Source organism: Malus domestica, chromosome 17 (assembly GCF_042453785.1).
Source record: "Malus domestica chromosome 17, GDT2T_hap1".
NCBI classification, from domain to species: domain Eukaryota; kingdom Viridiplantae; phylum Streptophyta; class Magnoliopsida; order Rosales; family Rosaceae; genus Malus; species Malus domestica.
The window spans coordinates 15,084,462-15,228,640 of record NC_091677.1 but is presented as its reverse complement, the minus strand read 5'-3'; the positions used below and the strand labels follow the sequence as shown (position 1 = coordinate 15,228,640).

General features: G+C 37.7%; 8 protein-coding genes, 1 long non-coding RNA gene and 1 other non-coding gene across 16 annotated transcripts; 4 read left to right on the top strand and 6 right to left on the bottom strand.

Annotated features, from left to right (window-relative positions):
• Positions 1-2,915: 2,915 nt before the first annotated feature.
• LOC139193383 (uncharacterized) lies at positions 2,916-3,308 on the top strand. Its single transcript, XM_070816383.1, has one exon. It carries the CDS (start codon positions 2,916-2,918, stop codon positions 3,306-3,308), a length of 393 nt encoding a protein of 130 aa, XP_070672484.1.
• A 2,103-nt stretch (positions 3,309-5,411) lies between these two features.
• Positions 5,412-7,441, bottom strand: LOC103436279 (coniferyl alcohol acyltransferase-like). The gene is made up of 2 exons (XM_070816966.1): positions 6,950-7,441; positions 5,412-6,063 (listed from the first exon to the last, which is right to left on the bottom strand). The coding sequence occupies exons 1-2, from the start codon at positions 7,355-7,357 to the stop codon at positions 5,950-5,952; spliced, it is 522 nt and encodes a 173-aa protein (XP_070673067.1). The 5' UTR covers positions 7,358-7,441; the 3' UTR covers positions 5,412-5,949.
• A 26,145-nt stretch (positions 7,442-33,586) lies between these two features.
• On the bottom strand, positions 33,587-44,724 carry LOC103436278 (histone acetyltransferase HAC1-like). Of its 2 annotated transcripts, none has more exons than XM_070817723.1 (17): positions 44,282-44,724; positions 43,343-43,653; positions 42,929-43,037; positions 42,316-42,610; positions 41,737-42,219; positions 39,726-41,563; positions 38,431-38,727; positions 38,059-38,337; positions 37,755-37,883; positions 37,449-37,649; positions 37,198-37,340; positions 36,793-37,105; positions 36,356-36,495; positions 35,265-35,343; positions 34,764-35,156; positions 34,420-34,637; positions 33,587-34,245 (listed from the first exon to the last, which is right to left on the bottom strand). In XM_070817723.1, the coding sequence occupies exons 2-17, from the start codon at positions 43,537-43,539 to the stop codon at positions 34,131-34,133; spliced, it is 5,229 nt and encodes a 1,742-aa protein (XP_070673824.1). In that variant the 5' UTR covers positions 43,540-43,653; positions 44,282-44,724; the 3' UTR covers positions 33,587-34,130. The 2 variants fall into 2 exon arrangements, with proteins under 2 accessions (XP_070673824.1, XP_070673825.1); XM_070817724.1 differs by having other exon boundaries at positions 43,343-43,415; positions 44,282-44,584.
• Positions 44,725-47,433: 2,709 nt separating this feature from the next.
• LOC139193894 (histone acetyltransferase HAC1-like) lies at positions 47,434-52,695 on the bottom strand. 2 transcript variants are annotated; one of them, XM_070817725.1, is made up of 7 exons: positions 52,338-52,674; positions 51,542-51,709; positions 50,026-50,098; positions 49,145-49,253; positions 48,534-48,828; positions 47,958-48,438; positions 47,434-47,784 (listed from the first exon to the last, which is right to left on the bottom strand). In XM_070817725.1, exons 2-6 carry the CDS (start codon positions 51,639-51,641, stop codon positions 48,014-48,016), a joined length of 1,002 nt encoding a protein of 333 aa, XP_070673826.1. In that variant the 5' UTR covers positions 51,642-51,709; positions 52,338-52,674; the 3' UTR covers positions 47,434-47,784; positions 47,958-48,013. The 2 variants fall into 2 exon arrangements, with proteins under 2 accessions (XP_070673826.1, XP_070673827.1); XM_070817726.1 differs by lacking the exon at positions 51,542-51,709 and having other exon boundaries at positions 52,338-52,695.
• Positions 52,696-60,108: 7,413 nt separating this feature from the next.
• Positions 60,109-64,294, bottom strand: LOC103436277 (uncharacterized). 2 transcript variants are annotated; one of them, XM_008374702.4, is made up of 12 exons: positions 63,819-64,266; positions 63,630-63,732; positions 63,230-63,353; positions 63,069-63,089; positions 62,781-62,846; positions 62,485-62,523; positions 62,282-62,362; positions 62,112-62,159; positions 61,968-62,018; positions 61,794-61,862; positions 60,978-61,223; positions 60,109-60,711 (listed from the first exon to the last, which is right to left on the bottom strand). In XM_008374702.4, exons 1-12 carry the CDS (start codon positions 64,108-64,110, stop codon positions 60,460-60,462), a joined length of 1,392 nt encoding a protein of 463 aa, XP_008372924.2. In that variant the 5' UTR covers positions 64,111-64,266; the 3' UTR covers positions 60,109-60,459. The 2 variants fall into 2 exon arrangements, with proteins under 2 accessions (XP_008372924.2, XP_008372925.2); XM_008374703.4 differs by lacking the exon at positions 63,069-63,089 and having other exon boundaries at positions 63,819-64,294.
• A 612-nt stretch (positions 64,295-64,906) lies between these two features.
• LOC103436293 (intermembrane lipid transfer protein VPS13) lies at positions 64,907-92,902 on the bottom strand. Of its 2 annotated transcripts, XM_029097887.2 has the most exons (46): positions 92,555-92,902; positions 92,318-92,395; positions 91,776-91,888; positions 91,445-91,538; positions 89,850-89,887; positions 89,562-89,630; positions 89,092-89,153; positions 88,004-88,205; positions 86,867-86,935; positions 86,247-86,326; positions 85,965-86,114; positions 84,943-85,006; positions 83,774-83,875; positions 83,177-83,338; positions 82,972-83,099; positions 82,038-82,188; positions 81,292-81,387; positions 81,046-81,147; positions 80,148-80,206; positions 79,920-80,022; positions 78,677-78,859; positions 78,473-78,589; positions 77,577-77,848; positions 75,617-77,190; positions 74,394-75,487; positions 73,706-73,834; positions 73,479-73,628; positions 72,519-73,091; positions 72,373-72,444; positions 71,833-72,291; positions 71,510-71,693; positions 70,626-71,412; positions 70,429-70,545; positions 69,941-70,214; positions 69,396-69,509; positions 69,225-69,308; positions 68,788-68,838; positions 68,525-68,704; positions 68,118-68,440; positions 67,697-68,038; positions 67,542-67,605; positions 67,140-67,286; positions 66,634-66,738; positions 66,446-66,556; positions 66,191-66,365; positions 64,907-66,036 (listed from the first exon to the last, which is right to left on the bottom strand). In XM_029097887.2, exons 1-46 carry the CDS (start codon positions 92,655-92,657, stop codon positions 65,348-65,350), a joined length of 10,395 nt encoding a protein of 3,464 aa, XP_028953720.2. In that variant the 5' UTR covers positions 92,658-92,902; the 3' UTR covers positions 64,907-65,347. The 2 variants fall into 2 exon arrangements, with proteins under 2 accessions (XP_028953720.2, XP_070673823.1); XM_070817722.1 differs by lacking the exon at positions 84,943-85,006 and having other exon boundaries at positions 92,555-92,892.
• On the top strand, positions 88,627-88,746 carry LOC139193913 (5S ribosomal RNA). The gene has a single exon (XR_011578456.1). It is a non-coding gene; the product is annotated as a 5S ribosomal RNA (ribosomal RNA).
• A 12,420-nt stretch (positions 92,903-105,322) lies between the features above and the next one.
• LOC139193722 (uncharacterized) lies at positions 105,323-107,233 on the top strand. Its single transcript, XR_011578169.1, has 3 exons — positions 105,323-105,725; positions 105,827-106,074; positions 106,988-107,233. It is a non-coding gene; the product is annotated as an uncharacterized lncRNA (long non-coding RNA).
• Positions 107,234-123,551: 16,318 nt separating this feature from the next.
• LOC103409317 (uncharacterized) lies at positions 123,552-125,414 on the bottom strand. 3 transcript variants are annotated; one of them, XM_008348124.4, is made up of 6 exons: positions 125,306-125,414; positions 125,115-125,209; positions 124,888-125,019; positions 124,704-124,777; positions 124,471-124,608; positions 123,552-123,790 (listed from the first exon to the last, which is right to left on the bottom strand). In XM_008348124.4, the coding sequence occupies exons 2-5, from the start codon at positions 125,160-125,162 to the stop codon at positions 124,473-124,475; spliced, it is 390 nt and encodes a 129-aa protein (XP_008346346.3). In that variant the 5' UTR covers positions 125,163-125,209; positions 125,306-125,414; the 3' UTR covers positions 123,552-123,790; positions 124,471-124,472. The 3 variants fall into 3 exon arrangements, with proteins under 3 accessions (XP_008346346.3, XP_008372923.3, XP_008372922.3); XM_008374701.4 differs by having other exon boundaries at positions 124,888-125,033; positions 125,306-125,402; XM_008374700.4 differs by having other exon boundaries at positions 125,115-125,182; positions 125,306-125,402.
• Positions 125,415-125,602: 188 nt separating this feature from the next.
• On the top strand, positions 125,603-131,658 carry LOC103436290 (mannan endo-1,4-beta-mannosidase 4-like). The gene is made up of 6 exons (XM_070816382.1): positions 125,603-125,629; positions 129,764-130,016; positions 130,675-130,694; positions 130,769-130,891; positions 131,001-131,206; positions 131,298-131,658. Exons 1-6 carry the CDS (start codon positions 125,603-125,605, stop codon positions 131,656-131,658), a joined length of 990 nt encoding a protein of 329 aa, XP_070672483.1.
• The last annotated feature ends 12,521 nt before the right edge of the window (positions 131,659-144,179 follow it).

Genomic DNA, 144,179 nt, shown 5'->3' with positions numbered 1-144,179 from the left:
ACGACTTGCTCAAAAACTCGGAGTTAGTTGAGTTTTTGTGCGCAGAGCCTGACAAGCCACCACTAGAAGTTTAGGATCCTTTGGAAGTCATTGACTTGGGGGCAGAAGGAGATCCAAGACCTATACAAATCAGTGGCTTGTTAAAGACTAAGGATCGGGCAAAGATTGTTTGTCTTCTGCAAGAATTTAAAGATTGTTTTGCTTGGCATTATATTGAGATGCCAGGTTTAGATTCAACCTTGGTGGAACATAGGATGCCCATCAAGGAGGGATATAAACCTGTTAAACCAGTGCCACGAAGGATGTCAAAAGAAATGGAAGAGAAGGTCAAAGAAGAAATTGAAAGGCTAGTAAAAGCTGGATTTATTAGACCTGCTAAATATGTGGAATGGTTGGCCAACATTGTGCCCGTTTTAAAAGCCATAACAAAAGCAGTACGACGTTGTGTTGATTACAGAAATATTAATGGCGCTACACCAAAAAATGAATATCCCATGCCCATGGCTGATTTATCCATAGATGCAGTGGCAAAACACAGAGTCTTATCTTTTATGGATGGAAATGCCAGGTATAATCAGATAAAGATGGCCCAAGAAGATATACACAAAACAGCTTTTAGGTGTCCCGGGCATGTAGGGGCATATGAATACCTAGTCATGCCATTCGGGCTCAAGAATGCTGGTGCAACCTATCAAAGGGCAATGAATGCCATCTTTCATGATTTGATTGGCCATAACATGGAGGTGTACATCGATGACATCGTGGTAAAATCTAAAATAGAAGAGCAGCATCTGACAGACCTCAGACAAGCTTTGACAAGGATGAGGATCCATAAACTAAAAATGAATCCAAAGAAGTCCGCGTTTGGAGTGGGAGCGGGCAACTTCTTAGGATTCCTGGTTCATCAAAGAGGTGTAGAAGTGGACAAGAACAAGTCTCGGGTAATAATGGAGTCACCTTCGCCCACCAACAAAGTGCAACTTTAGAGACTACTAGGCAAAATTAATTTCTTAAGGAGATTCATTGCCAATTTAGCGAGCAAGATCCAGCCGCTGACTCCTCTGCTGAAACTAAAGGATAAAGACAATTTTGAATGGGGACCACCATACCAAAAGGCTTTTGACAACATCAAAGCCTATTTGACTTCTCCACCAGTGTTGGTACCACCTCAAAGGGGAAAACCCTTAAAGTTATATATCTCTGCTTCAGAAAAATCAATCGGGAGTTTACTAGCCCAAAATAATGAAGGCGGGAAAGAACAGGCGGTGTACTACCTCAGTAGAATTCTGACTGAGGTAGAAACAAGATACTCCCCAATAGAAAGATTGTGCCTAGCTCTGTATTTCACCGTTAGTAAGTTGAGGCATTACATGTTACCTTGTCATGTGCACATCATTGCCAAAACAGATGTGATAAATTATATGTTGTCAAAACCAATGCTAACAGGAAGGATTGGGAAGTGGATTATAGCATTATCAGAGTTCAGCTTTTAATATGTACCCCAAAGGGCGGTCAAGGGCCAAGCAATTGCCGACTTCTTAACAGAGCATCAAGAGTCTCAAGATGAGATTATCAATATCCAGAGGACCCTGGAGGTGACTAGTGTTTGGATCCCACCAGACAAGGGCATTTTGGGCAAAGAAGAGTGGGTCCAACAAGAAATAAAAAGAGTAACTGGCTTATGGATTACTCCTTGGAGGCTATATTTTGATGGTTCTTGCACTCAGAATGCTTCTGGAGCTGGGATGGTCATCATAAATCCTCAAGGGGTTCACCATTATTACTCATTCCTCCTAGATTACCAAGGGAACACCAACAATCAGGCAGAATATGAAGCTTTGATAATTGGCTTGGAAATCTTGATAGATCTGAGGGCAATGGAGGTAGAGGTGTTTGGTGATTCAGAGTTAGTAATAAACCAGCTAAATGGAGAATACAAGTGCAGACATATCACCATGGCTGGGTATTATTTGGCGACCACGCAATTATTGAGCTACTGGGATTCGAATATATCAGTTAATCATGTCCCCAGGTGATCCAATCTGGCGGCCAACAAGATGGCACAAGTAGCCTCAGGAGTACCAATCTAGGAAAGGAAATATGGAGTAGATGTTGAGGTTCAAAAAAGAAATCTTCCTTTTATCCTAGAAAGGGGATTCAGTCTAGATGTAATGGTTCTAGAAACTGAGATGGAAGACTGGAGATTGCCTATCATTCATCATTTGAAAGATCCTTCTTCACCCACAAGCAAGAAGAATAGACAGCAAGCAACTAAGTATGTCTTATGGGCGGAAAACCTGTTGAGGAAAACTCCAGATGGGCTACTATTGAAATGCCTAGGTTAAGAGGAATCTATGAGAGTAATGGCCGAAGTACATGAAGGAATATGTGGGGCATATCAAGCTGGAACGAAGATGAAGTGGTTGCTTAGGAGGTATGGGTATTTCTAGCCCGACGTAGAAAAAGATTGCAAGTCCTATGCTCGAGGCTGTGAAGAATGTCAAAGGCATGGACCCTTCCAACATGTGCCTTCAGTACCTTTAAATCCAGTGGTCAAGTCTTGGCCCTTCAGAGGGTGGGCAATGGACTTCATCGGGCAGATTTATCCAACTTCTAGCAAGGGGCATACTTTCATAATTATGGCAACGGATTACTTCACCAAATGGGTAGAAGCTTAGGCCGTAAAGACCATAACCTCAGCTGCAGTCAAGAAATTTATTGAGACCAAGATTTTGCACAGGTTTGGGGTGTCCGAAACTATAGTCACGGATCGTGGGCCATCTTTTATTTCAAAAGAAGTTGAAGAATTTGCAAACAAATACAAAATAAAGATGATCGAGTCCAGTCCTTCCTACCCTCAGTGAAATGGCCAAGAAGAGGCCAGCAACAAGATTTTGATAAACATTATCAAGAGAATGGTGACAGATAGTCTGGAAAAGTGGCATGAAAAGCTAGAGAATACTTTGTGGGCATACCGAACCTCTAAGAGGGCAAGAACGGGGACAACTCCTTATGCTTTGACTTTCGGGCAAGATGTGGTTCTTCCTATGGAAATCAATGTAAGTTCTGTCAGAATTCAAAATCAAAGTTCTGTCAGAATTCAAAATCAATTTGGGTTACACAGTGAAGAATACATAGAAGCCATGTGTCAAGGGATTGAAGACTTAGATGTAGCTCAAATTGAGGCATTGAACCAGATTCAGGAAGGGGAAATGGCTATTGCCCGAGCTTATAACAAAAAGGTAAAGCTGAAGTCTTTCAAGGAAGGAGATTTAGTATGGAAGGCGGTCCTCCCTCTAGAATCTTAGCTTAGGGGCTTTGGGAAATGGAGCCCGACTTGGGAAGGTCATTTCATTGTTAGTCAAGTATTAGACAAGGGAGGATACTACTTGGCAGACGTCGAAGGAAATTGGCAGAAACATCCCATCAATGTCAAATTCTTAAAAAGGTACTGTCCTACATTATGGGATGTTAGGGATTGTTATATTGAAGAAGATGTAGGATAAAGCAGGCTATGGAGTGCCGGAGCGCAGTGTTTGTTCATCAACCATTCAAGAAAACAGAAAGATAAAAGTTGTTAAAATGATATTTTATTCATTTCCACAAATTGGTGAAATTTACATCAGATTCAGCTTCAATATGCTATGCTTGACTCCTTCTAGTTGCAGTGGTGTCTCGACTAGTTTTCTAATGTCTTCATGGACAAAACTCGATCAGGTGATCAGGTTGTGTGGCCAAGATGAGCCTGGTAGAGGACCCTCAATGCGAACTACCAGGTATGATGGTGAAGTCCGACTTATCGGGGCAACTATCAGGATGGTGATCCTTCGACCAAACTTGTAAAAGTTCAAACAAGCTCAGAGTGAGGAAACCTTCTGACTAAAGGTGTTGGGGATAGCGGGGTGTTTGACCAAAGGTGTTGGAGATAGTAGTTATTTGAAGAAAATCCTTTTTCTCACGTTTTAGGAAACTCCACGTGAGTCCTAAGGAACCCATTTCCCTAGTTTTAGAAGCAAAAACAAAAACGCCCGAGGGAGATGAAGGGGAAGGTTGAAGATGATCTGTTGGGTCGGCATAAGAAACTTTTGGCTTAAGTTATTTGTTCAAAATTGAAGATTGGAGCCGGAATTTATAAGAACATCAGAAGATAGCTCAAAGGTCGTGGGAAGAGCAAGAAACGCGAGACTACATTAATCCCGTCCAGAAGACACAAGTTCCGAGAGAAAGCGTACATGCGCATGCGACTATTCAATCAATATTGGCGCCTAGAAAACCAGCCTAAATATTAATTGAATGGGGCAATGTTTGGGTTAAAACTGGAACTTTGGGCTCAAAAGGAAGTTAGCCCAGAGGAAGGTCTAGAAGGAAGAAAACCTAAGGCCCAGCCGAAGCCTAGAAGAAGGAATAAGCCCTTTTCCCGACTAAGTGCAGATCACTTGAGCCACTTGCTTACCTACCTAGAAGTCAAGTGGTGTAGACTAGCCAACTAATCAGCCCAAAAGAACTTTACAATGGTAGTACAAGTAAAAAGCTGATGAGTCACTACCCTTCAGCTGCATTCGAGCAAGATTGATGTTGCAGGTAGCCAAGCCAAATCATCTATAAAAAGGGGCAGATGCACAAGGATTATGGATACTCAATCAAACAAACAAATACACAAACTCTGCTCAAGCCAGATTTGCATACGAAGCTGTAGTCAACACCAAGCCTTCATCCTTTTCGGATCAACCTTCACCAAGAACCTTTGTAAAAGCTCTGCTACCCTGTCTGAATCTTGCTGTAGTATCGATTCCCTCTTGTAAACTCATCTTCCAATCTCCTTTTCTAGCACTCAAACCCTTTGTAAATCACAAAAAGAGGAAGTTGCAAGACGATCAGCCTTGCCCGACCATCTTTGGTATGTCTTTTCATTCATAAATCTAGTAATATGATGTATACTTCCATCTGTATCCTAGTTATTTCTAGCAAGTTTACGATTGAAAGGCTTCTTGGTTCTTGAATATAGTCGGTTCAATGGTGCCCAACCATGTAAAAGTAAAGTTGGAATCCGTACTCATAGCTTGACCAGATCTAAGCTCTAACCTTTCGAGCATACAAGATTGATCAATAAAAAGTCCTTGGTCTTAAGGCACAAAAAAGAACTTCAAGTGAACTTAACCCATCCACGACAGTCCTTGATAACAAGAAGTTCGATGTTACTTGGGGCGCAAGTAATCAGCCTATTTCTTAGTTGTACTTCTGTTATATTATGATTACCATAGAACGCTTGAGTATAGAATTAATTCTGATGGGAAGCCTCAAGGCCTATACTTAAGGCCCTACAAAGGCACCTATCTGGGTTCGTTCTGCTCTTCGGGCTCGGGTGATTAAAGTATAACAGTTGTTTTACTTTTGCAACAATGAAACAACCATTATATGTTCGAAAACTTGGTTAGCTTTGATTGCGAGCCTCATGGCCTACACCTAAGGCCCCACAAGGGCACATTTCATAGCTAACTTGGTATCTTGGGCATATACAATTAAACTAAACACCTGTTTTACATCTGTCATGCTAAAGATGGCAGTGGCACGCCTGAACACTTAAAGTTAATTTTGATTGTGAGCCTCAAGGCCTACACCTAAGGCCCTACAAAGGCACCTTTTAGAATTAATTATGTCATTCTCTTACAGCCCGCCAATAAGCAGAAGCCTGACAGACAATATCAACTGGCGCTAACCTCTTGGGGAGCTGTGTGCTCGTCGGCCAGAAAACGCTACCATCGGATATTCCTCCAGACGAACAATAGCCATACGCAATAACACTTGATTATATCTAAATTTAACTAAGATAATCAAAAGTCAAGGGCTTTAACACATCAGCAGCTTCCTTCTCTATCAACTCCACCTGCCCTTTCACCATGTGCATGTACACAATCCAGTCACCATTACCAACTGGACTTGGGATTGGCATCACATACCCGGCATTGCCTCCCTACGGGAAATGGTACGACCTGAAAACCTGCGAGCCCCACCCAAAGTCCATCTTCCAAGCTGGGAACCGTTGGCCATACGACACAACTCCACCTGCCCTTTCACTATGTATGTTACTATATTTTTTAAATTAAAAATTGAAATTTATAGTTGTTTATATTAATGAAAATTTAAATAAAAAATCATAATTTGTGGTAAAAATATTAAAATATAAATTATACTATTGTGTGTGTGTGTGTGTATAAACAGGGGTACATGCTTCAAAATCGTAAAAAATTATTGTATCAAAATATGGGTACATTATTCAAAATCACACACAAAAAAAAAAAAAAAGATTTTAGGCTTAATAACATTAGTAAATTTCTTCGATTAAACTTGACATAGATACATTCTCAAATAAAAAAAAAAAGAATGTACCCATATAAGTTTAAAAATGGATTATAAAAAATTGAATAGATTTTATATAAAAAAAAATGGTACATTTTACGTATAAAAAATGGTATATTTAAGAACGAATACATTTTAAGATTAAAAATTTGAAAAATATACATGAATGGGCACATATAAGATTAAAAAAATAAAACATATTTTTTTTAAAAAGCTATTGGGTACAAACTTTTTCTAATTATTTTGGAAATTTTTTGAATTGAAAATTAGTTAGGAGTTTAATAAAGGTGTGAGTATTAAAATTCTAAATCAATTATTAATTTTTATTTTAAAAAGTTATGTAACTTACATGTAAATTTATTATTACATTAATGGTAGAGACTTGGATCAAAATCTGAAAACTAATAAAGTTTCAGTAAATGAACATTAGTAACTAAGGACAAGATATTAATTTTTCCTTGTTTAAAATATGCCTTGTGTTACAAGTTCATATTCATACCTAGATTCCGTAACAGGTTACATATTTCAACTACACAGTATAAACGTTCGAAACGTGTAACATGTAAATGACATGAGATAATAAGACACAGACCTGGACAGCCAATACGCCATGCTTCTTGTTGGGCACCAACTTACCCTCAATACTCTCATCAGGGTCATAAAGGTTGAGCTCCTTAAGCTCAACATCTGCAAAGGCTTCAGCGAAATCAACGCCGCGGTTGTTGCATAGAATCTCAGGCTCCCCGACAGAGTTCGGCACTACCTCACCGGAGAAGGCGTAGAAAGTCATAAGAGCTTGAGCCATGGCCTTCTTCAGAACCCCAACCATGGACCCAAAGCTCATGCTTTGCTTATTTTTGTAGCAAAAGAAAACTCCCACGTCCAAAGGTTGCAAAAGCAAGTCAAGGTTGGAGAGTGGTAGCCAATGCTCTTGCAATGGCAGGGCAGCTGCCACCACTTCTTGCTTGCTCATAGTCACCTTGAACTCTGCTCGCGCCATGTTTCTGATTAACTAGTTAACTTCTATATGGTTTAGGTTTTGTGAGCAAAAGACTAGAAGAGAAGTTCTAAATTTATAAGGAGGAGTTGGAGAGTAAAATGACGTAATAGCCAGTTGGATTAAAGGGACGTTTGGAAGGAAAAATAGGGGAGAGCTGGCTAGGTAGCTAAGCCAAATTCCCTCAACATTTTACTTTTGTTAGGGGGAGTATAAAGACAAAAAAATAAAGTGAAATACATGGAATCTTTTCGAGTAACATAAGTAGTCGAAATGGAAAAGGGTTTCATTCCTCCTAATCCACTAAGTTTGGAGATCCGGACTATTAAATTTTAATATATAACGTTTACAAACAGGAACCCATTTGAAAAATTATAATAAGTTTAACTGATTGATCAAATTTTAATGGTCTGAATTCCTGAACTTAATAAAGTAGAGGAAAGGGATCCGGACCTTCGAAATGGTTCAAGTTTCGTCAATAACAATGACAAGGTAATTATTTTAGGATGACACTTAGTATATTTTTTTTGTGATTTCGCTGTCATTTCTGAGCACATGATTCACAAAAATGTATGAATCGCTACTTTCAGGAAAAGGACGTCAGCAATGTCGATAATACAGCTGGCTCTATGTACCCTTCTCTGGCAAAGCATGTACTAGTTTATTGGATCATCACAATAAACTCATTTTTACTTCCAGTGGTAGGGTCTCCATACACTGCAACAGAGGCTACATACCAGAAGACTTAATGAACTCACCCTAATTCTTAATAGGCAAAGAAATTCAATCTACATTAAAACTGAAAACACGCTGAAACGCTGTTTATAAGCACATTGTTGTTCTGTTTTTCCACCCCACTTAGTCTCTTCTATTTCATTTATGCCGCTGACCCCTCTTGACATCTGGGATCGCATTCAGAGACTCACAATGGCTCTTTTCGTTTCTGCTCAGCTGCAATTAAATTTGCTCTCATCCCTAGAATCCAAAACTCCCTCATACTAGAGATTTTTCGGTATAACCGGTACATAAAGTGGTACACCACACATCATTAAATAAATGATTAGATATGTGTGATGAAAAATTAAATATTTTCCACCATATATATAAAAACACGTGGTGTACTACCCATGTTTTGATCACAATGAAAATTTGCTCAGCTCTGTATTTCAAAGGTTGAGTAGCCATGTTTGTAAAAGTTGCCAAATAATCACCATCTGAAGATTGAGAATTTGTTCACATCGCACAAAATTTTATAGAAACAGGGACAAACTATCAACTCAACTCCATCACTCTTCCACCATTGTTTCTAATTTACCTCTCCTTGGAGCTTTTTTATTACTAATTTATATACAGCAAATGGAACTGTCCATTTCAAATCAAATATACATGGGCAAAAAAGCAAAACTTAAACTCCTGCCACATAAATTAATCGGCAATCAAACAAAGAAAATTCTTGGAGACCAGAACAAATCCAATTGGATTTTCATGCGAGTGATTGTAATTTCCAAACAAAACACATATATTTAAGTGCCCAAAATTTAAGCTTTACATCATAATCTGTTCTTGTAACAAAACTGTTTCTTAGCCGTTGGGTATTTTCTGTGGCTTTCGATCAATAGTTGTACTTATATAGAAAAAAAGTAAAATAGTCGAACACAAATGAAAGAAAGACACTACTACAATATTAGTTTTAGGTGGCAGATGATGGTGGCGGATATTAGAAAATCTTGTCGGATAAATTATATCTGACACATCATTTAATTACTGGCGGATATTAGAAAAATTCTATCGGATATATCCGACATAAATTCCTGACGAATATTTACTGCCGGATATCAAGAAAATACTGGCGGATATTTACTGGCGGTATTTTTGAATCTTTTTTTTTAATATTGTTTTACATATTCTGGCGGTTTTTAAGTTAATGGTAGCGGTTATAACTGACAAAAATTGACTATTTTACTTTATGGCGGTTATTATTTTAGTATTCTGGCTGTTATAACCGACATAAATGAAAATTTTATTATTTTAAAATGTTATATTGATTAAAAATAAATAAATAAACACATTTTTTTTCTTCCACTCATGACCCTAAAGTCTAATGAACCCAATTCCCACAAGCCATAAATTTTCTTAGAGAATAATAACAACAGACTACAATCTAAAGCTCTATTATTTTTGTAATAAGGATTATGCTCTCTCACAGGCAAGCAACAAGATACAAAGAAATTTAAACAATTTTTTCCAATGCGTCACAATGCACATTGTCTGACACATAAACACACATGAACATCTGTACTTTATCATGTCTGATTTTATTATTTTAAAATGTTATATCGATTATAAATAAATAAATACATGTTTTAAATATTATATTTTTTGCAATTTTTTACACATGCTATCTCATAGTATATACGAACATATTTGACGGTTGGATTGTTGAAACTAGTTTTGTTGAATGCATATCCTATCAAATTGATAGATTTAACAAACACTTAAGAGTTAATGTTATACTTCCATTAAGTATTAAATAAGATTTATCTACTAGTGTAAATATTTTAAATTGAAGATCGAATTCATTCATTGCATTCTCATAGGGTCGAGGAGTGTAGCTGTAAAAAATCATTAAAATCGAAGCTAAAATAACCGTTAAATTGTGATTTTTCGTTTATAACCATCGAAAACTTTTGTTCCGTTACGTAATCTGTGAATGTTTGTTTTTTACGATTTTTTACATATGCAATCTCGGAGTATGTACAAATAAGTTTGACGGTTCGATCGTTGAAAACGCTTCGTAGAATGCGTATCGCATCAAAACGGTAGATTAAACAAACACTTATAGTTAATGTTATACTTCCATTAAGTATAAAATAAGATTTATTCACTAGTGTAAATATTTTAAATTGAAGATCGAATTCATTCAATGCATTCTTATAGGGTCGAGGAGTGTAACTGTAAAAAATCATCAAAATCGGAGCTAAAATAACCGTTAAATTGTGATTTTTCGTTTATAACCGTCGAAAACTTTTGTTTTGTAATCTCTGAACGTTTGTTTTTTGTGATTTTTTACATATGTGATCTCGGAGTATGTACAAACAAGTTTAATGGTTAGATCATTGAAAAACGTTTCGTAGAATGTGTATTGCGTCAAAATGGTAGATTAAATAAACACTTCAAAGTTAATGTTATACTTCCATTAAGTATAAAATAAGATTTTGTGGTATCCACTAGTGTAAATATTTTAAATTGATGATCAAATTCATTCATTACATTCTTATAGGGTCGAGGAGTGTAGTTGTAAAAAATCATTAAAATCGAGCTAAAATAACCGTTAAATTGTGATTTTTCGTTTATAACCGTCGAAAACATTTATTCCGTTACGTAATCTGTGAATGTTTGTTTTTTACGATTTTTTACGTATACAATCTCGGAGTGTGTACAAATAAGTTTGACGGTTCGATCGTTGAAAAACGCTTCATAGAATGCCTATCGCATCAAAACGGTAGATTAAACAAACACTTAGAGTTAATGTTATACTTCCATTAAGTATAAAATAAGATTTATCCACTAGTGTAAATATTTTAAATTGAAAATCAAATTCCTTCAATGCATTCTTATAGGGTCAAGGAGTGTAGCTGTAAAAAAATCATCAAAATCGGAGCTAAAATAACCGTTAAATTGTGATTTTTCGTTTTCATTTATAACCGTCGAAAACTTTTGTTCCGTTACATAATCTCTGAACGTTTGTTTTTTACGATTTTTTACGTATGCAATCTCAGAGTGTGTACAAATAAGTTTGACGGTTGGATCGTTGAAAAAAGTTTCGTAGAATGTATATCTTGTCAAAACGGTAGATTAAACAAACACGAGTTAATATTATACTTCCATTAAGTATAAAATCTAGTGTAAATATTTCAAATTGAAGATCGAATTCATTCATTGCATTCTTATAGGGTTGAGGAGTGTAGCTGTAAAAAAATCATCAAAACCGGAGCTAAAATAACCGTTAAATTGTGATTTTTTGTTTATAACCGTCGAAAACTTTTGTTCTGTTACGTAATCTCTGAATGTTTGTTTTTTACGATTTTTTACGTATACAATCTTGGAGTGTGTACAAATAAGTTTGACGGTTGGATCATTGAAAAAAGTTTCGTAGAAGGCATATCACGTCAAAATGATAGATTAAACAAACACTTAGAGTTACTATTATACTTCCATTAAGTATAAAATAAGATTTTGTGGAATACATAGTGTAAATATTTCAAATTGAAGATCGAATTCGTTCATTGCATTCTTATTTATGTTTTTCAAGTATTGATTAGACAATATTTCGTTTGTGTGATGACATTTTCCGTGTACAATTATCTTTTTGTTTCTTTATTGCATATTTTACATAGGTTATTATCTATTAAACCAAACAATTATTTATTTTCGACCAAAAAACATTTATTTATTTAATTTTTAAAAGCGTATTCTACGTAAATACATATTATTTATTTATTTATTAAACCAAACAATTTTATTTTTTTAAATCGTAACAAAATTTTGGAGGGAATTAAAATTTTGGGAGGGAATTAAAATTTTGGGACGGAATTTTGTGGGGTGAATTTTTCTGCCATTTTTGTTATGTCGGTTATAACCGATAGGAATGAAATTTTTTTTGTCAGTTTATATTTAAAAAAATGTTTCTGTCGGTTTTAACTGACAGTACCAAAACCCTTTCTTATACCTATATCCGGCCCCCACTCCTCTCCTTCATTTTTCTGAAACATAACTCTTTAACTCTTTAACTCTCGACACACTCTCTCTCTCTCTCTCTAAGCTCCGAGAAGGAACCCCCACCATTCCTCTCAATTCTGACCAAATCAACCCTTAAAAATCTGAACCTCGAACCCTTGGGACATAGGGAATCAACCTGCAGCGTTGCATGTATCATCGATGCATCACCGTGTGCTCTACCATTAATGCTGAGATCTTCAACTCTCTTGAACTCCATCTCAGGTATGAATTATTTTCCCCTCTTGGTTGTGTGGGTTCTAATCCATCTGTGATGAGTATTATGGCCAAAATCTCTGGGGTTTAATCTCTGTTTTGAAGCTGTCGAGATGCCCTGCTATTGCTCTGCCGAGATGCCTTGGCCGGGCCCGAGGCCGTATGAGTGTGTCTGGCGAGCTTGGCATAGCGATAGGCACCAACCCATGAGAGGTGCCATCATTCAGCAGATTTTCCAGCACTGGGTCATCTTTGTTTCCATGGATTTCTTGGTAAAGGTGTCTGTTTTTCACATTTTGCTAACCGCCCACACCTGTTTGATTAGGGTCGTCAATGAGGTTCACAGCTCTGTAACGTAGAAGAACAAGGAGTGGCAAAAGAAGCTACCTTTGGTGGTTTTAAGAGCAGAGGAAATTATGTATTCCAAAGCCAATTCTGAGGTTTTTCTCGTTTCCATTTCGGTTTTGCATTCGCTCTTTTTTGTTGTTCCGTCGATCATTTTTTGCTTTGTTTTGTTGAAGGTTGAGTACATGAATCTCGACACGCTATGGGACAGCAAATGACGCGATTAACACGATTATCCGGCGAGATGAGGACACTGAAACCGGGGAGCTTCTGTCGCCGTGTGTCGAAGGTAACATTGTACTGATTTCTTTGCAGTCTGTTGAATTGAACCTTGAAATTATGCTACTGGGTTGTTCTCATTTTCAATGTATATTAGCTCATTACTCAATCGTTGTGTGAATGAATACACTAGAGGTGTGATTTGTATGTGTTTTGGTTCCTCCTCTGTAGTTCGTAAGAAGAGATTATTGTGCAGAATGTCGTTGTTTATATTTTTTTTAATTATTAATATATTTTCTGTCAGTTTCAGCCGACAAGAATTCTTTTATTTATTGTTATTGATAAATTTTCTGTCGGTTATAGCCGACAGAATTTCTGGCGATTTTATATTTTCTGTCGGTTTTATCCGACATAAATTCTCTTATTTATTTGTTATAAATATATATCCTGTCGGTTATAACCAACAATATTTTTGTCGGTTTTAGAGTATTTTCTGTCAGAAAATTCATTTCCTGACGCAGGCAATTCTGTCGCTTATTATATTCGCCATTGCATCCATTTTCTGTCGGATTTTGCCAAAAATCCGACAGTAATATACGTTTTTGTCGATTTTTGAACCGCCAGTTATAGATAATTTTGTAGTAGTGAGACGGATCAAATTATTAAGAAGTCTAAGTTAGAGTTGTTAAAATTCACTTTCATGTGTACGATTCAAACTTCAACACATTTATTCTTACATTTTACCAATCGTTAGACATTGCTAATTGCCAAGACAGCAAGATAATGAATTCCATGAACGAAAAAAAAATGACATGCAACTTCAACTTACCATGCCAAAGAAGCTCCATAAGAGTAGTGGCTTCCTCCTTACTGCATGTATCAAAAGCATTGCAACCATAGATCTTGAAAATTATAAAAAAAAAAACATCCAGTCAATAGACAATATAATAGTTGTGGGAAGGTGAGTATGCAACCAAGAATCTAAGATATACTTGATTTGTGATTCTATTATAATTTCACAAAAAAAAAAAAAAAAAACATGTCAAATTTTGATTGAAACATCAAACAAAACAATCTCATATGTTACAGATTGGACCAACCAAATAAACAATCTATTGATATGGTTTTCAACCTAACTATAAAGGAGTTTTATAACAGCGCAATCAACACCATTTGAACCCAACTAAAAAGAAACTAATTGTATGTTATAAATTCCATGGGTAATTTGATTTTGCAGATTAAAAAGACTCAAAGAATATTGAAAATTACTAAACCCCATCACAACATCGCATCAGCAAAGAATCAAATCCAAATGTAAACTGTAGAAGAGTGACAATTGCATAAAGGATATGATAATAGGAAGCGTAAATGGGATATTGAGGATCTCAAGTAAATTCGCAACAACACAAAACCCAACCAGCAACAATTCGTTCATGACATCTTAAAACACCAAATTTCGTCCCGAAAACAGGACATTTAATACAGAAAGCTTAAAACTTTGCCTCCCAAAACTAACATCTGAGAGAGCGTTGCAATTCTTATCTTTAAAAGCATGAATGGTGAACTTAATAAAAGAATAAGAATCTGCAATAAACTAAATAAAAACACAATTTCTATAAACATTATTTGCACAAAAATTAACTGTATTGAGAAACTCACCATCCCACTTCTCACGATGGCATTGGATACAATCATTATAAAGTCTTCATCTCTGACACCAAGAGCACTCAGCATCTCAGAATTCCTCATCTCCCTACCATTATTTAGCATCTATTGCCGCTGAAGCAACACCCGTGTCTGCTCATAGCACTGAAAAACATATCACGCATTCGTTATACATTTCTCTATTAACTAATCAACTAACTAAATTTAAAATTAGCTTCCAAACAAAAAAAGTTCTGAACTTTTAACCCTGCAATCACATTCAGTTCTTCATCTCTTACTCTAAATCCCAATTACAGAAATATCTAAACATTACTTCAATTTAATATTGTTTTTCCCCAAAACAGCACAATCCCACAAAAAAAAAAGTTTAAAAAAAAAAAAACAAAAGATCATGAATTAAATTAAACTTCCCACCTCCACCTCCAGCAGAGCTTTCACATTCTCAACCTATCACAAACAAATCAAATCAAATTCAAGTTAAAAAAAGGAGATCTTCAACTTCCAAATTAATTGAAAGAACTATAAAATCAATTAAGGGTTTCTGCTGAAGTGAAAAGTAAGGGTTTTACAATCTTGTCAGGATCGATGTTTAAGGAGAGGATCTGTTTGTCTCCGGTTATCACTGTGAACTTCATCTTCTTCAATCTGTCGTAACAAACAACAATAAATCTTGAATTAAATTAAATTTCTCACCTCCACCTCCAGCAGAGCCTTCACATTATCAACCTGTCGCAAAAAAAAAAAAAATCAAATTCAAGTAAAAATAAAAAAGAGAACTTGAATATAGCAACCCTACTCCCCCTCTTACAATTTAATATGTAAGGAAGTTGTAATTTGTTGATGCACAAAATCAGCGAGGACTTTGGTACAACAGAAAGTGTCAGGTTTGTGACCTTCGCTTGTTTGCTTCGATCACTAGTGAAGATAAGTACGTAAATGAATAGGGACAGGGAAGCAAACACAAGATGTACGTGGTTCACCCAGATCGGCTACGTCCACGGAGTAGAGGAGTTCTCATTAATTGTGAAGGGTTTACACAAATACATAGGTTCAAGCTCTCATTTTGTGAGTTCTAGTGAATAGTTTAGTACAAAATGACATTAGAGATTATTGTGGGAGAATGATCCCTATTTATAGAAGAGAGTTTCTAGTTTTGTTCTAACATTGACACGTGTCGTGTTGTGATTGGCTTCTGATGTTGACACGTATCGCGCTGTGATTGGCTTCTGATGTCGACACGTGTCGCATTGTGATTGGCCTCCTGGTTGAAGGGAAGCTCTTCTGGGTCCTTGACGGTATAACGTTGACCGGTGCTCAGTAGTTTCGGGATTGGTCAAGTATGGTACAAACAGTGCTCCCCTAAGTTCCCGAGTGAGGGAAGCTCCTCGGTTGGGGACTTGCAAGATCCAAGCCATTGAGTAATCACGAAACTTCTAAGTACTGAAGTGTGGTATCATTTTCACGTGCCTTATCTGTCTCATATGTAGATGTGGCATCTTCTCTGGAAGTACTTTTCCTCCATCCATGGGTGGTATCTTTAACCGATGAAGATGCACAAGGTAATGTATCAATTTCACTTGAAGCTTACTTGTAGTTTCGAGCTTGGTCAAGTGCGATACAAACCCTATAGTAGGAGTCCCCCAAGTCGCCGAGCTAGGAGATCTGCCGAAAGAGGTGACAGACAAGGTAAGCAGTCAAACTTCCAAGCAAGCAACCCAGGATCGGAGGTTCGACTTCGGCTTCCGGTTGATTGTTCTCCTTCTCCTTGTCTCTCATTCAGCTGCCAGGATAAGGAGAAGCAAATGGAGAAGAGATGACATGAGATACTTTTGCTTTTGAAAAAGTAACTTTCCACAGGCTTATTCTTGAACTGTGCTGGAGGGTTTTCTGGTTCCCTTCAGAGTATAAGGCCGACTCAAGAATTTGAGGGTCAAAACAAGTCCATCAAATCTAGAGTACGTTCGACCTTGATGATATGGGATACTTTTGCTGATGACGGAATAGTGAATGTGGTATGGAAATGTGTCGTGCTGTAGTGATCTGTTTCAACTCACCGTTGAACCTTCTGCTTCAATCTTTTGCATGGCAGAAGTGGTGTGCAACCTTTGCATGTAAATGGTCCTTCAGAAAATTCCTTCATAGTGACTCATCCACGCTTGGCAGCTTCAGTGTAAAGAGCCAATATCTGATCAACTGTCATGAGGTATATGCCAGTGGAATTCATGACCTTGACAGCAGTTGAGGATGAGTTCTCGAGAGCAATGCTAAGTAAGCAACCAGGCAAAGGTCTCAGGCAGTCAGTTCCAGATTGGAGGTTTGATTTCAGGTTCCGACTGACTGCTTTCTTTCTCTTTGTCCTGCAGGTGTGGACAAGGACGAAGATAAGGACAGGGAGAAAGCATGATATGGGATACTCTTGCTTTCGACCCTGATGATATGAGATACTTTTGTTCTTGGTGTGGCTTATTTGATGAGGTATTATCGGGGGGAAATAAAGCTGAGTATTTCGAGAGGTTATGTTGAGGGTGCAGTCTCGAATGCGAGAAAGGGTTGAGCATTTTTGCAGGTTTGCCTGTCCGTTAAGGAGGGAGGTCGATGTATATAGGGATTTCCCAATAACAAGTAGTAATGCTATTCCTTTACCCTTCTTGGTCACAGCAATGTAGTGGGAGCTACCAGCTTCACGTGTTTTAACTTTGTCAGAGCACTTTGAAAAAGTGGTATGTGGTATCTGGAAAGCTGATGTTGCGTGTGAAGATTACAGACAAGCTTTATCTAAGGAAATCTGGCTCTCGAAGTTCTGAGAGCTGTGCCTCTTCGGTTTTCGAACAAGCAATCCCGTCGGGCATCTGGCTCTCGAGATTCGGAAAGCGGTGCTGCTTCGGTTTTTGAGAAAGTAATTATGTTGGGAGTCTTTTCTCGAATGTGAGTAAAGGTTGGACGTTCTTGCCAGCCTGTCTTGCCACAGAACACGGAGGTCGACACACATAGGGACTTTCCAGTTGTCAAGCAGTGGTGCTGTTCCTTTACCCTTGTGGGTAATAGTAGGGTAGCTAGAACTTCGAAATTCTCGTGCCTAAACTTTGTCAGAGATCTTTGGCAAAGTTATATGTGGTACCCGAGGAGTTGATGGTGCGTGTGGAGAGTGGTGATTGAACAGTAAGATTCACGTGTTTTCTACTTCACCAGAAATCTTCGACAGATTGCTCGTAATTTCCGCAAAGCTGAGTGTGCATGTGACAGGTGCTGACGAGGCTGAAAAAGCAGGTGCTTCTTCGATTTCTGAGATCGGCCCTCGTGGTCTCTGAGCAGCCCAGCTTTTGAGAAAGCAAACGCCTCTTCGATTTCTGAAGCTCCGTCGAGTGCAGATTTTTATAAAGGCTGGCATTAAGTTCCACAACACACTTGAATCTCCACCAGTAGAAGCTCCCTTCTTGCACTTCTAAGATCTTGATTTGTCTGACCTCTTATCTCTTCAACACCTTTGAAAATGTCTGGCCCTTCTGACCGTCGTTTTGACTTGAACCTTGGAGAAGAGGCAGCCACGCCCTCTCCAGACAACATATGGCGCCCATCCTTCATATCCCCTACTGGTCCTCTTACCGTTGGGGATTCTGTGATGAAGAATGATATGACCGCTGCGGTGGTGGTCAGGAACCTTCTTACTCCTAAAGATAACAGACTACTTTCCAAACGGTCTGATGAGTTGGCTGTTAAGGATTCTCTGGCTCTTAGTGTTCAGTGTGCAGCTTCTGTGTCTAATATGGCCCAACGCTTATTTGCTAGAACCCGCCAAGTTGAATCATTGGCGGCTGAAGTGATAAGTCTCAAACAGGAGATTAGAGGGCTCAAGCATGAGAATAAACAGTTGCACAGGCTCGCGCATGACTATGCTACAAACATGAAGAGGAAACTTGACCAGATGCAGGAATCTGATGGTCAGGCTTTACTTGATCATAAAAGGTTTGTGGGTTTGTTCCAAAGGCATTTATTGCCTTCGTTTTCTGGGGCTGTACCGCATAATGAAGCTCCAAATGATCAACCTCCAATGCCTCCTCCTTCTGGGGTTCTGTCTAGTACTGAGGCTCCGGATAACCACCCTCTGGTGCTTTCTCTTTCTGGGGCTCTATCGACTGCTGAGACTTCCCCTAAGCAACCTTTGTGAAGGCTCCATTTTGTTTGTTTATTTTGACTCATGTATATGTACATATTTGTGGCTTATCGGAAATATTAATAAATAAGCTTTGCTTCATTTCAACGTATTGTGTTAAATACACCAAGGCCTTCTTCACTAAGTTCTTTGAATTTTTCCTTTTGTTGAAGCTTGTATCTTGAAACTTTGTGAGTGAAGCATGTAGGTTGAGGTAGTGCTCCCTTAAATTCCCAAGTGAGGAAAACTTCTCGTTTGGAGACTTGAAAAATCCAAGTCACTGAGTGGTTGTGAGACTTCCGAGTATCAAGGTGCAGTAGCATATGGTAGGAGTCCCCTAAGTCTCTGGTCGAGGGAGTTGACGAATGAGGCATTTCCTTTCTAAGTGGTAGCCCAAAACTCATTCTTCATATATATTTGTTATGAAAGTTGTTAGGCCCAAAGAAGATGAGGCCTAGGCATTTTTTTTTTTTTTTTAATTTGAATTTTCAAATTTCCGGATTTTTGAATTTTCGAATTTCCCAAAAAATAAAAATTAAAAATAATATATATATATATATATATTAAAGCTTTGTAGATGAAGCTTTGGTGTTGAAGCTTTGTAGGTGAAGCTTTGAGGTTGAAGCTTTGTTGGGCACCATGAATTAATTTTGCTTCACACTATCTTGATGAAGAGTGTGTGAAGCTTTTGAGATTGATATTTGTCCTCCATTGATGAAGCTTTTGTTGGCACCATAAATTGATTTTGCTTCACACTATCTTGATGAAGATAGTGCGAAGCTTTTGAGATTGATATTTGTCCTCCATTGATGAAGCTTTTGTTGGCACCATAAATTGATTTTGCTTCACACTATCTTGATGAAGATAGTGCGAAGCTTTTGAGATTGATATTTGTCCTCCATTGATGAAGCTTTTGTTGGCACCATAAATTGATTTTGCTTCACACTATCTTGATGAAGATAGTGCGAAGCTTTTGAGATTGATATTTGTCCTCCATTGATGAAGCTTTGTTGAATTTCCCAATTTCCAATTTCCTCTTCTTTTTTTTTTTTTTTTTTGGGAAAACTAGAAATTTGAAAATGTGGGAGAGACAACGTATACAAATTTTGCTTCCACACTGTTGAGCGAGAGATTGTGATGCAAGCCACATCTTGTAGTAGTCGAAGGTTTGGATGAACCATATAAATTGAATTTGCTTCGAACAGTCTTGATCAAGAGCGTGTGAAGCTTTCTATGAGTTGTGGTGTTTGCATTGTTACAGAGGAGAAATGTCTGAAGCAGATGCAAGAGGGCTGAAGAGCTTGATCTTCGTATACCATGCACTGAAGCCATTGTTGGCTTGCAATAAGACTTTGTTGGTGACTATAGCTCTTGTTAGGCATAAGTGCTCCCTTAGTTGAGTTGTAAAGCTTGAGGGTTTTTGATTATTTGTGAATGCTAGGAGTTCACATGTACAAGTTGTACCACTCGTCTTCTGGTTAGTGGAATGAATGGTGGGTTGCTTTCATTACTTGGTTGGTGGTACGAATGTGAATTCCTTAATCACCTTTCATCACATTTCATCATATGGTTGGTGACATGAAGGAGAGTACGCGTTGTACATTTCATCACCTGGTTGGTGGCATGAAGATGAGTTCCTTCTTCACCTGATTGGTGATAAGGGTGGCAAGTTTCTAAATAATATTAGAGTACGGGTTGTACATTTCATCACCTAGTTGGTGGCACGAAGGTGAGTTTCTTCATCACCTAGTTGGTGAGAATAAGGGCAAGGTGTCAAGGTACATTGTGGCAAATGTCGAATGACACAAAGTGTGTTGAACCCTTTCGAAGCACAGTTGGCTTATGTATGGATGTGTTGGAATGTATGATGTTTATGTATGAATGTGTTGGAATGTATGATGTTTATGTATGAATGTATTGGAATGTATAATGTTTATGTATGAATGTATCGGTATGTATGATGTTTATGTATGAATGTGTTGGAATGTATGATGTAGCTTCTTTGTATAGTCTTGTTGACACATACTTAGATTTTGTTTTGTATTGGAAACATTTACGTTGAAGCTTCAACACTTGAGTGTTTCATTACTCAGAATGTAAAAGAGTTTAGGGCCGAGTTGGCTAAATCACCTCTTTATTGAATTCATACCAAATGGTCTTTGTTACAAAGGATGTCGAACGGTTGTAGCTTAACACTTGTACAATGTGAGTCTATTTGTAATAGTACTTCAAGTGGTCAGCATTCCATGGATGGCCAAGAGTCTTGCCGTCGGAGATTCTAAGCTTGTAGGAGCCAGGGCGGCTGATGCCGACGACCTCGAACGGTCCATCCCAGTTAGGACTGAGTGTTCCTTCACTCGGGACTCTATCACAGAGTAATCTTTTCTTCAGTACCCAGTCTCCCACTTTGAAAGAGCGAGGTTTGACCTTTGAGTCGTAGTAGTTGAAGATGCGCTGCTTGTAGGCGACATTCCTCAGGTGAGCCTGATTTCTGTGTTTCTCGACTAGATCCAGGTTGAAGGTGAGTTGTTTGTCGTTTTCACTCTGCATGTAGTTCTGGATTTGGTATGTTGCTTGCTCAAGCTCAACCAGGACAACTGCTTCTGTACCAAAAGCAAGTGAGAATGGAGTTTCTCCTGTAGAAGTCCGATATGAAGTGCGGTATGACCAAAGAACTTGGGGTACGAATTCTGGCCAACAACCTTTAGCTTTGTCCAAGCTAGTTTTCAGAGTGCGCTTGATTATTTTGTTAACGGCCTCGACTTGTCCATTAGACTGGGGATGGGCTGGAGAGGCAAAACATAAGTTGATGTTGAACTTAGAGCAGAACATCCTGAAGTTCTTGTTGTCGAATTGCCGCCCATTGTCCGTGACTATCGCATTGGGAATGCCGAATCTGCAGAGGATGTTCTTCCATACGAAGTCTTCTATTTTTGCCTCAGTAATGGTTGCCAAGGGTTCTACTTCAGCCCACTTTGTGAAGTAGTCAACTGCAACGATTGCATAGCGTACCTTGCCCTTCCCTGCAGGCATTGGGCCGATCAAATTAAGTCCCCATTGGGCAAAGGGCCAATGGCTGATCATAGGAGTAAGCGGCTCGGGAGGGGAGTGATGGATAGTTGCGTAGCGTTGACACTTATCACATGAGCGAGATATTCTGATGGCACCTTGGTGGAGTGTTGGCCAATAGTATCCTTGGCGAAAAGTCTTGTGTGTTAGGGATCGAGACCCAGCATGATCTCCGCAGACTCCTTCATGTATTTCCCGAAGGACAATTTTCGCCTCCGCAGGTGTAAGGCATCTTAGGTAGGGCAGGGTAAAACCGCGCTTGTAGAGTTGGTCATTAATGATCAGGTAGCGAGCAAACTTGTATCGAATCTGCTTAGCTTGGACTTTGTCATTTGGGAGGGTGCCATGGGCAAGGAATTTATAAATTGGGGTGATCCAACTATCTCCTTGTTGTAAATTGCACACTTCCGCGACCATGGTGCTTGGTGCTGCCAACAATTCGACATGAATTTTTCTCCCAATCTTGTCTTCCACTGCCGAGGCGAGGCGGGCCAAAGCGTCTGCATGACTGTTTGCCGCTCGAGGAACTTGGGTGATCTGGTAGTGGAAGTGCTTGAGCAAAAGTCGTGTTTGCGCAAGATATACTGCCATGGAGCTATCCTTAGCATCAAAGTTATTTGTGACTTGGTTGACCACTAATTGGGAGTCACTGAAGATATCAATTCGTTTAACCCCAAGATGCTTGGCCAAACGTAAGCCTGCTAGAAGGGCTTCGTATTCGGCCTCGTTGTTCGATGCATTGAATTTGAAACGAATAGCGTATTCTATCGCCACTTTGTCGGGGGTAGTGAGGACTAATCCTGCTCCGTAGCCCTGTTGGTTGGATGAGCCATCAACATACAGACTCCATGCTGGGGTTGTTGGTTCTATCTTCTGAGCTTCCGATGGTAATGAAGCTACTGCTTCAAGTGTAGAAGCAATGTCAACAGGATATGTGAAGTCGGCGATGAAATCTGCTACTGCTTGACCTTTTTCGGCTGGTTTTGGTTGGTAGGAGATGTCAAACTCACCCAATGCTATCGCCCATTTGATCATTCACCCAGACGTGTCAGGACTCTGGAGTATCTGTCGAAGAGGGTGATTAGTAAGCACAATGATGGCGTGTGCTTGGAAATAAGGGCGAAGTTTTCAAGCAGACATGACCAATGCTAGAGCTAATTTCTCAATGTTGGAGTATCGTGTCTCCGCATCTTGTAGGGCCTTGCTAGCATAGTAGACGGGCCGTTCAACACCACTGTCCTTTCAAATAAGAACAGAACTGACTGCTGAAGCCGAAACCGATAAATAGATAATGAGAGTGTCACCAACTTCTGGTTTGGAAAGCAGAGGGGCTTTACTCATGTACTCTTTGAGGTTCCTGAATGCCTTGGCACATTCCTCCGTCCATGTAATGTACTTCTTATTTCCCTTGAGTGCTTTGAAGAAAGGAGCACATCTGTCTGTGGCCTTAGAGATGAATCTGGTTAAGGCTGCCACCTTGCCAGTAAGGTTTTGGATGTCTTTTGAAGTTACTGGCTCTTTCATGTCGAGGATTGCTTTGATCTTTTCGGGGTTAGCTTCAATGCCTCGTTGGCTAATCATGAAGCCTAAGAATTTGCCAGAGCCCACACCGAAGGCACATTTGTTGGGGTTCAACCTCATTCGATACCTCTTTGGAATGGTGAAAGTTTCAGATAGGTTGGTGATGTGTTGGTCAGCATGTTTGCTCTTGACTAACATATCATCAACGTAAACTTCCATGCTCTTCCCAATCTGTTCGGCGAACATTGAATTGACCAGTCTCTGATAAGTTGCTCCTGCATTCTTTAGACCGAAGGGCATGACTTTGTAGCAATATAGTCCCCTGTCAGTAGTGAAGGTTGTGTGTTCTTGGTCTGAGGGGTTCATGAGGATTTGGTTGTATCCTGAATAAGCGTCCATGAAGCTCAAGAGTTCACACCCTGCCGTAGAGTCTATAAGTCTATCAATGAGAGGAAAGGGGAAACTATCCTTTGGGCATCCTTTGTTTAGGTCGGTGTAGTCGACACACATTCTCCACAAGACCTTTTGAAGCAGGAGACTTTCCTTGGTCGGATTTTTCTTAACAAGGACAACATTTGCTACCCATGTTGGGTAATTGACTTCACGGACGAAGCCTATGTCCTTGAGTTTTTCAACTTTTGCTTTCATCGCCTCGTATCGTTCAACATCATAAGATCTTCGCTTCTGTTTTACTGGTTTGGTCTTGGGATCAATACTCAAGTGGTGACAGATGATATCGGGAGAGATGCCCGGCATATCTTTATATGACCAAGCGAAGACCTCGGCGTTCTCTTGCAAAAATGAGATCAGCGACAACCGAATGGGTGGTGACAAAGTGGTGCCAATCTTCACCATGCGATCTGGATGGTCTTTGGAGATAGAGACATTCTCTAACTCTTCAGCGGGTTGTGCTTGCTAGGTGAATGAGTCATCTCGAGGGTCATCGGGTTAACTGTTGCCATTATGAAGATCCGAGTTGGCTTCATCTGGACTGGTCTTTACTACTTGGTTATGTGTAGAGAGGGTCTCCTTGGGGATAGGCAGGTGTTATTGCTTAACTGAAGTGTTGTAACATGATCGAGCACTAAGTTGATCTCCCCTGATGTATCCATTGCCGAAAGGGGTTGGAAACTTCATCAACAATATATGTGTGGATACCATGGCCTTGAGATCATTAATGCCTGTGCGCCCAAAGATGACATTGTATGCCGTCGGGCAATTGACCACTAGGAAGTTAGTGCTAATAGTAGCTGTGTAAGGGCATGTACCAATGGTGAGGGGTAAGTGTATACTCCCTAAAGGTTGCACGATATCGCCAGAGAAGCCTATCAGAGGAGAAATCGAGCGATCGAGCAAGTGTTCAGCTACATTAAGTGCCTTGAAAGCTTCAGCAAACATGATATTGACTAAAGCACTTGTGTCTATCAGGATTCGTTTCACATCAAAATTTGCTATGTGAGCCTCCACGATCAGCGAGTCGTTGTGAGGGTAGATGATACCTCTTTCTTCCTCAGGGTAGAAACATATTGGATCCCAGTTAGGCTTTTGATACTTGCCTCCCCTGATGTCTTCCACGTGAAACACTTGATGGCCAGGTCTCAAAGTTCGTTCACTGTTTTTCATGGCCCTATTGGAAGATTCAGACATAGGTGTGCCGCCGCTTATAGAATATATCACATTCACCTGGCGTTGGTTACGGTTATCCCTTGGAGGGTGAAGGAGGAACTGATCAATTTTTCCTTCACGTGCCAAAGCTTCAATATGATCACGGAGGATGACGCACTTCTCGCCATCATGGCCATTATACTCGTGGTAGCAACAAAACATGCCCGTGTTTTTCGTGGACTTGTAATCTGGTTGTCTTGGCTTTGGCTTTGGTATCAGATGAGCTATACTGGGGTAGATGGCCGCGCATGTAGCGTTCAAAGGTGTGTATATCTCATACCTCGGGGTAGAGCCTGTCTTGACATGTGATTGGCCCACTGCATTGACTGCCTGGGGACGGGCGTTATTGTGACGATATCCTGAGTTATCGTGATAGTGCCCCTTATTCTTTTTATTAAAATGAGATTGGTGAGGATGAAAATCTTTCCTTTTGCCCTGGGATTGATATGTGTGCTGACTTGGCGAAGCATTAAATGAGGCAGGGGGTGTGCTGCTACCGTTTGGAAGGTTGAGGTCTTCTCATTCGGTTGGATATGGCCTCCACTCCCTACTTGCTGATAAGGGGTGACTGTAGGGGGTTTCCCTTGATATGTCCTTGCCTCGGCGGAGGCATGGTTGTAAGCTTGTGCCATCACCTCAGAGTAAGTCTTCCAAGTGTTGGCATTGATCATGTACTTAAAGAAACAGTCACGTAAGCCTGCCATGAAGGCCTTGAGGGCGGTTTTGTCATCTGCCTCAGCGCAACGAGAATACTCATGGCTAAAGCGGCCAGCATACTTTCGTAATGACTCGTCCAGCTTCTGGCGAATAGTGTACAAGTCATCTGCGGAATGCAAGCGATCGGTCTGGAAGATGTGTTGAGAGACAAACAGCTTCCTCAACTCTTCAAATGAGTCTACTGTCTCAGGTGGAAGATGGCAATACCAGTTTAAAGCTCCGACAGAGAGGGTAGAAGGGAAGAGAAGGCACCGTTCTTCGTCGGTGTGTCTCCGGTATACCATGGTGGACTCAAAGAGGTTAAGGTGTTCAATCGGGTCTTCCTTTCCAGTATAGAGTTGTAAGCCAAGCTTCTGCTTTGTCTTTGCTTGGAGGGGGTGTTGAGGATCCTTCTTGTGAAGGGGCCAGGCCTGGGTTGGTTCCAGTCAGGTATCTCGGCTTGACGTTCAGCCTTCAACTTGTTTACTTCCTCCAGGAGCTGTAGGACAAGGGGGTCCTGAGTGGAGTCGTGCACCACTGAAGTTTTCTTCCGTAAGTCCCCATCGCCTCTTGTAAGTAGGAAAGTTTGATCAAGATAGCGTGATTTTTCCTTGGACTCGCCACACTGACTCCTAGAGTGAGTATGTCGGAATATTTTCGAGTCCCCTGTACCTTCATGTTCTTCTGGGACTTGTTGCCCATTCCTTAGATTGGCCGCTGGCCTGGGTCATGGAAGAGGACCGAGTCTTTCAGAAACTCTTGGGTCATTGATCTTCGAGCTTATATGGATGAGATTCTCTCGACGTTGCTTTAGGAAGTCTCGACAATCGTGATAGACGGCTTTTGATCCTTCCACTCCCTCTGTGAAGAGGTGTTTTCCTCTACTTCTTCTGCTTCGGGTTGAAGCAGCTGGGTTGAGAGAAGTCTCATGTTGATTATCACATTGATGTATAGCTCGATCCCTATCAGGGATATCCGTGTTGGGGGGCATTCAGATGATTGTTGACCTCAACAGGGGCGACGAGCTTGTGTGTTTGAGCATGCCTAGCCTCGTGAAGCATCTCGAAAAGTTTTTCATATTGTTCCTGGAGGACCTCATTCTTCATCGCTATCTTGTTGTTCTGAACCTCTAGCTCATCGACTTTAGCTTGAAGAGTAACTCTATTTCCCTCCTGCTTTCGTTGCTTCATACTAGGTCCAAGGGAGATGTCATTCTGTGTGCTATGGCTTCTTTTGCTCCCCATGTCGGAGAGAGATGCTTGGCCAAAAGAGAGTGTATGAGCGGTGGAAACCAGCTTGACAAAGCTGAAGAGAGTGGGAAAAAGTGTCGTTTCCCACAGACGGCGCCAAATGTTGATGCACAAAATCAGCGAGGACTTTGGTACAACAGAAAGTGTCAGGTTTGTGACCTTCGCTTGGTTGCTTCGATCACTAGTGAAGATAAGTACGTAAATGAATAGGGACAGGGAAGCAAACACAAGATGTACATGGTTCACCCAGATCGGCTACGTCCACGGAGTAGAGGAGTTCTCATTAATTGTGAAGGGTTTACACAAATACATAGGTTCAAGCTCTCATTTTGTGAGTTCTAGTGAATAGTTTAGTACAAAATGACATTAGAGATTATTGTGGGAGAATGATCCCTATTTATAGAAGAGAGTTTCTAGTTTTGTTCTAACATTGACACGTGTCGTGTTGTGATTGGCTTCTGATGTTGACACGTGTCGCGCTGTGATTGGCTTCTGATGTCGACACGTGTCGCATTGTGATTGGCCTCCTGGTTGAAGGGAAGCTCTTCTAGGTCCTTGACGGTATAACGTTGACCGGTGCTCAGTAGTTTCGGGATTGGTCAAGTATGGTACAAACATAATCCAATCATGTTAAATTCACCCTTTTAAACGCCCCAATTTATCTAATAAAAAGAGAAATTGAAAGGAAAAAAAAAAAACCTAAAATGGAAAGTAGTGATCGAAAGCTCCCTCTACAATCATTTTTTGCCTAAAGTCCGTGAATTAATCGGAAACGAAAGAAAACTAAGAACTTGATTAATTGAGTGATTAAGAAAACATGGACTTGGTGAACTTGATATATGAAAGCTGAATTCATTGACCGATGCTTCACATACATCATGCATCCACTATCTATTTCTAGAAAAATGATACATTACCTGGATAACAGCACTTCGTAATGAGTTGATACTCAAAAATCCCACAAAACCATCCACAAATACATATTTCACTATAAAGCATGAAAAGAGAAAGATTAAGGCTCAAAGGTACCTGTTGGGTGACGTGCAGCGAATTCAAATGATGGCGCTAAGTAAGAGGACCTTGTTTCTAAAAGGAAGGATGTTGAGGCTAGTGGGAAGCTCCACCGATTCCGTCATATTTGCAACTTGTAGTGAGAGGAGAGGAAAGAAGAAGAAATAGAAAGGAGAGTTAGAGGAGGAGCAAGAGAACACATGCATTAGCATATAAGTGCCCTAAACCAAAAACAAAAAAACTTAACACAGAATTATGGATGTCGTTGGAGACCATTTTAAATGAAACAAATAAATATTGGGAAGCACTGATTGTCAAACTAACCTGACAAACTTCTCTTGCTGAAAATTCATGACTACAACTTATTTTTTAGAATCTCCAAACGGAAAGTTAACCTTTGAACGTTTGGATAACCCGAAGAACTTCCTTATGTACCACCATGTTCCCAGAAGCAGTCCCCTGACAATGATTTAAAGTGAAATAATGTGAATTCAACATAGAAACTTCTATAATTTCACATGTTTCCTAAAATTACTCGGCTATGTGTTCATAAAAGGGAAAACTTTTTCTAAAGTCCAAGAGCATTATCAAAGTGCTATTTGCCCCAATTCAAGAAGCAGAAATCACACTAATACTAAATATCCATACAAAAGTATCTTCATTTGAGCAATATCCCCCTAAATTTAGCATCCACTGTTTTCAAACATTCATAAATTCATTGCTAACAACAAAATGTAATAATTAATAAATAAATAAAATATAAAATAAGGTCAAAAATGGACCAACGGGAGCCCTTGGATTCAAAATTTTGAACCAAAAATCAAATAATTTCAACAAAAACGTGATATTTTGGATTTCCAATTTCATATCCTTTCAAGAAAAGATCAAACAACTAAATTGTTGACATTCTCAAAAACTGAAAATCCAATCTTTGGGGGAAATCCATGAGAGCATGCAGTTGCATCAGTCAAAATATATTCCTTACCCCAACTAATTGGATTAACCAACAGAGCTAATTTTTATGATAATTAGTTAATTACACATCTAGAGCTATCAGCTATAGGCTATAGCGAATCTTTTATCTCCAACCTTAAATATTTCTCCCTTAATTAGTGTTTCTTTTCAAACCACAACATTGAATACGATTAATTAGGTGCTACATCGGTGGTGATTTGTGAGGACCACTATACTAATTAAATCATACAATACAATTTCAAGATCTAATTGCAACAACTCGAAATCATAGCAAGACGATCAATCGACGCAAGAAAGTGACCTTAAGAGCGGGGATCATTTTTCCCTGAATATGAATCTGCATCATGTACCCAACTAAGTTATAAATCCCCATAAATCCATTTCTGGAAAGTACTAAAATACCCAAAACAAATATATATTATATATCAGTATGAATACAAGGGATTGGATAAGGAAGTCTAAATATACCAGTAATGGCGAGTGGTAAGGATAAGCTTGATACTGCCGCCATGTTCTTGGGCTGCTTTCAGAACCTTTTTAGGTTCAACTGGATCCACAACCGCTGCTTTTTTGGTACTCTCGTCAATAATTCTAAACACCAATAACAAATGAATTTAGAACTGATCAATATTTAAGCATAATTAATTAATAAAACCCTAATTAGGATAATCAGAAATTGAGATGAAGAGGGTGGATACAACCTTTCTGCTTTTAAAAACATGCTATAAACTTGTTCCACACTTAGAAATACAGGAAATTAGAGAATTTTAATTAAGTGTTCGCAAGTGTATGACATTACCCGCATCCCATTCATGAAACCAAGGCTTATACACCCAAACTAAAAGGCAAAACCCTTGAACGCATCTCCTGGGGCTAAAACCAACAGAAAAAAAGTTAATACCAGATTATTCGCATTTATTTAGATATAATATACCAGCACGTTAAACTCATTACTAAATTGCCTATTTGGGAGAGAGAATCTAGCATTGACATCATAAGATTGCTATATAACAGTGAAAATATGCCCACATTCCCCACCATTGAGTGCAACAAAATCCATGGTCTTGGGTGTGAACTTACCCTTCGCTAGTGTAGTGGGTGTTCTTGAGAAGTCGGAGCCTTTGGAACAATTCGGGAGCTTCTTTGTGAGGCTGAAGCTTCAACTATCCAGGAAGCATGCTTGCAATGGGGGTATTAGAACCTCCTACATTAAATCAGTCGCAGGAAAACATTGCCAAGAAATGAAAATCAAACAAAATGGGCAACTCAGATGTTAAAAGAAAACACAATTATCTAAGATTCCCAAACTCCTTCAAACAGATAAATTTTCTAGACTGAAAGAGAACTGATACTTGCAAATCTGTACCATGTAATTGGGGCTGTACATGGCCTCCATTTTGTACACCGCCATGTTGCGCAGAAGCAATACTGGAATCCTTTGTGTTTATAGTGGCTACACTTGCTCTGGATTGTCCTCCTTGTGCGTTGTTATTATGCTACTTAAAACTGAATATTTGAAATAAAAATCATCAACTCTAAAATTTCTAACAATCTCAAAAATTCCAAAACGCATTAAAAACCTAAATTTGAAATAGTAATCCTAAGCAATATAATTGCATAGATTGTTAAAAGTGAAGGAAAACTGAACAGGAACAAACCCTACACAAAAACTTATATGCAAATAAGTAGACACGACACACACACACACACACACACACACACACACACACACACACACATATATATATATATATGGACCTGCGGTTGGAGGAGATGGAAGGGCCAAGCCCACCAGCGTTGGTGCCCATAGGGTAAGCGGGTAAGTATCCCCTGTGAAAAATATGAAACCTTGTGAAAAGATCGCATGTGGGAAAGAACAATATCAGCATCGAACGCATAGAAACTGCAGCAGTAATAACATTCAAAAAAGTTTTTGTTCCATACCACACGATAAAAGAAATAACAGTGAGCCATAAAAAGTAAAAATAAAAAATTGGGGATTGTAAATTGTAATGTAATCACCCAATAAAAAAATAAATAAATTAAGCACAACAATATCAAAATTAAAAGGGTGGACAACAAAAAAAAAAGAAATTAAGCACAACAATATCAAAATGAAAATAAAAAATTGGGAATAATATGAAACTTTGTGCATAGAACGCTCGTGAGAATGAATCACACAACAATCAAGGGTAGACAAATCACAAAAGTGACAACTAAAGGGCACCTAACGGACGAGAAAGTTTTTGTTGTGATGGGAACACGGATGGTACATCACGTGTTTTTATGTAAGTGATGGAAATTTTAAATTTTTAAGTTATTAACCTTTTAACACACATATCCCATCATTTATATGGTAACACGTGATGTACCACCTCGTGTGACGGTCACACTGAAAAATCTCTTCTAACGGACACCCCCATCTCTATCTCTCTGCAATGGACTTCCCCAGTAATTGAAGTAGTTTTTTGTAATTTACCCTTAATTTTTTTTTAAATTTGGTGTGAAAAGAAATGAATAAAAGGATAAATAGTTGGAAAACGGGAAAATGAATGGTGGGAGTGTTGAGTTTGACATAGCAAACAGACATACCACATACCGGATCCCTTTCCACACCTAATACCTCTCCGGATCACATAATATCCACAACACATAATTTGAGGTTTGAAAAGAGAGTGACAGTCATGAGACGAAACGTTCCACGTAGAGGACCATTTTCCCTTCCATTAGTGTACTACTTGTCCCCCAGGTTAGTGAAATCAAATGTGTTTTAACTTTTTCATTCAAAAATGTCCATGTTGTGTTTCATTGTCACACAAATTCATTTTACAATTTCACTTTCACATTCAGCAATAAAGATAGTGTGTTTTAACTTTTAAGTGTCCCACACATTACGTAGACCCGACAATTTCTGACACGACACGAAAATAATGGGTTTCGCGTTAACACGATAACTAATCGGGTCATTAACAGGTATACATGCGGGTAACACGTGAGTTACCCGTTTCAACCCGTTAAGAAAAAAAATATTTTGATAATTTTAAAGTTTAATTACTAAAAGATTTATTATAAAATACAATAGCCATATTAATATACACAATATATTCTATATTAAATATAGTTTTATATTATTATTCTATATAAGTTAAAAACAAAAGTTTTAGTCATTCTTTATTTTTATTATGAGAGTTCATTATTATCATTACTAGGATAAATTTTACTTAACATATTGTTGTTCAAAATTAAAATAAACTAGCATAGTATTTATATAGGCAAGAACTATGAAGACATACATACAAGTATGAAAAATGTGAAAGGATATATCAACACTCATGATTCATCATTATTCCTCCACGAGTAGATAATGGTTACATTTACATTATCATTTAGATTTTTAAAATCCTTCAAACCCTCATGAATAATGTTTTTTATTTGAGGGCAAAATTAATAATAATTATTGTAGAAGTGTAGAAAATGTCAAAAAAAAAAAATATATATATATATATACAATCACTCATAGTGACAAGCTTTATAACTTTCATGAAGGGGTCAGCTTCGAAATCCAACACTATAATCCATAAACATTAAATTTATATTTAACCGTCGATTGTCATTTATATTTTATTCTTTTTACTGAATTTCATTTTGTAAATTTTCTTTTGTTGAAAACATGATCATCTAGCAGATGTAAAAAGATGAACGGTTCAGATCTTTGATATCACGTTTCAATATTTACGGTTAACTGAAATATGAGCTGATGTCGTATAGTTTGTAGAAACTTTATAAACATCAAGCAATATTTTCACTAACCGTAAAACTCTAAACATAATATCAACAATCCAAACCGTTCATCTTCTTGCATCTTTTAATAGATCATGTTTTCAAAAAAGAAAATCTGAAAAAACAAAATTTGATGAGAAAAATGAAGCGTAAATGTAAATAACAATCGACGATTAAATTTTGATCTATGATTTATATGATTATAGTGGCGAATTTCGAAGTTAAGCTCCTCACGAAATTTGTAAAGCTTGTCATTACGAGTGTTTATATATATTTTTTTCTATATTTTTTACACTTCTACGTTAATTAAAAAACTATTAAAGACTTTACTTAAATAACAGTCGTAAGATAAATGAGAGTAAATTTGTACCGTTGGATTCTATTTCACTTATATTATTAGAACTTTTTTGGATGAAAAAACCCCTTCTCTATTCCAATATTTTCCAATTTTACCATTTGATCAAAACAAAAGCCCTAATCCCTTTCTCTTTGCCCATTCCTATAACAATATAGTATGTATATACTTATTTAGTATTATATTTTTAATTTGATTATTTATTGGTTGAAAATATATTTTCATTAACGGGTCGGGTCATATTACCTGCTAATATTATCGGGTCGATTTTGGGTCGGGTCATTTTACCTGTTTATTTTAACGGGTTTTACTCAACACGACCCGTTAAGATATCGGGTATGACACGAACACGAAAAATACGACACGAATGCCAGATCTACATTAATTAATGATTAATTTAAAATACGATTACACTTGTAATGCACAAGCCGAATAGGATTTGAGCGATTTAACTTCCATGTTAAAAAATTTTGTTTGTAAATTTACTCTCCCTAACATGCGACACCAATGTAAGTGAAATAAACTATTAAAAAAAGAGATAACTTAAAATCCTTCCATTGATAAGAAAACAAATGTGCAAAAGAAAGATCCATATAACAAAAGGGAGGGAAGGGGCAAAAAGCTAGGATCTGAAACTATCTCCCCTTCCATATTCCTTTGTAATAAACCGTTTTAGGTAAGAGTGTACACTAGCCACTTGACAGTTTACAGGAGGATAAAATCAAAGAATCACCAAATCGAGCCGGAATCAGACACGCATCAATATCTACTTCACTTGCACGGGGGCACGGTTAGCAGCTGTCGAATAGGGCAGGCAAGCAAGCGCTCGTTGACGAACTTCACCTTTCTTCCTCTTCGGGAGAGTTCAGTTGTGAAGATCAGAGCCAAAAAATTGTTCCCTCAAAAAGTGAACTATAAACCAATATGCTGTACTGTAAAATGCAATCCCCTCTTAACCATCTAACGCCGCTTTTGCTGTCACCGCCTGGTTCCCAGTAGTGTGGTAGCTGAGCAGCAGAAAACTATTGTCCCCGTCGGTATTTTCCCCTCTCCAAAGCAACTGTTTATATATGTACAATTTGGTCACCCAGAACTGTTGTGTAGCTCGGCAGCCCTCTGTCTCATCATCTCCATCACAGCAGCTCTTCTTCTTGAATCAGACTGCTGCTGTAGTCTCCTCAAATGCTCCTTTAAATCTCTGAAAACATACATTTATATTATAGAATCAACGATATTACCCTTAAAAAGAGGGAGTGTGTGTGTGTGTGTGTGTGTGGGTGGGGTGGGGTGGGGTGGGGTGGGGTGGGGTGGGGGGGGGGGGGTGGGAATTAAGAGAATCGTATCTCATAATACAAGGCAATAACCTACGAACCTGCAACGCGGCACATGGCACTCGGATACTTTGCAAGCTCGAGCATGAAGTTGAAGAAGATACCACATTTTCTTGCAGAGAACACATCCTCCAGATGCACGGACTTTGCAATGAATTCCATGGCGGAAAAGCCCCTTCACCTTACGGCAATTGGGGTATTGACATTGTGCAGAACGACATTGTGATGCATGCACCAGAAGATCAAGCATTTTCCGAAGCTGCAAAATTGAAAACAGTGTTATAAAATTTTGACTCTCCATATACATTGAAATCCAAGCCTTTCCTCCACTAATACATCGATGTTAACATCAATCTTCAAGTATGTAAACACAAATATAAAGCACCTGTACAACTCGCATTTGTCTAGCTTCTTTGTTTTGTGCATCGCGATCAGCGATGGATGGATGATTTGTCAACTTATGATGATGATCTACACCACCTTCCTTCTGATAACAGTTATTGCATACATCATATTCAGGGCAAACTTCACAACGCCAACCTTGCCCTGTTTCAATGTCGAGATGACATATATTGCATGTTGTCACAAACGCAGGAGCAGTTGGGTTATGAAGATGGTAAAGGACCATGATAGAGGAATGTTTAGCCCGCCGTAAAGTATCATACTGATAATGATTCCCTTGACAAAGACTGAGAAATGCCTGTCTAGTGTCAAAGAATTCACTCTCAAGGATTTCATCTCTGTCCTTTGTCTCCATAGGTACATCAGCAATTTGAAACTGCAACATATAATGATGTCAGTACTAAGCAGAAATTTTAAGAAAAAAGAACGAAGAGATTGCAGAGCCATGAGAATTGAAGCTAGAACTAAGGACAAATTCACATACAGGACGCAATTCATGCTTTTCCCTCTGATTGATAGGGTGCCTGTCTCTTTCTTCCCGTTTTTGCTCTGCTTCATAACACCTGTCGTCCCATGTAAAGTAATTACAACAAATCAAATTGGCAAACCTTATTCCAACTGCAATTTAAAAACAGCTCAAAAAAAAAGAAAAAAAACTTGATTATTCAACATTCAGTAAGAAACTTCATGTACATAAAAATGCAAGAAAATTTCAGAGCATGTTTGGTACTCTACTTGAATCTAACTTTTTAAACTCAAAAACAATTTTCAAGTTGTAGGCCTTAAAAACTTGTTTGGTAGGACTATTTTCAAAAACTGAACTCAAGACTAACTCAAAAATATAGTCTATTACCTAAAAACACAAAAAGTGAGTTTTTAGAGTTTTAAAACTTAAAACTCACTCCTTTCTTTTCTCTCCCTCCTCCCCTCTCACTCCAAATCTATCTCTCTTTTCTTCTTTCTCTCTCCCCCTTCTCTTTTTATTTTTTATTTTTTTCGTCTCTCCTCCAATCTGCTCTCTTCATTCTCTCAGTTTTTTCTCTCACTCTTCTTTCTCTCTATCTCCTCCAATCTTCTCACTTCTTTCCTCCAATCATCTCTTACTTTCTTTCCTCCTCTCTCCTCTTTCTCTCTCCACCCCCTTTTTATGGATCTTTTTGTCCAGTTTAAGTTGTAAGATTTAAAAATTTTAAATCGTATACCAAATAAGTTTTTGAGTCTTAAAGAAAAATTGTTTTCAAGAAAAATTCTTAAGAAATGTTTTGAAAAATTATAAAAAATTTCAAATAGAATACCAAACAAGCCCTCAGCTTTTCAAAAGAATCAGAACTGAGGATATTTAACTGATCAAACTGTCCGCAAATTCTAACAGAACCTTGAACTCAATTAGCAACAATACCAGAACCTTCGTCCCTTCTTCTCCAAACAAACTATAAGCACAATCTAGTGATATATGAACAAGCAATAAAGCACTATATGCGGTAAAATAGGTAATACAAACCAATATTAATATAGTATTAGGAAGCTGTTCGGGGGAGGGAGGTAACAGATAAATGCAGGAGTTCAGAATCTTACTTGTCACAAAGCTGAAAATTTCTGCATTGAGTGCAGGACCAACGGTTTCCTGATACCATTAGTATACAACAGTGGGAGCATGCGTACTGCAAATGAACCATGATGAAATCCTCCTTCATTGGCGAAATGGTTTCTCCAAGCTGGGTGAACATAAATACAAAAGTCAGCAAAAAAGAAGAAAAAGATTATCTCAAATTCTTTTTTTTTTAATCAATTGTACAAAAGTGTAATTAAGTCTAATAAAAATCATCCCATTGAACAGCTTTCATATATTAATTTACAAGAAGACTTCAAAGACTAATTCCTTCAATAGAAAACTGACAACTACAAAAATAAATTGAAACCCTTCGGCTTATTAGTGCTAAAACTCTGAATATCTAACAGAAAAATCTACAAAGACTGAAAACAATAATGCAGTTCGAAGACGGTAAGATTACTTTGTGCATTAGTAGCAGATCCTTTGACGCGTTAGCAGAAAGATCAGTCTGACCAGAAGCTTTTAGAGCCCTTTTTGTTATAGTCTTTTTGGTTGATCCTTTCTTATTCTGTTTTCTCCCGTCCTCTTCTTGACGCATCTGATTAATCAGATCCTCGGCTGCACCAGGCCAGTAGTCACCATCAAAATAGGGCAGCCTAGCTGCAGTGACTTTGGCCTTGCATTCAGCAGTAGTTACAAAGAAATGGTCATATAGATTAGTGAGTTCAACAACAATGCCTTCCTTGGCAGCTTTCCTAAGCATTGCCAAATACCTGAAACAAAACAGAGATAATAAAATGTAAGAAACGGGATAGTTGATGCTAGAAATAACTGCAACACAATTCACAAAATTGTATAAGCTCACCATTCACGAAGCTTATCAGATTTTGGTGTTTTCTGAATCTCCGGATGACAATATAGAATATAATCTTCACCCTTCAACGGAGGACAAGCCCATATATAGCAGCTTGTAAACCCTCGTAGCTTGCAATATTCAAGGTATCCAATCTGAAAATGGGAACCATTAACTAAGGATGATGGCTCCAAGGGAACATATCAAATTAAATAAAACACAAATAACACGAATAACAAGATCAATGAAAGCCTAAGACTCACCAAAATTTCATGGTAAACATATGTGCGGAGAGCCTCTCCCGTGACCGCTTTAACCTCAGGCCTGAAATACTTAACAGAATCCAAGTACGATAGATAAACACGGCGCTGATTTGGAAAATGGCTTTCAGCTCCAAATTCTTGAACATACATGCCAAATAGGCATACTTCTACACCTTCAATTTTCTGAAACAACAATACAACCTACAGGGAAATATGTAATTAGCATATCGGAACCCTTCCCTTTTAAAGCTAAAACAATACAGTTTAACCCTTTTTATTATCAGTTAAACTTAATTATCTTCCTACCTTAGATTTATATGGGAACTCTGTTGGATAATTTTCTTCCTGAAAAATTTCAAGGAACCGCTGCTTTACTTCCAATTTTTTGTCAACCGACGAAACAACCCTGATTACAAGCGATTCTGCCCCAGGAACCTAGTGGCACCAGTAAACAGAAAGGAAAAAAATCAGCCAATAATCACATTCAGAGAAAAAACTTTTCCAGTTTTCCATTTTCGAAAGTCACAATACTTGTAAAATCACCAGGAAAAGCATCATGTGGTACTCCATCCCTCATACCACTTCAAATACATAATATTATATAAATCACCTCATCATAACTCTTTCCCTGCTGCCTTGCCCTCTCTTGTCTTTCAACCTTCAGTTTCTTAAATAACCATTGCTCTATGTGGTCACTCAGTATTGTCCTTGGCAAATCTTTGGCCCCCAGAACAGCATTCTGTGGTAAAGGTTTACGCTCTCCCCTTTCAACCTCTTGTATATAACAATTAGGGCAAGTGTATTCGGCTTGCCCACCATCATTCCTTCGGCCATTAAACAAAGCACAAATTTGATGTTGCCAAGCTTCGCATTTGTCACATTGGACCCACTGCATATAAGGAGGTGAAAAGCATAAGATTGACTACCTAGAACAGTCAAACTATCGAACCCAAAAAGAATTGTTCCAGAAAAAAGAACATACCCACTCTTCAGTCTCTTCATCATTTTTCTTCTTCTCTAGCCTTGCCTTTGGAATGTTATTCCCATCAACAACTATCATGTCTCCACGAGCCTCATTATAGCATGGAATACAGAAATAATGTCGTGTGTCACCAGCCCCCATTGTATAGTACATTGCATTGCGCTTGATACGAACACCGCAAGGTGTGCAATATATGGGCGGTGGCTCAAATGTAAGCTTCTCAACTGCACACAACTGACAGGAGTTCTCACTCATTGAATGCTCCATTGCTTGATTCTTCTCTGCCTTTGCTTTGCTCTGTGAAAAGAAAAGAAATAAATTAGTCTAAATTCTAAAATCAAACTTCTGGTGAAGCATTCAAACCAGAATATCTGTTTTCCTTGAAAATTATACATGCAAAAAAAGGTAAACGCCAACAAGAAAAAAATTGTTAGAAACATACATTATGACTTATCAGCAGATAAACAAAACCTTTAAAACGGATACTAAAGAATTTTCTTATACTATCAAGAGAGCGAGAGAGAGACCATGTAACCATAAAGTTAAATTAGCATGCAGCAAACTCTGACTCTAAATTTTAAAAGTAGATGATGTAATTAAATTACCTGCAGTGTTTGTAAACATTTTCAACCACCACGTCAAGATAAAAAAGGATAGAAGTTACTTTCCAAAAAAGTGAAGAATCACACAATAGGTATGAGGAAACTAACAGTTAAAGACATGATGCATGTGCCACGAAAACACACAGCAAGAGTACGGAACACACAATAGGCATGAGGAAACTTCCTAAACAGAAAAAGACTTGAGGAAGGGAAAGGAAGAACAGGCTAGAAAGAAACGAAGGGAAAATCTTTACTCAAATTAAAGTATCCAGATCTATGCATGAGAGAACTTGTCCTCTTCAGGAGTACTACTATATACTGATTTGTGTATCTTGTCCTCTTCGGGCTCTTTACAAAGAACTTGTTTCTTCTATAAATATATTTTGCCAAGATGCAAAACTTTTATAAACAGCAGAAGGATTTATTACAAGTGGATATGAAACCCACCATCTAAAATACTAGCCAAGACCTGAACCCAAACTCATTTTGCAGCTACTAATACATCGAATGAGAATAATACCTAAACTCGTTCGAGATTGATTATCCTCAACCGAATTACACATGTCCAACAAAGTTTCAATTGCGTCATAAATTGACATGTTGATTTACCTACAATAGTGAAACTAATAGAACACAGAGAAAGAAACTAACAGAATACGGAGAAAGGTTGAATGAGTTCATCCATTGACTAACCTGGCCAACCCACTGCCTGAGACCTGTAATGTGGGCCCTAACTTGCTCCGGAGTGAACAGTTCAGTCATTGATACCCCCTTTATTTTAGGCTTCCCAGACTTTGTTCCAGCTGCATTTTCCACAGTATGCGTAGCATTTTCTTGTTTAGCTGGATAAGTTTCATTCTCAAGTTTTATGTTTTCTTGCTTAGCTAAACCAGCGGGCTCATTATATGAGACAGGTTCACCTTCATGCCTTTGATTGCAGTTATCCTCAACAATATCCTTCATCTCATCAACACTCCGTTGTCCAGAACTTGAAGGAACCTCCATTTTCACTTTTGCAACCTCGGACTTGACTGGCATAGAAATCTCACCATGTTGGTAATCCTGAATCTGTATATCCTGGGGTACATGGGGTTCAATAATCGCAGAAACTTTTACTGCAGAACTAACACTATCGGAAAGAACAGGTTGAGAGGACTGCTCTATCTTCATGCGTTTTATAGAAAGTTGCATATCTTCAGAAGTTTCAACAGCCGGATTTGTCTTCAAAACCAATCTAGCTGAAGCGTCTTCACTATCATAGGCTTTACATGATCCATTTATTGAATTCTGCAAACCAGAATCAGAAACTAGATGATTGTGTGCCTTATTTGGATGTCTCAGCAGATAATTCCTCACAGGCGAGCAAACAGGGCAAGCTGGGTCCTTGCAAGTCTTGTTATGATGAACCAATTTCTTGGTAACATGACAACGAGGATGTGGGCATTGAGGTAAATTGCATGTTACCATGTGCTTTAACAATTGTTGAACAGTTACACAATTACGTTCGCGACATTTCCCTTCATGGGCTGAACAACGCCGAGCATGGCGCAAGAACAAAAGCCATCTCTGTTGATTTTTGAACTGTTTCTCCTGATTGCCATTAGAAGATCCAAAAACAGCACTACATGAATTGGGGGGACGAGATGTGCTTCTAGGTGAAATTGTTTGAACAGCATTTGGTCCTTCTGAAGACAAATTATTACAATGGGCTTCATCTTTCCCAGATATCCTCTGACGGAAATCTTCCTGGAGATGCTGCTCATGGGACATGTTGACCTGTCTGTGACTCCCATCTTGTGACTGAGGATGCCATTGATCTTGAGCTCCAGCAGAAAGAGGGCTGAAATCATTTTGAGACTCTGCAACCAGTTGGTGAGGATGCAATATCTGTTGCATTGGCTGAGAAGCTTGAGACAACGAAGAGGAGATACCATGTTGCCGGGATGGGATATGCTGCGCATTCCTCAACCGATCATCAGCAGGGTGCTGATGGAATTGGTTATGCATCTCTGATAATTGGAACTGTTCTGTACCTTGTTGGTGCATAACTTCACTATGGTGGTCCACACCACGATTTGCTTGACTACTTACATCAGGTGTGATCCGAGAATGACCAAAAGCATCGTTGTTTAACAAATGCTGGGGCTGCTGATTTTGCTGCTTCTGTTGACGTTGTTGGTGACCTAAATGCTGCTGTTGTTGATACTGGTTAGGTTGCTGTTGATACTGATTAGGTTGCTGTTGAAATTGTTGTTGTTGATGAGAATGGAAAATATTCACTCTTGAAGATAGAGGAGTTTGGAAATTCATCTTTTCCAATTGATCAGGTTGTTGAGGCTTCGCATGTACACTTTGCTGTGCACCATGCATATTTGACTGACTATTTACAAGGGGAGAGATGGCCTTGGACACGGGTATTGAACTGACTGAATTCAAATTCTGAGGATTCAACATTGACCCAACAGATGTCGCAGCACCATAGTAGTTTCCAGGCACAAAAGAATCAGCATTGCTCATTCCATAGCTATCACCTAGTAAATACATGATTCATTGGTCAAACATTTACCTATTTTATGATATGCTACTCAAATAAAGTCATAACCTTGCAGTGTATAGATAGAGTGATAGACAGAGTAGATTCATGATATGAATCTATACTAGACATGTACATATGTACATGCACACCAAAAAAGCTAGAGCATACCTTGCATTACCGGCCGCTGATGTTGGTCAAAGTGCTGTTGTAATGGTTTGGAAGAGTTAGCATAGGGTGTTGAGGTCACATAGCCCTCAGAAGTACCAGACTCATTAACCACTGGTAAACTGTTCCCAAATCCCAACCCACCATTTAGAGCCCCATTTGGCAACCCATAAGACTTCTGCAGCATGCCAGACCTTATTCCAGTATTTATTTGGCTGCCAAGGCTATGAAGTATACGGCTATTTTGACCACCAATATGCTGCTGTTGCTGTTGTGGTTGTGTTACCATTAAAGAATCAACAGTACAGAACCCACCTCCATTATTAGAAGAATCCAAATTCATGTAAGACTGATTATTACAGCTATTAAACCCAGGGGTAGGAATCATTTGGCTAGCCATTCTTTGCACACCCATTGATGATATGTTCCCTCCAGCACCAACAGACACACTGGCAGGAGACTGCTGATAACCATTAGATATAGAACCTACAAAAAAAAAAATAAATAAATAAATAAATTGTAACAGTGGTTTGAAGAATCAGTTTGAGTAATTTAGGGAAAAGATGATACAACTCAGTTTACCATCAGATCTATTGAACGAGCCGCCATGTAAGGCACCAGTGGGCACCAAGTTTCCTGTGTTGACTGTCATAGGCGCTATGCCAGTACTTCCTCTAGTGGTGTTCATAGAAGCATCCATAAAAGAAGTAACCATCATATTTGAATTCCCACTGTGTGACATACCAGGAGTTGGTATCATCATACCAGCAGGAGAGGAAGAATTAACAGCCTGTTGAAACTGTTGGCTTTGATTTGGGGATGGCTTAATCAAATTGTGCAAACGACTCTCTAACGTTTCCAGGTTCATATAGTCGTCCTGAAATAGGATTTGCAAACAACAGAATCATAAGCCTACTAAGACGATATCCATTTCATACACAATAAGAATAAGATCAAGTAAGAACATTATCGCTAGATACATGTATAGTGAGCTTCAATAGCTGTCAAGAAATCAAAAGGTTAACCAGCATACTTGACTTCAGAATTAATGTCAAAAAATAATAATTTAATAAACACAACATAAAAATTTTAGCTATTTCAAGAACACTGAGAAAAGAGAGAGAAAAAAAATTTGCCTAAATAGGCTAAAGGGGAAAGTGAATAGAGAAACAATAAAAAAAATAAAATGAGAAACCTTGTCCTGAGCACTTCTCAATAAACCCTCATCCAATTTTTTAACAATCTCCTTAAACTTCGTTTCATTCATTGGCTGGGGACGTTGTCGCTGCCGTATAATTTGGCATCTGAAAAAAACAATGGTAGCATCAGTATTTAGGTAAACATATATATATAAAAAGAGAACCAAAACGCAAAAACCGAAAAAATAGTTTCTTCATATAAATAAAAAAGTTAATGTCAGTTGATTTTAAAACATGTCTTTTGATTCCATACGGAGGTAAGCAATATCAATTCTACATAGCAACAATTAATAAGGAATAGCATATTTTGCAAAAACGAACAAATAACAAACAAGTAAGCTGAGACATGTTAACAAGCAACTTACTGCCCATATAATAATGATAGAACACCGAAAGGAAATGCATCTTACATTCTATCCTGCACAATTTGGCGTGCATTGAGAAGTTCAGGATCCATGTTGGACATAACACGAGCAGGCCCACCTAAATTTTGCATTTGGGGAGCAAGGGCATTTCCATTATGCTGGGAGAGCACAGGCATCTGAGATCCTGCCTGATTGGGCACTTGCCCCGATATCGGTCCTGAAGTGTGTGTCTGCACATTCATCTCCTTTATCCTTCACCACGCTGACTGTAACTAGCAAGTACCGCATAACTTAAAAACAAAACCTTTAGAACTGCACTGCCAACTCATGCTTAGCCATAATAAACTCCCTCCATACTGTACATACAGTGAGAAAACAAAAATAAAAAATCAAGAGTCTACTTAAGTAGGAGAAATAGCACAGACAAAAAAACTAGTAGCGGGGAGGAACAAACATAATTACAACATGATGAGCACATTTTGTTTCAATAAGAAACCATTCAAAATGCAAGTGATTTAACGAGAATCGCTTGCATTTTTCACTTAAACTTTTACTACTTGGGGCTTTTGGTAGCAGGAAACCAAGTAAAAAAATTAAATTGGGCGAGTGCGAATACAGTGGAAAACAATTCAGAAAAATGTGAATCAAATTAGTAAACCAATAACAAATCTTTGAAAATGACATTGACTTTAAGCAAAATCGACCGCCATTTTCACGCAGTCATTGCGAATTTCGCTTACTACAATTGAACATCCTAAAGCAGTCAGATAATGAACTTGTAAGAAATGAATAATACAATCAATCAGCCAAGGGGGAAATTGGGGCCAGGGAAGATTGCAACCCAAACATATGCAATCAAAGGGGCAATTGAGCAATTCAACAATCAACAAATACAAGTTGAATTCCCAATTTCACAATAATCAACCCAATCATACTCAATCAAATCAAATCAAAGATCGAAGCAAACCCTAGCTGCGAGCGAACCTGAAAGATAAGCGATCGGAGATCAAAATTGATAGAGGGCTTTAATAAAGCACGACCAGTACAATCGGCGATGCGAGATAAAGAGAGAAAGAGCGACGAATAGGGATTGGGTTTGAGAGAGAGAGAGAGAGAGAGAGAGAGTTGGTTCGCACCGTCTCCCCCAAATTATATACCGCACGTGCGAATTGACACGAAGCCGAAAAGGGGTCGAAATCGAATGTGAAATTACGACGAAAGAGGAAGGAGGAGGAGGAGGAGAAGAAGGAAGAAGAAAGCGAGAGGCACTCGAAATTTTGGGGCTTTTTGGGGCTCAGATCTCAATTGCTCAATTGGGGGTTAATTTGCTGAGAAATTATTCTAATTCCAAAATTTAATTCACCAAAAATTTATGTTTATGATTTAATTACCAAAATAATTGAATTAATGACACAAACAGGGACGACAAGAGAGACGCAGATAGGTTTTTTTTTTTTTAATACATTGATGTATTTACATTAAGGAGAGAATGAGTTCAGCAAAGTCACATAATAGATAACATCAGATTCAAATATAAGATCTTTCACTTTTAAATGAAGAAGATTACAATCAGACCGTAGTATTGAAACGCAAATAAATTTAGATAAAGAGAGGAAATGGGTGTTTTTCTAGTGTACTCCATCGAACTAAGCTTTGATTGACATAAGTGCCCCTTTTTCATCCGCATTTTCATAAAAAATAATAAGAAAACTAATGAAAGGGGTTTGAAAACTTTGAGTTTTAATGATAAGGACAAAATAAAGGGTAATGTGAATAGTACCAGGATTGACTTTTTAGTGTAAAAATGTGATTTTTCGTTAAAATAAACAGTACCGGATGCTTTTCGTTAAAGTTCCCAAAAATAATATGTTATCCTTTCATTTTTATTTCTTTTATGGTCTTTGGCTCTGTATATTCTTCTTCTCAATATTAGGAGATGGTCCTCGTTCTTCCCACTTCTAAAACTATGAGTATAAGAAAATTTTTTTTAGGAAAAAAAACAAATTCAAAAAGCAACTGAAATTTTAAAGACAATTTATAAGCATAACTGCATGCTTAGCATGTGTAACCGTGTACCTAAGCGCGCAGTTATGCGCATGTAAGCCCAGGGAGGTTAATAAGTATAACAATAAATAATAAGTTTATATATTTGGAAAGATTTGAGTTCATTCACAATAATAATTCATCTCACATTTCGTCCTCATAAAAAGAGGAACTGATTTCAATTGTGATAATAACGATATGTTTATCCATACTAGAACGTGTACTGAAATGATTATGAATGCTTACTTCCATTGTGTTTAATTTTAGTTCTTGCTTCCATTGTGTTAATAATACTGTTATAATTATTATGATTCCTAACTTATTGCTTCCATTGTGTTAATAATACGATGAGGCTGGCAACTCCAATGAAAGAGAGGTTCTCTCAAAGATTTAGCTAGAAGATATCGAACAATATAGACCCTACTTTGAAAGGAGTCTACCGAATGACACTTGACATCTTCGAATGTGGTACACCGAAAAGGCATGCATTGGATTGGTAGAGATGTAATGAAAGATATGCCCTGGTCAACAAAGAAGTACCAATCAGAGTGTCTTGCTTCAACAGGAGCCTATCGAATCACACTCACAGTTTCAGCTGGGATGCATCAAACTTGATCTTTCTAAGGAAAGGTACCAAACAAACCCTCCAATTTCGGCTAGAATTTTCCAAACCCTATCTGGTTTGTCCACCTTTTGATTTTGGAATGTGCTTGAAGTTCACACATACCTATGTCCAGATACTTAGGCCTTAAAGCACAAATATACTCAATGACGAGTCTGGAAGACTCCCCACACGTAAGAGTTGGAAGTTTTCTTTACGTGCTTTCATATAATGTTTCAATGTTACATCTGTTTTGTGTTTTATATTGCATATGTACCTGTGTGTACTGTTCAGGGTCATCTCTTAGAATTTGGGAGTCATGTGCGAGAATTTTAAATGGGGCCTTCTTTAATATAATCTTTTGAGAAAATATTAATTTTGTTTTAGACACTGTACAAGGGAAATGATAAACACACACCCTTTTAGCTTCTCATACACCTACGTTTAATCTTGTCCGCTGTTTTTGTTTGATTTATTTAATTCGATGCCCAAAAATAAAAAGAGTGTCTGATGAGCTTAAAACGGTGTGTGAAAATCACTTGCCAATAAACAAATCTATTATTAAAACTAAAACTCATCATCAATTAAGAAACACTCAAGTCAAATTCATAATAGCAGTAAAAAAACATAAAACACCTAAATTTACTTTGCCAATTCAATCAACAATCACATTATAATATATGTTAAATGCCTTACATGAATCAAATTGTTAGCACTTGAATCCAAGTAATTGAATGATCTCATTTACTTGAGGAACTAATCCAATATTCTTTTCCCTATTAGACTATTTTCTATTTATTTATTATTGAAGAAATTTTATATCGTAATATCTATGGGTTGCAAAAACATTGGTGGCATGTTCAATTGGGGCATGTGCAATGGCTCATATTGCTCTTCCTTAAAGCTGACAATGATTCCCATATGGTTGTTATAAATACATGTTGAGTGAACCTGAGGTTCATTCCAATCTTGAAACCAAAGTTTTCGAGCATTGCCATTGAAAAACCCAGGGTTTTTCTAAAGAAGCGCACTAACCATGCTGAGAACTTTTGATCTCCATGATGTAGATCTGTTAAACAAACTATGCCCCTATAAGTTATAGTTATAGCTATAATGCTTGTGAATTCTATTCAAATCACTAATTCATGTGTTGGTAAAGTAAAAAATGTCGAACATTAATAAGCTTGATTTCATCGCTTTGGAGGTATTTGGAAGAAACTACCTCAAGTGGATTCATGATGTGAAACTCCACCACAATGCAAAGGATATTAATTCAACCATCTAAGCTGAGAATGAGGCAATTGAAGCTATGAAGGCGACTGCAACGATCTTTGTCCGCCGCCACATGCATGTTACATTACAGATGAATATATGGCAAAAAAAAACCCTCAAACTCAAACTCTCTGGCAAGCATTAGCTAATCGTTTGGTCACCAGAAGTTGATCACTTTGCCTGAAGCTAGGCACGATTGGATTAATCTAAGATTATAGGATTATAAGCCTATGAATGATTATAACTCTGAAATATACAGAATCTGATCATTGCTCAAGTATTGTGAAATTGAGTTTACTGAAGAGGATCTTATGGAAAAGACCTACTCAACCTTCAATGTTACAAATATCTTTTTCCAATTGATCAGGTTGTTGAGGCTTCGCATGTACACTTTGCTGTGCACCATGCATATTTGACTGACTATTTACAAGGGGAGAGATGGCCTTGGACACGGGTATTGAACTGACTGAATTCAAATTCTGAGGATTCAACGTTGACCCAACAGATGTCGCTGCACCATAGTAGTTTCCAGGCACAAAAGAATCAGCATTGCTCATTCCATAGCTATCACCTAGTAAATACATGATTCATTGGTCAAACATTTACCTATTTTATGATATACTACTCAAATAAAGTCATAACCTTCGAGTGTATAGGTAGAGTGATAGACAGAGTAGATTCATGATATGAATCTATACTAGACATGTACATATGTGCATGCACACCAAAAAAGCTAGAGCATACCTTGCATTACCGGCCGCTGATGTTGGTCAAAGTGCTGTTGTAATGGTTTGGAAGAGTTAGCATAGGGTGTTGAGGTCATAGCCCTCAGAAGTACCAGACTCATTAACCACTGGTAAACTGTTCCCAAATCCCAACCCACCATTTAGAGCCCCATTTGGCAACCCATAAGACTTCTGCAGCATGCCATACCTTATTCCAGTATTTATTTGGCTGCCAAGGCTATGAAGTATACGGCTATTTTGACCACCAATATGCTGCTGTTGCTGTTGTGGTTGTGTTACCATTAAAGAATCAACAGTACAGAACCCACCTCCATTATTAGAAGAATCCAAATTCATGTAAGACTGATTATTACTGCTATTAAACCCAGGGGTAGGAATCATTTGGCTAGCCATTCTTTGCACACCCATTGATGATATGTTCCCTCCAGCACCAACAGACAAACTGGCAGGAGACTGCTGATAACCATTAGATATAGAACCTACAAAAAAAAAAAAAAAAAAAAAAAAAACTGTAACAGTGGTTTGAAGAATCAGTTTGAGTAATTTAGGGAAAAGATGATACAACTCAGTTTACCATCAGATCTATTGAACGAGCCGCCATGTAAGGCACCAGTGGGCACCAAGTTTCCTGTGTTGACTGTCATAGGCGCTATGCCAGTACTTCCTCTAGTGGTGTTCATAGAAGCATCCATAGAAGAAGTAACAATCATATTTGAATTCCCACTGTGTGACATACCAGGAGTTGGTATCATCATACCAGCAGGAGAGGAAGAATTAACAGCCTGTTGAAACTGTTGGCTTTGATTTGGGGGTCGCTTAATCAAATTGTGCAAACGACTCTCTAACGTTTCCGGGTTCATATAGTCGTCCTGACATAGGATTTGCAAACAACAGAATCATAAGCCTACTAAGACGATATCCATTTCATACACAATAAGAATAAGATCAAGCAAGAACATTATCGCTAGATACATGTATAGTGAGCTTCAATAGCTGTCAAGAAATCAAAAGGTTAACCAGCATACTTGACTTCAGAATTAATGTCAAAAAATAATAATTTAATAAACACAACATAAAAATTTTAGCTATTTCAAGAACACTGAGAAAAGAGAGAAAAAAAATTTGCCTAAATAGGCTAAAGGGGAAAGTGAATAGAGAAACAATAAAAAAAATAAAATGAGAAACCTTGTCCTGAGAACTTTTCAATAAACCCTCATCCAATTTTTTAACAATCTCCCTAAACTTCCTGTCATTCATTGGCTGGCGAAGTTTTCGCTGCCGTATAATTTGCCATCTGAAAAAAAACAATGGTAGCATCAGTATTTAGGTAAACAATTGCTCAAACATAAAAAGAATAATCCTATATCTCTACTAACTAATAAAACACTCATTGTCAACCAAAATCCTATGAAATTACCAATTTAACCCTCTAATTATAACAGAACATGAATAAGAAATATGGGGCAGAAATGTAATTTCACACAACCAAATTTTGCTCTTTTTTTTTTTTCAAAGCCTCACCTACATGTAATCCTAACATATCTCTAAACAAAAAAAATAAATAAATAAATAAACTTCCCAGTCCCACATTCTCTATCACTCTCTTTCTCTCTCCTTCTATTTCAAAAACAAAAATAAAAATTTTTCTCACACATTTTGTGTGTGCGATGCTAGTATGAATTAACAAAGGTACATGCTAGAACAACTATATCATGTTTAAAAAAAAAAGGTAGTGCTATTCACACACCCATTTTTACCTCCCACACACCCTTGTTAAATTTTGTCCATTCATCTTCTTCAATTATATATAAAAAGAGAACCAAAACGCAAAAAGCAAAAGAATAGTTTCTTCATATAAATAAAAAAGTTAATGTCAGTTGATTTTAAAACATGTCTTTTGATTCCATACGGAGGTAAGCAATATCAATTCTACATAGCAACAATTAATAAGGAATAGCATACTTTGCAAAAACGAACAAATAACAAACAAGTAAGCTGAGACATGTTAACAAGCAACTTACTGCCCATATAATAATGATAGAACACCGAAGGGAAATGCATCTTACATTCTATCCTGCACAATTTGGCGTGCATTGAGAAGTTCAGGATCCATGTTGGACATAACACGAGCAGGCCCACCTAAATTTTGCATTTGGGGAGCAAGGGCATTTCCATTATGTTGAGAATATCGCGTTTAAGAATGGGAAAAACAAACAACCAAGATAAATAACACCAAGAAATTACGTGGTTCGGCAATATGTGCCTACGTCCACGGGACAACAACAACAATCTTTCACTATATCAATAATGAGTACAACCAATAATCTTGCCAAATTTCTAGAACTAGGACTTGACGAAAAACCTGAAAGAACAAGAACAAGAAATACACTATCTCTCTTTTCTTTTCTCTCGCACACTTATTGTTTTGCTCCCTCCTCAAAACTAGTACAAAAGCCCCTTTATATAGACATAATAAAGGTCTTATTCAATAGGGATTATTAATCCTAATTGGAATCTAGTTATGAATCCTACCACTCCAATTGGGTAAACAACTTCAATTGGGAAAACAACTCCAATTGGGAAAACAATTTAATCCTCTAAGACTATTAATTCCCAATAGACTACTAATCATGGGCTGGAAAAAACCCAACAATCTCCCCCTCCAGACCATGAGGAAGGTATACCATAATAGGATTGCTCCTCTTGACCAAACTCCCATTGATCGAACTTTTCATGACCAGACTCCCCCTGATCGAATTACCCATAACCAAGCTCCCCTTGATTGAACTACTCATTAACCAAGACCCTCTTGATTAGATTTCTCTTGACCAGGCTCCCCCTGATCGCAACACCCATCGTCATTGGCAAAGGCAATTATAGACTTCTTTGCCAGAAAACATCGCTTATCTTCATCTTGGTCCAATCAGCATCAGACATACTTGCTGGCTTGCTCTTAACACCTTCAGTAAAGCATGTCCTCCTCTTGATTTCCACATAACCCAATTAAAGCAGGTTGCACCCTCCATTCTAAACAGATATCAGCCGAACCAGACTCTGATACCACTTGTTGAGAATATCGCGTTTAAGAATGGGAAAAACAAATAACCAAGATAAATAACACCAAGAAATTACGTGGTTCGGCAATATGTGCCTACGTCCACGGGGCAACAACAACAATCTTTCACTATATCAATAATGAGTACAACCAATAATCTTGCCAAATCTCTAGAACTAGGACTTGACGAAAAACCTGAAAGAACAAGAACAAGAAATACACTATCTCTCTTTTCTTTTCTCTCGCACACTTATTGTTTTGCTCCCTCCTCAAAACTAGTACAAAAGCCCCTTTATATAGACATAATAAAGGTCTTCTTCAATAGGGATTATTAATCCTAATTGGAATCTAGTTATGAATCCTACTCCAATTGAGAAACTAACTCCAATTGGGTAAACAACTTCAATTGGGAAAACAACTCCAATTGGGAAAACAATTTAATCCTCTAAGACTATTAATTCCCAATAGACTACTAATCATGGGCTGGAAAAAACCCAATGGGAGAGCACAGGCATCTGAGATCCTGCCTGAATGGGCACTTGCCCCAATATCGGTCCTGAAGTGTGTGTCTGCACATTCATCTCCTTTATCCTTCACCACGCTGACTGTAACTAGCAAGTACCACATAACTTAAAAACAAAACCTTTAGAACTGCACTGCCAACTCATGCTTAGCCATAATAAACTCCCTCCATACTGTACATACAGTGAGAAAACAAAAATAAAAAATCAAGAGTCTACTTAAGTAGGAGAAATAGCACAGACAAAAAAACTAGTAGCGGGGAGGAACAAACATAATTACAACATGATGAGCACATTTTGTTTCAATAAGAAACCATTCAAAATGCAAGTGATTTAACGAGAATCGCTTGCATTTTTCACTTAAACTTTTACTACTTGGGGCTTTTGGTAGCAGGAAACCAAGTAAAAAAATTAAATTGGGCGAGTGCGAATACAGTGGAAAACAATTCAGAAAAATGTGAATCAAATTAGTAAACCAATAACAAATCTTTGAAAATGACATTGACTTTAAGCAAAATCGACCGCCATTTTCACGCAGTCATTGCGAATTTCGCTTACTACAATTGAACATCCTAAAGCAGTCAGATAATGAACTTGTAAGAAATGAATAATACAATCAATCAGCCAAGGGGGAAATTGGGGCCAGGGAAGATTGCAACCCAAACATATGCAATCAAAGGGGCAATTGAGCAATTCAACAATCAACAAATACAAGTTGAATTCCCAATTTCACAATAATCAACCCAATCATACTCAATCAAATCAAATCAAAGATCGAAGCAAACCCTAGCTGCGAGCGAACCTGAAAGATAAGCGATCGGAGATCAAAATTGATAGAGGGCTTTAATAAAGCACGACCAGTACAATCGGCGATGCGAGATAAAGAGAGAAAGAGCGACGAATAGGGATTGGGTTTGAGAGAGAGAGAGAGAGAGAGAGAGAGAGAGAGAGAGTTGGTTCGCACCGTCTCCCCCAAATTATATACCGCACGTGCGAATTGACACGAAGCCGAAAAGGGGTCGAAATCGAAAGCGAAATTACGGCGAAAGAGGAAGGAGGAGGAGGAGGAGAAGAAGGAAGAAGAAAGCGAGAGGCACTCGAAATTTTGGGGCTTTTTGGGGCTCAAATCTCAATTGCTCAATTGGGGGTTAATTTGCTGAGAAATTATTCTAATTCCAAAATTTAATTCACCAAAAATTTATGTTTATGATTTAATTACCAAAATAATTGAATTAATGACACAAACAGGGACGACAAGAGAGACGCAGATAGGTTTTGTTTTTTTTATTTAATACATTGATATTTTTACATTAAGGAGAAAATGAATTCAGTAAAGTTACATAATAGATAACACCAGATTCAAACTTAAGATCTCTCACTTTTAAGTGAAGAAGATTATAATCAGACCGTAGTATTGAAACGCAAATAAATTTAGATAAAGAGAGGAAATGGGTGTTTTTATAGTGTACTCCATCGAACTAAGCTATGATTGACATAAGTGCCCCTTTTTTCATCCGCATTTTCATAAAAAATAATATGTTATCCTTTCATTTTTATTTCTTTTATGATCTTTCACTCTCTATATTTTTCTTCTCAATATTAGGAGATGGTCCTCGTTCTTCCCACTTCTAAAACTATGAGTATAAGAAATTTTTTTTTAGGAAAAAAAACAAATTCAAAAAGCAACTGAAATTTTAAAGACAATTTATAAGCATAACTGCATGCTTAGCATGTGTAACCGTGTACCTAAGCGCGCAGTTATGCGCATGTAAGCCCAGGGAGGTTAATAAGTATAACAATAAATAATAAGTTTATATATTTGGAAAGATTTGAGTTCATTCACAATAATAATTCATCTCACATTTCGTCCTCATAAAAAGAGGAACTGATTTCAATTGTGATAATAACGATATGTTTATCCATACTAGAACGTGTACTAAAATGATTATGAATGCTTACTTCCATTGTGTTTAATTTTAGTTCTTGCTTCCATTGTGTTAATAATACTGTTATAATTATTATGATTCCTAACTTATTGCTTCCATTGTGTTAATAATACGATGAGGCTGGCAACTCCAATGAAAGAGAGGTTCTCTCAAAGATTTAGCTGAAAGATATCGAACAATATAGACCCTACTTTGAAAGGAGTCTACCGAATGACACTTGACATCTTCGAATGTGGTACACCGAAAAGGCATGCAGTGGATTGGTAGAGATGTAATGAAAGATATGCCCTGGTCAACAAAGAAGTACCAATCAGAGTGTCTTGCTTCAACAGGAGCCTATCGAATCACACTCACAGTTTCAGCTGGGATGTATCAAACTTGATCTTTCTAAGGAAAGGTACCAAACAAACCCTCCAATTTCGGCTAGAATTTTCCAAACCCTATCTGGTTTGTCCACCTTTTGATTTTGGAATGTGCTTGAAGTTCACACATACCTGTGTCCAGATACTTAGGCCTTAAAGCACAAATATACTCAATGACGAGTCTGGAAGACTCCCCACACGTAAGAGTTGGAAGTTTTCTTTACGTGCTTTCATATAATGTTTCAATGTTACATCTGTTTTGTGTTTTATATTGCATATGTACCTGTGTGTACTGTTCAGGGCCATCTCTTAGAATTTGGGAGTCATGTGCGAGAATTTTAAATGGGGCCTTCTTTAATATAATCTTTTGAGAAAATATTAATTTTGTTTTAGACACTGTACAAGGGAAATGATAAACACACACCCTTTTAGCTTCTCATACACCTACGTTTAATCTTGTCCGCTGTTTTTGTTTGATTTATTTAATTCGATGCCCAAAAATAAAAAGAGTGTCTGATGAGCTTAAAACGGTGTGTGAAAATCACATGCCAATAAACAAATCTATTATTAAAACTAAAACTCATCATCAATTAAGAAACACTCAAGTCAAATTCATAATAGCAGTAAAAAAACATAAAACACCTAAATTTACTTTGCCAATTCAATCAACAATCACATTATAATATATGTTAAATGCCTTACATGAATCAAATTGTTAGCACTTGAATCCAAGTAATTGAATGATCTCATTTACTTGAGGATTTACTTAAAGCGGTATTATGAGTTATGGACATATGAGAGGAACTAATCCAATATTCTTTTCCCTAAACATTGGTGGCCTGTTCAATTGGGGCATGTGCAATGGCTCATATTGCTCTTCCTTAAAGCTGACACTGATTCCCATATGGTTGTTATAAATACATGTTGAGTGAACTTGAGGTTCATTCCAATCTTGAAACCTAAGTTTTCGAGCATTGCCATTGAAAAACCCGGGGTTTTTCTAAAGAAGTGCACTAACCATGCTGAGAACTTTTGATCTCCATGATGTAGATCTGTTAAACAAACTATGCCCCTATAAGTTATAGTTATAGCTATAATGCTTGTGAATTCTATTCAAATCACTAATTCATGTGTTGGTAAAGTACAAAATGTCGAACATTACTAAGCTTGATTTCATTGCTTTGAAGGTATTTGGAAGAAACTACCTCAAGTGGATTCATGATGTGACACTCCATCATATTGCAAAGGTTATTAAAGCAACCATCTAAGCTGAGAACGAGGTAATTGAAGCTAAGAAGGCGGCTGTAACGATCTTTATCCGCCGCCACATGCATGTTGCAGTACAGATGAATATATGGCGAAAGAAAACCCTCAAACTCAAACTCTCTGGCAAGCTGTTGACCCTAAAAACTACCAAGCCTACGTGGCGCGCAGGCCGAGTAATTTATGAGCTAACTACGTCCTTCGGTTGAATGCAGGGCGTGCCAACTCGTCGGCCGAGGAGTAAAATATGCTGATGTGGTGATGAGTGCGCGGCCGACTTCTGCGTCTTGCGATTGCGACCGAGGAAGGAACACGTCTCGGCCTCTTGGGATCTCGAACCTGAAGACAAGGCTACTATTCTTACGAAGTTCACAAATTGTTGTCGTCGGATTCGGTCACAGTGATGGTGTTCGTCAGAGTAAACTCACTCCGAATCGACACCAAAGTGTAAGGACACAAATACTCAAAGCGGATATATGTCTTAACAATAAACGTGGTTCGGCCACCGGAATGCCGAACTTTAAATCCCATTTGAGAGTATCCAATCATAAACTAACTCGGCGTGCAATGTGCCGAGCCAAATAAACTGTAACACCTCACTTCGCCGAGAGGGCTAATGAGATAACCTCGACCAATAAGGATTCGGAAATCCTTTTCGACCAAGACTTGGATAGATAACCAGTTACCCTCGACGCAGTGCTATCTATGCCGACTGAAGATGATGTGAGATCAGCTGGTTCTACGGTGACAATGTTATCTATGCCGACTGAAGATATCACCGGTTGCCTTCACAGTGCTGTTTATCCAAACTGAACGTGTGTCGGCGAAAAAAGAAAAGGAAAAAGTCTCAAGGTTGTTGAGAGAATTTGGGCAGGGCAATTGTGTGTTGAATTGAAGGGGCTTTGAACGATGCACATCCTCCTCTATTTATAGCATCAGATATTTTCTAGATCGAGTTAAAACCTTACTCGGATTAGGATTTCTTATTCTAATCAAACACTATCTCGACCAGTCCTATTTTCACTATGACTTTGAACCCAGTCCTTTATCAAGCCGGATTCACTTCCGGGTTATCGATATTCATATCCTGCCGAGACTCCTTATTGCGCCAGGATTCAATTACTCGTCTCGCAGCATGACTTAGCCGACCTAGGTTAGGAAGCCCATGAACTAGACGATCCACGGTAACCTTTTCGTAAGGCCTTCCGGGCCGAGAATAAATCTCGGCACAAACCAATATTTTGGGCCCAAACACAAGCATTAGCTAATTGTTTGGTCACCAGAAGTTGATTACTTTGCCTGAAGCTAGGCACGATTGGATTAATATGAGATTATATGATTATAAGTCTATGAATGATTATAACTCTTAAATATACAGAATTTGATCATTGCTCAAGTATTGTGAAATTGAGTTTACTGAAGAGGATCTTATGGAAAAGACCTACTCAACCTTCAATGTTACAAATATTGTTTTGTAACAACAATATCGAGCACAAAAGTTTACTAAATTCTCGAATATCATATATGTCTTGTTGATTGCTGAAACGAACAATCAACTGCTAATGAAGAATCATCAATTTTGACCCACTGGCACTAGAGTTGATCCGGAAGCACATGCAATTGCTTTACATAATTATAAATGCCATCAAAGGTAGAGACAACACAGCAAGGACCTCAAATCCAAGCTTGGGGAGGGGGGGCAGGGAGACATAACTCCAGCTAGAAGAGACGAGATGATCGTAGGCATGATTCATTTGCTCTCAAAGCCCAAGAGCTTCAAAAGTAAACATAAAACTGCCAAAAATCCTCCCAACCTTGACATGTGCTACCATTATAGGTCGCCGTACCACTGGGCTCATGTGTGTCATGTTCCTAAGAAGGTCATGGAGGACTATCACGCAAAGAAGAAAGATAGAGTGGCTAACTTCACAAAAGACAAACTATGCCCAAGTCGAGAATCATGCAAATACAACATTGAAGACATTTGACATCTAAAGTTAGTGGGGAGTGCTCGAAGTTGTGTAGTTAGGACATAGAGCTAGGGTCCTTTTTGGTTAAATTTGTGAACAAGTTTATGTTTCTGGATTTTGATTTGGTGATTGTTTCCTTTGGTTTTAAGTTTAGATATATGAATGAATGTATGTTTTCTCGAATATGTGATCGATTGAATATCAAGTTTTAATTTCTTATTCATGTGACATATTCAATTAATTTATCTTTAGATGTGTGTTTAGGCAAGTTTGTTATTTGGTTGATAGTCTATGACGCATACAATAGTGTCTGAGCATAAGTACTTTACTAACTTTATACCTAAGTTGACACCTTTGACAATGCTCTCAGGTACATCTAACCTGATTGAGGGACATGACACTGTGCTCCTAAGGTTGTCCAATGGTATTTAATTCACCATTAAAGAGGTCTTATATTTTCCTCGTTTTGGAAGAACGTTGTAAAGCTTTAAGGATATTCGAGATAACGCTTATCACGCTGCAACCACTAACAAGAATGGAGTGGATTATCTTTGCATAACTTTCTTTGAATATGGCAGTAAGCATATTCTACATAAGATGGAATGCCTTTCGAACAACCAATCAAGTTGTAGAGGCCCACTATGTGGCCGGCCTGCCCTAATCACTATGTTTCCTAGTCTTTACTCTCTTTGGCATGATTGTTAGGACACTTAGGTTATAGTATGATTTGCTGTATACTTGGTTCTTCACATGGGCATCCTTTTATTCGAAATAAGGACCTTGTGCTTTCAAGCACACCATGCCAACCTTGCTTTTTAGGAAAATTAAATTCTAGATAATCCCCTACAAAGATTACTACTAATCTTTCATCTTTTCTGCAAAGAATACAAGGGAAATTTGTGGACTAATCCAACCACCATGCCGACTATTTAGATACTTTATGGTTTTGGATGATGCATCGACAAGATGACCACATATTTTCTTGTTGTCCACAAGCAAGACTTCATTACAAAGCTCCTAGTGCAAAGTATCAAACAACGGGCTCACAAATCCATTTTACCCCCACAACAAGCTTTCCACTTAGTCTATTCACTAGTTCCCAAGTGCTATTCTTTTCAATCATTGAGATTTCTCCTGCATTGCTTTATTCCAAGCTTGATCTTGTGAGGCATCTTTGTAGCTTTCTGGATCAATCACATTGAGTGAACACATCTTCCAATTTTCTTCACTTCTTTGGAGCACAATCATAAGTTTCAGTGAGTTTTTTTTTTCTTTTTAAGACTTGTCCCAAAATGACGTTGTTGATTTCACTTGAACTTCTTGCATTTTCAAGACTTGGCTCACTTTCAGTATCCATAGAATGAGAGATCACACCAGACTCATTTGCACTTGAACTTTCTCCTATAAAGTTGATCCGATTGGATAACACCAAAGAGTTTACGTCGAAAACTTTTGACGACTATTGCATTTCTTTGGGTATTGAAGTTGAACATCTAGTTCCCCTTGTTCACACCCAAAATGGTCTAGCAGGAGCATTCGTTAAGCATCTCCAAAAGTTGTAAGGTTCTTGGTCATGCGCACCAAGCTACATGTTTATGCTTGGGGCTATACAATCTTACACGCAACCATGTTAGTTTGCTTGCAACTAAGTGCCACCCAACCTTATTCCGCGTTATAGTTGGTTACTGCTTGATATCTCGCACTTAGATAGTTCTAAAGGACGTCAAGTTAACGTCGAGCAAGGATGTGCCAACCTTAAAAGACAGTTGGCCACCTCTACAAGGCCTTTAGTACCCTGATAGTAGCTAATCACACGTACCTACCTTGAAGCGTGAGTGACCCATTTGTTCAAAGGATTCGCATCATTGGAAGGGGAAACAAACGATACAGACTAGTCAAACTAGTTCATAATCATATCACTATCTCATCTAGTCCATCGCATGGGGATATTCTAGATTATGGTAGTATCTTAGATGATACACAACCACCTCCCGAGAATCAAGAGATTTCGGTCCATTTTGCTAGCTTGGATGTGTTTGGATCAAATGAAGTTACCATCGACGATGCCTTTGCATTTACAATGGCTACCGAGATTTTGATTAGCAATGGCATCAAACCTCATTTCGTTGATGAATGTCGATGTAGAACCAATTGGCCAAAATGGAAGAAAGCAATCCAAGTTGAACTTGATTCCTTAGTGAAGCATAAAGTTTTTGGACATGTTGTTCTAACTCCACCCAATGTGAAGCATGTTAGCTATAAGTGGGTGTGAATGAGAATAATAAAATAGTGCATTACAAAGTACGCCTTGGGGTGCAAGGCTTCTCAACATTTCCAAATTTGTCATTTTCTCTTTTTCCGGATCATGAATGAAGGAAGAACTTTACATAGAACATCAAATTTCCTTTCCCAAAATAGAAATGAAGATGTTTCTATTCTTTTATTTCTTCTTTTCCTCAAAAAAAAACAAACCAGTCTGCCACAAGGGCAAAAGGGGGAAGAAAAGAACCATAACCAAATGTCCAAATGTGGGACAACAAAGGGCCACAACAAAAGCCAAAGGAGACTAAGAGCTGGTTTGGTATTGCTTTGCTTTGAAAAAAAACTGTTGTGAGATTAAGCGGCTGTGCTGTGAGAATAAACAGTTGTGAAATAAATCAGCAGTGTTTGGTAAACTTTTTTGTAAAAGTGATTTTAGAGAAAAAAGCAATCTGATAGTGGGTCTTTTCATTAAAGGAGCACGGTAGCTCCGTGTGCTTTGAAAAAAAGCCAGTTTTCCAAAGCTGCAAATAGCTGCTTCAGCTTTTTCCTTTGATTTCAGCTTATTCTCACAGCAACTTCCAAAATAAGATCTTTTTTTTAGTTTACCAAACACCTAAAACCCTCGCAGCTTTTTTTCATGGGTGTTTTTTTTTTAATCACCTCACTCCCAAACCACCCCTAAGATGGTCCGGAGAGAAACTTCCACGACACGATGGAGTCCAACGCCATCGTGTAAGTTTCTCTCCACTCGAGCTTCAAAGTGCAAAATATCACACTAACTAAATGGCTGTATTAATAGAGAAGTTACCATCATTAGCTGATTGCCATATGAATTGGTAAGGAAATTTACATGGGAAAGGGCTGGGCAGACAGACCAGTACAATTTTAACAAACAAGGAAAATACAACACACTCCCACCCCTCCTACCCTTCCATAAATACCCTTAATTTCAAGTCAAAATTCCAAGAATGGCATGCTCCCATGGATATCCAATATCCGGGCATGACAGAAGGTTAATGCAACCACACATTTTACCAAATCTCCCGTCGTGTCATAGGAATAGTTTACCGCACCTCTTTCCAATGAGTTGTCTGCAAGACGAAACATGAGGGGCAAGAAGATCAATTGTATGTTGCAGGTCTAGGTTTAGGTGGTATATAAAAAGAATTCCCACAGTCGATTGGCGTATGCATCAGTGGATTCCACCTATCAAATATCAATCGGCCTCCTCGGCCAATTCTTCCTCGGAATTTATAAGGTGATGTGGCTGCTCCATTTGTTACTGAAGAATCTGATGGTGGTACAATGCCTGCTGCTGCCAACTTCTCTGGAACTAGAGGTCTTGTAAATAACAAAACTGGCTCAAGGGGATCCTACATGACGCCCATCCAACAGTTAAAATTCACTACTGAAACTCATATACCGACAAAAAACAGAACAATTCAAACCTAATCTACAATCCGAATTAATTTCGCTAAAATTCCCTAACAAACTACCACATATTGAATTAATGACAATGACAAAACTTCAGCAGTTACTTATTGATATAGCTGCCTAGAAGAGAGAAAAAACAAGAAAGGAAGGGAGGTAATGGTACAGCAGATAGGTAATCTGATTCTCAAAAAGCCAAAGAAAGTACCATTTTATGAAGCCACCCTTGTGGTGCATGCCGCCGCCTAAACTCTTGCTTCATGGTACCTGTAGGAGCCATAATTATGTTCGAATCTGTTAAAGGCGGATTCGGTATTGTAGGAGGCCGTGTGCGGGGCCGGCCATTTGAAACATCATCTGAATCAACAAATTCGTCCTCGCTTGAACCAAATTTGCAAGATACAGGTTGAAAGCCAGGAAGCGCCAAGCTATCTTCCAGGAGCTCAGTTTCATGCTGAAAAATCCGAAAGTCATGCACCAATCAGCAACATATATTAAATTTAAACCATTATGAATTACATAGCCCAGAAGATTTACTGAAATATATGCATGATGGAAGGCATAACAAAAAGTAACCAGCAACAAAGTTTTCCTTTTCCTTCCCCTTTTTCTACCTTCTTTTCTTTCACTAACTTTTTTTTTCTTTTGAGATGAAAGAGTATTTCATAAAGAAAAATAAAAGGGAAAAGCTTTGAGCTTCAGAGGGAAAAGCTTTGAGTTTCATAGGACCATGTAACTGTTTCCCGTATCAACTACTAATTCCAGCGTCCTCACTTACAATAAAAGAAAAAGGTACAAGGAATTGACAGACAAATATCCAGAATAGGAAAAAATATAAAAACTAATGGCATAAACCAACAATTGAAACATCACTCACCCCCAAAAGATAGACCGATTCCAAATAAAAATTGAGATAAAAAGTCAAACGGAATGAGGAGATTGTCAAGGCCAATATTAAAAAGAAAGCTGCCGGGGATTTGCTATCGTTAAAGCAAACCAAGAGAGTAACAAGCCCTATGCATACCTTGTACTTCATTTGGATTATTTGAAGACTAACTTCATTCTCCATGACTTCCCTCTTTTTCTCTTCTCTCTGCATACAAATTATACAGAAGCAACCAGCTGCAGTGAGGACAAATTCATGGCAAGATGAATATAACACCACTCAAGGAAACTTTAAACACTTCAATAAAAGCACCTTGATTAAAGACTCTACTATGGTCTTGGCTTGCTCGAGGTTGCGCCTAACCTGAGAATAGTCAATTCCAAAAGAAAAGCTTGTGACTGTGATTGTCAAATACATATGCAACTGGAAAGAAATTATTGAAAAAGCAATACAAACCTGGCGAAGCTTTTCAAATGACTGCACATTATTTTCCCTTCTTTGCATCTAAGAAAAAGACAAACAATTAGAAAGAGATATTTAAGAAATGTGTATAAACAAAAACATTTCATTAACTAAATGACTTCGCCTGAGGAAAAAAGGAAAACACAATCAAGTTTTTATTGTACCCTTCTTGTGTGCAGTCTGTGGGTTTTCTCCCTTGGTCTAAAGACATTGTACGGGTTGGTGTCATTAACTGGTGGAGGAGGCTGTAACAAAAATGTAGATGAGAATCATAATGTTAAAGTTTTATCACAACGATGAATAAATGATATGCAAGGACATATAGGCAGGTGACATAATAAGCACATAATCAAGAATTAAACCTAACCTGCAAACGCCGCAAAACAGGCTTCTGCCAACGTTCACGCTGCCAAAATTGAGTGAAAAGAATACATATCATCAGAAATATTAAAAAACGAACAATAATTAGACGGGACTGAACCACAACTTATTGTGTATATCATGCAAATCAGTGAATATCAGCTGCTTGTTCAATAATGTTGATTATTCTCCAACCCACAAGGAACAGAACTCACTGGATATTAAACATTTCTAGTTGACTAATTCATTTCCAAACAACGTTGTATATCCTTTAACCTCTAAAGCTTGTTAGATAATACACACCTTCTCTTTCCAATAATTATAAACAGACTGGATAACAGCATATCTGAGAGACTGAGATTGAAGAGCCTACAGCAAAAGGAAACAAAATTCTATTAACTTCGAGAAATGATTCAACATGGCCAAACGTTAGAAAAAATATGCACTTAAAATGCAACCATAAAAGATCACTTGTAAACAGAGAAATACAACTAGTAGCTTTAATAAAAGACGACCAGAAATTATCTTTTAGCGTCTTCATAAACAGGGAGAATGGCAACCTTTTCAGTTTAGGAACATGATACTACGTACCTCAGTCTCATTTAGTAAGACCTAACAACAACCAAATTGACAAATATAAATGAACGATGCCACCAGCAGTTGGATATAGCTAATGAATGAAAAATAACTTTTAACATCATGCATCAATATTGGTCAATTCATTAGGAAAAATAAATCAAAACGCACATCACCTCACTAGCAACATCAAGTTGTAGAAGTACAGGGATTGGTGAAGCAAGAGTAGGAGTTATAACTCCTGCTCTTTCTCGCGCCTTATGGTCCAAAACCTCCAACTTAAAAAGAAGACTTTCAAGCCTGTATGTGTGAGAACACCTTAATGATCAAAATACCATCATCGATCGAAGAATAAAGAAAACTTGATTAAAGCTACGTCAAGATTCAATCCTGGAGGGTTGGGTCTCTACATATTCCTCAACATCAATTTTTTGAAACTGCGCTTATCAAATTACATTCTAAATAGAAATGAAGAGTTAGAATGTGATTAATTGCTGCTGCTTTCGTACAAGCTAATTCTATTGTCCTAAATTACTTGATAAAAATGTGGACGTAAAGGGTAGGCAAAGTGATTACTTTTCAGGTGCAAGAATCTTCTTCTCTTTGTTCAACTCATGCAGCCAGTCTTCATCCTCATTGTCTAGGTCATACTCCACAAACTCTCCGAGCTCGGCCCGAGCTGCAAAACCATCGAAAAAATCGTCAGCAACGCAATACTAACAACAAAATGACGGTAACAAACGAGTGTGAAGTTAAAAACAAAACCTCCTCTCGCGCGAAGGTAGGAATTGGGCTGGCCAAAAGTGCGAGAATAGTCCCGCTCATAAGTGTCAACAACAACAAACTGAGGAGTGGGTATTTCAGGGATGTATTTCTTGGGCGCGGCGGGGGCCGGGGGCGCCTCCGGTTCAACGGGGGGATCGGCGGCGGGGCGGAAGAGCTGAGAATTGCGGGTGGAAGTTGGGGTGTCATCATCTTCGAAGTCCTTGACGGATTTGACAATGGGGAGCTTCTTGTGGATATCAACAGGGCGAGGCCTGAATGAAAGTCTACTCATTTCGACCTCTGTTCATATCTCTTCAACCCCTTTAGGGTTCCGGGAAAGAGCGAACCAGGCAGCGGGGGATTATTAGGGAAAATTAGGGTTTCGAATTGGGAATTGAAAGAAGAATTGGGATCGATCAAAGGGTTTGTTCTGGTGTTGGAGACGAACACGGAACACCACTGCTCGGATTGGATTTGGGTTCAAATGTTTTGGGCCCAATTTTGACTTGAAAACTCCCTAACATTGAGGCCCAATCATAGCTTCCAGATTTACTACAATCTTTTTGTGGGGCCCTTATTCTCATTTACTTATGCGGATTCCACATCAGCGCCACGTGTAAGGAAATAAACAATTTCTTGTTTGTGACCCAATTAATGTAAATTTCTGATTACGCCACTGATTGATTGAGATTGAGATTGATCTCTTTGTTGGCATTGGTGACACTGAAGCAAAAGAATACAGGCAGATCTGTCTTTTCTTGGTCCTATCATATATGATGCCATAGAGATGTTGAATGAGATCACACAGGGTACGGTGGCTCAGTTTTCGGAGAGAGAGAGCGGGAGAGACGCGGGAAAAAAATTAGATGTGCACGAGGAGAAAAATAATGTGTGATTGTCATTTTCCATCCTAAGTTTTGTCTTGGTACAACATGACTCGAGCTCGAATGGGAGTATCACTTCACCTCCCATGTCATTCTCCAACAGAAGACACGAAAACAAAGAGATCGAAGACAACCGAAATACCAGAAATAGACAAGAACAAAACTTAGGCATAACTACCTGAACAGGTGAAAGACAAATAAGTGTGTGTTTGAACTCATTTGGTTATAACTGCTGACTAACATTTATATACATTAAATGGTTCACAAACAGCAAATATACAAGTGCTAAATATGAAGTAACCTATATCTCTATACCCTACAACTTTTTTCTGTAGAAGTTACCTATCTATCTAGTATCTACCAAAAGAATCGAAATTCGAAATTCCATCTTTTGCATTGTGCAAGACCTCATCACAAGGGGAAAGGTTTGCTTCGGGCTTCGGGCATTCTCAATGCTGTTTTTCTGTCGCGAGATTCAAAAGCAAAATGCATCGAACAAGTGACCCGTTTCTCACTCCATTCCATTCGAAACTCAATCCCTTCAAAACTATTGTTTCACACATCTCGTGATCTCTGTAACAAGTCTTCTGTCTACTAGTGTTGTACGAAATTCAATCCTTCAAACTAGTGTGCTCCGCCACTGAGTTATTTGATGTTACTTCGTTGCAGAAGATACCTACATCCCCACCCGTGCTCCTTTCCTAATTCTATTGCAGACAACAAAATCTGCAACAAATTATCCGCATTGTCTTTGCGAGCCAGTTCCAGGTTTGTCTGTACGAGAGGAACAGTAGGATTGTTCCAACGAACTGCCCGTGTTCCACTGCTGCTTTTAGTTTGCTGGTTTTGCCGCAAAGGGGCATCTGAACTGCTTCCGACTATATGCACTACTCCTTCATCACAGTCAGCATGTATAACACTCTCCAAACAGATTTCAGATTCAATTACCCAGTTAAGGTCAGCAGGAACACCTCGAAATTCAGGCTTGCCTAAGTCCACCAGATTTGAGCAGCTAACAATCAATACAAGCCTCTGTGTAATGATGACAAATTTACCAGCTTGTCTAAGTTCCTTGCACATGACTAAAATCTCATCCTTGAGCCTCAAACTATCATCCGCCTCAACAAGCACTGAAGTTCCAACAGCATCTTCCCAAGAATAAGGTCTTAAGGGGAGTTCCCTGCTTAAAGGCCTTGGAAGACGGACTCTTAAGCGCTGTTGTCCCATTTGATAGAGCCTACTCCGATTTCTGATACTCTGTGCAGTTTTTCCAGTAACTTCAAGAATACTAGCAGCTGGTTTTGCCACTAGTCCTGTAATACCTAAAGCTATGCCTGCACCATAGACATAAAAAGCGTTGGCCAGAGCCAGGCAACCAAATCTTATCATGTGGATCTAAAGGTGATAGCATCGTTTCTTCCGTGAGCTGCATATCAACATGAAGGTAAAGAAGAAACGCAATGATTACTGCATCCTACTATTGAATACCTGAAAGGACACCAGGAAGGCCATGTTTCTCAGCTCCTTTAATTGGTGATTGAAGAAGACCTGTGAGTCCCTCAAATATTCCATTTATCACACCTTTAGAATGAGTAGCAATACCACTCTGCTGCTGTTCCACTTCTGAAACAGCCTGGTCGTCAAATGTAAATGCCACGATTCCCTACAAATAGAAACCCAATTAATAATGAAAAGATGAAAATAATCTATCAGCCACCAGGATGTCGTTCGACATGCAGTTACCTTGTGCGCAGCTTTGCTGAATTGTGTGGCAGCATCACTTATAGCGTAGACAGTGTTACTTAAAAGACTAGTGGTGCCTTGTGCCATGCCAGTAATTAGTCCAGTGGGGCTCTACCCAAAAAAAAAAAAAAAAAACATTATTATACCGATAAAGAGGACAGTTGTAAAACATATACAAATAAACTTACCAGAAAAATGCTCCTAGCAGGCACTGACAAGAAATCTCTAATGCCAAGCCCCATACTCCTTGCAAATCCCATGGGATTGCCTATAACACCAGCAGAACCAAACACCTGGAAATATACAGCGTAATAAGAGCAAGTTAAACATCATACTGAATTGTTGTAAGCCCATCGGTCAATTTACATTCTAATGGAGGAAAGACAGAAAATTCATTGCAGGACTCATGTACAATAATATCTATTAGGTAATTCACGGCATGATGTGCTATGTAACATGTAGACAAAAGCTAAAAAAGTAAAAGGACAGCAAGATACATTGAGGACTATAAATAAGGCATTACTGAGAACCGGCAGCTCTCCAACAAGAAAAGATAGCAAACAAATAACTGCCGCTAGAATCAGGGGGTGTCAATGTGATTAACCTGTTTAACTAACCAAATGTGACTCACAGTATAAAGTTTCTCGCTATTACCAAGTCTCAAGAACCTTAGTAGAAAAGTTTTAATACTTACCTTATACATCTCATGAAGAAGTTGCCGAGTATAATGCCTTACAAGGATCTCTTGAAGGGACTCTGAACTAGCAATTTGATGTGTAATTGTCAGCTGCTTGAGATGAATTCGTGCGCCCTCAACATCAGCAAGAGCCATAAGACCTCTCTGTAAGGCAACCAAATATGATTTCACATGTTTTTTGAATCATAGGATAGAGTTGCTGCCGGTAGATGTGGGTGTTTGTGTCTGTGTATCAAATGCATATTCTTCTTACATGAAATCTTCACATTCATTACCTCAACCTTTGCCTGTGATTCAATGCATGCGCAAAGTTCCGACAAAATATTTTCTAACTTGCATTTATGTGATTACATTATCTACTTTGTAAAGCTTCTCTTAGGACATCAGTATACTACTTACATGGATAACAGATTCTCCTGCAGTAAGAATCCCATTTCTAAGCATCCACGGAGCACTTGAAAAGCTGTGCAGACAAAATTCATAGCTTGTTAAATGGCAACTTTTAATACAAAACTAAGTACACAGAGGCATTTTCTTATTAACTAACCAGTCACCTTAGGGTCAAGTTGATGGGGCCAAAATCAAACACTTCGACAAAGATCTTTTTCTGTCTTCTAGCTAATAGGTAAATTTGCTGCCATGGAGCTCCAATTGGAACAATTGAAGGTAGAGAGAGTCTCGGTTTGTGGTTTTCAGTAGAAGCAGGAGCAGTCATTAAGTGAAGTTGTTTCTCTGTTGCAAAGGAATCCATTAAACCTGTGTCATTGATACGAGAGCGCAGGAATGGATCCGACAATGGAAAAACTCTACTCTGGAACCTTGAAGTAACATTTTTTATGAAGTCAAACAGGCTTAATATCAATTCTTGCTCCAGCTCAAGACAGAAGTCAGCAACTCTGCACACATTAAACAGAGAAAAATAAGCACTGAAAGCTATTAAGTTATCATAACTGTTTTAAATGCAGGTATGCACACCTTAAGCTGATATATTCAAACGAAACCAATGAGACATCTTTCTTCCTCCATTTTGATACAGCAAGGTAGAAAACAGGTTCGAAAGAGCTGTGAGAAGTCCTTTGAAGCAGTCTTTCACTTATTGGTTTCATGACATCATCCTTAATCACATGGCCAATTGGATTGCTTTTATAATCATGGTCAAAGGACAGGATAACAGGATATGGGGTAGAACGCAGCTGGTTATCAATTTGCAATGATGTGATTTGCAAGGAAAGCTTTTGTTGATCCAAACTCTGTACAAGATCAATTGTAATGTTCTTTGCACAAGCAAAAATCAATTCCTACAAGAGAAACAACAGATGAACATAGTCTGAATAAGCTCCATGGAACCTGAGTAGAAGATGCGATTTCACAATTTTACCTACCTGTGGATGAATATTGATCATGGAGATACCAATGTGTTGAATAACAATTGAAATTCTTTCCATGAAACCTACAAACTTGTCCTGTTTCTGTTCATGTTTCCCCTTCTCTCTCAAGTGAGGAACAGTTGGATTCGTCATGTCACTCACAACATGGTAACTTGAATCAATAACATGGAGGACCTGCAATAAAGGAAGGTAATCACAAAGCTAATAAAGATAAGTTCTGATAGTTCGTGGCACGTGCCAAGGTATAAGAAATGAACCTTAGTTGCTCCCTCAGCATGGACGGATAAATGCAATGTCCTCTCAGGTTTCTGGTGGCAAAAGTTAACACAAATTAACTTTCACATAAAATGTAGAAATCGAGCTTAGATGGTGAACCATATATATGAAGTGTGTGGTGATTCAATACATCGCCCTAAGAAAAATAATAAATACATAAAAAGAAGAAGAAAGAATCCAGCAAGAACTCAAAACAGCCAGAAAAGTATCGTTAACATCCCACTAACAAGTAGTAACAGGCTTAAAAAAGTCAACTATACTGTGCTAAGTTATGCAAATATTCTTTTCAAATTTATGTTGATTGGGACACGCAAAATAGATGTCAGAAAATCTTGAAACCAACAGGCAACAATGCTGTTCCCACACCACGAATTTGATTGTGCTAAGCTATGAAAATTTATTGTGGGAAAGTAACAACCTCAGAAGATGATGGTACTTGCACCGGACTGTACTCTTTCACATCATCAAGAGCGTATGACCCCAAAACACGCTTTCCGGGTACCTTACAGCGTCCAAATAAAAAAAAAACTCTTTACTAGACAACATAAAATATTTATTGTTACAATTCATACAAGAAAAAAGGGTGTACCTCCACGGTGAGACGGCGTGGATAGCATGGTTCGTCCCAGGCATAAGGGCAAGATGTGTAAGAGTGAACAATTGTTTCAAAAGTTTCACACCTCTGCTGGTAAATCCTTAGCCTCTAAAAAGTTCCAAGATGCACAACAAAATTGTTTCAGAAAAAGGTCTGATAAGTTTAGAATGCAAAAATGAGTTCACTAAGCTTTAGCAAGCATGCTTCACTCAACAGTACGAACAAGATTGACAACAATGCATATTGGCATTTGCTTATGGCTCAACAAATGTAAAACCAAACAAAAGTTTGCCGCAAACCAGATAATGAACTAGTAATATAAAATAAGACTGCCAGCAATACGATTGAGAATGATAAAACTGTAAACAGATAAACTAATGAACTCAATGACAATTGAGAAGCACACCTCAACCCAAAGAAGCAAGATAACGAGAATGGAGAAGACAATTCAACAAAACAGCCAAACTCAGACTCGGAGTACTATGCCAACTATTTTGGGATATATTCTAGTTTTCAGTTAAATTAATTGTTATACCAACCTCGTTTGAAAAATTATCAATTCTGTAGGGCATGTATCCAGTCTCATCATCTGATATGAGAATCAAATTTGTCCCAGAATTTCCATGGAAGTTTCCAATAATTTTTTCATCTCCTGGAGAGACATCAGCATTCTGCACTTCAACCCGTATCATATTTAATGAACCAGAAAGATAATTCCGCAATTTCACTTGAGTATCGCCAAGATGATCAGGCAAGAAGCTACCTGACCATTGCCATCCAGGTTCATCGTAACGGATGGAAACCAGTAACTCCCTGAAGAAGGTTGAAATAAGCAAGAGGAAGAAAAATAAACAACAACAAAGCCTTATCCCACTAAGTGGGGTCGGCTAGGAAGAAAAATAAAGATAAGAAGCAAAAAACATGCATGCGATATCTAATGTATTGCCCACCTTAAATTTTGAATGTGAGAGTGGAGTCAACCAATTCAACAAAATCAAGACGATTCCGCATGCAAAAGGTAATTTACCTGGCTGTATCCATCCAGTGAAGATGAGAATGTTCTCCTATGCCTAAATGAAAAACGATATCAGTCCCTTTTTGCTTATAACATAAGTCCTTGCTGCATGCATTGCTGATGATGTACCTGCAAATTTAAGAAATTTTAGATACAGAAATTAATAACCATAGGAATTAAAACCTTGGTTACTGAATAGTTATTGTTACCTGGGCTGGAAAGTGATGGCACTTGTCCTTCCAGCAAATGGTGCAGCAACTGCACTAGATGTTACAGACAACATGATTGCTGCACTTGATGATGGATGTGGAACAAGGACGGTGGTTGAATCACTAGGTGGAACAAGGGAAAATGGACTTGACCATAGAGAATTTGGCATCTTTTCAATTACATATTCAGGCAGACACCTACTTGCTCTAACCATAACTTCACCAGCAGAGGAATTGGGGTTAGGTGAGAACATGCATGCCCTAGCCCTTCCACGCTCAAAACCATTAAAGTTCGAATCTTTTACAGTCAACTGACTGCTTGAACTCGATCTGTTATGTGATCTATTAGAAAGAGAATTTTGACCATCTAAATCACTTTTGCTACGGTCTAAATCCCTTTTGCTCGAAAACTCATGAAGATTTTGTTCAGAGTTCGATGGATTCAAAGGTTTGCTAAGAAATATTTCTTTGTGTGGATTCACATTCTCTCTAACTGAGACAACATGACCTCTTGAGGAAGAATTTCCTAGACCATATGAACCCGTAGCACGCAGATGATGGCTAGAAGAAACCGTACTGAGACCATCTTTTTTGTCCTGAAGAAGCTCTTGTTCAGCCATATGATAACAAGAAGGAACTGTACAACTTACTCTCATTTCACTGGAAGCATGTTGAATGACAAGAGGGAAACCAGTGCAATTATACAACAGAAAGGGAACAAAAATGAAGAGTTCCCTGGCACCAGAAAATGCATCCAACACCTTTTCCACGGTAACATATGTAGGACCTAAACAAAGTAACACCAAAACAATTAACAATGTTACTAAGCATAAGGTAATAAGGTTACTTTCAACAGAAGCAAGCACTAACAGTAAATGAACTACCATTTGATGAGTCTGTATAAAAGGCCACAATTTCAGAAAGTGAAAACTTGGCTCCACCAAACTTAGCCATTTTACAAAATGTTTCAGTACGTGGAAAATTCAAAACAGCTGGTTTGAACCCTTGCATATGGATCTCAAGTTTCAGGTGATGTGAAGGATCAACATTATGAAAGGAAGTTTCCACCTACAGGACAAAAGATCAATGAGAAGAGCCTCTTGAATAATGGTATTAACCTTATGAGGATGGGAAAAAAAATGAAAAGTAGCACAGAACTCCTCATTCAGCTAAAGGAAGATCTATTTAACGTCATCACACTACAAACCTCTGAAAGAAATGCAGTCCGAGTAATCCCACCACTTTCTATCGTCAATGTCACTTCCTTTGGAAGGTAGTTATTAACTACTAAAGGGATACTGAGAGTCACTTGGTGAACGAACTGCTTCTTTGACTCATCTAACTTTTTCAATCTTTCATCATGACTACCAACTGTTTGGTTTAGACTACTCTTGAGATGTGAAGTCTTCCTTGACCTAACAGATGAGGGTAACCTGATATTTCGAATGGAAATGCAACAACGAAAGGGATCACTATTTGGATGAGCTGGATAGCAGACAAAGGACTTAAGAAATCCAACTTTAGTCTCCTGAGAAAGCAGGTTTGAAAGGTTATAAACTTCGCTCCAGAGATAAGAATCTCCAACTGGACGCCATCTAATCCTACCAGCCTCAGCCAAATGGAGAGGCAGTGGCAACTCTTGACCAGGGTATAGCGGATCTAATATCTGAAAAGTAGAAAACATTTGACATTGTTAACGTATAAAAACTATGAAAGTCATAAAAATGGAAAATATTTTTTGTCCTACCATAGGGGCAACACCAAATGGAATATCAAATCGCAGCTCGAGTGGCGTTGAAGTTGCATTTGAAAGTATCACCTGCAAGTGTATATAAGTTGTAATCAATACCCGACAAACATAAAATTATGTCATACGTTGAGTTTGTATTATACCGTTGAGTACAATCGTATTAATTTGCTGTAACGCTGCACTGAAACATCGAATACAACTGGAACAACAAAACCACCAACTGTATTTGTTCTATTATTTTCCATATTGTCATTGTAAGCCGTTGAAAAGTCAGCCTCAAAGTAGGTAAGTCCTACAAGATCCATTGAGATAGGATCAGACAATATTGATGATCCATCAAATTGAATGGTAATGTACTGATGAGCAACCCCATTTGCCTTCTGCTCAAAAAGCCTCTCAGAAAAGTGTGCTGTCTTAACATTAATAAGTTGTTCCTCAGGAGTATCATTGATATAGATTGGAATAGAGGAACCCGGTTGCACATACTTTCTGTTCTTCATCTTTGGGACATCAAACACACCAAGATTAACTGGGCCTCGATAAACGTCATATACTAAAGGCAGAGATGTCAAATTTTGAAGTACATAAGGAGCGTATTTTCCTGCATATGTATATTCAGAATAAGGAGAATTTAAAAAAATTTGGCTTTCGGGAAGATCATTTGTACCCATCAGAACCCAAGCATCCTTAATCATCTCAACTGCCCTGAAAACACACTGTAATAAACAATAATGAGATGGGTTACAAATATGACAACTTAAGATAACCAATGTAATTCACTAAGTGAAAAAACAAAATATCAAAATTAGTGGGGAATGTTGCATGGTTTCAAAGGTCAAGTACTAATAACTTGTAAGTGGATCATCTTTTCAGTCTCAATAGGTATTTTCAACAATATATGAACAAGCCCACATTTCGCTCCTTCCAATGTGAGTATTTAGTAGTCCAGTTAATGATAATGTTATTTACATTCAAGGTATATGAACCAAACAGGTGCTATGATCAGGTTCCTCAATAACACCCTTGATAAGATTCATGAGACTTCTAATTGAAATTTTCTGAAAATAGATCTAAATGTCAAAGGAATTGAAAGGAGTTCACACCTCTATTAGGGATTCAGTGAAGTTCAGATTAAGGTGCGCAGGCGATTTGAGATTGACATCTGTCAACATGGAGCTGTTGAGACTCATCCCTTGCTTTCTAATCACATCAACCTCAAACTTCCAAGGCTCGACAAAAGGCTCCCAGAAGACCTTTATCCATTAAAAGCAGGAAGTTATGAGATATCATTCCTGCTGACGTAGAAAGTAATGGTTTGTGAAAAAAATACCTTGTGAATGTTATTGTAGTTCACTTGAAGGTCACCACTGACTGAACCTTCGAGGTTTTTTTGAGTCACATTACCACAAAAGAGGATGTTACCCATAAGAATTTGAAACAGCGGCCCACTACAACTCCACTACATGAAGCCAAACAGGAATTATCAGCATGGAAAGCATCATGCATTTAGTAGACAGAATAAAGAGTCCACCATTTAATACTGGGTAATCAGTGATATAAAAAATAAAAACTTTCAAAGGAAAAACAGACTAATAATCTTTGTGAAATAAAACAAAAAGGACTAAATAAAATTTCACAAATATACGAACTAAACTGATAGTAACCAAAATTCACTGTTCCCTGTTTAGTAATTAGAATGGCCCAATAAAATAAGACTGCCAATGAAAAATTTAAAATCAAGATGTACCTACACGAATAGTATTCTTTTTCTTTTTCATTTTCTCTTGGGTCACATAAGCACACTACAAGTTGCGTAGTAAAGATTCAAAATGCCCAGCATACAACCAATTGACAGTAAATAAGTAGCTTCAAGAAATAACCAAATGACCCAACTATTATGATTATGCTTTGCAAAAAAAAAAGGGCACAAACGACAGTCACAGGGATAAAATCAGATGATATGAATATTACCAAGAAAAAAAAAAAACTAATAGATTCAGCAGTCAAGGTCAGCATACCCTTCCATCACTTAGAAGAAAAGAAACCTTTCTAAATTGGACTTTAAAAGCAATTCCGCCATAAGAAAACTGAGAAGGCCCTCCTTCAGAAACAGTGAATGGTACGCCATGCCAAAAGTGGAGAATGCTGTGTGAAATCCATACATCTAAATGATCACATCGAGCATCTACTTCAACATGCACAAGCTCATTCTGGTTAATCTCAGCTTCAAAAGTACCCTGACATATCTGGAAAAGAGGCCATGATAGAACACTTTTGTCCTCGCTTAGCAATACCGTACCATTCAGTTTTTCCATGTCGGACTTGACTTTCACACTTCTTGCATCAACAAAAAGTTCACTACTTTTACTGCATAAAGTAACCGCAAGGCATCTAAAGTTTTTTCCTTTGACCAAGTCAGATAAATCATTTTGATTACCCTCGACACGATCTTCATCTACCTGATATTCCCCCCAACCTTCATCACCAATCCAGACAGGAAAGTGAAATGTTACGCAAATATTTTCTGACCTAACAATCAGAACATCGGCCTCCTGCTTTAAGTTGTCAGGTGTAGTTGGGGATGAATGTCCCGGATAAGATTTCAAACAGTCAATTACATCAGTCCAGTAAGACAAATATAACCACACATCAACAGAAGGCAAAGAAACCAGCAGCTCATTCCCACCTTCATTTGATTTTGAAAGAGAAAAGTCAAGAACTGATGAGGTTGAAGTGGATTTGAATCTTGCTAATACAACAGAACCAGGTAAAGAATATAATGCCAATGAGGAAAAGCTAAGCACAACACTTAAGAGAATGTCATCTCTCAATGATGCAGAACACATAAATTGCATTTCAGCCTTAGCTATAGGTTCTTTCAAGTCTCTTCTGCAGCCATTTAACTGTATCGACAATGATTTGCAATAGCATTTAACTTCTGAAAATGTAATGCTTGAAACAACAGGTGTAACTGCATTATTCTGTTCTAGGCACCTCTTTAACTGAAGAAACTGTGGAACATCAGATTTGAAACATTTCGATAAATCAGAAACTTGGGAAAATTCATTTATGACATCAATTAGTCCCTCAAATCCACAAAAAAAGTGAGCACCTGTAAAGAAAAACAGAAAGGGTTAAAATTTCATACATACATCTTCTGGTGAAGAGAACTTCATAAATGCAGTATAATAAGATAATACTAAATGATTTTGGTTCAGAACTTTAAAGATGAAACTCCTACCCTCAACCATAAGTTGACAGTACCCAATCCTCGTCATGATACAGATGGTTGAGGAACTTGATAATTCATTTTCACAAGGTATCTTGACCCAAACGTCAGCACATAAGGGTACAACTAATGGAATGTCTACACAATCAGCATCTTGATCAAACTTTGAGACACCGCATTCATCGTCCTTGAAAGAGAGGAATGATAGGAGCAAGTCTCGTCCAAACAAATTCAAACAGTGATTTCTTTCTGAAAGTTTATGCCCGGGAACCCAACATTCAGGAGGAATATCCTTCAATACATTAGTTAAACTGCTGCGATGAATAAAGCTACAATACAACTGCTGAAGTTCTGCCTTTAGAAACTGACCCTCATTGCTGTTGATGGGCACTATCAAAGTACAGTCTAGTATCTCAATTTTATATGCAAGTGAACACTCATTTTCAGTTCCAGTGTACTCATGCGATACGGTGACATGCTGCTCAGTTGAATCTGAACTCCAATCAGGCAACAAAAAGTAACCAATTATTATTGCCAGATACTCAGGAGGTAAAACACAATATACATGCTGAATGCTGAAGCATACTTCAATGCGAGAACGCAATGGCCCACAGCTTCCTTTCCTCACTCGTACGTTTAAAATAGGAGATAAACTCGGGAGTGAGGGCCCCCATAGAAACTCACGTAAGTTCTGTGGCCACCAAGATGACGTGAGAACTAATCCCTCTGCAGAACTTAAGATGTCAAAGTTGTCTTCAGAAATGATTACAGATGAGTGAGATGTAGGCAGGGAAATTGTTCCAATAATGCATGAGGAATCATGAAAATGCACTCTGATTCCACACAGATCTAAATCAATAACAAATACAGTACCACTGTCAGCAGAACTCCCATCCACATCAGATGCTGCAGCAATAAATGTGGACTCTAAAGGTGTGGCATGAAAATATTTAGATACCTTCTTTGTGTTGGATTGTGGACTGATGATTCTGCTGTCCTTCAAAGTGAAATATTTTCTCCAGTCATGACTGGCATAAAGTAAAGAACTTTCAAGGCTACCAAGGGAACCAGAATTGCATAGTGTAACAAAAGGAAAATGATCTACAGGTATGCTTGCATGCTCACAGGAACCACTTTCCAAGAAGTTTGAGAAACCAAACCTTTCAAACCCAAAACCACCAACCTTGTTTGGATTCCCAGCATCCACAGATGAGCTAAAGGAGTTCATACCATAATTAGATGCACCATATGCAGCTAGCTTATCAAAAAATTCAATCAACAGTCTGATTACATACGGGTAGCAGTGGATATCAGTGTTATTCAAGCATATTCTACATTTTTGGCGAACTGACTCATTCCTAAGAGACTCATACTGTAAAATAAAGCAGGGTTCAGTATTTTCAATGTTTGTGGCAAAATCATCACTGCTGTTGCTAAACCCCGTATTACGTTGATGTAAAGCATTTGTAGAAGACTGATTTCCAGATGAATACAGAATATGGCTCTCACTTTCACCATTCAAAGGCAAAGTAGTACTTAATGCTTTCATAGAGATCCAGCACTCCTCAAGCTCTGTAAGAGCATATCTGCATGTTTAACAACCAAGTGTCAACCTCAAGCAAGGTGTTAGTGATCCAATTTAGGAAAAACAAATATGTAAATTTCCTGCCCAAATACATGGGCCACTAAACATTAACTGGTTTCGACCATAAGGGAAAACACACACACCCCCCCCCCCCCCCCCTCCCCCGCCCCCAAAATAAAAAAACACACATATGGCACAAAAAGAAAGAGAGAATATGCTATTAAAAATAAATTGACTAATAGGCTTTCTCAAAATTGTCTAGTACCTGTGACATGCAATCCGGCTACAAATTTATAAACCAACAGAAAAATGTGCAAGTATGTAATTGTCCGATTTCAACAGTACATTCATATAAATGCTCATAGCAGAAATTAAAATACAAGATACCTGATATCTAATTGTTGGCAAGCAAGCATGATGGATGAACTATTTTCTTTCTCATTTTCAAGTTCTACTTGAAAGCTGACTGTCTCCAGTTTGACATTGGTAGAGAACCCAAAAACAGCAGTCCTTGATCCATTGGATATGACTTTAAGTGGATCAATAGTTTCTAAAGATAGAGCTGGCTGCAGAGCACCTAAGTATGCAATCAATTCCAGAATTTCAGCATATATAGATGGAGAAAAGTGTGCATTCAGTGATGATGTATTGATGTACACCTGAAACCAAAAGAACAGCTGAGCATCTTTAAAAATAAATAAATTAATTAATTAATAATTAAAAAAAAAGTAGAAGTGAGAACAACCAAACTAATACATGAACTAGAAATAAAAAGAAATTAAAACAGTTTCCTGATTCAAAGCTGTCTACCAATTGATCAATTTTGTTGTTCACCACTATTTTCAAGATCTGAAACTATTAGGATGTGAATCAACATTTAGTTCATATTAATTCACTCCCACTCACATGTGTACCTCTTCCCCCCACTTGAGAGACCAGAGCGTCAAATTTAATTTAAATTGGGGGTCGAATAACAGGGATGCAAAAGCTTAAATTAATAGAAGGTTAACTCAGAATTATTTTACATTCTACCACAAATGCCAACGCTTATGCCATCTGTTATTCAATTGAAAAACTTCTACGGCATGAGCATGGCATGACTAACAGATGACACAAGCAAGCTGCTTCTATGCAATATGTATCTAAACCAGATGTTCAAGTTCGTACTACAATGGATTCCAATGTTAAAACTACTATAAGGTTCGTGGCAGTTCAGCTAAATCAAGACAGAGTGAGCATGACCAAATTATTAGAAAAAAACATCTATTTACAACTATACATGCCTCCAACTGTTTCAGTACTGATTCATCTTGGATCAAGCAACGTTCCAAAGAGATAGAAGTGCTAAGTTTCTCCAAAATAGAGACTGGAGAAGAATGAGAAGGCATAATCATCTTCATCTGCACAATATCAGTATTATCACTAATGGGATCCTCAAAAATCAGTTAGAGAAACAAACAAGTACAGAGTATCTGACTAGAACCTACCTCAAAATCATTTAACTTGACCTCGAAGTGATCGTATAGATCTTTAAGTTGAAAGCTCAAAGGAATATAAGACTTGAAAACCGAAGTTAAGAAGTTCTTGAAAGTATATGATTGTCCATCATCTGATGGATGAGATCCAATATCACATCTAGTCATAAAAATAAGGGAGCCTGCTTCAATTACCTGTCAAAAATTGCATTTAGTTAATCAAATCCTGCATTAAGCAATGAATTTACTTTTTTCTCAGCTTAGTTAAATTAATAGTATCAACTGCGGAGCATTCTTTCCACAAAGCACATAAGCCAACAGAAACAGTTGCCAAAAACTTGAATGATTACTTTGTAGTGAAAGACTGGGTATTCCGACCAATTATGGTTATTATATTACCCTTTGGCAGTCGTGGTATTGGATTCTTCGAGTATTAGTAGGTTAGAGCGTAAATTTAATTGTAGATGCCATGGAGTTTGAGGGATATCCCTTTTGGGTTGATCATCATGACTGGGGACAAGGTTCTTCATTGACTAATATAGTTTCTTCAAAGCAGACAAAGGCAGCGCCTCCAAAATCACTGTGAAATACTGATTATGAAGGAAAACATGTCCATCTTTCTTTTACCATTATTACTTATATCTAAAAAGTATTTGGAAAACCAAGGTTCCTCCAGTATAAGGTCTTAGGATGGCGGATTAATACTTCCATTTGCCACAATGCTGCATCATGTGCAAAATGCAGGCAGAAAGCTGAGTGATCTCGCTATTTTTAAGTTTATGACAGTTCAGTTATGAATTTTGTAGCTGGGTTATTTCAGCAGGGTTCTCATTTTTAAATGAAAATTTATCTGGTGTTTGAAGAAAGATGAAGACTAAAGTCCTATGAGGGGTGCACTGTTTTGGGCTGTGATATATGTCAACTGGATGGAAAGGAATCTTCGAAGATCATAAAGGGGGAGATGTAGAAAAGAATTGGCTAGAGTTAGGTTTTGGCTTCGTCATGGGCATCAATATCAGCAGAATTTAAAGACTGGTCCTTATCATCTATTATCTTAGATTGAAAGGCTGCTTCAAGATATGTTTTAGCTACGAATGTAGATCTCTTTTGTAATTCTAATGTTGTCTGCATCTAGTGTACATTTTGAGTTGACCAATTGAAATTGTTTGTTTTCATAAAACATATATAACAAGCATCAAGAAAGTCAAAAGGCGAAAACCAAAATTTTCTGTGGCACATTAATCAGTAGAATTACCAAGTTATGCTGCTCTGGTATTGCATCTCTCCAAGGAACATTTATGATAATATTGATGATACTAAAATCCCACACAACTTTCCTAAGATGGGATAAAATGTATCTGCAAGCAATAACATTGATATAACTCATCAATCTGTTTATATATGGACAATAACATGGGCGTCAAAAATCTGAATAAGGTAGAGACTAGCAATGGAACATAATAGTGGCAACAAGAAAGCTTACTCAGCTTTTGATAACAATCGACCATTTACATTTTCTATCCCATTTAGTGACAAGAGAACCTGCAGCAGGTCACATTACAAGCATCATGGGTCAAAACAAGAAAATCCTTAGTCAAGAAGGCCATCCAAAACCTAAATAATGTGAGAAGGAAAGCAATTCTGAACAAAACATGTCATTCTTAAACCATGTTTCCTTGAGCAAGCAAAACAGAGAACACTCTTAAAATGATTTCATATTCGATGCTGTAGTCAGGATACAGTTAATTTCTTTATTCTTTTTTTATATAAAATGTCAAAAGATTGTTATCAACTTATCACGTGAACTTTTTTTCAAAAAACATATACAAGTAATAACAAGTTAATAACAGTCAAAAGACCATAAAGGAGAGCATAATAGAGACCTCCATATGCCAACAAAAATAGGAGATGCAAAATAAAGAAACCTTAAATGCTCCAATCTGCAAATGGATCTCTCAGTCTATAGAAATTTTACAAAATCAATGACGACAAGGGAAAGAAACAACTATTATGTTTTCTTTCCCCAACAAATTTTTCAACAAATAAAAGCATACTAATATCTAAACCTTCATCAAAGATGATTTATGATGTGTAACACTGTAACTTTTTCTTTACATATCCCTTGTAACTTTCGGCTAATTATAACTCTCCAACTTTAGCAAATTTAGAAACTTGAAAGTCCAAGGAGCTCTTAAATATCAAACAGAAAAACCAAAATTATATGATCTGAAGACAATAGCAGCAACTATGAATCAATTTGAGACACCGAAGATAGAAAAAGCAAACCCCACAGAGAGAGAGAGAGAGAGAGAGAGAGAGAGAGATAGATGTGTGACCAATAAAAAAAGAAACTTATAGTAACAAAATGTATCAATTCTTACCCTTCCATGCTGACCTTCAAAGGAATTTAAAACTCCAAAAAAGTCCATCAAGTTTAGGAAAAATTCTGCATCAAAATTAACTTCCAATGGCTGAAGCATTCCCTGAGTACAAGCGTTCGGAAGAAGCAATTGTCAATAAACGACATCCAGACAAATAATACTCATCGAAACATATCTAGTTATCCAAGAGAGGTTTCTCATATCATACTTGGTATCTCAGAGCAATAGATGGTAACAGTATGGTACCTTAATACACAATTCAACCTCAAGGTTTGGTGATACATCCACTTGCAATCTACAGGATGGATGCTCATTGTCTAATACTTCCGTCTCAATAGTAGGCTGAAAAAAAGAAAATGGTCAATCGCTGAAATTGTCCTCTATAAGATTGCTTACCAGAAAGTAATTTCACAAAGAACAATAATGAGTGTCAACAGAGATGCCATCAAGATGCTATTTAAACTAGATTTGATAGTGGAAAGAGAGGAGATTTGGGCATGTGGTTAACTGGTTTGGATATTAGCCAGCTCTAGACACATGAAGTACAAGAAACAGTACAACAACAACAAAGCCTTTTCCCACTAAGTGGGGTCAGCTATATGAATCCTAGAACGCCATTGCGCTCAGTTCTGTGTCACGTCTTCCGTTAGATCCAAGTACTCTAAGTGGATAAAATTCTGAACTAAATTGCATAGCATGTTCCATTTCTTTCTAACTTAAACCATATTGCCCAGAAGGCCACCCAGGAAGGCAAGCTGAATGAGCTTTGATTATCCACTTGGACTTCAGAGAATCACTTAATACGTAATGTAACAAGTCATTTAATCCCCTTAAGTGAAAAACATTGTTCTTATTAAATATTGAAAACAAAAAATGACTTATGTCCGCAGGTCGTAGAGTCCAACTAAAGATACTGTCCATAGATTTTCCAAAAAAAAAAGTATGAAAACAATCAACTCCTAGAAAAAGAAATGAATAAATTAATTACGAACCTGTCTCATCTGCAGAATGACTTTCTTGCTACAAGGATAAACCATCTGGCCTGATTGGACAACGGAAAAAATGGTTGCAGATTCTTCCCAAAACTTGCACTCAATAATCACCCCATTCAACATTGTCTCAGAAATTTCTTGACCATATTTCCTGAAAAGTGTGAATTTTAGTCAATACAGTATAACACAGAGAGGGAGGAAGAGAAGCAACGCCACTACATGAATCTTCTGTCTTATAAATAATAGATCACTTACTGACACATATGAAACAACTAATGTAAGAAATAAGCTGTCTCGCTGGCAGAATGATTCGTTTTCTAAAAGACACGCCAGTTTAGTAACTGACAAAGTATATACATACTGTACAAAAGAAACCCATGACAGCACATAAAAAGAAAATGTGACACTAATCTAACAATACAGTACAATCAAACAGTAACAGTTAGTACATTGCTTTGCAAAATATTAGACCAGAACCATAGAAAGAAAATATTTCACAATGGCTTCCACTTGTTTACAAATTAGAATAGGAGCTTTGTCCTGAAGACGATATTTCATAATTGTAAATATTAACCATTGAATCAAGAAAAACGGAAATTAACTCCTATCACAAGATTCAAAACAGACTAGCTAGAGTGTTAATTGTAAAGCTTACCTACCATTTTAGTTCACTAATCATGATACAAGTATTCAATTTAAGGTTATATGTGACACTGAGCTTAATTAATTCTTCAACAGGAAGACAAGGTCAAAGGTGAAAACAACATGAAGAAATAACACCAGCTCTGCTCAGCTTCGCCTAGTGAAGCTATTCTGGAGCCTCACTCATGCCAAGCTCAAGCACAATGCAAAGGCAAACTCAAGCTGCCAAATAGTTGATAGCAAATTTGTATTCCTTTTAGTCATATTGAGTAATGAAAATAGTCACTCATACATGTTCCTTAGTGTTGCAGAAATCCGATTAATGCTGAACTGGAGTGCACATATACTGATTTTATCATTTGCCCGAACATCCCCATTGTATAAAACTGGAGGATTGAACTCTGTGGCCTCACATATATCCTGCACATGAAATAGAACATTGTATTTAATGTTTAGCAAAAATGTAGTCTTCTGCTACCCAATTGGATATGAGATACCTGAATAACTTCATCAGAAACAACACCAGAAAATTGACCCAAATCATCTGTTCCACCAGCACCAAGCATGCCACGGGATAGCCAGTTCAACCATCCCCGGGATTTGCCAGTTGAATGCTCATCATTATTTGTGTTTGAAGTTAAAGAGTTCGACAAAATTTCCTGCAGGAACACACAATCACGAGAACTGAAATATCTAAATTCACCAACTGACAAATTTTTCATACATAAAAGTTGAGTTGATTCTGAAGGCTAGAAGTACTGAAAGTAATACTCTGAGCAGTAGCTTGGCATATTGAAGGAAGAAGTGAATGACAACTTCCATATTTTGCCCAAGTTGAAGGAAGAAGACAGAGTAGTCATAAACGAAACTCATCCCTTCTAATCCTACTGTTTTTGTGAGGATAAGACGAGATAAAGTTCCTTCATAAGTAATCCATCTCCTACATTCCACTTGGACAAATTTGGAATTTGTCATCCATTTGTTCCTTCAGTATGCCTTCAATCTAGTAAGTTATCCTATCCGAGCTAATCCACTCTAACAAATGTGGCTTATGTGTCAATGTCTCCCAACCTACACATGAATACCATTCATACCTGCAGCTCACATTCAGCAGTAGACCTGTAACTTAAAATATCATCAATGTCCAATTCTTTCTCCATTTGCTCCAATTCCCATTGAGTACTCTCGTCAATTGGCTGATAACAAAAAAGCATAATGTGTCATTCACAAGTAAGACACCAACCCTTAAATTGAATGTTCATACCTCATTAATTAAACAGATGATAATGTGCATGAATAAGAAGTACAATTTAACAGCAACTGTGCCCAGAAGAACATGGTCTGAAAGTGATCAAAAGGAAAAGAAACAAAAAGCAATATGATGTTCGAGATATTGCATTGCTTCCTTTTCAAGATTACTGTATATGCATAGGACATACAATATGGTCGTCGTACCCAGTGCACAAGGCTCCCGCTTTACGCAGGGTCGGGGAGAGGTGAATGTCGGCTAGCCTTACCCCCATTTATGGTAATAAAAAAAATTGTAGTAGATTTCAATACTTTCAAGGGAGACAAAAAGGAGAAAGTTGACCAAATCCTCATCCAACTAAGTTCAACTATTATACTATAACTAAATTAATAGCACTTTTACACAAGAAACAGACTGCTGCCTGTTAATGTGAATTTTGTTAAAACCCAAATCTCTCTCTCAAGATGGCCATGGCTTAAAAACGAAGTAAATGGAAAATCATAAGAGCAAAGTTCTGAAAATAAGACATAAACACGGAGATGAACATAGACATAAACACAGAGAACACAAATTAAATTATAACAGCTTTCCGGTCTAACCAAATACTATAATACGATAAACCCCTGAATTCTGTGGAAACTAAAGCCCATAGTGAAGACATTCCACACTACAGGGGGGTATAGCGGGAAGCTTTGAATACATTCCTACCATTTATGCCAAAAGTGGAACCAAGATAGAAATAATCAACAAGAGTACACAAATCTTATAAAAAAATAAAATGACATGTCCACCACACTTCCTATTTACCATAACTAAATAACATTTAAGATAAATAAAATCAGCAAAAACTAAAGACATCCACACATTGCTTGTGCATGACTATATGCCCAATATTACCAAACCACATAAAAGATGGATTTTGTACATGCAGAAATGACACATCACCGACCAAAGAGATAAAAAGGAAAGGGCATCAAACACCCATAAGAAGAAAGCGACAAGTACAACAATCACCTGATCATGGCGAAGAAAATTCAGCTTAGCCTTATATAGGTTAACATATTTCCGACAAGAACTTCTGCAACCAGATTAAATACTGAATGTTAAAACTTCAAACAAGTACAACCTCTTACTGAGTATGCATACCTGGGAAATGATCATCACCTAACATTCTATGAATGAAAACACTTTCCTTCAAGGAACAAGGACATTAAAAATTAAAAGTTGTTGGGATACATGATAAAGGTATCGAAGGTAAGGAAAGTATCTATGAGAGAAGAAAGTATGTTATAAGAAACAGAACTATTATCCCAAACACATAACGTCAAATGGTGGTAAAACAACAAAATTTCTTTTAACAAGTTAGGATATTCTAACGAATGAATTTTTAAAATTTTCTTTTAGCGTAATACTTAATTACAGGAATTTTGAAACGAAAATATTGTAGTTTTGATTTAGATGGACATCTTGATATTCACAGAAGATAAGAATTCAAACTCTTAATGAGTACGCGTAGCACTGATAGTGTGGAACTTATGTTTCTAAAGGGAAAAATGGGAAGACCATTATTACTAAGCATGCCAAAGCTTTCCGATCGGATAGAATGACACAGAAAGAATAATCCTTGCACTCTGGAATCCATGTTTTTGTTTCGTACATTGCAGCATATGGTTGTGTACATACTACATACTGAAACCCATCTTACAGGACAAAAAAAACAATATTTTACAAGACTTTTCAAATGCCCTTTGTTCGTGAATCAGCAGTTTTAGCACATAATTCTACTCTTTCTGGAGACATAAAAAGCATTCATTATGAATATATATATGTTAGGGTGTTTTGATAGACCACCCTTTCTGTTGTTACTGCTTACTTCCTCTTGTAATATAATTGTTTCTTTAATAAAAATACACACACGCACACATAGATACAATATGAAAAAATTGAGTGAGCAAGAGACAAACAGTACATAGTTGTACTTGTTAACGTTGCACTTGGTATAGAAGAGGGTAAAAACAAAACAGAAACGGACTCACAGTCTCTGTCCAAAATATCTCCATGAGCTTTTCTTTAATCTCTTATGAACATCTGATAGAACAGATTCTTGCGCATAATGCCACCACTGCAATTGCCAACCCTTCATTTTTGTTGATAACGGACTATACCAGGGACAATAACGCCCATACCTTTAAAATCCAATAACCATAGATCAATTAAAAGCCACTTGAGCTTTTACATAGAAGTCACACAAAATTTCAGTTTATCAACACAATGATCGTAAATATAATAGCTAAAAATAGTATGAACAAAAAACTTACTTATTTCTTAATTCACACGTGCCTAAAAAATCCCAAAGAATTAAGATTTGTTGCAACTGAACCTCATTTAAAGACATCACCTGACGTGCACATCAAGAAAAGAGATGAGAAGATAGTAAACCAATTAAATTTAAGGGTAATTCCCAGTTTATAATCCTCAAGTTTCACCAAAATCGCACTTTACTACACTTTCTTTTTTTTCATCTCACGTTCATACCTAAAGTTTGATTTTTCTGCCACTTTGATACTTCCATTAGCCTAGACGTTAACTTTTCTGTTAACTGATGACGTGGCAGGATATTGGCCCACTAATTCTCACTTTACTACTCTCAAGTAAAGTGAGACAAAAAAAAACAAAGGGTAGCAAAGTGCAAATTTCATGATACTTGAGAGTGGTAAAGTGAGAATTAGTGCATCAGGATCCTGCCACGTCATCAGTTACCAGAAAAGTTAACGGGTAGGCTAAGGGAAGTATCGAAGGGGCAAAAAAATCCAATTTTAGGTCTGAAAGTGAGACGAAAAAAAGTAAGTGTAGTAAAGTGCGGTTTTGGCAAAACTTGAGGGTAGTAAAGTGGGAATTGCCCAAAATTTAATTTATATACACCTTACAGACAATTTACCAAGTCAGTTATCTCTGCGGTGATAGAGTACTGTGGAGTATTGTTATCAAGCTCTCCTGATCTGTTGACCTGGCATTCAAGAGCATGCATATTACTCAACCTCAGTATGCATGGGTAAAAAGTTTATAACTTAAGACACGTATTATATAAACTACCAATTCATTTTGATGCACACGTATACACACATGCACCAGGCTAATGTAACAAAAAATTAGTTACCAAAATATTTATCTTACTGTTTATCACATTTGATACCAAAGCATAGAGCGAAAGCAACAGTGTTACATATATATACAGGTCCTTTATCCAAAGGGATCCCCATTTTTTAGTAAAAATGGGGACTAGTTGTGGGGCCCACACCACATCAAACTTCAACGATCCGAACCGTCTATTTTTCAAGTTGCACTTTATAGATCATCCTTGCAAAATATTAGCCAAATCGAAAATGTTTGAGGCACCTAATTGAGTTCAAAGAAATTGATGAACACTATGTTCCAAGAAACATTGAAATTTCATCAGGGCAATCAAATGAATAAATGGTTGTGGATTGAATTGATTTTTTGCAAGGATGATCTCTGAATGAAGACTTAAATAATAGACGGTCTAGATCGTTGAAGTTCGATGTATAAGGGCCCGACAATTAGTCCCCATTTTTACCAAAAAAATGGGTATCCCTTTGGATAAAGACTCTGTGTGTGTGTGTACACACACACACGTACATATACATACATATATATATTCGTCAGAATTTCGAGTTTCATCTATTATTATTTTTTATAGGAAACAAATTTTTGTTACTAGAAATGAAAATGTACAATGCAGTGGACAAGATATCCACCGAGCTTGAAAAACAAACCCTGCTTTTACCAACTAACTATATCAAGATACATCAGAAATAATAAAAAATACAACCTTTGCAATTGCTAGTGCACTTTCAAGGTTTTTAAATTGAAATCCGGCCAATAATCAGAAACAAACCTTTGAAGAAAACAAGACGATCATTCCACAACCAACAGAGAGAGAGAGAGAGAGAGAGAGAGAGAGAGAGAGAGAGAGAGAGAGAGAGAGAGAGAGACAGATAGAAGAGATGCAACTACAACGCAAAGGACAAAGAAGAAAAGAAATTGACTTTCATACCGAAAGTGACATGGAAACATCACAAGGAGACAATATTGAGTCATATTTCTCCCCATCAGGTCTTGTATTGTGCCACAGTTTGGAGTCCCCACCATTGTTCATAGTCATCAATTCGACTGCTCCACAAAATGTGCCACAGTAAAATTCCAAACCCGTAATCTCCACAACTTTATTAACTTGGCCCCCTCTTCCACTTGATGGCCTGAGATATTAAAGGCTCAAAAAATTAAAATCCATTTGGAACATATCATAAGACCATAACAGGTCCACGCTCTGCAGCCACATCTGTTGTTTTATAAAGGGCTGAGAGTTACTTAACAAGTTTATTGACTTGGTCCCTCTATCCTTTTTCAATTGATGGTACTATGGTCTGAATGTAGTCGTCTTCTGGTTTTTATCTTATGTTGCTAGTTTCATGTTCTGTTGGATGGGGCTAGGTTCTTTTGTGGACTACTTGTCCACTAGAGATTGTACCCTTTGCATTTCCTAATTCAGGTATCTTGTTTCTTATTAACAGTGTTATCAACCCAAGTAAGACACAAATGGCAATGCACTAGAGATTGTACACTTTGCATTTCCTAATTCAGGTATCTCGTTTCTTATTAACAGTGTTATCAACCCAAGTAAGACACAAATACCAACTCACATGCACCGGATCCCATCAGAACTCCGAAGTTAAGCGAGTTTGGGCGAGAGTAGTACTAGGATGGGTGACCTCCTGGGAAGTCCTCGTGTTGCATCCCCCCCACCCCCACTTAATGGGAAAAGGCTTTGTTGTTGTTGTTACATTTAACCAAAATAAGCATTGTGCAAACCAGTCACATGCAAACTTTGTCCAAATATAAACTAGCAAAGATTGAAAAAAGGGATGCACTGCAACTTTAAAAATTCTGTCTAACATTCTTATAGTTGAAGTAATGTGGGCCCATATAGACGAAAAGCTCTATATGCCTAATAATCAAAGACTCTCTTGAGTTTGAACGGGTAAAAAAAAGAAAGAAACAATGAAAGAAAAGAAAGACAGAAAGAACTTGGAGAAAAAAAAGCAATCGCAACTGCCAATATAACCAGAAGAAACTGTGAATTACCCTATAGGAGTTTGCTTCATTGTCCTCAAGCTGGATAACTTCAACCCAAATACAGTATATGCCTGCAAAACAATAAACAGGAATAAAAATTATGCTATGTTATTCAAGAGAAAATGTTGTGCAAATAGAATAGTAACTTCAGATACTAAATAATATCCACATCTTAGAAAACAACAAATAAATGAAGGTTTTTTGTATAGTACTTTTACTTGTAAAAGAACAATAAATTACAAATCAAAAGTTTGATAAATTTAATTTATAATTTAGGATTAATGGGAAACATGGTAGATAAATAAAATAAGACCAACCCCTCTTTTTCAAAAAAACCTACACTGTACCATTAGCATATAAGAAATGACAATAAGATTTAGTGGAGAAAATTCCAGTAGATTCATCAAATAATGAGTCAAACGAACAGCTACATAAAAGAAAAAAATTTAGCAAGGGACTATAACATGGAGAAAATTTACCGAGTCACTGAGCTTGTGATGGTACAAGATATGAAAATCTCTGATTGACACTTGGATGCTGTCAAGAACCTAAGGGGCAAAAGGCATAAATGTCAGTGGTGTTCAGCAATGATCACAAACCCCAAAATATCTTAATATATCTTCAACAGTACCAAATTATACAATACACTTCATTTCTTTTCAAGTATTGAGATGGAAGAATAGAAACAAAGAAAGCATAATAATATGATGCCATCTCTGTGAGCTAAAAATAATCAAAATGTAAATTTCAGAATAAGGTAATATCACCTTAGCAGAAATATACGATATAAGCCCAGCCTGATTTTCTGCAGAGAGAAAAAGAAAACCCATTAAAGCACCAAAAGTTACAAATTAGTAGCCAGAATATACTTTGAAAAGAATTAACACTGCATCTCCCGCAAAAAAACTGAACTGTCATGGAGACTAAGAGAACTAGATGGACAAGAATAAAGTAAATGCAATATGTCCTAGCCACTTAGACAATGAGCAGCAGCACATGAGCTGTAGGCCACATCCCATGAGAACAAAAAGATCTGGTGATAGCTTAGCGCCTAATTGATTCCAAACAATATGCACACCTTCTTTGTGTGGTAAACCAAACAGTTATGTGAACTAAAGAATCATAAGTGTTAGCTCAACAATAATATATCCCTCATTTGATAATTTATGGGTTGACTACTCTTTTTAAAACTGTGGCTAATGCCCTAGTAATTTGAATATATTACATAGAATAACTACATTTCTAATGATACCAATGTATTAAAAGTGTGAGGCGTGGGCGAGGCGTCCAAGGGATAGCCCGGCCTAGGCGTGAGGAGTGAGGCAAAGCCTCACGAGACCTAAATTTTTTAATATATACACTGAGCGTACACATTATATTAAAAAAAAAAAAGATTATTAATCAATAGTCACCCTGAACACACACATATATTATATATATATACACACACATATATATACATATATTATATATATATATATAATGAAGGATGAAAAGCACAATGTGCACACATATAACAATGCACGCAGATAGCACACACATCCGTTATATAAAAATATAAAAATCAGAAAAAAAAAGGAAGAGAGACAATAATGCAAGGACGAGGTATGAGGCAGTTAAAACCCTACCCAAAATTTGGGTTTGGGAGTTAAAAAAAAAAAAAAAACCAGCCAAACAGAGACGCCTGGACTCCCTAAGGCACGCCTCCGCCGCCTAGGCGGCTCTGGCGACGCCTTCCACCCACTCCCTCAAAACAGAGGCAACAACCTCAGAGGCCGCCTACACACGCCCTGAGGCGAGCCTTTTAAAACATTGAATGATACATATACATTATCTTTCAGTGAAAAAGTAAAGATGTTGCACTTTTATAATGATACAGGTACACTGATTTAGTTTCCTACATGACTTTACTTGCATTAGCAATTTAGCATACAGATACCGGCCAAGGTTTGTCCCACTTGGAAGGCAAGGTATTACATTTGCAGTGTGTACACAAAGATACTAAAATCAATCAGAAGTGTTCATGCCTCAAATTCGGGGTGTCTCAAAATATTCTAAGAATTGCATTGCTCAACTAATAGAAATATTTTAAAAATTGAAAAATAGAATAAGGGAAAATTAAATTGAAACTTCAGAATCTTATTCAAAAAGCAAAACTCTTTGTTAATTCAGTGATGTTTTCCCAAGGCCCCAAATTAAATTTCTACAAGGGACCCTTCATTTTCTTGGTGAACTCTACACATGGCTAGTAACTTTAAATCAATAATAGTGCACTCAATTAAATTGCCAAAGAAAAGAGAGGGGCATTAATATCAGAGCTGTTCATTATTTGCCTTCAGAAAGTGGAATTTAAGAAGCTTACCGGAAACACGTTTTGATAGTTTTCCCAACTCTGCTGCAGCAAGTTTGGCCTTTTTCCAAGCAAGCTCTCGTCTTTCAACTTCATCCGAACTCCACTAAAACAGACAAAATCACTTAACGACATGAAATTATCCCTTTTCAGATACTTTCTTAATTTACATGATATATGATACCTTTAGATCATCCGCAAAACCTTTTTTTTTTCTTTTTTCATTGTTTTAGTTAAGTCTTGTGATCTAATATCTATTATCTATACAATCTCCAAGTAATTCTACCGGTCAATTCCAAGAACACTTTCTTTTCAAATGAACATATCTGAGACTGAAAATTACCTCTTGATCATCCCGTTGGGATGCACAAAGAAAGACATCTTCTAAAATAATTTCAATGGGGTCCCAACCAAGCTTCTTCCAAGGAATTTTGATGCTTAACTTTCCCACCCGGCCTACCAAAAAATCCATGATCAGGTGTAGCTACCAATAATAGTAATGAAGAAATATATAGAATCATGCCATAAATCTAATGCACCAGTTAAGAAGTAATCATGTAGGACCCGAGGCACGACCCAACAGCTCTACAGACATAAGATTTCCTCCCATCCCAAAAGATACAGCATATAAAATTAAATAAAGCACAGATAGAAAATCACAACTAGTGCCTTCAATAATGTACTTAGACTAACTGGACCTTCTTAAAGTTCTGGCATATCAATATAATGGAATCCTTCCACCAAATGGTCCTCAATAACTGCACTAACAACTACAAAAACTTTAAACCTATGGACATATAACCCAAAAACATTGCCTGTACCGAAGAAGTAGAGAAAATGTCAGAAGTATTAACAATGGTAGTACGAAGAAAATGTCAAAAGTACCTTCTTTTAAAGCAAAAGGCAACTGAAGATAATCAAATGCTTCAAGACTTAGCTCCACATTTTCCAAGAACACTTCCCCTACGCAACAACATTAAAATTCATTACATGGGCATTGTTATATACATAAATTCATAGTTTCCTGAGTACTCAAAACATCGAAAACCTGCAAAACTCAACCGACTTCCACTAAGAAAACGAAAAACAACAGCATATAACTTCAATACTTGAAAATACTACCTTTCCAAAGGGTGATCTTCAGCTGGTGTTTCTGAATATCTTTGAAGTACCGACCCAGATAGCCCAAAATCACCTGACTCACAACTCTTTCAAACATCGTCATTTACGCTCGCCTCCGTCCCTTCTCAGTTCTCGTTCGCTGCGCCCATCAGAGAATTCAATTGGACCTCGCTTGCAATAACTGCTAGACTGAAAGCAAAGAGGAGGGATATCGACTTGGGGGGCATTTAGGAAGAGGAAGATTGATTGGAGGTTCAGGGTTTAGGGTTTCAGAAAAAACAGAGCAATTTGGGAAGAAAGGAGGAGGAGGAGGAGGAGGAGGAAGCGAACAGCGCTCCAGTTGCCCCACCCTATTGTAATTCAATTTTTTTTATTCTTGTGTTCCAATTTTTTTTTTTTTTTTTTTTTTTTTTTTTTTTGGTAGAAAGATCTGTCCAAAATAAATAAATGTATCATTTTAACGTCTAATTGAGGTTTTAATTTTCTGTCATTGCTTTTTAGATTTTGAAATTGTATCAATTTACGTATTTTGTTTCTTTAAATGTCTAATCCTCTCCATTATATTAATGAAATGTTTATTTTTATTTTTGCCATTTTTGAATGTCTAGTGATCACAATGTCATATATTTAATGAAATATTATACAATCAATGAGATCGAAAGTACAAATGAATATAATTTTAATACATTAGGATATAGTATGAGAAAAACGAAACTTTGTGCTCATTTTAAAAGAAAAATAAGTGCCATAAATTCACATTAATTATTGGCTACTCATCACATGCTTACATTTTCCGTTACAATTATAAATTGCTAATGTTATAGAATCATAAATTAAGAATTGAATGGTAACATCTAAACATAAAATTGCAAGCGGTCATTTACTACAGTAGTGAAAATGTATTAAACCCTTGCATGATGGTGTGAGTTCAAACCCCATTAGTGGCTAATCTAACACAATTCATCGTTTGAAAAAAAAAAAAAAAACATAAGATCTGTTGTGGTCTATTTTTTCTGACAGAGGGACTAGGGCCGGCGGCAGAGAGAGAGAGGAGAGAGATGTGTGTTTGTAGAATTGTAGGGGAATGTGTGTGTTGTTATCCCTCCTACATTGTGCCTTTATTTATAGTAGTAAAGGGAGAGAAGATATTCCTTCTTCTCCAAGTAATACAAGTTGTAATATGAAAGGATAACTAGAATCAAATCTTATCTAGGATTTACACAATCATACTTAAACTAGGAATGTTTACAACACTCCCCCTTGAGTGGGTAAATACTCAAGGTAGATTCAGCATCATGCAGAAGTTGAGGAAATCGACTTGTTGGCACTGATTCCAAGGAACAACGCTTATTCTCAATAAGGTAGGAACTTGCATAAGTAGTAAGTCTCACTAAAAAACCCTAAGGCTATGGCAAAAACCCAAGTAGGGACAAAATCCATAGTCTAAGGAAAAATGCGTGAGAAATGCAAAGTCAAAAGAAACGTCTACAGGACGTCATCAGGGATATGACCAGCCCAAGGTGGGTGCCTCGTTAAAACCTAGTTAGGTAGCAAAAACCCAGTGGGAAAAATGCTCATAATCGTAGGGAAAAAGAGTACATTAAGATCAAGCAAGTATCCAGAAGATACTCCCCCTGAGTTTGACATAATTCCAAAGAGAAATAGCAAAGTTACAACTCAGAAAGTTTACGCATACCAATTCCATGAACAAGCTTCTGAAACGTCGCCTTCGGTAGTGATTTGGTGAAGAGGTCGGCCAGATTGTCTTGTGATCGGATTTGCGTGACTTCAATCTTCTGATGCTCTTGTTGTTGATGTGTAAAGAAGAACTTCGGCGCAATATGCTTGGTGTTGTCTCCTTTGATGTAACCCTTCTTGAGCTGTTCGATGCAAGCTGCGTTGTCTTCAAAAATCGTCGTCGGGGCATTAACGGCGGGATGAAGATCACAGGAGCTTCGAATATGGCCCACTACTGCTCTCAACCAAAAGCATTCCCGAGTTGCTTCATGTAAGGCGAGAATTTCAGCATGGTTAGACGAAGTGGCAACTAAGGTCTGTTTAGTTGACCTCCAAGATATTGCGGTGCCTCCAACGGTAAAGACATAACCCGTTTGAGAACGCGCCTTGTGCGGATCAGATAAGTATCCAGCGTCGGCATAACCAACAAGGCGAGAATCAACCCGATGAGCATAGGGTGCGGCATCACTCGAGGATTCGTAGGGATAGAATAAGCCCAAATCCGTAGTACCCTTAAGGTAACGGAAGATGTCTTTCACGCCAGTCCAATGTCTGCGTGTTGGTGCATTGCTGTATCTTGCCAAAAGATTAACAGCGAAGGAGATGTCGGGTCTAGTGCATTGAGCTAAGTACAATAAAGCGCCTATCGCACTTAGATAAGGAACTTCAGGCTCCAAAATCTCTTCATCATCCTCCTTCGGACGGAAGGGATCTCACTTTGCATCTAGCGTACGAACGACCATAGGAGTACTCGAAGACTTCGCTTTATCCTCATTAAAACGGCGCAACACCTTCTGGGTGTAGTTCAATTGATGTACTAGGATTCCATCCGAACAATGCTCTATCTCGAGACCGAGACAGTATCGAGTCTTACCTAGATCTTTCATCTCAAATTCCGACTTCAGGTGCGAAGCAGTTCTCGCGAGCTCTTCAGGAGTTCCGATGAGATTCATGTCATCGACATATACTGCAACAATCGCAAATCCGGAATGTGACTTCTTAATGAACACACAAGGGCATAGTTCGTTATTCACATATCCCTGACTAGTCAAATACTCACTTAAACGGTTATACCACATTCTTCCGGATTGTTTCAAACCGTATAGTGAACGCCTCAGCCGAATTGAGAGCGTGTTCCGGGGTTTGGAAATATTTGAACCAGTCAATGTAAGTCATTCAGGAACTTTCATATAAATTTCCGTATCTAGATCCCCATAGAGATACGCGGTTACTACGTCCATCAGCTGCATATCCAGTTTTTCGGAAACTACCAAACTGATAAGGTATCGAAAAGTAATCACATCCATAACGGGTGAGTAAGTTTCGTCATAGTCAATCCCGGGGCGTTGTGAGAAACCTTGTGCTACAAGACGAGCTTTGTAACGCACAATTTCGTTATTCTCATTACGCTTCCGAACGAAAACCCACTTGTAGCCAACGGGCTTCACATGTGGAGGAGTAGGAACTACAGGTCCAAACACCTTACGTTTCGCAAGTGAATCAAGTTCGACTTGGATTGCTTGTTTCCAGTTTGACCAATCAGCTCTACGTCGACATTCATCAACGGAACGCGGTTCAATGTCATCGCTCAACATGATCTCAGTAGCTACTGCAAATGCTAATGCATCGTCGACAATCATCTCATTTTTACGCCACACATCATCTAAGCTAGCATAATAGACCGAAATCTCACGATTCTCGGGAGGAGGATTCGTCTCTTCAAGGACGCTTCCATAATCTAGAATTTCCTCATGAGTTGGGTAAAATGAGTAAGCGATAGTCGGATTCACGGTAGGCTCTTCAGGACCTTGTGCCGTGGTTTTCCTCTTCCGGGGGTGTGAATCCTTTGAACCAAGGGGTCTGCCACGCTTTTGTGTAGGGGTAGATGATTGGCTAGCCGCTAATGTACGTGGATCACCAGAATTGGCGTCCCGGGCTTCTAGGAGGGTAGTCCGTCGTACATTTGGTACATCCATCTTTGCAGGCGTATTCGTAGCTGGAATATGTGATCTTGTCACGCGCGCTAGATCGGTGAAAGCATCTGGCATGCTCTGAGCTATGCTCTGGAGATCTAATATGCGCTGCACTTCAGCTTCAGACTGAGCGGTGCGGGGATCTAAATGAGACAAAGTGGGAGTCGTCCACGATAATTCGCGTCGTTCATTAGGAACGTTGACGTTCTTATCTCCCCCTAACGACGGGAAGACTGTCTCATAGAAGTGACAATCCGCGAAACGAGCGGTAAACAGATCGCCTGTCAAAGGTTCTAAGTAACGAATAATCGAAGGAGAATCATAACCGACATAGATTCCCATCCTTCGCTGAGGCCCCATTTTTGTACGTAAGGGCGGCGAGATCGGCACATAGACCGCACAACCAAAAACGCGCAGATGCGATATGTCGGGTTCGCATCCGGTGACCAACTGAAGGGCACTAAATGGTTGTGTCGCAACAGGCCTCAGGCGGACCAACTTTGCTGCGTGCAATATTGCATGGCCCCAAGCAGCGATCGGGAGCTTGGTACGTATGACCAACGATCGAGCAATCATTTGTAAACGCTTAATGAAAGCCTCTGCCAGGCCGTTCTGGGTGTGAACATGGGGTACAGGATGTTCAACTTCAACCCCAACCGACATGCAATAGTCATCAAAAGTTTTAGATGTGAATTCTCCAGCATTATCCAACCGAATAGATTTGATCGGATAATCAGGATGGTGAGCCCTGAGCTTGATAACCTGAGCCAACAGTTTGGAGAATGCAGCGTTCCTTGTGGACAACAAGCACACGTGTGACCAACGTGTAGAAGCGTCAACCAAAACCATAAAATATCTAAATGGTCCGCAGGGAGGTTGAATCGGTCCACAAATGTCGCCCTGAATCCGTTGTAGAAAAATGGGAGGATTTGAACGAATCTTGTCATAAGAAGGCTTAGTAATAAGCTTTCCCATAGAACATGTTTGACATGCAATTTCATGGATCGAACCTAAGCTTCGGGTTAGTGGATGCCCGTGTGAAGTTTTGAGGATACGGCGCATCGCTATTCGTCCAGGATGTCCCAAACGATCATGCCAAAGTGTAATTTCGTGCGCGGTCCCTGTGGTAGGGCCGGCCACATAGTGGCATTCTATGGGGCGTATGGTCGTAGTATACAGACCACTCGGGTTACGCTCCATCTTCTCTAGAATACGCTTCTGGTCATATTCGTAGGAAGTTACGCACAGAAATTCAACTCCGTTTTCTACGTGGGTTTCAGCGTGGTAATTATTATCTCTAATGTCCTTGAAACTTAGTAACGTTCTTCCGGAACGTGGAGAATAGAGTGCCTCAACAATGGTCAAGATTGTACCATTGGACAACATTATACGTGCCTTACCGTATCCTTCGATCAGGTTGGATGGGCCTGAGAGGGTTGTCAGAGGTGCATTCTTAGGTACGAAGTTAGTGAAATAGATGCGTTCACGCAAAACAGTATGCGTGGTTGCACTATCTGCCAGACAACTAACTTTCCCACTAGTCATACCTAGAATGAAAAATTAATTTGAATCGGTCACATGCATAAAAGTTTATAAAAACAAGTATCAATTCGAAATAATTTCATTTATTCAAGGAAAAAACTTAATATCCAAAATAAATCGCCAACTAATAATCCAAAACATAAAGGAAAATTGTTCAAAATCAACCAAAAAACAAGGTGGGGTTCGGCCACTAGGTGGAATTCGGCCCCAATTGTCTTATTTTAACTGAAAAATAAGTCTATGTCTAAGATTCTAATCTTCCATAGGAGTGGTATCCTCCTGAAAATCAGAAACCTCCATCTTTGTAGTCTCCGGTTCGTCCACTTGCAGGAAGTTTGATTCAAACTTCGTACGACGAGAATGATATGCATCCACAACCTTCTTGGGAGCATGGCAAATACGGGACCAATGGTCCTTGGAACCACAACGATAGCACATATCGTCATTCATTGTGGCAGGTGCTTTGCCCTTATTCTTGAAGTTCGGGGCCTTGGGAGCGAGGTTTGGGCGCTTCTGGGCTTTGTTTCCTCCCTTGGATGGGCCTTGGCTCTGTTGACCTTGGTGGGATGGCTTCTGGCCGCCCTTACCACGCCTCTTTTGGCGTTTTGGGTGCTGATTAGTGCTATAATGTGCTTCAGGCACAGCAGTAGCCCCAGTAGGTCGAGCTTGATGATTCTTCATCAACAGCTGGTTCTGCTTTTCAGCAAGAAGTAAAACAGAGATCAAATCCGAGAACTTAGTGAACTTCTGAGCTCTATATTGTTGCTGCAGGACAATATTAGAAGCAGAGAAGGTCGAGTAGGTCTTCTCCAGGAGATCCTCTTAAGTCAAAGTTTCATTGCAAAACTTGAGAAGTGATCGGATTCGACAAACTTCAGAATTTTATTCATTCACAGACTTAAAGTCTTGGAAGCGCAAGTGCTGCCAGTCGTGTCTTGCTTCAGGCAAGAATATGTCCTTTTGGTGATCGAAACGATCAGCCAAAGCGACCCATAATGCACGTGGATCCTCCTCAGCAAGGTACTCAGTTTGTAGAGCGTCATGGATATGTCTTCGGATGAAGATCATAGCAGTGGCTTTTTCAGCCTCGCCAACAGGTTTATCTGTTGCTTCTTTAATAGCAGGACGCAAGTTCTTTGCAATGAGGTGGAGCTTCACATCTTGAACCCACTTGAGGTAGTTCATTCCAGAAACCTCCAAAGCGGTGAAGTCGAGTTTGTTCAAGTTCGACATGGTCCTATCAAAATAGATGGACAAGATGTGGTTAGTGTAATGGAGAAAAATCAATCCATTCACATAGGAGTAGAACATACAGGTTCTAATAGACATGTATTGGTTTAATTTTGCATGAAAAACTTCGGGTTTTCATGGGTGATATATTTAAGTGAAAACTTCGGGTTTTCTAACAAGGCATGTGTATAAGAAACTTCGGGTTTCAAAGTAATTATGAACTTCAGGTTCATATATTCCTGCAGGCAAACACAAATATATATGCAAACAAATATGCAAAGAATATATGCAGAAATATTGTATAATGATAAGTGAATTAATTTATTTTTGGTCTTCGGGGCCAAATTAAAGTGTGGGTGAAAATATAAAAACCCATATTTAAAAAAAATATTAAATAATAAAATCTCGGGGCCTAAAAGTATAAGCCAAGAACCCTCGGGTGGGATTACAGGCCCACGGGGTGAGAAGAGGGGAATGGGCTGCTGTGTGCAGCCCTAAATTTTTTTTTTTTTTTTTTTTTTTTTTTTTTTTGTATTCAATTATATTATATGCATGTATAATTTTTAATGAATCACATATTTACTTTGATGCATATGCAAATAATAGTTTCAATGCATGTACATATGTAAGATTCAATTCATGACAAATATCAAATTCACATAATTGTAGCAATTTTGATTATGAAGCATACACAATTTATGTAGAATCTAAAATACGTTAAACGTAAAGTTGGGTCATGCATCATGGTGAATGTTCATGCTATCAGGGCTTGCAAAATATCGAGTTAAAAGCCGTTGTTTGGAAAGAACCTGATTGCGTGATGATATGGATGAACTGGTTTGATGCAGAAAAAATCTCCAACGTCAGATTCCTAAGCGCAGCGGTAGGAGCGTGCTGATAACGTGTTGTGGTCTATTTTATCTGACAGAGGGACTAGAGCCGGCGGCAGAGAGAGAGAGGAGAGAGATGTGTGTTTGTAGAATTGTAGGGGAATGTGTGTGTTGTTATCCCTCCTACATTGTGCCTTTATTTATAGTAGTAAAGGGAGAGAAGATATTCCTTCTTCTCCAAGTAATACAAGTTGTAATAGGAAAGGATAACTAGAATCAAATCTTATCTAGGATTTACACAATCATACTTAAACTAGGAATGTTTACAACAAGATCTTTATTTTTAGACCATATATATGTTCTTCACGCATGCATGGATAACCCAAACTAATCTACTTAGGGTTGGAAAAAAATCCCAAAAGTCCCGAACCATACCAAAAAAATCCCGATCCCAAACCGAAATAATCCCGAACCGAAAATCCCAAAAATTTTGGTACCAATCCCGAACCGTTCGGTACGGGAATCGGTCTCACATTTTTCTTTGTTCGGGAATCCTAAACCGATATATATATTTATATATAAAATATTATTATTTAATTTAATCAACCAATCGACCCTCTGTCCAATAACCATCTTTCTTCACCACCTTTTTCTGTTTTTTATTCTTTCTTTGTCTACCACTAACCTTTCCTTTCCTTATTTTATTTCTTGATAACATCACTCCCACAGACTGCCATTGACTCTCTCTCTCTCTATCTCTCTCTCTCTCTCCACCAACTCCCTCAAACGCAGAAGCAAGCCTAAAAAGCAGCCACACCCGCAACCTGTTCTTCCCAAAACACCGTACCATTGCAGCCTTTGTCTGAGGAACCCAGTCGTTCTTCCAAGACATCAGATTCATCGCTGCAAAGTAGAGTAGCTCTCTAATGGCAATTTTGTTCGGCAAGACATGGAAAAGCTCACACATCGACGAGAATCGGTAAATGATTATGTTCGATGCACTTTGCAAAGTCATCTGACTCCCGAAGGCAACAAAGACAAGGTGTGAGGAGGTCGACAAATCTGGGATGAGGTGTGGCCGTGTGGGCTGGCAAGGAAGGTGGGAGGTCGATGAATCCCGAACCATACCGAAATCCCGAAAAAATTTCGGGAATCCCAAACTTCGGGAATATCGAAATTTCGGTTTGGTTTTGGATTTTGAAACCTCGTCCCAAAAAAAATCGGTTTGGAATTTGGTATCCCATTTTCGGTTTGGGATCCCATACCGAACCAGCCCTAAATCTACTTAATCAAGTGGGTAAAGCAAAAGTAGATGGGCTAATTCACTGTTCACTTCATCTGGTCCAATAGCATAGAGAATTTTTTTTCTTGTGCACATTAAGTTACATATATGAATAAGAGCTGTTAAATTTTGTTAAGCTAATAATCTAACAACTCTTATTCAAATGTGTAATTTAAATGTGCACTTTTGATGCACTAAAAAAAAAATTCTTCTTATACAAGCCTCAAGCTAACGGAAACTAGTTAAAAAAGCCTCTCTCTAAAAAGTCTTCATTTTTCTCTCTAAAAGACAATCCCAGAAACTTTCGTCGGCGGCCCTAGCCTTTGGCTCGGGTGCTGGAGGCATCCACCTTCCTTTCTTCTTTTCCTTTCTCTTCTCTGTTTCCTCATAAGTTTTTGCTCAGTTTCTCTCTTCACTCTTTTCATCCCCCGTCATCTCCTTTACTCTTTCCCCCTCCCTACTCCCCCTCCTTTTCCTTCATCATTTCCATTTTTTCTCCCTTCCTTTTTAATTCTCGGTTCTCCCTTGAGTTTAATCTCATTTTTCCCCGAGCCGAGTCTCAACTATCCTAGGCTTCATGCCCCTTTATTCAGCATTTTTCGCATACTATTAATGCTTTATGTCTTTTAATTTTTGTTCCTCCCTTCTCCCTAGCTGTGATACTTTATCTTCATCCCATCATGTGCTTAGATTGGTGCACTCCAATCAAAAATTGGATATTAGATCCACTTCCTTCTTTCACTTCCCCTCCCCCAACCACCATGCCAAATCCCCATCGAGGCCAAGTGTTGGGTACTTCACATACCCCTTTGCCTCACTCTCTACCCTTATGTTAATTTGTTTGTATATATTTGCAAAGGTTCGTGAAGGGGACTTGGATCTAGTGTCTACTTACTCTGTTTGGAGTTTGGCTTCCTCTGAGGATATGACGGCAATGACGGTGTGGTCTTTAATGTTGGAAATTAGGGTTTTTTATTGTTTTTTTTTACAGCCTTCAGGCCTAAGCTTGTGTTGGCCTTCTATTGTATCTTAGGTTACTGCTCTCATTTCACTTGGGCCTTTTACTTTCTCTGTAGTTGTTTACCTGGTTCTTTTTTTGGCTTTGTACTAGTTTTTATTATAATGAAAGTTGTTTTCATGATAAAAATAAAAAATAAAAAGACAAGAATAAGCTTGGGCTATAATAAAAAGGCCCAATATCGTTTTAGATTTGATACATTATTGTGCCTTCTAATCTTGAATATTCAAATTGGGGTTTTGCCTCAGATTGTTTTCCGTTTCCAAAATTTAGGGTTTAACGTGTAGAATTTCTTGCTTAGGGTTTAACCTTCTGCTTCAACTCTGACTCGTTCACTCACTCAATGACATTATCGATGGGCGTTCTTGCCAGCCACCTCCGTTTCTCCTACAATGGCTGGTTGATTGCACAAGTTCCGTCCCACATGGAGTTGAAAGTGATGGTAAGCACCCAGCGGAAGTCAATAAAATCCTTGATTCCATCCAAGTATTTGTTCGCGCATCTATTCGGGTTATGTATCCACGTTATGTTCATAATTCCTGCAACCACAATAATAGTACAACAATCACAACAACTTCATACAAATGATAGTGTCACCTTATGCCTCTGGTAAAGGCCATATCCCATTCGGGAATGCATCGTTATGTCACGTAATTTACGGCTACATCAGATTAGATATCGACGTTGATGAATTTCGACAGCATCTCAGTATAGTTCTTTTGATGGACGACGTAGATATGAAATACCTATGAGCCACCTGAAGAACGTACAGAGATGACACCGAAAATCTCCGCAACTGAAACTTAATCCTTCAACCATAAACTACACGCCATAACTGTGCATTCCCAAACTGTCCAAATAATGGGACAATTCAAGAATCAATTAGACAACAGTCATGCTTTCACATCCATGCGCGAAATCCAACTAATCCTCGAACAGGAAACTAAGTTTTACTTAAAAGAAAAAACAAGTACGAAGTTAATTACAATTAACTCCATACATCAGAACACATATTTGAACTTCACATACAAATTTAACAACATAATATAAATATAATTTCACAACACAATATAAACATAACAACATAAGTTCAACATAATTTAATTAAATTTTTTTTAAATAAAACAAAGAAAATACATTCTTAATCGTTCTCCACCAATTCGCTAATCACACACAATATCCCTATAAACAACGAAATTCATGGCGTTAGTATGAATTTACATTAATACTTTTACCCTAATAAAAACAAAGCTTACCAGACACACCGAGACAACTCGATCAACCTAGACAAGAATAGGGAGGGAGTATTAGATGATGAAATTGAGAGAAAATGAAAATAACGGATGTCGGATTGAAGAAAAACGAAAGGGATGAGTGCATAGGCTAAATCTATAGTTTGGCTCTGCACAGCTGAATCCAAATTATAAAGTTAACTTTTGGAAGATTGATTTTGCGTGACAAACATCGTTTTCGTCGCGCAAATACAGTTTGCGCGACTAAAAACGTGTTCGTCACTCAAATACCCTTTGGGCGACAAAAACAATGTATCGTCACGCAAGGTTACAATTTTTTTCATTTACTTTATAATTTATTATTTTAAACAAAGTGCGCGACGATACCAACATTCGTCTAACAAAATGCATATTTTTTAATTTTTTTTTTGTTTTTCCATTATTTGTATGTAATGTAAATTTTTATTTTATTATAAATAAAAAAACTCAAACCTAATTAAACATTAAATTAATTAACAAAACTAATTTATTATCCCAAACACAAATTATAATTAATGTAAATATTAATACTCATCCACATAACATAAATTTATTAATTAAATTAAATATAAAGTCCACAAAATCTTATTTCAAAAAAAAAAAATTACAATTCAACTTCAATCATCCCCCGCCCACAACACATCAAAATTCCATTGCCGGAAACTTTGCTTGAAAAGCCCATCCACATAAATTCGTTGCTTCTCATCGGTTTCATCAACATCCCAATGAACCTACATTAATGTCAATATCAATAAATTAGTAATTTAAAAAATATTACGTTTTAACAAAAATAATTGTTCATTATTTACCACAAACTTACCGATAACTCCCCCAGTATGAACTTCTTCAACACCTCAGGGACCTTTTTCTAAGACTCAAACTCGGAAGAACAATCCCTCTGCACCAAATTCCCAATGTCATATCTAAATTCGGCGTACGCATTAGCCATATTTTTGCCTTCAAAGTACGACACTTGCTTTCGTCGATACCTCTTTGATCGCACTACAAGTTCTTTTTTGCCAGAACCTTCTTCAAAATCGGCCATTCTTTTTTAAACAAATATTTTTTTTGAAAACTAGGGTTCTGAAACTGTGTTTATATAGCACTAGGATACCTTTGTGCGACGAACCCATTCGTTGCGCAAATCACCATCTTCGTAGCGCAAAACGCGTCATAAATGCGCAATAAATGGAAATGTTTCAACGCAATCTGACCGTGCTTTGAGTGACAAACAACTGCTATTCGTCGCGCAAAATTGTCTTAAGCAACGAACATAGCGTTGCACAATATATTTAGCAACGAATGGAATGATTGTAATTATAAAGTTTACGTAAGCATATATATATATATATATATATATATATATCTATATTTACGTAAACTTTATAATTACAAAAAAGTATTCTGTGACGACCTGTCCCTAATTTTCTATGTAATTTTCTCCCCTAGTGTGTAAAGTGACATTTATGCCCTTGTTGGCAGGTGACGTGGATGTAGTATTCGGCTTTCAATTTATTTTTCTCGTTATCATAATTAAATAGTACTTGTTACGAACGCGTGAGCACGAGTTAGACTCGAATCGGTTTTATAACGAAAAAGTTACGCTCAGTCAAAGTACGTAACAGCGGGTAAAATTTGTACACATGTGTATTAATTATTCAGTGTGAGAAACACTATGTTTGATAAGGGGATAGATTTTCTGAGTACTTTTACGGTGCAAATCTGAAAAACCCTATCCTCTCTTGTTTTTAAATTGGACTTGTGTCCCTTATTTCACTCACAACCAATCATTTTCCCTCATTTCACTCTTCACCAATCAACATCTCTCCACAATTCCCTCACCAATCAAAGAACCCACTCCTCACACCTCTCCCCCAATCAGAAATTGCTCTCTCACTCTTTCTCTTCTCCTCATCTCTCACCGAAACTATCCCTTTCTCTGCAACCCTCTAGAACGACATCAAAACTTCACAAATCGAACTCTAAATCACCTTCATCGTGTTCCTCTCATCATCACGAACCCAGTCGCACCAATCGATCACGAAATGGACGAGTTTTAATCCCTTAACTCGAAAGGTCTAACTCAGTGAGTTTTCCTTCGACGAGTTTCAGGCCGAGTTACAAGGTTTTAGGACGTGGGAAAGCTTCTACACAACTCCCTAGGGTCCCTAGATTAATTTTGGAGTCGAGTTAACGTCGAAATAAGCAAGTTTGAGGAATTGAAGGTGAGGCCGAATCTTTCGAGGATTTTTTAGGCCATTTCCCTTCCATTTTTGGACTTTTGGAAGGTAAAATCTTGTTATCCTCTTCTCCAGCTTCAATTCCATATAAATTTCATCAGAAATGGTTGAGAAATGAGCAAGTTATAAGGCTTTGAAATTTTATCCAGAAGCCGGCGAACCAGACAGCAGCGAGGCTCACTAGAGAAGACGAAGAATATTCCATCAAAGTTGATGGAATATTCTAATGGCGTCAGGTAACGCCATTAAGTTCTGTTAATATTTAACGTAATATTCCGTCAACTCTGACGGAATATTCCTTGGCTTCTGTCACCTCTGACCTGCGCGTGTGGCCGTGGGTTATGCGGCGTGTGAGGGTGCGTCTAGCCTTCGACCAGCGAGTGCTTGACACGTACGGGTCCGTGAGTTCATGTACATCATTTTCGTATATTCAAACCTTCTGTTTGAGCAAAGTATGGGAGATTTACCTAGCCTTTTTTAATATGTCCTATTTAATTTATTAGTTTAGTTATTTCACATATAGGTGAAAATTATCCCGAGGACATATGAGGTCAAGCGAGGCTAAGAGGCTACGATCCGACCACGTACCAATGAATGGGCATTTGTTTTCGTGTGTGTGTGTGTATATATATATAAAGTTTTGTAGTTGCCATTATTGTTTTTAGATTGATATTACACCTATTATGCCATGATTACATATGTTATAAGAAATGTTATACTGCTGTGAAATGCTAAAATAATCCTATGGGATGCGCATGTAAGTTTTCCACGTTGACTAGAATTGTTGAATGGTTATGGCATGTTTATATTTATGTAGTATGCTCATCATTGCTACACCCGATGTTAGTGCTCGCCCGGGGCCAAGGCTAGTCTTTCACGTGTATGTTCACCTCTGCACCACACGCTCGCTTTGGATCCAAATAGGTGTCAGTCTTGTCGTACAGGTTGCATTAGGCAACTCTGACTCATAGGTGACTGCGATTATCGCTAGTCTTCACATGATTGTAGCACTAGAGCGTACTTATACATTACACCACAGTCCTGTTCATGTCAAAAACTATCTGCATGAACTCGTGTGCTAGCGTAGATTGATAAGTAACCTGTTTTCATTATGCTATTGTTGAGATATTGTAGTTTGGCGTGTTTCTGGCATCATTGTTCTTTACAGTTGTTTTCATACTTATATGTAGTATGATTTTCTGGAAACTATACATGATTTACAGCGAGGGATTAATATGTTCGAAAAATAAATGTGTTTTATAAACCTTTGTTTTTGTGCCCACTCACCTTTCTGTTTTTCGCTCCTCCAGGTCTTAGACAACCGAATTCTTTGTGGCATACGAGGAAACTTCGGCGGATTCTGATATACCTAAATAAATGTAAGGAGCCTTTCCCGGTTGTGTGCTAAAGTACTTAACTAGTTTCGACTGCACACTCTTTTGTCATCTATGCTTTGAATATTTGTATTATATGGGAACTACCCACTACTGCACACTCAATTTATGAGTTTAAATAAGTTCTAGTTTCAGTTTTAATTTATTCACATTTTTACATCACTTACACTTTTGGTTACATCACCTTCGGGTGACGGCCAGCATACCTCGACTCTGGTCGGGTGTCACATCCCGGCCCTGGGCGGATCACTTCCCGAGCTCGCTCCACCATCGTAGCACGATATTGTCCTCTTTGGGCCCCGACCACGCCCTCACGGTTTTGTTTCTAGGAACTCACGAGCAACTTCCCAGTCACCCATCATGGGAGTGCTCTGGCCATCTTTTCGCTTAACTTCGGAGTTCTGACGGAACCTAAAGCCAGTGACCTCCCAAAATGCCTCGTGCTAGGTAGGGATGAGAATATACATTTAAGGGTCACTCCCATAGGCGATGTGGGATGTTACAATCCACCCCCTTAGGGGCTCGACGTCCTCGTCGGCACACTTCCGGCCAGAGATTGGCTCTGATACCATTTGTCACATCCCGGCCCGAGGTGGATAACTTCCCAGGCCCGCTCCACCACCGTAGCACGATATTGTCCGCTTTGGGCCCCAGGGCGGGATGTGACAAATGTTATCAGAGCCTAGGTTTATTAGTCCTGTATAGTTCATGAATATTCTAATCATTGTGATGTTCTCTGTCAGAACTATGTCGTCTCGTAGAGAGCCCCGTCACTCAGCTGAGTCTAGTTTCCTTGATATTGCTCAGTTAGGGGAAGTTATAGCTAATGCCATTCAGTCTTCGCTCCGTCCTTCTCAAAGGACACCCCTTGAGACTATGTATAATCTGAAACAGAATCATTTCATAAGAAATGAAGGACATGAAGGAGCGGAGAAGTGGCTTAATCATATCGAAAAGACTTTCCTTGTGATGCAGAGTCAGGGGAATCTTCCTCCTGATAGGTGGGTCGAGACGACTACCTGGTTTTTAGGGGAGCAGCCTGCATCCTGGTGGAGACAAAAGTCTTACAAGTTGACCCCATCAGAGATTGCGGACTGGGAAGTATTTAAGCAGTTGTTCCAAAAAAGATTTATCCCTCTAGCTTATATTGATCGCAAAAAGTAAGAGTTTACGCATCTAAGACAAGGGAAGAAGAAAAATTTCAGAATTCGAGAAACTGATGGCATGCTTATGCAAGAGAACATAATGTATGTGCCGAATAATGAAGAATTAAAGAAAGAAATCCTGGATGAAGCGCATATTTCGGCATATGCAATGCATCTAGGAGGTACCAAAATGTATCATACTATTCGACCATTTTATTATTGGCCAGGTATGAAAAGGGAAATTGCCGAGTATGTGAGTAGATGTGCCATTTGCCAACAGGTTAAAGCTGAAAGGAAGAAACCGTTTGGGTTGATGCAGCCACTTCCCGTTCCTTAGTGGAAATGGGAAAATATTACTATGGATTTTGTGTACAAGCTTCCTCGTACACAAAATGATTATGACGACATTTGGGTGGTAGTTGATCGGTTTACTAAGTCAGCACATTTTATTCCAGTGAGGGAGAAGTATTCATTAAGCCAATTAGCTAAGTTATTCATATCACAGATTGTGAAGTACCATGGCGTTCTGGTTAATATTATCTCGAATCAGGACCCTAGATTCACTTCTAAGTTCTGGATAGCGTTTCAGGAGGCTCTTGGTATGAGATTACTTTATAGTATGGCATATCACCCTCAGACAGACGGACAATCTGAGCGGACTATTCAGACATTAGAAGATATGCTGAGATCTTCAGTGCTTCAGTTTGGTGATAGTTGGCATGATTGTTTGGATTTGATGGAGTTCGCCTATAACAACAGTTACCATTCGAGTATTGGTATGACACCATTTGAGGCACTTTATGGGAAATCTTGTCGTACACCTTTATGTTGGTTAGAGGTTGGCGAAAGAGTTTTGGTGGGCCCGAAGATTGTGGATGAAACTACCCAGAATATTCAAGTAATTAAGTCTAACCTGAAAGTGGCCCAGGATCGACAAAAGAGCTTAGCAGACAAGCATGCCATTGACCGGATGCATAATGTAGATGACTGGGTATTTCTAAAACTATCACCATGGAAAGGTGTTGTGCAGTTTGGAAAGAAGGGCAAGCTGAGTCCTAGGTACATTGGACCGTATATGATCATGCAGTGTCATGTTATGGATACGTCCCTGATTCTGATGTCGTCCCCCATGACCTCTGTTAGCATGAACACCTCATCCTTGTCTTGGCTGACCGGACTGCCTTCGAAGATCCTGCACTGCTAGCAACAATCTCTACCTGCTGGGGTTGGGGATCCACCAGCTGAATGTGGATGATATGGCATAGAACCTCCCTGATTTAATCATAGTTACATTAAATATTCTTGGTCATTTTGCTAGAGTATTGATTGATTGTGGTGCTACGCATTCTGTTGTTTCTCATACATTTGCTCAAATGACTCAACCTCATCCTACACCTCTAGGATATGATTTAGAGTTTTCTATGCCTAGATGGGATAGATGTTTTGTGGATACGGTATATCCAAGATGTCCAGTGATGGTGGAAGTGGTCCGTCCCAGGCCGGGATGTGACACAGGGTGTGTCATATTCAGTTAAATATGTTTTCTAAAAATATTTAATACCTTAAATATTTATTCTAAAAATAATTAATACTTTAAATATTTATTCTATAAATAATTAATACCTTAAATATTTATTCTATAAATAATTAATACCTTAATCCATACAATTATTTTGAGCATAAGTACGATATTCATTGAAGATTGAAAACACATACAAACCGAGGATATGGTGCTTACATTGGGCCTCAATAAAAAAACCAAACAGGAATTAAAGCCTAATTAAGTCCAAATACATAACTTATAAAAAAAAACCTTAAATTTAATATTGTCCTCACAAACATAAATTTAAAACTACTATTTCGATGGTCCTCCATTCCGTTGGACGTCATAACACCGTCGATTGTAACCTCCCTCCAGCGCATCCTCCATCAACTTCATCAAATGATCGTTCTTATCATCATCAAGAGTATACTTACACTGTTACACATATATGCAAATAATTAATTCCAACATATAACTAAAAATTTCACAAACTTAATTATTGATTCATCAATAGTATACTTACTAATAGTTCATCCATCACCGCTTTCTTCACATTCTCGGACACATATTTCCAAGAACGCCACTCAACAGTAGGACAATTATTCCCCATGGCTACAACAATCGCATGCGTGAACTCAAAATGTTGCCTTAAATCATTCGGGTTGGCGGCAGGCACGCTTTGATCCTTGTTTTTATCCTCCATTTGTTCTTGAAGAATAAGGAGAACAAAATTATGAAGAATAAAGACAACAGAAGCGCATATTTATAGGAAGGTTAGAGCCTTTACGCGACTAAGGCTTTGTCACGCAAACATCTGTATTAAATGCGGTATTGATTCCTCTGATTCACCTGCAATGAATGGTCTGAGTGAAAACTGACAGTAACTTGCGCGACGAACCCTTTGTCGCACAAAAAAAATTACCTCGCATTTTCTTGCTGACTTTACGCGACGACAACAAATCGTCGCGCGAAGTATTGTGCGATGAAGCTTTTTTTCCGTCGTGCAAGTACGTCTTGTGCGACGAAATATTGTTCGTCGCACAAACTGTTTTTTCTACTAGTGGAAGTAATTTAATTCAGTGGTAGAAGATAAACATGACAAGATAGTTTCCTGGTGTATTATGACCTTAAGTTTGCAGCTGCAATGACATGGGAAGTTGGTAATTAAGGCTTTTTAGCTAATGGTCCATGAGATTGGTATAACTTTTCACTTTGGCCCTTTACAATAAAAATGATAGAAGTGGTTCGTCCACCGTAAATCATTTTGGTCATTTCGTGAAAAAAAACTGTCAATATCCTTATTAAATGGAGGGGCTTGGTTGACAAAAACACCCCTAAAAAAGTAGTCACATAGTTGTTCACGTTACAATTTAACAAGGATATTGACATATTTTTTTACGAAATGACCAAAATGATTAAATTTACATAATTTTTCAAGCAACTCTTATTCAGTTGATAAAATAGGTAACCGTTCAATCTTTCTTGTGACACAGTTGATCGAAGATAAGATTTGATCAACTTTAATTTTGAAAAACTTATTTCTTACCTCTAGAAATAAGTATTTTTCCATCAATATCAGAATGTTCACCATGTTTCAAAAATCCTTCAAGATTGATACAAAAACTCTTCTAACTATCATTGTCTGCAGCTTTTAACTTCATCTAATTAAACAGAAGCCTAAAAGTTTCTTCATATTTCTGAAATTGTTCAAATATGATATCAAGTGAGTTACGAGCTTGATAAACTTTATAAATAAAGTAATCAACTCTAAAAGGTTCAATAGCTGATTGAGTTACTGTTTCACTAACACTCTCATCAAATTGTTTCTTTCTTCAAATGATGCGTTTCTCACAAAAAAACAGTTTGAATCCCCATTTCACTTGCTATTTTCTTAGCTTTAAACACAAGATTTGTAATGTTAAAAGATATATAATAAACAAAAAAACTGGGAGCCATTTCATAGTAATGGCCCTCTACTCTGGTAACCCTCAGGGTTGGGCCTGAATCAAAATGACAATCTGGCTTAAAGAGCGAAACTAGAAAATTTGTTTCAGCTTTGAATTGGTCTTGTTTTCATAAAAAGTTTAGAGCGTGTTTACGTAAGAGTAATGGGAATAAAAAAAGGGAATTGAATTCCGATTACGGATTACTCCGGTGTTTACTAAATACTGGGGAATCAATAGTGTGGTGGACCCCACCCGAAACAAGGAATGCAATTCCTGAAATTGGAGAAGTGATATTCCCTGGATAGATGAAGTATTTGAATTCTAGGAGGGTGAGGGAATCAGGAATGCATTTGTTCTTCCTATTATGCCCTCATTAACATTATGCACAACTCCATGCATATGCCAAATAGAAGAAACTACAATTTGAACGAGAAAATTTAAATATTAAAGTAAATACTTAAATTTATGAAAAAAATAAACAAAAGCATTTTAGTGTGTCTATGAAATAAAAAAGAAATTTAATTTTTTTTCTTACTATTATATATTATATCAAATTTTATTAAAAAAAGTGTATAAAATATTTGATTTGGGACAAGGGCATTTTAGTAATCATATTGGTTTATATTCCGATTCTGCTAAATTAGTAAACAACTTTATGGAATTAGTGTCATTTCTATTCCGATTTCAGAACATTTAAGTAAACAACTTCAACAGGAATCTGATTCTGACTTCTCCTCATTCCAACTCATCCTCAATTCAATTCCTCCTATTTTCATTATGGTTATGTAAACGCGCCATTAGAGTTATCCGAGTCATGTTTCTAATTTACAAAACTTAAATATAAAATGAACAAAAAAGGCAACCAAAGTCAAATTAAGGGATAGCCAGAAGAGATTAAAGAAACAACATATCCATGTAACTATATAAATTACCAGGCTTTTTAGTCAAGATGGTTTCTAAGAGTGGCATAACTATTCACTTCAGTGCCTGACAATGAAAATCGATAAAAGTAGCCCCTGAGATTGTCTACCATAAATCATTTGGTCATTTCACAAAAAATATATCAATATCCTCGTTAAATTGTAATGTGAATGATCATGTGACGAATTTTTAAGGGTATTTTTGTCAAACTAACCCTTCTATTTAATGAGGATATTGTAAGATTTTTCACGAAATTATCAAAATAATTTATGGTAGATAAACTTAGGGACTATTTCTATCATTTTTATTATCAGGACCCAAAATGAAAAGTTATACCAGAACCAATTTGACTAAAAAGCCTATTTCATTTACAATTGTTCAAATGACTAACTAGAAATGAAAAACAACGCGAGTCATATACTTAAAGTTTTGAATATGTAATCAAACATGACATACTTTGTTAAGAAGAATCAACTAGCTTTCAGTCTAGATTTTCTTTTCTTATGACAACCTAGTGTAAGACTAAACTTATCAAAAATACAAGTTAAGAGATTAAGTTCATGAACCACAAATTTATACAAGTATTAAAATCACAATTCGATAAACATAATGACAAACTAACCTGTAAAAAGCAGTAGAAGAAGAAGCCAAATCAGACTTCAAACAGTGCACCTTCTCCTCTCTTGCAAAACCAAAAGTACTCAAACTAACAATAGGTCTTAGTTCAATATTGAGCGCGTGTTTTGTGAGAGCAGTGACTTATATTTTTATACTAAACATAGATTGCCCTATTACAATCTTACAAGGAATACAAAATTGCATTCCTTATATCAGTATGAGTCCTATAAACGAGCAAACACAAGAGTCCTCAATATACCAATATGATTGGATTAAATCTTGTCAACATGATTTAAGACTTCTTTATAATATCAATTATCACAAGACTTGTAAGAATCATACTCATACTCTTACATTCTCCCACTTAAGTATGATTCATCACAACCGATAATCATCTCAAATTATTATAAAGGTGATCGCATAAGTCATTCATCAACACTCTAGTACATAGACACAACTAGCTTACATAAACCAAAACAATGAATTTATAATTACCTCTGCAACACAAAATACAGATTTAACTTACAGATCACAATGTCCATTTCATGTTCATAGCAATGTATCTAAGCTCAAAAGTAAACCAAGATGTCTACTCCCACTCATATAGCCCAAAATTTATATTAAAAATACCAAACATTCTTGACAGTAGGTTGTCAACTTAAAATTATTCATAATTGTATGAATAACACATTTATGATCCAATCAACAACTTTATCATATTCATAGAAGTGAACACCAAATCTTTTGGACAACAAAAGCTTAACCTCACATACAACTTACCTATGCATTTTAAAGTATTGAACTTAAGAATCTTTTCTGTTACATTGTAGAATTAACTCAAAAGTCACAACATACTTAATTTGCACTTTGTAATTATGTGAACCAATATAGCAAAACCAAACCAATTTGCTCCCACTTATCTAGGCCATACTTAACACAACCAAGTTAAGTAAAAGATGTGGTATAGCAACTATATTAACTAAAAAATCATTCAAATACAATGAATGACTAATCAGAATCCATATGGAAACCAAATTCATTTCATTTTGAATGCTAACCGACATAATAGGATCCTTCTCATTACTTAAACAAATTAAGTAACACAAATAATTCAACCAAATGAATTATAATGGCCAGCCTAATTCTTAGCCTTATGCTTAAATTCGAACATATGATTCTCCCACTTAAGCATAAGCAGAATGTACTGCACAACCAATAAAGAAACCGAAGATATGAACCAATTGGTTCCCGATTCCTCACCAATTGCATAATCTCAGTTTAGTCATATACACCTAAACCATTATGCAAATAGTCTAGGTATCAAAAGATAGTCACAATCCATTCGGAAAAAACTTATCTCACATATACCCAAAATCACTAATTTCAACAACGATCAAAATCGGAATAGCAAGCACAATATTTTTGCATTCAATTTGATCCTAACTAGTTCAATTTCTAGTTCAATATCCATCAAGCAAGATCAACCAAATTTTGATAATGTCTGGATATATATCACAACAACATGTCTTGATTAAAACGAGATAATCAAGACCACTATTTCTTCTGGAGAACTCAAAGTTCATCTTCCTCCATCTTTGTGATTTCAACCAAATCATAATAGCGGAAGCATGCATCATAAATGAAATAAAAAATATACATATACAATAAGCATGCATCTTAAACTCCATAATTTTCACAATAGAATAAATAGACCATTGACAATAACAAGTCTATTAATCCTAAGATTTATATATGACAATAATCCAAATTAAAAATCTTCATACCTTTAATTCCTTGTCAACACGATCGTCAATTATATACAGATTCGTAAGCAAGTCATTGGAGAAAATAATGACAGCCGCATATCATCAATCTTATGAATTTCCAATAAGATGACAAAATAATTATTTGCTTTCCGATTCATAATAGAATATACATTTTGTAAATGGCTAAAAGTTTATTGTCGCAAGACTCATTGTAGGGGGTCCATAAACATCTACCTTATATATTCATCTATATGTGTTGCTCCATAGCACCCACAAGCTTTCATATTTGACGAAATTTAATATCACGGATTTGCACCGTATAAAGAATAAATGATATGCAGTCAATTCTATTAATTCCAACCCAAACTTGACATTTATCATATATGTCCCAATACCAAACAGACAAAAGAGAACAATAGGTGCTGTATATGAACAAGTTTTATCCTCCACCAAGACCAATTTAATCATAACCATAGACTCTTTACTAAAAATAGAAGAGTATATATAGACCAAATGCTACGCTAATTTTTTATTTTTATTATTATTTTTAATGTAGCAAAAGATGATTTCAAACATCTCACATAAATCACAAGTTGGCATCTATATAGGGATTTCGAGTTTAATCATGCCTTCACAATATATATAAATAAACAAGCATACTCGAAATAACAAAAGCCCTAATTCATCATGCTCTAACTCATCACACTATAATCATGCATATAAGAGAACAATTAATCATGCATGAAACAGTGAACTGAGTTACCCGAATGCATCACTGGACCCATATTCGTCAACCCGACTGAGATTCCTCGACTCCACATCAACGAAACAAACTATCCATCAATGCTTGAGAACCGTCTATGCAGATTGCCTTCACTCCAGATTCACGTGGATTCCGTAATATTGAAGATTATCGAAGTAAATCTCCAGTGTTACAAGTTCGTCAAACCAAAATCATCGTTAAAAGTTATCGGCCCGTATCTCGTCAACACAAATTCCCGTAAAAAATTATGAACGTTAGTATCTCTTAGAATATGTTAGACAACATATAAATGTCTTCAATCAAACCAAGAAACTTCAAAACCAATATTTCATAATTATAAATACACAAGTTGCATTCAAGATAATCCTTATAAAAATTACAAATAATAGTTTCTTGCCTCAAAAATTGATTGTGTCACATGCATTAATGTTTCATTAGTCTAATATCAAACCATTAATTTAATAACAACAACAAATAAAAAGGTTAATTATTAGACTAACCATTAGATGCATCAAGAGACACATAACCATGGCCTCCAATATTGACATATGCACTTCAATATATATTGACATATGTACAATAACAATTCTAGCTCAAAATAAATATCACAAGTGCATGTATGCGTTCACATATTCACAAACCTCAACAACCCCTTGATCTTTTGCAGAAAGATGGTTTAGATAGAACACGATTTCCCCCCTTTTCAAAAATTGCAATTGTCAAAATAATTTTGAAAACAACACTACCTAATCTTTTGCATAAAGACATCCTCTCTATTATTTCTTTATCTCAATTAAAGTTGGATGATCAAGATTTCAAAAAGACAATATTGACCAATTGAATAATTTGGCCCACAAAAGCATAATGTTCAATTTGCTGTGATAATTGACTCTTGTGAACCCAGAAAACTCAAACTTATAGCAAGATGAAAATTTAGGAGTTTGATATGTCATACCTATATAATTCTTGATAAGGAAGTAGAAGAAAATTCATGAAATCTTTACAGATCCCAACAAAATAACATGGAATAAAAAATGATCGTAACCGAGAAGAAGGGTTTTCTAGAAAAAGCCCTACAGATTTCTTCACAAACAAAATTCGATATTTGCTAATTAACATCACGTCTTTTACTGTTTTAGTTTCGAAACTTTCAATTTGAATTCAAGAGCAATAATCTTAGGCTTTGATACCACATGTAAGACTAAACTTATCAAAAATACAAGTTAAGAGATTAAGCTCATGGACCACAAATTTATACAAGTATTAAAATCACAGTTCGATAAACATAATGACAAACTAACTTGTAAAAAGCAGTAGAAGAAGAAGCCAAATCAGACTTCAAACAGTGCACCTTCTCCTCTCTTGCAAAACCAAAGGTACTCAAACTAACAATAGGTCTTAGTTCAATATTGAGCGCGTGTTTTATGAGAGTAGTGGCTTATATTTTTATACTAAACATAGATTGCCCTATTACAATCCTACAAGGAATACAAAATTGCATTCCTTATATTAGTATGAGTCCTATAAACGAGCAAACACAAAAGTCCTCAATATACCAATATGATTGGATTAAATCTTGTCAACATGATTTAAGACTTCTTTATAATATCAATTATCCCAAGACTTGTAAGAATCATACTCATACTCTTACACCTAGTTCATGAATGCACGATCAGATATGACATAAATGATATGACTTGGGTGTCTAGAGTCATTTCTCTTCCAAATATATATCGCCCAATTAGAAACACGATGAAACGTGATAGTTTTTTGCATTACTACATGCGTTGTATTGAACATTTTCTGCAAAGTTAAATTTTACTTGCATATATTTGCCAATATCATGTAATGTTCAACGATGCTGTTCGTAAAAAGGAAAGTAGAACTTGATTAAATTTAGAAAGAACGATGAATTAATTAGTTATGCATAAGTGAATTTTTGCTATTACATCATTCTAATTAAAAAAAAAAAAAAAGACAATGAGATTAGGTAAAGAACAAAATATGTACAAGAATGGACACCCTCTTTAGTTGCAAAGGATGAACTTTCAGTAATGGCTTGAAGTTTCATCAATCTCTTGTGTTTCTCAAGACTTATTGTAATTTACGACCACCCCGACACATGTTCTCCTTCTCACAACCTCTGTTGTAAGGATTTGATGGTGGCGGCATGTAGTGTGACTCCCTACAATGAAACGGTTGGTCGTGCCCCATGATTGGATTACCAATGGTATTTGGATTTGTTGTTGCGAAGCAAATGGAGCACACTAAGACAACAACAATGCAGAGTGTAAATGTCTTGGACATGGTCATTTCTTCAAAACAAACTCCAAATGGTTTTGGTCTCTGCGGGATATATCAGATATGCTTAGGAGGAGATGATGATATCATGGGGTTAAGTCTATTTAATGTGATGAGATTTGCTAGTTTTAGGCAAGACAACTTGAAATTTTTGTTGCTAATTGTGTTATTGATTGTTGGTTTAATGTCTATGTCACACTAGTTTTATAACTCAGAAATTCTATATATGGTGTTAATCAAAATAGGGCCGGCCCTGAGAATTTTAGGGTCCTAGTTGAGCCTTCAAAGTGGAGCCGTAGAGTTTTCTGACTCTCGACTCTTTGTAAATTGATATATCTATAAAAAAGAATTCGGCAAAAAATTATTTCTACATCAAATATTACAAATTAATATCAAAAGAAGAAAGATATGCAAACATTGGCATTTTAGCCAAAACAGTCTATGAGATTAACTCTTCACTTTGGCTCCTAACAATAAAAATCTATAAAAGCGGTCCTTGAGTTTGTCCACTGTAAATCATTTTAGTCCTTCCATGAAAAATATGTCAATATCCTCGTTAAGTGGAGGGGTTAGTTTGACAAAAAATACACTTAAAAAGGCAGTAACACGGTCGTTCATGTTACAATTTAACAAAGATATTGACAAATATTTCACACACTAACCAAAATAACTTACGGTGTACAAACTCAGGACCATTTTATCCATTTTCATTGTCAGGGACCAAATCATGATCAGGGACCAAAGTAAGAAGTTATGCCAAATTCATGGACCATTTTTTGTGTGCCAAAGACCTAGCAGATTGGTACGATTTTCGTTTCATTTATCGTTTACTAAAGAAGCAAAGATCCAATTCACAGATTTCTAAATTTTGTTCTTGAAGCAAAAGCCAATAACGATAACAGAATTAACTATACTTCAGCAAACCAATAACGAATAACAAATTTCTAAATTTCGCCAAGTTGAGAAAAACCAATAACGAATAACAGAATTAACTATATTTCAGGTTCAATATGCAGCCACACATTGCCTAAATTGGCAAAGTACCATCTGATTATATACAAACTTTCTCAATCGAATGATCATATATTCGACCTCCTCGAATCTTATCTGATATTCCTCATTGTCCTCTTGTTACCATGCCCAAGACATTTACACTTTGCATCGTTGCTCTTATGGTGTGCTCAGTTTGCATTGTAACGACGAATGCCAATATTATTAAATATCCAGTCATGGATCACGACCATGAGCTTCACTAGGGGTTACATTTATAGAAAGATTAGTTTGGAGAAGAAACTATAGAAAGATGAACTGAGTTCCGAAAAGGTTTCTAGTATAGAGATGTAAGAAGAATGATACAATGAATGAAATAATGACACGAAAATAAATACATCAGATTCTAAGAAGAAGGACGTTGTTGTGACTTCTTGATTCTAAGAATGGAATGACTTGATGACTTGGTTAAATGTATTTGTGTCTCTTTAGTGGAATGAATTGATCGCTTGGTTAAATGTGCATGTGCCCTTTCACCCCCTCAAGCGATATGAAACGTAGTGGAGCTTGAGCTTCGGAACCAAGGAAAGAAATCGTTCACGATTGAGTGCTTTCGTGAAGATGTCAGCAAGCTGATGTATAGTAGGGCATAACGGGTTCGAGGAAAACCAAGGTTTAGCAGCTCCTGAACAAAGCGATAATCAATTTCTATCTGCCTTGTTCTTGCATGAAAATAGGATTTGCAGCAATATGTAGTGCAACATGTGTCAACAAAGATGCACGAAGGAACACGCAAGGGAATGCTAAGTTCGCGAAATAAATAACTGGACCAGTGAATATCAGCTTCAGCCTCCTTACTAGATCGAGAAACAGCATATTGTTTCTTAGCCGTCCATGTAAGAATATTAGGTCCAAGAAAAATGTATGCACCAATAGTTTAGCGACCATCATCAACACTACCAGCCCAATTGCAATCCAAGAACCCATATAAATTGAATGAAAATGTCTTGTGAAAGCATATACCATGTGAAAGCGTGCCACATAGCGGAGGATATGCTTTGCATTGAAACACCGAATGCAAAATCCATGGTTATCTAGACATTGGGCATGACCAGCCGTTTCGTTGCAGGAAGTCACGCTTCATGCCGCCGCCATCAAATCCTTATAGCAGAGGCCATGAGAAGGAGAATAAGTGTCGAGGTGGTCGTAAATTAAAATAAGTCTTGAGAAACACAAGTGATTGATGAAACTTCTTTATCTAATCTCAATATATTTTTTTTTAGATTAGCATGATGTAATAGCAAAAATTCTTTTAGTCATAACTAATTAATTCATTGTTCTTCTGAATTTAATCAAGTTCTACTTTCTTTTCCTTAACAACATCGATGAACATTACACAATTCTAGCAAATATATGCAAGTGAACTTTAACTTTGTAGAAAATGTTCAATACACGCATGGAGTGATGCAAAAAACTATTGCTTTCATTGTTTCTGACGAACTTATTGTCGGAAGAGAAGTAACTCTAAACTGAAAGCTAGTTGATTCTTATTAACAAGTAATATCATATTTGATTACATATTCAAGCAATTGGCTCTCGTGGTTGTTCATTTCTAGTTAGTCATTTGAACAAGTAAATCAAATATTATAATTTTTCGGATTCGTGTGCGCCAAAAAGCGACCGTTTTCGCTACCTAGGATTTATCTTGCAAAAGAACGGAGAGTTGAATGAAGACTTCAACCATAGAATACAAGTTGGATGGATGAAGTGGAAGAGTGCATCAGGTGTGTTGTGTGACCGTCGTATGCCACTAAAGCTCAAGGAATTTTTTTTATAGAATGGCAATAAGGCCAACAATGCTTTATGGCATGGAACGTTGGGCGGTGAAACATCAATACGTACATAAAATGAATGTAGTGGAGATGAGAATACTTTGTTGGATGTGTAGGCACACTAGAAATGATAAGATTAGGAATGAGAATATCTGAGGTAAAGTAGGAGTAGCCGAAATTGAAGAAAAGATGAGAGAAAATCATTTATGGTGGTTTGAGCATGTGAAATGAAGACCTACAGACATTCCAGTTAGAAGATGCGATTACGGGATAGAGGTTCAGGGCCGCAAATGGGTAGAAGAAGACATAGGAAGACTTTGGAAGAGACTCTAAGAAAAAACTTTAAGTATTTGGATCTAAAGGAAGACGTGACACAGAACCAAACGCAATGGCGTTTTAGGATTTATACAGCTGATTCTATTTAGTGGGAAAAAACTTTGTTATTGTTATTGTTGGTGTCCACCAAAGAGCTAGCAGATTGATAGGATTTCATTTCATTCATCGTTTACCACAAAACCAAAAGTCCAATTCGACAAATTTCCAAATTTGGTTCTTGAAGCGGAATGTCTTCTTTAGGTAAACCATACATCCAAATAAATTTAAGGAAAACTAATGAAAAGAGCTTAAAAACTTTGAGTTTTAATGATAAGGACAAAATAAAGGGTAAAGTGAATAGTATCAGGATTGACTTTTTAGTGTAAAAATGTGGTTTTTCGTTAAAGTGAACAGTACCGGGTGTTTTTCGTTAAAATTCCCATAAATTTATGAAACCAGTGTGTCACGTCACGTTGAGCAAAACCAATAACGAATAACAGAATTAACTATATTTCAGGTTCAATCTGAGCCACACATTGCCTAAAATTGATAAAGTGTGCTCGGTTTTGCGATGTTGCTCTGTTAGACCATCTCCATCTTTAGGTTAAAACCTAAAATTTTTAATCTAGTAAATTTTTAACTTGAGATTATTAAAGATTGAATTTAAGATATTTTTTTTAAAGTAACTTTTTTTTAATTTTTTTTTTGTAGACTATCATAATTTAATTTTATAAGCATTTTAACCTAAAGGTACTAAACGATCACTAAACCTACACCATGAAACTCGTGAAACATTATGAAAAACATGAAACATGTGAAATAATTTTTTTTTAATTACTTTAGCCGTTGTACATAAATTTGGATCATTAGATTTTATTTTATTTTTTTTACGGTTGAATTTGACTATATTTAATTATAGCTATTGGATTAAATGAATTTATAAACATAAAACTAAAAAAAATATACATATATGATGGGCCAGCTCAATAATTCAAGGGGAATCATAACCTAAATTTGCCCTAGAAATGGGTTTTGAATCAAAACTTATATTTGCCCTACAGGAATGCTCACCTAAGGTCCTTATTTTAAAGACATGTGAGGTCTTATTTCATTTAAACCCTTAGATTAATCTGACTTAAATAATCCAACAGCTGATATTTTCAGGCGTGAATGTCTCTATCCCCTTCATCCCCTCTATCTCATGTTCCCCAAGGGGCAGCAAGTGTCTCTTTCAGCCAAGCCCAGCGTTTGGGCCCTCGCCGCCGAGTAACAAGAAGCCAAATTCGAACAACAAGCCAACGAAGCCTCCCTTCGTTGAATTCCCAACTCTTTGCAACTGCCGCCACCGCCACCATGCCCAAGAAGAGGACACAAACCACCTCCGCCGATTTGAACACCGTCGACGTGCTCAGGCCCAACCTCACGGAGCAGCCCATGTGCCTTATGAGAGCGATTGGGAAGGAACAAACCGAGATGGGTCTTCAAGGGCAGACGAGATAGTTGATTGCGGCATTGCAAAGAAATCGATGGAGGGTAATGGGTTTGAGAGGTGGGTTTTTTGGTACGTACTGTCCGAGGACGAAGATTTGGTGGCGGCAGTGGTGTTGCTTTTGACTGGGATTCGGTATGCGAATGCTGGTGATAGAATTGAGAGAGGAAGCCGGATGCGGCTGGCTGACTCACGTCCCCAATGTTTGTTAGAGTGTAACAGGGATAGCGTTAGGTTATTCATTAATTTACCGTCAGATTAATCTAAAGGGAGTAGATAAAAGAGGACCTGTAGGTGAGCACTACTAATTTGCCCTAAGGAGTAAGGGTCGGGGTGGGTTTAAAACCTAAAATTTGAGTTTCACTCTAAGGATTGAAGTAGGTTTTAGCATGCTTGGTTTGACGAATGCCAAAATTCTTAAATATTCTGTCATGGATCACGACCAGGCATTTCGTTGCATGCCTCCACCATCGAACTCTTATAACAGAGGTTGTGAGGGTGAGAACAGGTGCAGAGCTAGTCTTAAAAACGGCCGAAAGAAAGAAAAGGAGGTGATCATAAATTAGAATAAGCCTTTAGAAACACGATGATATAATGATCTTCAAGACATTACCAACATTCACCTTTCTGTACGTATTTACTATATAGTTCTTGATCCAACGATTTTGTAAATATGATGTAATTTATAACGTACAATTCTTTTTTCTTCTTTGATCAAACGACGATGTTCTTTGAAAACTAATTAATTCATGGTTGAAGCAAGTCAATTTCTACTTTAAATGTAAGAAAATGTGGTAAATGAATCATTCACGATGTTAAAATTGATCATGAATACGCAATCTTATGAGAAATTCAAGGGAACAGATCGATTTTTTAACCAATAGAAATGTCCAAACTACAAATATATGCCAACTGTAAATCTCATGTAATGCCAACAGCTACTAACAGATTCAGGCAGCAAACAACTCAAACTGCAGAAGCTTAAAATTGTGGCTTTAGCTTGTAACTTTACCTACATCAACGGAGACAGTCCCCTCCATCCAACTAGCAGAATGAATATCCGTGGTCATCTGCTACGGTCTTGGGAAACCTGCATACCAGCGCCCTCGTTAGTTTCTCGACATTTTAAGGTTTATGCAGTGCTGAAACAGTCAGCTGGATATTGGCCAGTAATATATATGCTACTTACAGCTTAAGCCCTACCAGTTTAGCTGCTTATCCAAACTACTTTATGAGTCCCACTAGTTGAATTTCAAGGCCAAAGAACACAAACCAGAAGAGTTCAAGCCCAAGTTCTTGAATTGGACAAATTACACTTCTAAACCAAAAACACTAGACTTCTAACTGCTTCCAGCGCTTGAGATTTTCAACTTTTACATGGTTTGGCTGTACGAGGATATTTGAAATTTCTTAAAGCATGTTACCCTGGAAAGATAAGGCAAGTTCATACCACCCCAACTTTACCGGATCATGACCCAAAGAATAAACAACAGAAAATTCATCAAGCCAAAGTGCTGAGCTGCTCATACCCAGATCAGATCATCTAAGCTGACACACATCCTAGGTAACTGCTTAAGCATTTAGGAATAAGAATAAACCAACAAAGTTCATCAGACCCAAGGAAATTATGTTCCTAAGCGTATTGAGCCACATATAACAATTAGTTGGATGAAATCTTTTAAATACGGCAAGAAATTCTGAGAAGTTTATGAAACAGATAAAACTTATAATATCAGACGTCTCATACAAACGAATAGATTGTATAATTACCTTCAGGAATCAAGGTTAGCATTTTGAAATACATGTCGGGCATTATGCAAAAGAACATTGGCGTCCTCGTTTGAAGCATCAAGCATACGCAACTCTCGGATCTCTTCCTGCCATTTCTCAATTTGTTCCTTGTGCACCCTTTAGGTGTAGTTGTACCCCACAAATGTCAATCATCCAAAACCCCAAATATTACAAATTCAACAGAAAATATAAAGTTAATTTTTGCAACTCACATAATCATTCGCTCTTCAAACTCATCGCTAATCTTCTGAAACATCGTCTTCCCTGATTCCAGACTCTCAGATACCTATGCATAATTCTAATTTATTACATAAAAAACATCCAAAAAATTGCAAATACCTACAATTATTCAAGGAAATAATGATTCATTTACTCTGAAATTTAACAGCTAAATACCAGCTGAGTGAAGCGTTCAATCTTCTCGAGGATGTGAGCGATTGCGAGCTCCACCTCCTCAGATCCAGCAACTATTCCCTCAAATTCTTCCTTCTGATCCATCTCTGATTCTATCATCACTCCTTCTCCTTCCTTAAACCTCAAAACTAATCAGATTTTCACACACTAATTCACAAAACGGAATAAGAAGCACAAAACACACGGATTGAACATCAAAAAATACATACATCTGGTTTCATGCGTTTCCTTGTAGATTCACTTTCTGCGTTCTCCATTGAATCGATTGTTGATTAAGCTAATTAAGTAATCAGCCAAACAGCACCTTAATTACGATAACAATAACAGTGCAAAATTCAGCATCGATTCTAATTATCGTTAATTAACTTAATTATAAGAATAATTTGACATAAATTCGTACCTTCAATGATTCAATCTCGATATGACTGACTGCGCGATGAGGACGACGATTCAAAATGTCTGTCTCCGTCTCCAACTTTAAGATGCGCGGGAACTCTGCTTCCAGTTCTACGGAAAGCAGGTTATATATGCACGGGTTATTGGGCCTTTTAGTTCCATGTCAAAATTGGCCAAACTATGTAGGCCCATTGGGCTGTCAGATAAAACTTGCTAGTACTCATTTTGTTTTCAAAACTGTTATTATTATTGGTACCTAACGTCTTGGGTTCAATTTCTGCCACTGGTGAATTGTACGATAATGGACAGGGGAAGGTTAAATGCCTTTGTGAGTCTTCCCGGCCCCCGAAAGGTGGATTGATGTGGCGAAGCCATCGGCTAGTCCTCATTTTAATTAAAAAAAATGCAAAATGCTTTGAAATGTGTATTTTACCTTTTTTGCTAATCAGAAAATTCTCCTATGGAAAGATGTAAAACACCCATATTAGCTAGAAAACGTAGATAAAAATCTAAATTTACATATTTTTTTACATCTTTCGGTGGTGGGCCCGCCAATCAAAGAAAGGAAATTAAGGAAGTCTATTCATACACCCATTTTCCCTTTCTCGCATATCTTTTTAATTTTTGGTCATTGATCATCTTCAATTCATTTGATCTAACGACCATAAATTGAGAGGGGTGTGTGAGAATTAAAAATGAATGCGTGAATAAAGCAAAATTAAATGAGATCTTAAATTTACATCTCTCTCATTAAAGTAGAACACCCATCTACATCTCTCTTATTAGTGCACTGTTCTAAAAATCCCCGCCTAGGCGCTAGGCAGTTGGCCACCTCCCCGATTAATGCCTAGGCGTTTGAAAATTAAGAAAGGGTACCTAGACCTGCTGAGGTGCCCGCCTAGACCGCCTAGGCACCCGCCCATACCCGCCTAGGTTGCGACTCACTTAGACAGAAAATAGATAACTTTCATTTTGCATTTTATTTATTTTTTCAATAAATTGTAAGAGACTCGTCGAATACTTAAATGAATGCACATTATATGCATGTTCCCCATGTTTTCATTATGTTCCAATACTTCCTAATATATATGGTATTCTATTTTATAGTTTATAAGAAAATTATATATATTTTAAGTATAAATAGACACTTATTTATACAAAATATAATAGATTTACTTAAATCCACCTAGTTTGCCTAGGCGCCTAGGCGCCAGGCCCCAGCTCGCCGTCCAACTAGCGCCTAACGTCTTTTAGAACCTTGCATTAGTGTAAAATGTGATGTAATTATGCACCTCAAATTTGCATCTCTCCATTGGAGATGCTCTAAGAACTTTTTTTTTCCATAAAATTTTAACAAGTTTTTAATTGGTTCAATTAATGGGTTTTTCATAATCTAAATAAACAAGGGGCTTAAGTTACTAGTTAATAACAATAATTATGTTTTTAGTATGAATTTCATCCAATTTAGAGTAATCAAATTACATATTAATAGAATTCTGATTGTCAAGCAAAATTCTATAAGCTTACCATTCTAACCCTCTAGTCAAAACTGAACAGAAATAAAAAAACATGGGCGTCAATGTAATTTCATACAAACCAAATTTAGCTGTTGTTTTTAAAGCCTCACTCACATGTGAGTCTAGCATATCTCTGATATTATATATATAAATCTCTCCCCTCTCTCCCTCATGTTCACTCACTCTTTTCCTCTCTCTTTCTATTTAAAAAATAAAAAATACTCACACACACTTTGTGTGTGGGCATATGCTAGTTTCCCAATAAACAAAGCTTACGTTAATATGCACATTCAGGGAAATGAGGCCCGGAGATGCGTTTTGTCTTGAGTTTGGTTCGTCCCTCCTCAATAATAAGTGTATAAAGCAGACGAAACACGTAAACAAGTCGGCAAGAGTAGGTCGGATTAGAATAATTAAAATACAGTTAAGAAAAGCTTTTATTAATAGAGGGTATTCCTCTTGTATATAAACATAAGGGCGTATACTCTAATATCACACTTTCTCCAAATGCATCACCAAAATGAACTTTGTTTCTGTGTTTTTTGTTGTTTAATTAAAAACAAAGAAGGAAAGATAACAGAAACATGTTCATCGACAACTTGCTTGACAGATGACACATCCAACCATATATATTCAAAGTAAGATATCATATGAGGTAGGTTGAAAATCCTTTAGTTTTACTAAAATCGCAATACAACAAGAACCCGATGAATCTGTGGTCTAGAAGTGGTATTTTCTTTACTTTGTTGAAGCAAACAGATTATCTACTTTTAAGAATGTGAATGTAAGTTGTGCAAGTCACACATTGTATTCATGTAAGAAAAACTCGGCAAAACAAAAAAGAGAAAGGCAAACACATGATCAATCGTAGTTTACAAATAGAAGTACAAAAAAAGCGTAAAAAAATTGTGATAATTGATGTTGAGTTTCATAAAATTTTACTTCGTAGCATCAATAGGGTAGGCTGTTCACACCCATTTTTATTTCTCACACACTCCTCGTGATTTTCGGCCGGTGGATCGAATAATTTGAAGAAGATCAATAGTAAAAAAATATAGTATGTGAGAGATAAAAATAGTGTGTTAAAATAGCACTATCCCACCAATCTTGTATCTTGATACCAAACTAAAAATGTTAATTCTTATTTTGGTACAAGATTCCTGAAATCTCAGAGTTGACTCTAACCTCTTAATTGGCTGTTGAAAAATTGGTAACAATGAAAATTCACGGGCTTGCATTTGCATATATGGTCATATCCCTTATGTTACCCATAGGTGTATGCCTTTACCACGTATCGATCCTTAATTTCAAATATATAGCAAATTCGCAATGCCTTAATCAATTTAATTAAACACAATAATTAAGCAATAAACCGTCCTATGAGCTAAGTAGTTAGGAGACATTTTTAAGTGTGTTGGTCACATAACCCAGTACATAAAGTGCAATGCAATTGATTGGAAATTTAGGAAAAAAAAGTCAAACAATTATGTTATAACACTTGATGTCCTGTGCTGCTTTCCAGTACATTGAAATTTTTTTTAGTAGGTAGTATGAAGCCGATACACGTAACAATAATATGCGTAGGTAAATTTTCTCTCATGCGAAGTTGTACAATACTGGTTTCTCTGTTCCCATTTACAAATTTGTAATTATGTAACATATGAACCCCACACGGCACACACATCTAATCCAACATCGGAGTTGTCAGTTTTATAAGAGAATAATTTCTATTTTTTTATCCCATTTTAACACCTTCTTTCAAAATAATTATGTTCTGGTAGCTTAGAATAGCATCGGAGTTGAAGGTTATATTAGTAATAAACTCATACATACACCTATTTTCTAGTTTTAGTAGGGTTTTTTTTTTTAATCTCAAATTTCTTGATAATTCTATACTAAGGGGTGGAGGAGTGGCCTAAACATTACAATGAGTTAACAATAATGTGGTTCAAATTTGTTTTTGTTGAGAATCGAAAATAAGACATCTCACTTACAAATGAAGATGAATACTACTAAACTGTAGCTCTTGATAATTGAATACATGCAAGGTTTTAAAAGGCGATAGGGTGCAGGGGTCTAGCATCTAGGTGTCTAGGTTTTTTATTTTATTTATTTATTTATTTTAAATTCAATTATATCATATAAATAAATATTTATTTATACTTAAAAAAATAAAATAATTAGATCGGGATACATAAATTGCAAAATAGAATGGCATATAGATTATAAAGTATTAGAACATATTGAAAACATGAGGAACAAACATATAATGAGTGTTTATTCAAGTATTCAACAAGTCACTTATAATTTATTGAAAAATAAAATGCAAAATGAAATTATTTGTTTTCTGTCTAAGTGAGAGTCACGACCGACCTAGGCGGATTTAGGTGGGTTAGACGGATGACATCTAGGCAGGTCTACGCGCCCTTTCTTAATTTTCAAACGTTTAGGAATTAATCGGGACGGTGGCCAACTGCTTAGCGTCTAAGTGGCGCTAGGCGAGAATTTTTAGAACAGTGCATGCATGTATATATTGAGCTATTTTTTGGTGTACACAGAACACGGCCAGGTTTTGTTACTTTTCCACTCAAATTATAAATATATTCTAGAAGTGAGACATTTCAATATTTTATCGTTCATTCTTATTATAACATATAAAATGATGCACCACATGACTTGTGTTCCCTCCTGTCTCTCACTCTGGGACTTCCTCCGATTTTGATTACGGTTACATAAACACGCCATTAATTTTCTTGGTTCTTTTCATCACTGTTATCTATATGTCAGTACTATATATACTAGTATGGTCCTCAACTACTGAATAAAACGTCAAACAGGAAGCACTTAAAAGGGTCTAATTTGTTCAGGCACAAGAACTCAATCATGTCCGAGAAGGGTTTGCTCCATATCTTTGTTTTGGGTGTTAATCTTCCATGCTCGGGTAGGAGATTGCGAGGGGAAGGCCACTCGTCGTGGTTATACTTGCTGGAACACAGGGAACCCGTTTTGTTATGAATGGAAAGCCGTTTTACATAAACGGGTTCAATGCATATTGGATGATGTACATGGCATCTGACCCATCTACAAGGGCCAAGGTCACTTGTGCACTCCAACAAGGCTCCAAGTATGGCATGAATGTTGCTAGGGTTTGGGCTTTCAGTGACGGCGGTAACGATAGACCCCTTCAGCCTTCTAATGGTTCATACAACGAGGACACGTAGTATAGTACTTCATACCGTACGTATGTCTTTATGTATGTATAATCTAAACTACTACAACTAATTTAGTGAAATGTTATTTGAATGTATATATGTTTCATATTAAAATTGTTTGATAATGTCAACAAGGATTGGTTGAGTTGGTAAAGATCATTTTTTTCACTAGACTAAGGCCTAAGTTCGACTCTTGCTGCCGACAATATCTCTCGGTGGACGGCCAGTAAAATTACTAATGACAAGAAGGAAAAAAAGAAAAAAAAAAAGAAGGGATATAAACCTTACCCTCGCATTTCTTTTTTCCAATATGTTTCGTGTTTAGAGAAATTACTAATGACAAGAAGGAAAAAAAATAATCTGCACTTGTACACACGACTTAACTATTACACTTGCTGACACACTTCAACAGAAGCAAGTGTTTCAATTTTTTGTATATTATTTCCCAACACTGTACCTGATTAACGAAGTACCCACACAAGATATTTTTTGTTTAAATAAATGAAGGTAATATTATTTAGACACAAAAAAGATAACAACATTGTTAACATTTTCTAATACAAGAGTCTCACAGTGACATATAATGGTATTCGTAAAACCTACTTATATTAGAAAGTAGGTTAATTTTGTGTGTATTATTGAAGACAGAATTGTGGATGAAATGGTTAGTTAGTGGTAAAATTGATTTATCTTCTTACATTACAATCTTAACTGGCATGCGTGCACATTGGGATGCAGACTCTGCTCACAAGAAAAAATTCCATAACAAAGGTGGCTTACAAAAATGATCCAACCATCTTCGCGTGGGAACTAATGAATGAGCCTCGTTGCCAATCTGATGTATCTGGATCAATTCTTCAGGTTACGTATATATCTCTCCACTTCTTTTTTCCCTAAATTATTTGTTTTTTCATTTTTTTTGGCATATGGTTTAATGGAATCCGAACACCTTAACTAATTGACTGTACAGCCATGGGTGAAAGAAATGGCTGCACACTCTAAGTACATAGATAGTAAGCATTTACTAGAGATAGGGCTTGAAGGATTTTATGGCAAAACAACGCCGGACAAGAAGCAGTTCAATCCTGGTAACCTAGAATATGGTTCTGAATTCATTGCCAGCAACTTGCTTCCCGACAGCGATTTCGCCACTATACATATCTATGCTGAGCAATGGTACGTACTTAGAAACTCTCTATTTGTTCTGTATATACTTTTCTTTTTGAAGAAAAAGAAGCCATGCATATAATATTCTTGGATGAAATAGGTTACCAGAGACAAGCGAAGAGGGCCAAGCCGGTTTTGTGGACAAATGGGTGCAACAACACATCGAAGACTGCAACACAGTAGTTAAGAAACCACTGGTTTTGGGAGAGTTTGGCAAGTCTTATAGGTTACCAGGTTACACCCCAGGAAAGAGGAATGCCTACTTTCGCAAACTATACGAGTACATCTACACAAGTGCGAGTAGTGGGGGTTCTCTTGTAGGTGGGATTTTCTGGCAGCTGATTGCACAGGGAATGGACACCTTCGGAGATGGATACGAAGTCGTTTTGGAGGAGAGCCCTACTACTGCCAATGTCATTGCATACCAGTCTAGCAAGCTTGGTAGGTTAAATTACGACTAGTCTATGAATATATATATAGTTAAATGTTGTTACAATTTGGTAAGGTTAATTCTATGGAAGAAGAGAAGATGAATAGTTTTGGAATAAAACAGGGAGAGAAGAATGAGGTTGTTCTTTTCTCTGCAAAGTTACAGAGGAATAATTGATTTCATTAATTGTCTCTCACAACCTTGCACACAACGTGCAAAGAGAGATATACTGCCTTTTACAAAACTGAGCTGGATCAGTACAATTTGAAATAGATCTCAGCCACACATTCAGCTAATAGCTAAGATCATCACACATGGCACTCATGGCCTTTTATACCTATATACCCTCTCACTTAGTATTTAACATAAGTGCATACACATATTAACATCACAACTTATTTCTAATCAGATTTTGGACTTATACTTCAACACTCCCCTTTAAGTCCAAAGCTGATATAACTCCTAGCTTGTCCCTGAGATAGTTAAACCTGTCCTTTGGTAATGCCTTGGTGAAAATGTCTGCCACTTGTTCTTTGGTAGGACAGTAAACCAAGTCAATTATCCCTTGCTGCAAGGCATCCTTGATGAAGTGATATCTCCTGTCAATGTGTTTTGTCTTTTGGTGAAACACAGGGTTCTTGGATATTGAGATTGCAGATGTGTTATCACACTGCAGAGGGGTTGCATCAACTTGTAACTCTCCAAAATCTTCCAGAACAAATCTGAGCCATATGGCCTGAGCTGTGGCTTCAGAAGCACTGATATACTCGGCTTCTGCAGTAGAAAGAGCAACACAGTGTTGTTTCACAGAGGCCCATGAGAACACTCCACTTCCAAAAGAAAATGCATAGCCTGAGGTGCTTTTGCTGTCTTCAAGAGATCCTCCCCAGTCACTATCGCAAAAACCAATTAAGACTGCCTTCTTGCCTTTCTCATACTTCAAACCATAGTCCAATGTGCCCCTAACATATCTGAGCACTCTCTTAGCTGTTCCATAGTGTTTATTGGTAGGACAATGCATATATCGAGCTAATAAACTAGCTGCATACATTATATCTGGTCTTGTAGCAGTAAGATACAGTAAACTGCCTACAAGCTTTCTGTATTTCTCTTCATCTGCTGCACCACTGCCATCTTCTTTACTCAACTTTTCAGTAGCCACAAGAGGTATAGAGACAGATTTACATTCTTTCAATCCAAACTTATCCAACAGAGAAGAGGCATACTTCTTTTGATGAATGAAGATGCTAGATTCTGTTTGAATTATCCCCATTCCCAGAAAATGATGAAGAAGGCCCAAGTCTGACATCTCATACTTCTCCTTCATATCTTCTTTGAACTCATCCAGCATGTCTTGATTGTTTCCAGTATACACAATATCATCCACATATATGGAGACTATTAGTATATCCTTTTCTCCCCTTGTCTTAGTGTAGAGAGTTGCTTCACTTAAGCTTTTCTCAAACCCACACTTAGTAAAATAACTGTCAATCTCTCCATACCAGGCTCTAGGTGCCTGTTTTAACCCATAAAGAGCCTTATGCAATTTGTAGACCTTGTCCTCCCTGCCATTAACTACAAACCCCTCAGGTTGATCTACATATACTTCTTCCTGCAATTCTCCATTCAGAAAAGCAGATTTAACATCTAGTTGATATAATTTCCAGCTTCTCTGTGCAGCAAGAGCTATCAAGGTTCGGATTGTGTCCAATCTTGCAACCGGGGCAAAAGTCTCATTGTAGTCAATTCCTGGTTTCTGCACATACCCCTTGGCAACTAGTCTTGCCTTGTTCTTTTGGACTGAACCATCTAAGTTCAACTTAGTTTTGAACACCCATTTAACTCCAATCACCTGCTTATCACTTGGTCTGTCAACAAGCTCCCAAGTTCCATTCTTCTCAATCATTTGCAGTTCTTCTTCCATTGCCTTTATCCAAGCCTGATCTTGTGCAGCTTCTTCGAATTTTTCAGGTTCCACAATACAGAGATTGCACTGTGCCATAATATCATTTATGTTTCTCCATTTCACTGGAGTATGATCATAAGACTGAGGGATCTCAACAGATTCTTGAATGCTGCTTTCTTGTTCTTCAGTATGAGAGGAGGTATAGGAACTGGAGGCACTGTCTTGAATCTCATCCAACTCATGTGAATTCTGAATGTGAGTCACAGCAACAGAATTCTCTGAATGTTTCTTCCAATTCCAGGTTATAGTTTCATCAAAAACTACATCTCTTGAAAGAATTAACTTCTTAGTGCATGGATCAAACACTCTGTATCCCTTCTCACATGTAGCATATCCAACAAACACACCTTTGACACTCTTAGCATCTAGCTTCTGTCTTATTTCAGATGGTATATGCACATAGCATACTGATCCAAACACCTTTAAATGGCCAACCCCTGGTTTTCTGCCACTGTAAGCCTCAAATGGTGTTAAATTATTGAGTGCCTTTGTAGGTGATCTGTTCAAAATGTACACAGCTGTGTGTACTGCTTCTGCCCACAGAAAGTATGGCATGCTTTTATCATGAAGCATTGCCTTAGCCATTTCTACAACTGATCTATTCTTCCTCTCCACTACTCCATTTTGTTGTGGAGTGTAGGCCATAGATAACTGTCTTTGAATCCCTGCATCTTCACACAGTTTGTTGAATTCACAAGATGTGAATTCTCCCCCTCTGTCACTCCTCAAACATTTTATCTTAAAGTCACATTGTAATTCCACCATGGACTTGAATTTTCTAAAACATATCAATGCATCTGACTTGTATTTCAGAAAATAAACCCACATCATTCTTGTACAGTCATCTACAAGAAGCATGAAATATTTGTTGCCCGCAAGTGAATCATTCTGCATAGGACCACACAAATCCACATGCACCAGTTCTAGAGGTTTACTTGCTCTCCATGCTTGATTCTTTGGAAACCACTCTCTATGTTGTTTCCCAAACTGACAACCTTCACAAACTTCATCCATTTCTTCTAGAACTGGGAGACCATGCACCATTTCTTTGTTTTTAAGCTGCTGAAGACCCCTAACATGCAGATGGCCTAGTCTCTTGTGCCATATCCAAGTAGACTTAGAAATACCTGCCCTCAGTACAACCTGATCATTTGGTATCAGTGTCAAGGGGTAACACCTGTTCTTTTTCATTTCAACTTTGAGTACAAGACAATCCAATGAAGGTCCATCAAAAATACTGCACATCTTTCCCCCAAATAACAGATAGTAACCGTGTTCATCCATCTGCCCCACACTTAACAGATTTTCCTTCAACCCAGGTAGATACATTACATCTTTGACATATTTTCTGCCTTTGCTAGTATCTATCATAAGTGTTCCAAAACCTGCCACATTCATGAGTTCCCCTGTGGGCATTTGAACCTTGCCAACCACATTTGTCTTCATGTCTATTAACAAATTAGAATCCCCTGTCATATGGTTGCTACAACCACTGTCTACATACCATTCTCCATTCACTTTTGATTCAGTGATTGTGCTATTTGCATAAAACAGGTTCCCTGTCACCTCTACCTGATTAGCACTATTTGCCTTTTGCACTAATTTACCTACTGTGCACTCTCTAGCCCAGTGACCAAACTTTTCACAGTTATAGCATTTAGGTTTCCCTTTATACCTACACTCTCCAAAGTGAAACTTAGAACATACCCTGCACTGTGGTTTTGTACCTATCTGCCCCATTGACTGTGCATTATGTGCAGGACTAGCAGGAAATTTCTGCTGAAACTTAGGTTTTGAACCCCATTTCTTGCCCTTATTATTCCAATTTTTCTGGAACTGAGATGAACCAGATTGACCTTCACCCCTATTCTGCCCTTTTGAATTCACTGAGAAAGATGAGAATGCTTTACCAGTAGTATCAACAGTATGCAGATCAAACCGTTGTTCTTGACTCTTCAAGATTGCAACTACTTCCTGCAATTCTACAGTCTCTAGACACTTTGTGTTTTCTATAACCAAACAGATAGAATCATAAGGTTTACTAAGACTAATCAGAACCTTCTGCACAAGTCTCTCATTCGACAGAGATTCACCAAATGTTCTCATTTGATTAATTAGCTCATTCAGCCGTGTAAGATAGCTAGATAAAGACTCATCATCTCTCATCCTAGCATATTCAAACTCTCTCCTAAGATTCTGCAATTTCACAGATCGTACCTGATCACCACCATGATACTCCCCGTATAACAAATCCCATGCCATCTTAGCTGATTCGGCATTGGCGATTCGTGGGAAGATCTGATCCGAGACTGCATTTTGAATGATTCCTAGAGCCTTCGCATCCTTCATGAACACAGCAGCCATTTCTTCATCGACTGCATCGTCCGATGACCCTTCAACTTCCTTCTTCTTCGAGTCAGGGGTTGTAATCCCTTTGTCCACCAGCTTCCATAACCCAAGCGATTTGAATATCGTTACCATCTTAATCCGCCAGAACTCGTAGTTCTCACCGGAGAAGATTGGGGTTCTCACCTCCGAGCTTCCAGATCCAGACATCTTGATCCGTCTGTTGCTTTCTCGCCTCAAATGAAAGCTCCGGCGACTTTCACCGAGCTTTGACTTAGCTTAGTGACTTCACAGCTTCACGCCCAGATTCAATTGATCGAAAATCGGCTCTGATACCATGTTACAATTTGGTAAGGTTAATTCTATGGAAGAAGAGAAGATGAATAGTTTTGGAATAAAACAGGGAGAGAAGAATGAGGTTGTTCTTTTCTCTGCAAAGTTACAGAGGAATAATTGATTTCATTAATTGTCTCTCACAACCTTGCACACAACGTGCAAAGAGAGATATACTGCCTTTTACAAAACTGAGCTGGATCAGTACAATTTGAAATAGATCTCAGCCACACATTCAGCTAATAGCTAAGATCATCACACATGGCACTCATGGCCTTTTATACCTATATACCCTCTCACTTAGTATTTAACATAAGTGCATACACATATTAACATCACAACTTATTTCTAATCAGATTTTGGACTTATACTTCAACAAATGTCTCATGAGCTACTTATTAATTAAGATACTATATTTAACTCATGTAGCTGGTTACTTATCAGTCATCAATATTTCTCATGAATATATAATTATTGTTTTTTGGATTAATTTGTAAATAAAAGCGCATCTGTTATGCTCATTGTTATTTAATTAAGAGCCACAATCCCTCTTTTTTGGTACATTACAAATGGCAAAATGTCAATGATGCATGGCAAGTTCATACCGCCTCAACTTTACCGGATCATGACCCCAAAGAATAATAATGAAAACCAGAATGGAAAATTTATTAAGCCAAAATGCTGAGCTGCTAAAACCCAATTCAGATCATCTAAGCTGACACACATCCTATGTTTGCTTAAGCTTTTAGGAATAAGAATAAACCAACAAAGTTCATTTGACCCAAGCAAATTATGTTCCTAACCAGTTGGACGAAATCTTTTAAAGATGGCAAGAAATTCTGATAAGTTTATGGAAACAGATAAAACTTGTAATATCGGATATCTCATACAAACTCGATCTGACTGACTGCGCGATGAGGACGACAATTCAAAATCTCTGTCTTCGTCTCCAACTTTCATATGCGCGGGGAACTCTGCTTCTAGTTATACGGAAGCGGGTTATATATGCACGGGTAATTGGTCTTTTAGTTTTATGTCAAAATTTGCCCAACTGGGTAGGCTCATTCGGCTGTCAGATAAACTTGTAAATACTCATTTTGTTTTCAAAACTGTTATTGCTGCCTGACGTAATCAGACAATTTTTTTACACTATGTTTGGATGAAGAAATTTAAGTTTACTAAGGAATTTTAAAATGACGGAAATTGAAATGACAAGATTTTATATTCTAGAATTTGTAAATTTTCTTGTTTGGTTAACCTAAAAGAACAATGAAATTGAATACGGAATTTGTTATTTTTAAACTCTCAATCATGGAAATTGGGAAATGACACCTATTTACATGGAATTTGAACTTGGAAATTGGAGGTCCCAAATTCCAAATTTTTTTTCCATGCGGAAATTCTAAATTTCTATGTTTATGAATCCAAGTAAGGAAATTGGTGCATGTTAATTTATAAATTCTGACTTTTACGAAAATTCCAAGTTTATTTCATTCATCTAAACATAGTGTCAATAAGGGAATCCCTAATGGAAGATGCAAAATGCTTTGAAATGTGTATTTTATGTTTTTTTGTTAACTAGAAAGTTCTCTAATGCAGAGATGTAAAATACACATTTTAGCCGGAAAACGTAAATAAAAATCTAAATATACATACTTTTTTACATCGTTTGGTGATAGATCCAGATAATTAAAGAGGAAAAAAAAAAAAAAAATTAAGGAAGTGCTATTCATACACCCATTTGCACACCCTTATTAATTTTTAGCCATTGATCTCCTTTAATTCATTTGATCTGGCGGTCGGAAATTAAGAGGGGTGTATGAGAATTAAAAAATGATATATAGATAGCACTACCCAAAATTAAATGAGATCTCAAATTACATCTCTCCCATTAGGTTAGAACACCATCCAACCATATAGATAGTGTGGAGCCAAAAATAATCAAGAGGGGACACGTGGATTTTTGGGTAAAAATGACAAAATTACCCTTGAGGCACACCGGGATTCCTACGCGCGAGCGGTGGACAATCATCCCTTAATCAAGTCAAAAGTGCCCAAATAGGTATTTATTTATAACCTATTTCATCCATCCCTCATCATATCTTCTCCACAAGGTAACTCCTATATCATTCTTTTTTTATTATATTAATTAGCCAATTAATTGATTAATTATTCAATTATTTAGCTAATTAAACATAAATCATGAACCTAACCCACAAATTCATCCATGTGGCCGGTTCCTCCTCTCCTAAGGGGGCCGGCCACACCCTTATATAAACCCCCACATTCTATCCAAAGCTCAATTCCAATTCTCTTGCTAAATTCTCTAAATTCTCTAAACACTTTTCCTTTAAAATTCTAACTTTGGCATTGGAGGTTATTCGGCCAAAACCCTCCCTTCATCGTGGGCACGTGAGGCTCTTGGCTTTGACCTAAGGTGTTATTTGTTTTGTAGGTGCAATTTTGTCCAAGAACAAGGAGGAAGAAATTTGCATCCACAAATTGGTGCTTTCATTAAGAGTTGAGTCACAAGCTCGTAGAAGACTCTCGCATATAAGGTTTCTTGTTTCTTTGTCTATTTGTAGATTTTTCGTACGTTCTTATTCTAGGAATTTTTATTTCTAAAAATTCTTTGGTAAAGTGTAAAAGAAAAGTACAATGGCAAGAGATTCGGAAACCTCGACGAACGGAAATTCCAACGTTCAAGGATTAAGACCGCGACGATCTACAAGGCTTAACATAGCAGTAAGTGGAGCGGCACCCCCACGAGGCACCACCATGGCAACAACCACGATGGCCACCCACGGCAAGGTTCATGGTGCTACAACCACGACCCGAGCCGTGCCACTTCAACCTTCAATGGCTTAAGCCCTAGCCGAGTCGGCCCGCGCTGTCCAAACCCAATGTAAGCCTAACGCATTGCCAAGCTGAGCCTAAGCCTCGCACCCACGTGTGCCACACACTGAGCAGCCCACTCCAGTAGCCCAACTTGCTTCCGTGGTTTCCCAAGCAGCCCAAGCCGGCCTAAGATTATCTCAACCATCCCAGCTTCAAATTTCCTGACCTACGATCGAGCCAGGGGATATTCTTACCACATTTCTCCGCGAATTTGACATTTCATAACTTAAATCTCACGCCTGGAGTCTACCACCCTTCCACTGCTCAAGGAGGCGCATTCCTACCAAGCTCTTCCAATCCAACCACCATCACACGGACCGCATTTGGAGAACATTAGGCGGAGGCACATTGATCGGATCATATTTATATATATTTTTACTTCAAATTCACTCGTCTTTTCTTAGTTAGTTCCTTATATTTTTGAGCTATTTACGTTATTTTTGTGTTTATAGGATTTGTTATGCAAAGAAAATAAAAATAGAATAAGTGAAATTTTATGTAATAACTTCGTCAAAATTGTATTCCATTAAAATAAGTTGAAAATAAGTACATAGAGTAATTAACGTCTTTCCTATCTAGCCAAAAACATAAACTGAAAAGTAATTTAATGAAAAACTCATTTTTGACATGTTTGTGTGAAATTTGCATGCAGTATCTCTTTATTCAGAGTTTGCAGTCAGTGGGATTATATATTGAAAGTCTTAAAGAACATCGGGAGGAGAATATAGAGAAAAGGAAGCTGCTTTGCAGCTGGAAATGAAGGAATCCAAACATGGGCAGCGGCATAAATTAAAAAGGCAGGAAGCTGCCTTAGCAGCTTGAAAAATTATAAAGAAATAAAAGAGCTGCTTTTGGCAGCTAGAGTAACTCGGGAGAGAGGAGCATGTGAGAGGACAGCAGTGGGCTGTCTTGGCAGCCCAGACGGAGCAGCTGGTTTACAACGTGAAAGGGGATGGAAAGGGCTGCCTTTGCAGCTGGCCAGAGAAAAAGAGAAAAGAATAAAATAAAAAGAATAGCTGCCTTTGGCAGCTCAGAAAAGCAGGAAATAAAGGGGGAGGCCAATGAGACGCAAAAGGGTCTGTAAAAGGCTGCCTTTGGGCAGCGGGGATAGAGGGAGAGTCAGGGAGACAGCTGCCCTTGGCAGCGTGAGCGAGAACACGTGCAGTGAGGTGCGAAGAAGAGGAAATATAAGAGGGGGAATTGGAAACAGCTGGGAGGAGGTCACAAGCTGCCTTTGGCAGCGTGACTGGCAGAACACGGAGACTTACGGGGAGACTTGCGAGGAGCTGCTTAGCGCGAAAAGGAGAGAAGCAGGAGAGAGGTCAGAGGGCAGGACAGGCGGGGTGACAGAAGCTTGAGCCTTGACTGACCAGAAACCAAGGCTGCCCTTGGCAGCGCAGAAATATAAGCTAGAGAGAAAGGGGTAGCTGGAGAGAAGGCTGCCTTTGGGCAGGTCAGCACGCAAAATAAAGGACTGGTCAGCACGGGGGGAGAACGTGAACAACCAGAGGCTGCCCTTGCAGCCTGGAGCTCAGAAAAGAAGGGTGCGCTGCTCTTGGCAGCACCGAGGGCAGAAAATGGCAGCGCACGGACGAACAGACAGCTCTCTCCTCTCTCGGTTAATTCTCTCCAAATTTATATTTTACTTTTGGTTTAATTTGATAATAATGTGTAACTAAATTTATTTTGGCTAGAGGTTAATTTAAAGCCATGATTATATTTGTAATATGAATTGATTACATCCAGTTGTGATTCATAAGTTGTGAATTCAATTTACTTATCCGTTCGTATAAAAACTGATTTGTGTATGTTGGTTGAGAGTGCACGCTTAATTTTCATGCATGAATTTGACGCTAGAATATAAGAGAGTTTCACCTAATCGTTATGAACTTATATTCATAAGTAGTGAAGGTTGCTAGTCACAATCACGTTAAGTAAATTCTTGGCATAAGTTTCATGCAAATCATAGTAACGAGTGTCTCGTCAATGCTTATGTTTTTCATAGAACTTAATGATTCTTGCTTGTATCTCTATTATGCAACTCATGTAGGGAACTTGTAGGGAATGTTTTGGGTTGTCGTATGCAATCATCCAACCCAATAACTTGTGGAAAAACTGAGGGTTAATTAGTGCAATTCACGGTTAATTTGGGGCGTTGAGTATTCATAGCTTATCGAAAAGCAACTGGAAATCATTTTGTATGCAAGTATAACATGTGTGGAGAAGAACCCTCTAGCTAGTCTATCACCTATCCTTTCACCTTAATTTCATGTATTTGTCAATTCTGTAATTTATTTAAGTTAATTTACTTCTTGTCAAAACCAAACCCCCCCCATTATTAAATTATATTATTTAGTTAGTTTTCTTTATTGTTAGTCTTTTAATTTAATTTCCGTCCATTTCAGTTCCTAGTGTTTAATTTAATTGTTTTCATTATTTTGAGTCATTTTAAGTGTGTTTCGAGTTATTAGAGTTTTTAGCCTAATTTTGTGTCCTTGAGTCTTATTTAATATTTTTAAATTAATTTACAATAGATTAGCAATCCCTCCTAATCCCCGGCCTAGAACGATACCCTACTTACATCTATACTACAATTGTCAAAAAGAGGGTTTAATTTGTGTGTCAAGTAATTCTCACATCAAATTTTGGCGCCGTTGCCAGGGATTAGCAAACTTTGCTAATCCCTTGGTTATTTTCTTTTTGTTTAGTTTGTTTTTGTTTTAGTTTATGACTTAGTTTTGTTTTCCTTGTTTTGTGTTACTTTTGATATTTGATTTATTTTTCTTACTTTGATTTTAGGTACAAATGGAGCGAGACATGGCACTTGCGACCATTCAAGCTCAATTGGCACAACTCACTGCTCAATTGACTCATAATGCCGAACGAACCACAATGCCAAGTGTCCCTACATTTGATGTGCCCTATGGGCAAGGTTATCAAAGTCCTCAATTTTATGCAAATGAAGATGTTTTGAGATATCAAGGCCATAACCAATCAAGGGGCAACATATTTTCCAACGCTTACAATTCAGATTGGAGGGGTAATTCAGATTATATGTGGGATGAACCTCAACAATTTCAACAAGGTGGATATTGGCAGCAAGACGAGTTCTATTCAAGACCTATGCAGCCACCACAGCATCCCCCACAACAATTCCAATCAAATCAAAGTATGCCCATGAATTATAATGAAATTCTTGAAGGACTAATTTCTGTGGCGCAGGGTTTACGAAAAGAAGAACAATTGCCGCCATCGGAAGAGTTCTATCAGTGGCCATATGAACCGTCACAGCCACCACAACAATCAACCCAATTCAATTCAGGTACATCCTTGGATAATGATACACTTAATAAGTTACTCACCTCTTTGAATCAGGGAGTAGAAAATCAAAACCAGGAGATGCAAGACCGAGTCAAAAGAGTGGACGAATTGGAGATGCAAGTTGGGCAAATTGTGGAATTCATGGCACAGATTCGAGATCAAAGCGAACTTTCCAACTCAAACATTGCAAATTCAAAGGCAGAAGTTGAAATCGATGAAGCCATCACTTTGGAAGGTGACATGAAGGATGAAGCTGTCCCAGAACCATCCAAACACAGCCCGAACATGGATGAATTGCTGCTGCAAGCAGAAGAGGAGGAGGACGACCTGGGCAGTTTAGAAGAATTCTTGCTGCAAGCTCCTCAAATCCCTATGTCATCCAACTCAGGTGAGGAAGCTCTTCCAAAGGTGCAAAGTGATATCCTAATTCTTGGTGCACCAAAACAAGTTCCCGATATTATTGAAATGTTCAAAGAACCTTGCACACCAAGAAAAGGGATTCAAGAGAATGAAGTGGTTGAAGCATATCAAGAATACATCCAAGAGGCTGTGCATGAGACAATCAAGCCCAAAGCAGTTGAGTTTGATGGCCCGGGACAAGCCACAACCATCATAGTAAACCTGGCGAAGTTCAAAGTCCCGGAAATGTTCAAAAATGTGGTGTTTGTCATTGAGTTTGTGTCAGAAAAAGAAAGTAAGCCACCTTCTCCAATTTTAATTTTTATTTATACTAACATTTTTCTGATTATGATGATTCAGGCACCCACTCTCGAATTTAAACCATTGCCGAATCATTTCAAGTATCACCTCCCATTAAAAGATAAATTCCATGCTTTGAAGCGGAGGGGAGTTTAAAGGAAAGATTTGTCCGGCTAAAGACGTTAAATCAAGCGCTTCTTGGGAGGCAACCCAAGCATTCAACGAAGGGAGATTTTGAAATTGCTCAACAAATCTTTTTCCGATTAGATTTGCATTCTTACACCCTTATCTTTACTGCTTTCATTTTGTTTTGTTTAGTTAGTTGTGTATTTGGTTGATTTCTGTGAGTTTGTGTTATTTAGTTTAAGTGTAGGGGCAGGTTAAACAAAGTCTTTCTACATTAATTTACATATAATTAAAAAAAAAAAAAAAAAAAAAAAAAAAAAAAAAAAAAAAACATAAACTTAAAAATATTTTACAATGATGTGTGAACTAATAGCATTCATTGGTCAGGTGGTGCTTCAGTAGTTGGCGGAGCTTCGGCAGTCGGCGGGGCCACAGAAGGAGGAGGCGGCAGAGGTTGATCAGTTGGAGCTTCACTACGCGGTGCCGCTCCAGAAGACGAAGGAAGATGCGGTTGGAACAAACCCACAAACCTCCGATGATCAAGTAAAATTTGACCATCAGTGTCTTGCAGCTGGTCAATTTTCCTCTTCATGTTTGTGGCATAATTGTGTGCAAGCTTGTGCAATTGTTTATTTTCATGCTTGAGTCCTCTAATCTCCTCTTTAAGACTCTGTATTTCAGCCACCAACGATTCAACGTGACGGGTTCGAGCAAATAGGCGTTGGGCCATGTTGGACACAGAACCCGCACACTGCACGCTAAGAGCCAGAGACTCCTTAACCGCCAATTCATCAGACCGTCTAGCGAGCAGTCTGTTATCTCTGGGAGTGACAAGGTTCCGGGCCACCACTGCAGCGGTCATG

What these genes read in the sequence shown, in the direction of transcription:
- LOC139193383 (XM_070816383.1), top strand. Translation starts at nt 2,916, where the DNA reads ATGGTGACAGATAGTCTGGAAAAGTGGCATGAAAAGCTAGAGAATACT.
- LOC103436279 (XM_070816966.1), bottom strand. Translation starts at nt 7,357, where the DNA reads ATGGCGCGAGCAGAGTTCAAGGTGACTATGAGCAAGCAAGAAGTGGTG. An exon ending in ATGGCGTATTGGCTGTCCAG is followed by an intron (nt 6,064 to 6,949) that starts GTCTGTGTCTTA and finishes GTGAAAGGGCAG; the next exon opens with GTGGAGTTGTGTCGTATGGC.
- LOC103436278 (XM_070817723.1), bottom strand. Translation starts at nt 43,539, where the DNA reads ATGAATGTGCAGACACACACTTCAGGACCGATATCGGGGCAAGTGCCC. An exon ending in CAAATTGTGCAGGATAGAAT is followed by an intron (nt 43,038 to 43,342) that starts GTAAGATGCATT and finishes TGTTTTTTTCAG; the next exon opens with ATGCCAAATTATACGGCAGC. An exon ending in AGTTCCCATATAAATCTAAG is followed by an intron (nt 37,650 to 37,754) that starts GTAGGAAGATAA and finishes ATTTCCCTGTAG; the next exon opens with GTTGTATTGTTGTTTCAGAA.
- LOC139193894 (XM_070817725.1), bottom strand. Translation starts at nt 51,641, where the DNA reads ATGTGGTACTTGCTAGTTACAGTCAGCGTGGTGAAGGATAAAGGAGAT. An exon ending in TGGGGCAAGTGCCCATTCAG is followed by an intron (nt 50,099 to 51,541) that starts GCAGGATCTCAG and finishes TGCAAAATTTAG; the next exon opens with GTGGGCCTGCTCGTGTTATG. An exon ending in TGAAAAGTTCTCAGGACAAG is followed by an intron (nt 48,829 to 49,144) that starts GTTTCTCATTTT and finishes ATCCTATGTCAG; the next exon opens with GACGACTATATGAACCCGGA.
- LOC103436277 (XM_008374702.4), bottom strand. Translation starts at nt 64,110, where the DNA reads ATGAGTAGACTTTCATTCAGGCCTCGCCCTGTTGATATCCACAAGAAG. An exon ending in AAGATTCTTGCACCTGAAAA is followed by an intron (nt 63,354 to 63,629) that starts GTAATCACTTTG and finishes TCACACATACAG; the next exon opens with GCTTGAAAGTCTTCTTTTTA. An exon ending in ATAATTATTGGAAAGAGAAG is followed by an intron (nt 62,524 to 62,780) that starts GTGTGTATTATC and finishes CAATTTTGGCAG; the next exon opens with CGTGAACGTTGGCAGAAGCC.
- LOC103436293 (XM_029097887.2), bottom strand. Translation starts at nt 92,657, where the DNA reads ATGACGATGTTTGAAAGAGTTGTGAGTCAGGTGATTTTGGGCTATCTG. An exon ending in ATGTTTCCATGTCACTTTCG is followed by an intron (nt 86,936 to 88,003) that starts GTATGAAAGTCA and finishes CTTGAATGCCAG; the next exon opens with GTCAACAGATCAGGAGAGCT. An exon ending in TCACTGAATCCCTAATAGAG is followed by an intron (nt 73,092 to 73,478) that starts GTGTGAACTCCT and finishes TGTTTATTACAG; the next exon opens with TGTGTTTTCAGGGCAGTTGA.
- LOC103409317 (XM_008348124.4), bottom strand. Translation starts at nt 125,162, where the DNA reads ATGGAGAACGCAGAAAGTGAATCTACAAGGAAACGCATGAAACCAGAT. An exon ending in GGAAACGCATGAAACCAGAT is followed by an intron (nt 125,020 to 125,114) that starts GTATGTATTTTT and finishes TTGAGGTTTAAG; the next exon opens with GAAGGAGAAGGAGTGATGAT. An exon ending in TTTGAAGAGCGAATGATTAT is followed by an intron (nt 124,609 to 124,703) that starts GTGAGTTGCAAA and finishes CTACACCTAAAG; the next exon opens with GGTGCACAAGGAACAAATTG.
- LOC103436290 (XM_070816382.1), top strand. Translation starts at nt 125,603, where the DNA reads ATGGACAGGGGAAGGTTAAATGCCTTT. An exon ending in TATCTGGATCAATTCTTCAG is followed by an intron (nt 130,892 to 131,000) that starts GTTACGTATATA and finishes TTGACTGTACAG; the next exon opens with CCATGGGTGAAAGAAATGGC. An exon ending in CATATCTATGCTGAGCAATG is followed by an intron (nt 131,207 to 131,297) that starts GTACGTACTTAG and finishes TGGATGAAATAG; the next exon opens with GTTACCAGAGACAAGCGAAG.